General features: G+C 38.2%; 4 protein-coding genes across 6 annotated transcripts; 1 reads left to right on the top strand and 3 right to left on the bottom strand.

The window, feature by feature from the left end:
• Nucleotides 1–12,760: 12,760 nt before the first annotated feature.
• Nucleotides 12,761–37,550, bottom strand: STOML3 (stomatin like 3). The gene is made up of 7 exons (XM_043997419.1): nt 37,285–37,550; nt 23,587–23,690; nt 23,427–23,499; nt 20,968–21,050; nt 16,813–17,016; nt 15,733–15,867; nt 12,761–13,390 (listed from the first exon to the last, which is right to left on the bottom strand). Exons 1-7 carry the CDS (start codon nt 37,334–37,336, stop codon nt 13,169–13,171), a joined length of 873 nt encoding a protein of 290 aa, XP_043853354.1. The 5' UTR covers nt 37,337–37,550; the 3' UTR covers nt 12,761–13,168.
• Nucleotides 37,551–41,212: 3,662 nt separating this feature from the next.
• On the bottom strand, nt 41,213–41,665 carry LOC122747969 (60S ribosomal protein L23a-like). Its single transcript, XM_043993726.1, has one exon. It carries the CDS (start codon nt 41,663–41,665, stop codon nt 41,213–41,215), a length of 453 nt encoding a protein of 150 aa, XP_043849661.1.
• A 6,411-nt stretch (nt 41,666–48,076) lies between these two features.
• PROSER1 (proline and serine rich 1) lies at nt 48,077–78,263 on the bottom strand. Of its 3 annotated transcripts, XM_043995868.1 has the most exons (13): nt 77,730–78,263; nt 69,433–69,498; nt 62,966–63,034; nt 60,041–60,135; nt 58,531–58,624; nt 57,923–58,033; nt 56,629–56,712; nt 55,609–55,687; nt 55,111–55,206; nt 53,120–53,161; nt 50,677–52,447; nt 50,117–50,267; nt 48,077–49,677 (listed from the first exon to the last, which is right to left on the bottom strand). In XM_043995868.1, exons 1-13 carry the CDS (start codon nt 77,772–77,774, stop codon nt 49,555–49,557), a joined length of 2,826 nt encoding a protein of 941 aa, XP_043851803.1. In that variant the 5' UTR covers nt 77,775–78,263; the 3' UTR covers nt 48,077–49,554. The 3 variants fall into 3 exon arrangements, with proteins under 3 accessions (XP_043851803.1, XP_043851804.1, XP_043851805.1); XM_043995869.1 differs by lacking the exons at nt 69,433–69,498; nt 77,730–78,263 and adding an exon at nt 62,210–62,298 and having other exon boundaries at nt 48,078–49,677; nt 62,966–63,227; XM_043995870.1 differs by lacking the exons at nt 62,966–63,034; nt 69,433–69,498; nt 77,730–78,263 and adding exons at nt 62,210–62,298; nt 62,380–62,731 and having other exon boundaries at nt 48,078–49,677.
• A 696-nt stretch (nt 78,264–78,959) lies between these two features.
• Nucleotides 78,960–94,982, top strand: NHLRC3 (NHL repeat containing 3). The gene is made up of 7 exons (XM_043997595.1): nt 78,960–79,330; nt 80,358–80,510; nt 81,973–82,120; nt 85,716–85,916; nt 89,461–89,552; nt 91,188–91,300; nt 91,892–94,982. The coding sequence occupies exons 1-7, from the start codon at nt 79,247–79,249 to the stop codon at nt 92,118–92,120; spliced, it is 1,020 nt and encodes a 339-aa protein (XP_043853530.1). The 5' UTR covers nt 78,960–79,246; the 3' UTR covers nt 92,121–94,982.
• The last annotated feature ends 26,914 nt before the right edge of the window (nt 94,983–121,896 follow it).

Raw genomic sequence — 121,896 nt, 5'->3', positions numbered from 1 at the left:
GCTACATGTGACATGTTTCCTGGTATAAGTATTTTGTAGCAAATCATAAGAACTCTACGTACAGTACAAATTGATGAAAAGGAAAATAAATCAAGATGGAAAAAGAATAATAAATTTATGAACAAAAACGCATCCACAAAGTAAAAATGAAATTACTGATTGCAACAAGAAAAGTTACTATAAAGCTTATCACTAAGTTAAGTATATTAAAATGAGGAAGCATATTACCCACCTCTGGATGGAAAAGGAGGTGGGTAATATGCCAACTATATGCTAATATTCCTAACTCAAGGTAAAGAATGAGACATTGATTTCTGGACATGGTCAATGTAGAAATTTGTTTTGCCTGATTATTCATATTTGTAATAAGGGTTTCATTTTTCATTCTTTTTTCCAGGGGAGGAGAGGTGGAAGTCAGAGGCAGAAAAAATATTTTTGTTAACTGAAATATAATAAAATTAAATATAAAAAGAAGTAGTAGATGGGGCGGCTAGGTGGCGCAGTAGATAAAGCACCAACCCTGGATTCAGGAGTACCTGAGTTCAAATCTGGCTTCAGACACTTAACACTTACTAGCTGTGTGACCCTGGGCAAGTCACTTAACCCCAATTGCCTCACAAAAAAAAAAAAAAAGAAGTAGTAGAGACCTATGCCAGTGTCCTTCATTGTGGCTTCAGGATTTTGAAGTCTTGGCAAAATATTTCAAGCCAATTTTCCTATGAAATAATAGCCTTTATACTGAACAAGTAGCTATATGTGTAGTAATGTTATTAATTGCCTGCTTCTTCCCTGAAATGACTTTCACATATCTGGTCAATTGATATTTATCTACTTATACCATAAGATTATATATCTCTGTAATGAATATATTTGCGAAGTTTTGTAGCCCATGTAACTTTTTCCATCAGACTGTTTATAATGCCAGGATTGTGCACTCATTTCATTCCTCCTATTAGTTACAAATGCTGAGATTATTTTTATATGTGCATTTTCTCTCTGTTTTACATGTCAATTACTTAGAACTATTTAGTCTCAAGTCCATGCCTATAATAACTTAGGTTTTTTGTTGTTGTTGAAAAAAATTGTAGCTATTTCCTTTCTGGTTATATCTCTGCATATGAGTACTGACAACAGATAGGAATTGAACAGTATATTGGTGCTTGTTATAACTTGTTATTTAGACCAAAAGCACAAAATTACTATGGTCTGCAATAAACCTCATTTAATTTTCCATCCTTTGCATTCGTTTCTAGTTTTAAATGTTTAGAAACCTATACTTGAACTGCTAGTGAGATGGTTATAAGAGAGGAGAATTTTGTCATCTACTGAAGTCAAAATGCTTGAACTCTGAATGCCCTCATTTTCCCTAAAGCAAAAACTTGAATTTGTTTATTCAGTAAAAACAAAATTAATCATTTAGCAGATATATTTGTTGAGAAACTAATACATATGAATACTTTTCTAGATGCTATGGTCTCTACATTCAAGAGGTTTACAAGTTACTTGAGGAAAATAAGACCAAAACATGTGAAAAATGAAATAACAATAGTCAAAATAAATAGTAGGCCCTGATTTATGTATGCCCAATTTAAGTGAACAGACATATTGAGGCCGAAAATCAGATTGCCAAATATACTCCTCTCCCTATGACAGTTCTTAGCGATTTCCCTCTCCTCTTTCACTGTGAAAAAGTGTTGTCCAAGACTACTGCCTTCCTGTTCCTAACCCAATCACCTCAATTCATGGTTCCCTCTCCCCCTAGATTCTTCCTGAGTTTCCCTTGGAAATAGGGGTGAATCTTATTTCCAGACAATCTTTATTCTCATCCATATTTGCCAGTCTTCACCTTTCTGTACAAAGTCTACTCAAAGAAAAGTTGAGGGAGGATAGCTACACAGGAGTTATATGTCTCCTCCCCAGTTATTAATATTAATAACCTGTTGAAAAACTCATAATACTGGCTTGAAGGAGAGTGAAGAACATGATGGGATATAAGAATGAGGAACAAGGGAAGAGAGAAAACTTGATGAGAAGCCATTGGAAAGGGATAGGAGGAGAGAGATGGCAATGAAAAAGGACTTCAGTTAACCCCCAGGGGCTCAAACAAAAGAGGGGTTATAGGAGCTAATGATAACCTATGATATAACAAGATTTTTTTAAAAAATAAGACTTTAATAAACATGTCCTTTAGGCAGCTAGGTAGCACAGTGCACAGAATGCTGGGCCTGGAATCAGAAAAACTTGTCTTTCTGACTTCAAATCTGCCTTCAGACAGTTACTAGCTGTGTGACGCTGGGTAAGTCACTTAACCCTGTTTGCCTCAGTTTCCCCATTTGTAAAATGAACTAGAGAAGGAAATGACAAACAACTCTAGTGTCTTTGCCAAGAAAACCCCAAATGGGGTCAAGAAAAGTAAAACACAGGGCAGCTAGGTGGTGCAGTGGATAGAGCACCGGCCCTGGAGTCCTGAGTACCTGGGTTCAAATCTGGCCTCAGACACTTAACACTTACTAGCTGTGTGACCCTGGGCAAGTCACTTAACCCCAATTGCCTCACTAAAAAAAAAAAAAGGAAAGTAAAACACAACTGAAAACGACTGAACAACAACAACCCTTAGGTTTAGAGTGAAAAAACAACCTCTTCCACCATTGCTCCTCATCTTCATCCTCAGCCGATGAAACCTCCAACCCTTGCTGATCCTCCCCACACCCCAGTCAACTAGTCACAAAGTGAACTAGAATTTATTAAGCACCTATATGTACCAGGCATTGTGCTCAGCAGCAGGAATACAAACAAAACAAAACAAACAAGGATAAAGGCTATTCCCAGCTTTCAAGTTCACAGTCTAATGAGAGAGATGTGAGGAGGTTCAGGGTCCTTGTTAGCAATTGTCCAAATAAACCAGCAGAGGAGACAGACAGACTGGTAAACTAATTTAATTATCCTCTCCAATGTGACACACACTGTCAGCTGCTGATGGATAAAAGCAGGAAAGGGGACTTATTAAAATAATAAAAAGGATGCTTAAATTGTTATAAGAAAAGAATATGTCCTTTAGTGTCCTTTAGCACAGTAATTTTTTGCACCATACAAAAGAAAACATCTTCTTTATCAGTCAGTTGGTTAATTAGCATTTGTTAAGCCATTTCTCTGTACTTTATTGGGGAAGATAAGAAAAAGTGAAGAGTTTCTGGAACTACTGAGATCCTATGAGTTTTCTTTTGTAATCATAAAGCAATTAGGAAGAAGGGGGGTACTTACCCCCATCCAGTACTGTCAACAGGACATCACACACAGAAAGAGAAAGAAAAATAATAGCAAATATAGAATAAAATGGAATCAGTTATATTCTCTACCAAATCAAAGAAGTTGTTATTTGTCCTTTGTTTTTGAAGACCAATGACATCACAAGGTGACATCTTGACTTGCCCACAAATTGGATTTAAGTGAAAGTTGAACAAAGTCATCAGCCTCTCTCTCTCTCTCTCTCTCTCTCTCTCTCTCTCTCTCTCTCTGTGTGTGTGTGTGTGTGTGTGTCTGTGTCTCTCTCTGTCTCTGTCTCTCTCTCTCTCTCTCTGTCTCTCTCTTTCAGAGTCATTGATGAGAAGCCAATGGCAAGGGGTAGGAGGAGAGAGATGGCAATGAAAAAGGACTTTAACCCCTGGGGCCCAAAGAAAAGAGGGGTTGTAGGAGCTAATGATAACCTATGATATAACAAGATTTTAAAAAATAAGGCTTTAATAAACATGTCCTATAGGCAGCAAGATAGCACAGTGCATAGGACGCTGGACAAAAAATAAGATGATTGAGGCAATATACAAACAATTATGTACAAATAAGATATATACAGAATAAATTGGGGAGGGGGTAATCTCAGAGAGAAGGAGGAGTGGAAAGGTTTCTTGCAGAAGGTGAGAATTTAGCTGAGACTTGAAGAAATCTAGAGGAGGCAGGAGGTGGTGATGAAGAGGGAAACTGTTCCAGGCATGAAAAGATAGCCAATAAAAAGGCTATTATAACAGTCTAGGTATGAAATGACAAAGCCCTAAATGAGGATGGTGGCAGAGTTAGAGTAGAGATATTATACAGTTACACATTATGGAACTTGACAACAAATTAGATATAGGGGGTGTGAGATTTAAAATTGGATATTAGATCATAAATCTCCCCTCTTTAACCTTTCCCTTAATTTATCTCCCAGACTAGTAAATGGAAGAAGCTTCTGGTTTTATGAAGCAATGAGGGTTAAGTGACTTGCCCAGGGTCACACAACTAGTAAATGTCAAGTGTCTGAGGCTGGATTTGAACTCAGGACGTTCTGAATCTAGGGCCGGTGCTTTATCCACTGCGCAACCTAGCTGCCCCCTCTCCTATCCTTTTTAGTGAATTCAGTCTCACAAACTTCCTTCCCCAACTTATGTCCTCATACTAGGAGACTTTGTTTATCTGAAATCTCTTTACCTATGAATGGTGCAGGCTTTACATGAGAACAATGAATCCAAGAGTTTATTGTTTTGTTGATTGTCTAGACATAACAAAGTGATTAAGAAAATGTTGATAATGCAGATTAAATTTTTAAATTGGTCATGTATATACCATATTCTTGATCTTGCTAGCATCCACTATTTTTCCATTCCCCCATATTCATTAATTCTAACATTGCTTGAACTCATCATAATCCATTTTAATTCTACCTCTCTGTTGATTAGAGGGATAGGAAAGTAGAAATACAAAACAAATAGTCTTAAATCTAAGCTTAGTCTATATTCCATATAAAACTCACCAAAAGCCCAAGGCCACCTTTGGGGAGAGAGAGAGACCGAGTCAAGCGCGTGCTGTTAACCGCGAGCCGGGCCAAGTTGAACTCCAGTCAGCGTCTGTCTGTGCAGTGCAGCCAGGGGACCAGCGGAGCAGGAAAAGAGCCCCCACTTCCGTTCTCTCCTTGCCTTTTAAGCTCGCACCCCGGAAGTGGAGTGCTCAGCAGGCGGACTGGCGTGCGTAGCTCATGCCGTTGGTCTCCTCCCCAAAAGGGTGGTCCTTAAAAAAAAAAACTGGCACCTCTCCATTATCGCTAACCGACTATTAAAACTTTTTACCACAGGGGTAAGAGAATAAGGAGTCAAGGATGCCATCTAGATTGCAAGTCTGGGTAAATGGGAGAATAATCATGTCCTTAACAGGAAGAGGGAAGTTAGGAAGAAGGGGAGAGTTTGGAAGGGAGAATAATGAGTTCAATTTGGGGCATGTTGAGTTATCTACAAAACTTTCCATTCAAGATTGTACAGCCCTGACTCAGGCCACAAAAGCTACCTGGAAGTGAATGAGATTTGGAGGCAGGGGGTGGTCACACTCAGACTGCCTTGGAAAAGGGGTATGGGGAAAGTAGGAGATGTGTTCTCATTATCCTAAGTGTCAACATCAAGTCATTTTCTCAAAGAATCATTGTTATACATGCTAATTAGATTCTATAGAACCATTAGGGATCTTTTCTAAAACTATTCTGAATAGTTCTACTATATGTGTATGTGCCTGTATGTATTACATTAACTCTCCTTCTATAAACACACACACAATTACATATATATATATATATATATATATATTTGTGGGGACCAATTTTTAATTGGGGCTAAGCGGTTCGCAGCAATATTGGGGCAAGGAAGAAGACCGGCAGCCTCCCTCAAAACAGAACAGGATTTATTTTAACAAGAACGAACTTAAAAAGAAAAAAAAACACAAACAGGATCAGTAGGATCAAGGGAAAGGAAATAAAATGGGGAAAGGGAGATTATACAACCTGCAAAAACACCACCGCCCAGGAATCAGCTGAGAATACACTGCAGCCTCTTCCAGCACCTTCCAGCTTCCAGCTAGAATGCCAGAAAAAAAACTCCCTTCTCCCAGCACCCCCACACAGTCCCCAGCCAATTAGCTGGCCGCTCTGACAGTCACATGACTGCCCTCACTAGGCTTCCAATCATTATAATTTTTCCAGGCCCATGTAGACTTCGGCAAGTGGTGATGACGTGAGGCACCAGCTCCATGGCAACGGCTACAACCAGTGGGTGGAGCACCATGCAGTTTGCGGAGCCCCAGGCCAGTGCATGCCCAAGGTTTTTCTTTCAAATTCTAGCCAAAAGATGGGGTCATTAAAACCTCAAATAACAGTTAATTCTTTACATATTTCAAACTATCCTCTCAAAATGGATGAACTGCCTCAGGAGGTAGCAGCTTCCCCCAGAGGTAATAACTTCACCCTCATTGGAAGCCTTCGGGCCAAGGATGTATAGACCCATTTGTCATATGTGTTATAGTGTGATCTTTTTAGCATGTGGATTGGACTAAATGAGCACCAAGAACTCTTCCACCTCTAATTTTTTGTCCTTTTCCACCATACTTTAGATATACTCTGTCCTGTAGTGTCTGCCTTAAGGAAGCATACATTATTCCCATCACTATTTCTACAGAGACATATTTTCCGAGTTTCCCTCAGTTTAAAAATGAACTTAGGAAGTAGAAGCCAGCCAATCATAAATCAAGCACTTCCTGCTTAAGCAGTGTGACAGAGCAATACATAATTGATTCCTGAATGTATAGTACAAACAATAAATGTTTGGGAATTTCAGAAAGATTTATGTCAGTGAACTCTGGTGGTGTGAAAAGTCTTCACAAACGAAGCACATTGGGTCTTAAAAGATGGGTACAAACCTACCTAGCTCTTCCTCACCTTTAAAAATCTTTCACTTGAGCCTCCCATTCCCTATCAGGCTTATAGGTAGCTGGGCAGAACAGTGGATAGAGAACAGGGCTTGGAATCAGGAAGATTCATCTTCACGAGTTCAAATCTAGCCTCAGACACTTACTAGCTATGTGACCCTGGGCAAATCACTTAACCTTGTTTGCCTCCATTTCTTCATCTGTAAAATGAGTTGGAGAAGGAAATGGCAAACCATTTCAGTATCTTTGCCAAGAAAACTCCAAAAGGGTTCACAATTCAACAACAATACTAAACAATTTAACCAGTCTGTTTGGCATACTTAAACAGCTAGCATCAGAGCAAATATGTCATTCCTTTAGAAACATGTCCCAGTATGCCCAGAGATGGGACCTGCCTTCATCTTTTCCTTACTCTACATTCAGTGAACATTCCCTGGTAACAACTATAAATCACAATCTCTTACATGTTCCAATAGCCAACCAATATCTTATCCTCGTTTTAACATCCTATGACATGCCATCCATCAGTTTTGAAAGCACACAGGTTGTCCTCAAGTTTTCCCTATTGTGTATTCAGCCATCTTATAATTCTGTCATTATGAGATTTCAAATGATTCAGAAGTCTTGTGAAAACCAGGAAGTTTTTATTGCCTTCCTCGAACTGAAGCATCAGTCATTTTTAATGTCCCCAAGAGGGATGTTCATCATGGTGCTAAAAATGAACTACTTCTCATTGTTCACCCATTTAAATACAGTCTAATTCCCTCATTTAAAAAAATCACAGCTGATAGTTAATATTAGTAGATATCACCTTGTCCCCCACCACAAGGGTATTCCAGAATATGCTGCTATTGGCTAAAGATGGGATAAAACTGTGCTTTTGAAGATAGCTTCATGGAAGATTTCTGGGTTCTAATTTTTGTTTAATATTGAAATGTAATTAAGTATAGACATTGCTAAGATAGAAATCAAAAAAAAACAAACACCCAACCTTGTTTCATTTCAGTCCCTGTTGGTATAGGTATCCTCACCGTCCAGGAAGCCCCTGAAGTAGACTAGAGGTATGAGTTTTCTGGAGGCAACTCCAACACACTCTGGAGAGCTGGGTGTTAAATTTTCAGTATGAGCATTTATACCCCAAGAAATGCTATAAATCAAGACACAATTTATTGTTTTATTGATCATCTAGGTTTAAGAAAGTGGTGGAGAAAAATGTCAATAATGCAAATTATACTCAAAAGTATGTTGTGCCCACATTTTTTTCTTTCAGAGAGCCAATTATTAAACATTTGTAAACTGTTTGTCAACTGGTGGTACATTGCTATCTTTTGCCTCCACTACAAGGCAAGCCTGGAAAAATGGCTAGATTTGTGACCTGGGTAAATTATTTAAGCTTTCTGGGTCTCACTGAATGAGACCATATTTGATATTCTGATCTTTTTCCTCTCTTTTCCCTGTTTTTCCCTTGTAGCCCTTGTACCTCCATCTCCCCAGTCAAAAATAATTGTGAAGTTGCCAAGAACAGAGAAGATCTGGGGAGAGCTTGGTCTGGGCAACAGCTATCTTGAGTCAGCAGAGCATGCAGTCTACAGTGTCTTTGTCCCCTGAAAGTCATACATGGACCACAAAGTTAGGAAACCAATAAAGTTTTGCTTCTCTGTTGCCTGTCTCTAGAATTTAGGGCCTGGGTGGAATAGTGAATAGCGCACCAAGCCTGGAGTCAAGAAGACCTGAGTTCAAATCCAGCCTCAGAAGCTTACTAGCTGTGGGACCCTAAGCAAGTTACTATACCTCTGTTTGCATCAGTTTCCTCATCTGTAGAATGGGGATAAAAATAGCACCTGTGATTAGCACAGCACCTGGCCTAGAGTAAGTATTATATAAATGTTAAGTTATCGTTATTATTGACTTGCTTTTAAGGACAGGGTTAATCCATGCAGAAAGACCACAGAGAAGTCTGAATGCTTCAAAAAATGTTAAGGGTGGTCTGAAACTACAAACAACAGTATGTAATAGAGGATCCAGTGGTGTTGCATTTGGTCATGTGGGTTCAGGCCATTGATTCACTTTGCCCTTTTATTGAGTTTATGAAGCCACTAACATTTCCCTGCAGAATGAAACTAATATATCAAATCTCTTAAAGCTGAGGTCTTTAAAATGTTTGCCCAGGAGCAATAAATGTGATTTTAAAAGTCTGTGAGCTGGCTGCTATTTAATACCTAAAGTCAATGCTTAAACATAATTTTCCTTCCTTTTTTTACTTCCCCATACAAATAAATGTGCCCCTGGGACTAAGCTCTGTTTTCAGCAGTATGGTGGTTCATAATGAAGTTTGGTAACTTTCAGATGGCATTCATTTCTCAATCATTATACCGGCAATCTTCCTGAAACAAATTTGTTAGAAGAAATCTGGGACATGCCAAGTCAAAGCCTATGGTAAGGCTTGAAAATGCGAGGGGTGGGAAGTAATGCACAGCAGGTGATTACTATGAGCAATTGACTGAGATTAGATCCCATGAAGAACAATTAGAACAGGCCTGCATCTGAATGGAGAAAACATAGGAGCCACCTACTCTTGAATATTTTTTTTTATTATTTTCAAGAGAAACAGAGTATTTCATAGTGTTAAAAGTATAATAGATCTTAAAAACCCACAATGAAGGTGTTATTAATTATAGACTAACAGTGACTGGCTTTTGGTTCCTGACAGGCAGATGTGTTATACTACACTCCTCCCTCCAGACTTTTCTGGTGATTTTAAAGGGGTTTGGGAGTGTCTAGTCTCTAACACTGTCTCAAACCCAACCAGTTGTTTTATTCCCTCAATTTAGTGGTCCCCAACACACCCATTTTCATTGAATTATCCAGACACTAAGAGCAGATTGTTGTGTCCATAGGGATAAATTCCCTGAGAGGCTGAGTCTCTTAAGTGAAGTAACAATCATTTTGCTAAGGATTATTTACTTCAAAGCTATAGCAAAAACAAATATACCAATGTCCCCTCAGCACTTGAGGGGGCATAATCTCCCTTTTAAACCCTCTCAGTTTCTGCAGAAGAGAAAGGGATGAGATTCACAGCTTACCTCTGTTTCTATGCAGTGTAGTTCACCAAGTTCCAATTACAAAGTCCCTCTGGAATTGTGTCTCAGCATCCTGGCCTTTCATGGCTTCCCTCATGGGCTAGGAGTATCATCTGGCTTTGAATCCTGACTCCTAAGTTACTGTGACTCAGATTTCTGGGTTCAAGACTTCACAGTCTTTGCCTACAACTCAAGAGGACAAACAAAACAGACCAAAACCCCAAGCCCATTTCTCGGGGCTACCAGGCCTGAAAGGAATGAGGAAAGGAAGTCCTTCCCCCACATTCAACTTAGCATATGGTATCCATACTCAGGATAAAGGAGACCTTTAACCACTGGAGGCTGCCAGAGATACAGGAGAGAGACTGTTCCAATTAGATAATTTTAAAGATATATCTCTTCTGACTATGCATCCAAAGGAAAGAGGCTACTCCTAGCCACACAGTAGGGGGACATCATCACAGTAACAATAACATTTATATTGCACTTACTGTGTGCCAGGTACTATGCTAAGCATTTTATAATTATTATCTTATTTATCCTCACAATAACCCTGGGACATAGATATTATCATCATCCCCATTTTATAGATGACGAAACTGAGACAAACAGGGATTAAGTGACTTGCATAGGGTCACACAGCTAGGAAGTGTCTGGGGCTGGATTTGAACTTAGGTCTTCCTGACTCTAGGGCTCCCCTGCCCCCAACCCCAATCTCCAGTATCCACAGACCTCTCTTTCCGTCTCTCTAAGTTGCCCTGGGCTAGAAAAATAACTTCTTTACTTTTCCGATGAGAATTCAGTCTGATGTATTTGCTAAATCTTTGTTAAGGTGATGTGTGGGGTAGAGCTAGATTCTAATGTTTCCTCTTAATCCATCTTGACTCTACCTCCCAGCAGCTGGGAGCTCAATGTTAGATATTCTTATAATCAGCAAGAGCCATTTTATCTGATTTATCCACCAGTGCTCATTGGCCCCTAGTAGCTGACAGTAGGGCCTTGAAAGAATGGGACTTACAAGTGGTTAATTTTGAGGAGATGATGAAGTTAAGGAAAAGAAAGAAAAAAACCCAAAGTATTCCAAGGCCCATAGAGCACTACAGTCAGTTGCCCTTGGAAGCCAGGTAGCAACAAGTAACCACTGGGTGGCAAAAAGAAGTGGGAACTCTAAAGTGAAGTAAATATTGCCCATATCATATGTTTTGCTCCCACCTTGGCAACAAGACCTCCAGGTAAGTGAGTTGTTCCTCTAAATTTCCCCATTTTCTGCCACTTTATTGCCTACATCAGCTTATAAAAATGACTTTCAATTATGCATATCAGTATAGGATGGGAAACATTACTTCACAAAATCATCTTAGCTAATGGTTGCGTAGTCCTCCTCCACCAAAAGTTTACCAGCAACGTGCCTTAGAAATAGAATGGGCAGCTTTGAGTTTTCAATCAAAATTTAACTTCACCAACACATTTCCACCTGATCTGGAGTGATCCTTTACATGATTGGGAAGCTGGGAGAAGCTGCACTTGGGTAGGAAAGTGCCCTTGAAGGAGGAAGAAAGTCTATTGCTGAAGAACTAGAACTCTGAAGCCGGGGTCTGAGCAATGTTTAGCTATTGTAATAGGACACAAAATGCTTTGGCTTCCATGTTGAGCTTTAGGCAGGGTGGGTGCCAGACCTCTGTGGGATTCCATGAGTGAACATCATTTGAAAGGCACTGAGGTTTGCAGATGGTTTTGGTGGAAAATTTGAACAAAGGCTTATTACTCTTAGATTGCTCATTAGAGTTTCATGCCCCTAGAAAACCTGACAGATCTCAAATAACTGACAAGAGGAAAAATGTCAGGAGAAGAAATATCAATGAGACCTAAGGTGCTTGGGTTGGGCAGAGGTCTGTGGACAAGAAACAGACTCCTGAGTTTATGCAAATGAGAACCAGCTGCCAACAGCAGTCTTCTAAGAGTTGGTAGTTCAGTACAGAATAATACAGTACTTAGCTCATTCTCATTGCTGACTCTGGGTTCAGGATGGGAAAGAGGAGGAAACCTGTGGGTAGGTAGAAGACAGTGAAGTAATGGCCACTACCTCCAAGTGTTAGACTTCCATTCTACCATAGGTAGGTAACAACATTCAAGGTGTTACCTTGAGTAACAAAGGAACAAAGGTAGTTCAGGTAGAAACCTCAATTCTCCAAGGTATTTCCAATGCGGACCAGAACCAAGTAGCTGTTTCTGAGCCTGGGACAAGAGTGAGAAAGAACAGGATAGAAGTGAATCTCAGAAATGCAGCCTCTAGATGAGGGGGCAACAAGGGTTATTCTATTTTAGCTACCTAATCTTGCTAAGTTATGCTATGTTTAAGCTAGTGATGAAATGCAAGGGCTATCTGCAAATGTTGCAAGTTGAGTATCCTAGGGAAAAGCCCAGTCATCTGCCCTAGTTAGGACTCTGACTAGGCATTTGGACCAAGAGTACAGGCCTCAAAGGGAAATTGGGACAATGACTTTCCCCAAGATGAGTATCAGAGAGAGAGGCTCAGATACTTCCCATGATTCCACAATGCTTAATAAAGTAGTCCAAGCATTAAAAAAAAAAAAGGTTATCAGAGAATACTGCCAGGAGTATAACAGGTCCTCAGTAAATACCAGTTCACTCACGGACAGATGAGATTCACAAGTAGGAAAGAGCAGATTGATATCTTTCCAGCCCTGAGGTGGGAAATGGAGAATCTTTAAATGCTTTCATTTTTGTTTTTGCATTCCCAGCCCCTAGCAAAGGGCGTGGAACATAGTAAGTGCTTAATAAATGCTTGTTGTTGATTGACCTATTGATTAAGGAGGCAACCTCTGTGGAAACAACTTTTGTTTCACTCCTCCCAAACCCAGTGGAAACAAGGGAAAGAAAAGAGAATCAGTCATTTGGAGGAAGTAACTTAATGTTTATTGTTATTATGCTGGGATGCTTCGCATACAACTAATTTGAAATTATTAAGAAGCGATATAGTATTCATATCATTTTATAAATCACCTGGACTATCTACTGTACTTGAAGGGAACCAAGATCTTAATGACAAAGGTGAGCCTCAGCTATTCTGAAAAGGTTCCTGTTGATGTTCATGGAGAACCTAGCTTCCAGACTGGAAGGAAAACACTACATGTTCCTTGTCATTTTTGCTACTCCCCACCATCCACCCCCCACCCCACCACTTTAAAAGCACTCTACCATCTAAGTAAAATTTCTTTATTATATCTATACCAGCCATGGAGTTACTTAATCCGTAGAGTTTTAATGAGTCCTAACTGTTCAATTGCCTGTTTCTTCACTAGAATAAATTGGACCTCTCTGAGCAATGAGGCTAGTCTAAGAGACTGTCACTATCTCTCTATTTTTTTCTTATGATCATTATAACTGATGTTCCCTATGCCCTCTAGAATATTCATGGGCAGAGGGAAGACAATGGTGGAATTCTTCTCTGTGGCCACAGTAGCTAAAGTTTGCAGATATCGAAGCTGAAGAGCTACAGGAGATTCAGACAGAACCATGGAGGCCGACTTCAGTGATTTAGAAGCATTCATCTCTCCTTCTGCTGCCAGCACCTTGAGTAACAAGGGGACAAAAAAACCAAACCAAAACAAAACAAAACAAAGCAAAAAGAAAAAACATTCACAACTGTGTCTGAATTTTGTTTAGCAGTTTCCACCAGCTCATTCCTGGGCCACTTAGGAATCATCACTGTTCCATCTTTGATGTTATTTTACAAAGAGATGATTGGAAGTTAGTGGCTTCCAGTTGTTCCTTTGGTCATTTATTTATTCTTGGAAATGTTTTCTTCCTCTTATTGCTGACATTTCACATTGCAAGATCTAATTCAAATTCTGTTAACTCTTAATCATGAAGAGCAATGGGTACTTCTGACTTCTGGAAAGTACTATCCTTGCTCTGAAATAATGGGGGGAGGAGGGAGTAGAGATGGACCTCAAGAGGGACCCTGGGTTGTGGATCCAGGGTAGTTGTAACCAGGGGATTCCAAGGAGGGGACACAAAAGTTATGGTTATGGTCAGCAGATCCTGGTGGGGAAGATCCCTGAATTGTGTTGATGAGTCCTGGATGGGCTGGTGGCCAGGAAAGACCCTGAGTCACAGCCCATGACTCTTGTGGGGTTTGCAATGAGGAGAGCCCCTGGTAAGGGTAGAGAGTAGGTCCTAGTAGACATAGTCCTGTAGTTTGGTTGGTAAGATCAAGTTAGGAGTTTAAGGCACCCTCCATTATAGTCCATGAATCCTATGGTAGAATGAAAGTTTCTTGGCAATGGAAACTTTTTCATGTTGTCGTCATGTTTCCAGTGCCTACTACAGAGTCTTGCACACAGTAGGTACTAAAAAGATACTTAATGGTTGAACTGAATTGTATGTTAACAGTGGATGAAAATATCTCAGTGAGGCTCAAGTAGTACTACCTAAGGCAGATGTTTTCTTCCTTGACTTTCTTGACTCCCCTCTACCCTTAGTCTCTTTTAAATTTTATTTTATTATTTCTTTGTTTATTATTGTATTTATTTCTTTACAGGAAATGAATGGCTCTCTAGCTAGGGGAGGAGAAGGAATAAAGCTGGAAATGGCAGTGATGTAAAAACAAAGTTATAAATAAAAATTTTTTAAATTAATGAGAATCATTGAGGAACTTGATCACTCTTTTCACCAACTGATTGTCATTGCTTCTGCACTGAAGTGTTTTCCTACCTTTGTTGTTCAAACTCAATGTCTTGGAATAGCTGGGGCTCAGCTAATTGCACACCAGATATGTGGTAAAGAAAGATCCCACAACAAAAGCTTGTAAAGAGCTATAGGAGGGGCTTTTAATCTCTATTAGCTCCTGGGAGTATAGGAAACATATCCATACAAAAACTAAAAGGTTGGGGCAGCTAGGTGGCACAGTGAATAAAGCACCAGCCCTGGATTCAGGAGGACCTGAGTTCAAATCCAGCCTCAGACACTTGACACTAGCTGTGTGACCTTGAGCAAGTCACTTGACCCCAATTGCCCCACAAAATAAATAAATAAATAAAAGACAAAAAAATAAAATAGAAGGTTGTTCTGGGCTAGAGTAGTGGTAGAACTGGGGAGGCTTGAGTTCACCCCCAATTTTTCAACCACACCAGCCTAGACTGCGGTGAGCAAAGAAGTTATAGAGCAGATATGGGACAGTTCAATTTAATTTTGCCCTTGGGTAGATTGATTTCGGTCTTTTGGACAAAGAGGACATAAAGTCATTTCTAAGATTCTAGAAATGAGGTCTTGAGACTCTAGAGAATCATTTTCTCATGACTTTTAACCTTCTCTTTTATCTTTCCCTAAAAAGTCTTTTAACTCCTTTAGCAACTGCTTTTGCCTGGGGCAGGGGGAAGGGAGATAAAAATATGTTTTTATTATATGCATTGTTTATTTGTACTTTCGCCCTCAGAATGACCAATTGTACCAGATACAGAATTACTCCCTAGACAAAGGTAGAATACTGGATATACCCAAGAAACTACTTGGGGCCAGAGCTCTGCTTAGGTATTATTATTATTATTATTATTATTAGTGTATCTTTATCTCCTCTTGTGATGTGTAAGACTGCCCCAGGTCCAAAGGCAAATTCTTATTATGAATTTCATTATTAAGAATAACAAAAATAGCTAACATTTATATAGCACTTTAGGGTTTACAAATCAGTTTACATGTTATCTCATTTGAACCTCACAATAACCCTGGGAAATTGGTGCTTTTATTATCCCCATTTCAGATGATAAACCTGAAGTGATTAAGTGGCTTGCTTACAATCACACAGCTAAATAAAAAGGATTATTTCTTATCAGACTATCAAATGAATCTTTGGCTCAATTTCCCCCAGATCCTCAGATTGGAGACTGGACCCTAAAAAATGAATGGCCCTTACCTTAGCTCTAGCCTCCCGGGTAGCCTCAGCTTCTGCCGCCATAGACCTTTGCAACTGCAAGGGAATCCGAACATCTTTGATTTCCACTCGGGCCACCTGGATGCCCCACAGCTCAGTAGCATCATCAAGTATTGTCTGTTTCAGAAACAAAAGAAAGAACAATGCCGACCAAGAGATAGGTCACTAACTGGGTGTATTTTTCTTGTGCTCTATATTTATTTATAAGACTCATTCATTCACCTTTTTTCTCCTTTATTATTTATTCCCCTTTTTTAGGCTTGGCAGCCCCATGAGTACTTAACAGGATTCAGTTTGGTTTATAACTAAGGAAGATTTCAAGAAAGTTGAAATCTCACTAGGCTGATTCCTGGAAAGATTAATCTAATCTAAATTGCCCCTGCAAGATAATGCTCAACGTCCAGGTGTGAATAGTTTTCACAAACAGGCCAGGGAAATCAGGCCACAAGGCAAGAGTTTCTAAGAATGGAAGCTCACTGCTACCCCTAGGTTCGTCTTCTAACTCACTCCAAATTTTGCTAACCCCTTCCAAATGCTCAGGGTACTTCACAAACCACTGAGTAAATTTCTATACTTGTTTAAGCCTAAAATAACAAAATTCTTAAAATTCTTCAGAAAACAACTTAATATTTATATAATGCTTTAAGTTTTGCAAAGCACTTTAAATAAAGAGGGTTTCCCAAAAAGTCTTAGTCCAATTTTAAGCACTTATTATCCCCATTTGACAGAAGATAAAGCTAAAGTAGAATGAGGTTAGGTGACTTGCTCAATGTTACATGACTATGTCTGAGGCAGGATTCAAACTCAGATTTTTGTGCCTGAGTCCGACACTCTATCCACTATGCTACTGCATTGCCTCTTGGGGAGTCTTTCATTTATAAAGTTAAATGAAATAAATAAGACACTGAGTTCTGAAAAAAAATATCACTGGAGCTCTCTATGTTCCTAGTCCTCCAACAAACTCTATGTTTGTGAAAGCATGCAGGGGATGGGGAGGGGGGGACCTCCAGAATGAAGCCATGTCTTTGAAAGCCACTGATGGTTGATACTCTGTATATTTACCTGGATGCTATGGGCAATAACTTCTCTGCCAGCTAAGATTTGGGACAAAGTCTGTGTCCCTAAGACATTCCTCAGAGTAGTCTGGGCCAGTAGGAAGGTGGCTTGGTGAACATCGGTGACATTAGCCACAGCAGAAACGGCACTGTGGATTCGGTAGTAGACCACTCCATCCACTTGGGTAGTCACAGAATCTCTGGTAAGGATCTGTAAAAAAGGAAGAGAAGGGCATCAAACCATTCTGGCTCTATATTCCTTTAATAGTTGTGACCTTGGTGTTTCATCTAGGCTTGTGGGTTAGAGAATCTGAATTTCAAATTTCTTTATGTGCTGACAATTTTCTATCCCTTCCCTTCTCCTCCACTATCCCCTCCCCTGGTCATCAATTTTAGCATGAAAAATAAAAATTGAAATCTGTGTGTGTCTTTGTAGAATTTTATGGCTAGAAGGGACTTGAGGTCCTAGGTCTATTCCAACCTCCTCATTTAACTAATGAAGAAACTAAGGTACAGAGAAATTAATTGATTTGTGTCTAAGGTTGTACAACTAGCTAAAATTCAGACAACCTGACTTCAAGCCTGATACTCATTCCAATATACTACACTGTGTATGTAGTCAAGAGCTGGTGAATTTCATATACTGGAGCCTCCTCCCCCCAAGGTATGGCATTCTAATTCAAAACAATGGCATTCTAATGCGAAACATTCTAATTCAAACCAATTATAATAAGAAGTCATAACAATCTTATTTAACTTTTGTGGATCCATTCTGAGGTAGAAAAAAGCTTCCCTCATTCCAGCATTTAATACTTGATTGATCAAAATCAGGGAACAGTTTTTCAGCTTCAAATGTGGATTCTTTTAAAGTAATTTGTTTAAGGCCACTAGATGGCACTAGAGACCATGCAGTATTTTTGGCTAATAAACTTAAAACTCGACTTTTCTCTTGGAGGTATTAGATTGGTTTGGACTGAATTGACCTCGTTTGGATATTTTGTAAAGATTCCCCAGTGTGTAATACCAGGGAAGAAACTCATAATGCTATATCACAGAATATTACAGAAGTAGAGAACTTTCCAAAAGAGTTGACAAACATTACAATTTTGGTAGACAGTAGTTTGTTTTTTTGTTTTTGTTTTTAGGTCGGGGTGGGGGGGGGGGCGCGGGAGGAAGGGCAGTGAGGAGCTCATTGCCCAGTTGGTGAATAGACGTAGAAAAGGGACCACCTCACCCTGCTTTGAGGAAGCCTTCTATTGGCCTCATTTTTTCTGTGAACAGTACATGGACTTTTCTGGTGTGTATTCAGGTGAGTTTGGAACACCTCCATTTTGCTTCTTAGATTAATCAATCTCAAAGCTAAATTCACTCAAAATATCTTGAATTAGGGGTCAAGAAATAAATTACTGAAACTTGCTTACCACTCAGAGCAAACATTCTCTATGTTTTGGGAGAAAAACACAAAGACAACACATAAAACTAGAAGTTTTCCTAAGGGGGAAAAAGACTGCTATTGCTATTATTACTTGTGTAAAAGTTAGGGGAAATCTTTACAGTTTTCCTTCACACATTTATTTCTGCATTTTTATCTAATTCCTCTCAAAATATATATTAAGGTGGTGATTTTTTTTTTACTGTTTACCAAATAGAATATTATCATTTTGAATGGCAGATTTTTATCCTTTAATACTTGAGTTCTTCAAACGATCTGTAATGTGATTGGTATGGGTACTCCCTCTGCTACCACATAATGCTACCTATCTATGATTTATAAGCTGATTTTTGTGGGTTGCTATGGTTAAAATGGAAAAAAAAAAATTCTGCAACCAGCCAGGTGATGAAAATGAAATTAGCCTGGCTTGTCCTGGGACCACTATATACTGATTCTGAAGGCCTTCCAGCTGTGTGGGAACTTCCAAAACTTGCTCTCCCTTGGCACAGCCTTGGTGAACTGAAGCTAATGTGGTCGTGGGCTGCATTAAAGAGGAAGGGTCAGAGATTCCAGGAATGGAGTTGATAATTCAAGTGTACTCTGGCCTCATCTACAATACTGAGTTCAAGTCTGGGTGCAAGGTTTAAGAAGGCTACTGATTAAAAAGAAGAAAAAGGATAGTGATAAACCAGAGAATGTCCAAAGGAAGGAAGGTCAGAATCAAATGAAGGAATTGGCCACGTTTAGCTTGATGAAACGAAGTCTTGGGATGAGTGTAGGGAGAGTTGAGAGGTATCTTCAAATATTTAAAGGGCTATCATGTGGAAAAGGGAGTAGACTTGTTCTGTTTTATCCCAGATGGAGGAACCAAGAGCAATGAGTGAAAGCTGTCAAGGTCAACTTAGTCGAGACATCAGGAAAAAAAAAATTTCTAATAATTAGTCTTTCAAGTGGAATGGACTGCCTCAAATAAGATCCCTCTCATTGGAAATCTTGAAGCTTGGGCTGAACAACCATTTGTCAGGGATGCCTCTGAGGTGTCTTCTAGGTATAGAGCAATGATCCAATAATTCTGTGTTGTAGTGGGAGTTCCTTTCATATATAGGTAGGACTAGATGATTACTGGGGTCACTTTCAACTCTCAAATTCTGTGATATTTGTGACCCCAGAATTACCTCCTTGGAACAATTGTCACAGTAGAGTTGCTGGCAAACCGTATCCAGGCAATAATAACTTACATTTCTATGTCACCTTAGGGTTCACAAAGTGCTTTCATAGCAACAACCAGGTGAGGTAAATCACATAAGTATTATCAGCTCCATTTGGCAGATGAGACAGGCCCTATGAGGCAGTGACTACTTGCACTGAAGTGTAAAAAGTACCAGACTAGGTATGGGCTCCAGCCTTGGATCTGTCCTTAATTAATTCTGTGACTTTGAACAAATCACTTCAATTCCCTGGACATTAGTTTTCTCATTTATAAAATAAGAAGAATGGATTGCATGATCCTTGAAATCCCTTCCAGCTCTAAAATTCTATGATTCTATGAAAAATTATTTGTTTGAGATGTTTTTAAATTTTCCCCATATTTTAGAAGTTTTAACTATGCATTGACTCCTAATTTGTGTAAATTTTTTGGTAGTTCTCCAATTTCAATTTCTATGAAAATCTAGTGTTTCCTATATTCATTTAACACATGAGAAAGGAAATTACTTTGACTAATTATTTCTTTTTCTCTCCTTTCTGGTTTTCTTTCTCTGGGTACCTAACATCTTTGCATTCTTATATGCACTTGATTATTTTGTCCCACTCTTTATCTTGTTGGATCTTTATATAAAAGGTGGGAATGGAGCAGGGAAGAGAAGTTGGAACACAAAGTTTTTTTTTTTTAGTTAAGGTTAAAATTTTGTTTTTACATATATTTTGGAAAATAAAATTCTATTCGGAATAAAAAAAGATTCTAGGACCCCTAACCCAAGAGCCTTGGGAATAGTAATGCCTCCTTACCACTAGCCCAGTGTCCAGCCCCTTAAGCTCTGTAGCCATGGCTAAGAAAGAAATCTCTGTAGAGAAGGAGGTCAGCTTCCTTACCACCAATACCAACTACTGAGCCACTGTCAGCAGCAGGCAAGTAAGCCCAACAAAGCCCTGCAAGTAGTAATACCCTCTCTGACCACTGGCCCTGCTGCTACCAGCCTTACCCATCATCCTAGGAAACAATCCTGCAGAGATGTCACTGGATAACTCCTTCTGTAACTGCTACAATTTGCAACAGCTACAGGTACTGACAACACAGAAAAGAAAATACAGGAAAGGCCTTTTGAAATTCACAAGTGCTATGGAAGTTAGATGCTAAGGAAGCAATAATGGGTAGAAGCTATGTTGCATTTATTACCTTGTAACTTGCATATACTCAAGGAAACAAACTTAAACTTAAAAAGACAATGCAAATGATCCAGGACTTTATAAGAATAAAACTGTCCACTCAAGGAAGGCTACTTGAGATTTCAATATACTTTTGAATTTCTTTGGGGTTTTTTGTTTGTTTTTGCAGGGCAATGAGGGTTAAGTAACCTGCCCAGGGTCACACAGCTAGTTAAGCGTCAAGTGTCTGAGGCTGGATTTGAACTCAGGTCCTCCTGAATCCAAGGCCAGTGCTTTATCCACTGCGCCACCTAGCTGCCCCTACATTTGAATTTCTAATGGAAATTGATCATGAATGATTGGTACCTCTTGTGGGGGGATGTTGCAGGTAACGGTTCGGAGATCAACTTTGACAAAAACATCTACACATGGTAGCACCAGGATCAGACCTACCAAAAAGAAGGCATATTTCAAAATGTATACACTTTAAGTAAACAATAATAATGACAAATTCCTTGAGCTTAAATTGGGGCTCCAAAAGCTTCTATGACTTTTTTATAGCAACCATTGTTTTCTTCACTATGGCCAACAAAGATCCCTAACACTTATTTTGATACTTTTCCTGGTTTGGGGTTTTCTGCTCACTAAAAATCCAGGATAATTTTAATAAGAAAGATATGTGAGGAAACATTTCATTATAAATCCATATGAAAGGCATATTAGCTAGCCCTGAATATCATAGGCTGCTTCCAAGTGAAACTCTTTCTCAATCATCTCTATATTTTAATTCAATAGAAGATCATTACTGTGGGAATCTTCCTGATATTCTACATTCCCTAAATGCCCATTGTATTATAGAATTGATGGTCCTTCCACAGCTGTCTTCTATTTCAAGTCTCTTGAATAGGAAATGATATCTGTAGTTTCTCTGTCTCTAAAGTGTGTTCGTCAAAAGAAGCAAAATAAGATGCTAGGATAATAGTAGCTTATATTTATGTAGAATTTTGAGAATGAAGGCACAAAAACAATAAAATTGGTGTTGGTACTTGGATGCACCAATCCATTCTCATTATCATATGTCATTATAGAGGCAAAAGATGGGTTTTGATTTTGATTACCTTGAAAACAGCTAATAATCCCATGGGGGGGGGGGATTGCTGGGATACTTTCTTCCCCACAAAATCCTGACATTTCCACCTTTTGTCTTGATAGACAACAGATGGGATACAAAATGATGTTTAGCTTCAATTAGCAAAAGTGCGGAGTCTTTTCATTAACAGTTTGGATGGCTTCCCACTGGTCCTTGTGGCATTCTGAGCTAACTCATTAGAGACACATATGACGAGCATAGTCAACCTGGGACATTCAGTAGATAAAACCCCCTGGGAAACAGGTTCATTTGTAAAGGATGGTTTTTCCCCAGCATACTACATGTTGTAACTATTCCATTGTCCCCAGATCAAGCTTTATTTTATTTTTCAGTCTTACCCTGTACAAGTTAGGATGATGTTGCCCTGTTCCAGTGGTTAACTACTGTATACACTTTAGTTGTGCTGGTTCTATATCTTGTCTTTTCTCAAGGTTAGAAGCCCATTTTCTAAGCCTTTGGCCCAGAGCTTCTGAACCTTTTTCAGGTGATAGATCCTTTGGTGGTCTGGTGAAGACATTGGACCCCTTCTCAGAATAATATTTTTATAAATGATAAAATTCATAGGATTACAAAGGAAACCAAATATATTGAAATACAGTTATCAAAACTAATTTTTAAACACAAAAACAGGTTTATAAACCCTAGGTTTTCAACCTTTGTGGGTTTTTCAGTGTATTTTTGGAGGAGGAAGGGAGTGATGAAATTATAATTCTTTTCCCTTTGATGATTCTAGGGTTAACCTGACATGGCCATCCTCTTAATAAACTCCCACAAACAGAAGTATCCTCCACTTGCTGCCAAACAGATCTATAATTATGTAAATACAACTATATAAATACAAATCTTCTTTGGGCTTCTAAGTACTTTATTTTGTAGATACTTGGCCTCTTGGGAAAACATCCTAAGGTGATAATCTGATAGAACTATAACTAAGGCAAGGCCAACAGCTCAGGCGTCATATTACACTGTAACCTAAGCTTCATGACCTTCCATAGACTCTACACTACATGATGCCACCCTCTCCTGATGCTTGCCTACTCTACCTCTTACCTATTGACTTCCTCCTTCCACCTCTTCCCAGGGTTTGAGGGGCGGGGGTTGAGAATTGTTGTACATGCCACCAGAAATGGTTCTAGATCCTCTGGGAGCTGGGACAACCCCTCCCTTAGCACAGTGACACATAACCAGAACAGACTATCCTCTTTCTCATCCCATCTTTCCAACACATGTGAAGATGCCTTTCTTTTTGATATCCATCCTTTGATTTGTCCTGTGAGGAGGGCACCTCTTAAAGCAATATTCACCCTCTTCAAATTGTATGGCCCAGACCAAACCTTTATCAGTGCTCTGAATTGTAACCTAGTCCCCCCAAAATTAAAGACAAGTCATTTCCTCCCTCTAGTCATTCTTGTATCTTCTAAAAGTCCTTACCAAGTGGGAAGTAGGAGATGGCATGAAAGATGGGTTAAGTCCATATGATTTCCCCAGGGGTCCCCAAACCCACTTTGGCTTGAATAAGTCCGCCGAGCAGCTCAGAAGGGCATTTAGAAATCAAATCTAAATAATTTCAGGGACATAATGTTTCCTTTTTAGGGTTTTTGATTCTCCATGGGGCCATAGTGGTATTGCCTAAACTGTCAACAAAGCTTACATTCCAGAAAACATTATTTCTCACCTGGTCCTTTTGCTTTTTTTGCTTGTATTCGTCCAAGTCGGAATACAACAGCCCGTTCATACTCTTTAACAATCTAAGAGAATAGTAGAGTGGGGTTAGCCTTAATATTGTCATTCAGCAGCTTTTGGGAGTAACCTCTATTATCTCCCTAGGGTGTTACCTTTAGGCACATCCATACAGAGAAAGGAAAGGTGATGACCATCAACAGGAAAGAAAGGCAAACCAGGAACCAGCCACAAGCCCCAATACCTCTACTGTGGGCATCTATTGAATGAGTAGAAGGAGAAAGGTTAGTGCTATTGTCCATTAATGAGCACTGACATCTTAAATGGCTGCCATCTAGTGGAGAATGGATGGATTTATCTAGTTCTGCTAAAGTGATCCACATCAAAAGCTCACGTTCATGTGGGACTTTATTGTCTATTAATGCTCTTTTCTTACACTACTCACCAAAGTTACACAATTGTATCACCCAATTTAAATCAATTCAGTTGTCAAAACACTTATCAAGTATCTGCTATGTGAGAGGCAGTGGGCTAAGGGTTGAGCATAGGAAAGCAAAAAAAGGAGAAATTCCTTTCAGAAACTTCTATTCAACTGGGGATATGGTATGCATCCAGATAAGTAAATACAAAGAGATTTGAAGAGGGAGTATCTGAACATCGGCTACACTTTTACAATGAGATATTTCTGAGATGAAAAAAATGTAGAGGTATATACTGAAAAAGTAAACAGCTTAAAGGTCACATTGATGTTTTATATGACAGATTTGTGTGGTAGGAATGTGACATCTCTGTATAGTCCTCATTTTACAGATGAAGAGACTGAGATTCAGAGAGATTAAAGTGACTTGACTGAAGTCATAGATGTACTAAGTGACAGAACTGGAACTTCAATTTCTAAGCCTGTGGTCATTTCTAATACTCCACACCTTCTTTAAGCCAAAAAAAGTTTTCATTTGTACTGCTAAACTTGTAGAAAGAACCTTTATCTACATTCTGCTTAATTTCTACCCCTACCACCAAATTATCTCTAAATGACTAAGTTCTTGCCTTTTCTTCAGCAGGTGGCATTTTGAGCTACATTAACCTTTCTTGACACTCTGCCTTCCATGACACTGTTGTTTGTTGGTTCTCCTCCAACCTATCTGAGCACTCCTCAGGTTTACCATCCTCTAAAGCGTGTGTGTGCCACTCAGGGCTCTTCAATTCAACAGTTATAATCTCCAGGTCACCAAATGGTTAATAATACAGAGATCCTGCTCTCAAGTAGTTTATTGTTTAATGGAAAGAAAGGCATGCATATAAGTAGCAGTAATATAAAAATCAAATGTGATAAGTGCAAAGGAGAAGTCCAGGCAAAGTGCCTCTACTTTCTGTTCTCTCATCCTCTTCCAAACCCTCTGCAATCTGACTTCTGATTTTATCCTTCAACTAAAACTGCTTCTTTGAATGGACCTCAATTGCCAGATTTAGTGGCCTTTTCTAAATCTTCACTGTTCTTGACATCTCGGCATCATCTAGTGCTATTGACCATATGGATATTTAGGATACTGTGTCCTCTTCGGATTTTGTGACCTTGTTCTCTCTTGGTTTTCTTTCTACGTGTCTGACCACTTCTTTTTAGTTTTCTTTGCTAGATCTTCACCAACATCATGTCCACTAATTATGCATGGCCCCTAAGGTTCAAGCCTAGGCCTTCATTTATCTCCCTATACCTTCTCACTTAGTAATCACATCAGCTTCCATTTATTCAATTTTCATCTCTATAAAGATTAATATTTGGTCTATTTATCCAGTTCTAATGTCTGTCCTGAGTTTAACTTACAGATTGCTGCCTGTCTATTGGAAATTTTTAACTAAATGACATCTCTAGTTCAACATATCCAAACCAGAATTTATTATCTTTCCCCACAAACCCATCACTCTTCTAAGCTTCCCTAATACTCTCAAGAGTACCATTCACTCAGGATCAACATTTTGGCGTCATGTTCAACTCCTCTCTCAAACGTATCCAACCTCTAATCAATTGCTCAGTTTTGAAGTTTCTTTCTCTACACAATCTCTCACATAGATTCCCTTCCTTAATTCATAGTCATCCTCCAAGTTATGGTCTTCATCACCCTACTCCTGAACTACTACAAAAACCTTCTAACTGGATGCCTTACATCAAGTCTCCTTCCACTCAAAGCTATGCCTCACACAGCTACCAAAGCGATCTTCCTAAATCACAAGTCTGCCCATCACTCTCCTACTCAAAACCTTCCAGTGGCTACTTATTACTTCTAGGATCAAATATCAACTTTTCTTTCTGGAATTTAGAGCTATTTACAACCTGGACCCTTACTATCTTTTCAGCATTTTAATACATTAGTCCCCGTGCTCAGCAGTCCAGCCATGCTGGCCTTGTTTCTCACACATAATGTTCCATCTCCTGCTCTCCTGTCTTTGCACTGGCTAATTTCCCCCTCCCTCATGCCTGTGATGCCTTCCCCTCTAACCTCTGCCTGGTAGATTCCCTGTCTTCTTTTAATATTCAAGGCTCAGTTCATGCATCAACTCCTCCATTAGCCTTTTTTCAGTCCCACACCAACCCCAAATGCTGGTGCCTTACCCTTCAAGGCTGCCTTCCAGCCACTCTATATTTAACTTGCACATACCAATTTAAGAACATGTTGCCTCCCCTATCAGGAGGGAGCTCCTTTAGAATCTCAATCTCTTTAGTGCAGGGGCAGCTAGGTGGTGAAGTGGATAGAGTGTCAGACCTGAAGTCTAGAAGACTGATCTTCCTGAGTTAAAATCTAGCCTCAGACACATACAAGCTGTGTGATCCTGGGCAAGTCACTTGACCTGTTTGTATCAGTTTCTTCATCTGTGAAATGAGCTGGAGAAGGAAATGGTAAACCACTCCTATATCTTTGTCAAGAAAACCCCAAGTGGGGTCACGGAGAGTCAGATATACCTGAACAATAAATAACATCTTTACCTCTTAGCACAGTGTCTGGTAAATAGGAAGTATGTAATAAATGTTTATTGATTAAGACTCAAACAATGACTGTTAATTTGATCCCAAGTAATAGAAGATTTGCATGGCTTACCTATAACTCTGGGTGAGCACCCCTGTTCAGTAAACTCTCCCTAGGATTCCTATACATATTTTATAAACATTCAAGACTACTCTGCAATTTAAGAAACCTTTGATTTGTCTTATTTATCAAAGAAAAAAACATTTGGAAGATCCTACCCATTCTTTATTTCCTATCTAGTAAAAGAAATAGTTACAGATGAAATACATGCATAGTTTTCATTTGCTTAGCAACCTCACTGGAAAAAAACATCCTTTATAAGATAAGTTTTTACTAAGCACATTAAGACTTAGATTATAAACCAAAGGACTGTAGGAGACTGGGAATTTGCAGATTTTAAGACAGGGTGGATAAAAAGGTGTCTCTAATATTAAACTATAATAGTGACTGCTGTCTGAATCAAGGTAGGAGGAGATGGTATGAAATTGGTCAAGTGAACTTCCATTTCAAAGTTGTTGTCTAGAAACATACATATCTTTCTTGGTTGTATATCAAGGGGTTGATCTGAATAAAAGGGCCTAACCTAATTAAGCTTATTGAAGCCCCATTTTTGATTGAGCCAGTGCTACCAAAAGGTTTTCCTTTTGCAAGGTCTCTAATGGAACGTTCCCCTACTTCTGGAAACTTGAACCCATCCCCATTCAATACATGTTATTACCAGCTGAAAGTAATACCTCCCTCCTCAAATTTTTTTCCATCACTTGGTCTATCTCTATCCCTTACCTTTATCACATTGTACCTTCAATCTTACTTCTTTCTCTATCATGACCCTTCTCCCCCCTACTCAATGATATATTAAGCTCAGTGGATAGAGCACTGGTCCTGGAGTCAGGAGGACCTAAGCTCAAATCTAGCCTCAGACACTTAACACTTACTAGCTGTGTGACCCTGGGCAAGTCACTTAACCCCAATTGCCTCACAAAAAAACAAACAAACAAACAAAAATAGTGATTGAATGATATATTAAGCTCCTTGAGGTCAAGAACAGAGTCTTTTTTCATCTTTGTATCTCCAGGTACTAGGACAGTCTTGCACATGGTAGGAGCTTAGTAAACATGTGTCGAATTTAATTTTATTGAATTACTCATCAGAGACTATCAGGTACAACAAGACCAGGAAGTTCAAGGGCAGAGATGGCCTGTAGTAACTAGGCAACTTCAGTGAAGCCTGCCTTTAGTCAGAGGGAGTGATGCAACAGCTCGGTGTAACTTTTATAGTAAATGTGGTAAAAACTTCAGTGAACTTGGCCCATTTGAAGAGCAGAGGAAAAAGTTCAGTATCCCTATTTGATGGAAAATAGAGGAAAGAAAACTGAGCCTGGCAGAAACCTGGGTTCAAATTTGATTCTAACCCTGGTTTTGCAGCTGAGGATAAATCACTTCACCACCTCCATGAGTTTCATCTTCATCCCTTTGTAAAATGGGCATGAACATATTTAAACTCACATTCCTACCTTGTGTGTGAGAGGGCAGTGCTTTGTGTACTTTAAGGCACTTTAGAAATATGTCCTAAAATGGACAGTGGATAGAAAGAATGAAGACAGGGCAAGGTTCTGTTACTAGGCTATAAGATCTTTGAGAAGGACTGTGTATTTCTTAAACTGTGTTTCTGCCTCAATAGCTAGCACAATGTGTGGTATATAGTAAGAACCTATTAAATGTTTGCTATATATTTGTATGTATGCATAATTGTGTAACACCATGCCCTGCACACAATGGATGCCTAATAAATGTTTAGCGTGTATTTATATGTATGCATTATTATCTAGTATAATGCTCCATACAACATAATATTTACCATGTGTATTATATGTTTCATTGCATTTCAGCCTGTATTTAGACTCTTTCATAGAGAAAATGAATTTGGGGGAGGGGGGGCAAAGAGGGTTAAGTGACTTGCCCAGGGTCACACAGTTAGTAAGTGTCAAGTGTCTGAGGCCAGATTTGAACTCAGGTCTTCCTGAATCCAGGTCTGGTGCTCTATCCACTGTGCCACCTAGGTGCCCCCAGAGGAAATTAATATTAACATGTCAGAGCTAGATCTCCCTACAGTATTATTTTCATCTACTTGTAAAAACCAAGTCAACTCCTCTTCCCCACTATCTGCACTGGATGGGTATAAAGCATAAGGGTTCAAGTGAGAAAACATCAAGCGGGATCTTCCAGTTGGAGATGCTACATGGGAAAGGACAGGTGCCTAGCACATACAGCCAAAGACATTTCAGGGAGTGTCAGAACGAGATCTGTGTAGGCTGGAGGCACACAGATACATCTGGATCCTGGTGCAAAGATATGAACCAGACCAAGGGAGCTGCTTTTGACATTTGGAGACTATCAGAACTCCCAAGGACTGAGGAAAAACATTGAACCTGTAATACAGTGGGTTTGCCTTTCCATCTAACTATTCAGGGATTTCACTAATTCATGCACTGAGTTCTCTTGGACTATGAGTTCAACCTCTGGGGAGGTAAACAGAGCTCCCTAGGAAGGATCTCGTCAATTTCTTTACTAAGAGCTATGGTCATTTCTTTGTTCCTTACTTCTTAAATAAACCTGTTCTATTTTTAATCCCTTTTTTTAGCCTGAGTGCTTACAGAGGAACTAAAGGTCCTTTGAGAGACATGAGGCAGATTCTGATGTTTCCAGGAAAGCCATTGTATTCAAGAATGAAACAGAGAACACAGGAGATATTGTGACCCAGTTAAAATACAGTGTCCCAAAAATCTTAGAATAGTTTTAAGCTTTTAGTAACAGAAAACTGCACTAAGTTTTGAGGGGCACCCTATATATTCTGATGAATTAATAGTTTCAATAAAAACAGTACACAGATTTGGGATTCAAGTGTGAAATACAACTGTGTCAAAGAGAGTATGAGGGTAACAATATATTGGGTAGTTTTCATTTAAGGATAAAGAAAGCGGGTATAGCAGATACCAAATACATGATACAGATATAGCTCAATAAATCATGTGTATAATGTTCAGTCAGAAAAAAAAATGTTTTAGATGTGGAGGTCACAGAACACAGCAGTTCCTCTGGCAAAAATAGAATTGTGTATGACATTTGTAATGAAAAAGGGTAGATCTTTTCAGACTGCACAAGACCATGTCACAATTTTTATTATAGCATAAGTGGGCTGATTTCAAGAAAAAGCCCACAAAATGAAAGAAAAGAAGACTACCCAGGGATCGTAACAACTGTTCAAATTAGTGGAGGGAATTCCCCTGGGGGGAAAAGGAGAAGGCACAAGAGGGGACTTCAGGGAAAGATTGGAGTGTTGGAGTGGTGGGGTGGGGGGGAGAGAAGAAAAGAGGTGAGTCCAAATAAAGAAGTATTTCAAGTTGTTGTAAGAGAGGAAAAAGCAGGAAAACAGCTAGAGACATATAATAGGTGTGGTAAGCAAACATTAGTGGGAAGAGACAGCCTTGTCTGAAGTCTCCAGAGGATTCAAAGAAGAAAGAAGGGGGGGAAGGAGGGAAGATTGGAAAGAAGGAAGAGAATATTCTAAAAGATTGATGGTAGAAAAGACCAATGGGGAAAAGAAGCCTGCTCTAGATGGAGCAAAAGACCTCTAAGAATGGAGAAGATAAAGAATCTGAAATATAGAGGAAGGGGTAGAACAAGAAAAATTAAAGAATGTTCAAAGGAAGCCTTGACATATTACCTCTAAATTGCACAAATAAGTAGAAAGCATGAATTTAAAATCAGTGTAACAAGTCTTGGCACATGCTGAAAACCCAACTTCTGGAAGAATTGTAATGATGTGTAATGGAAGTACCTTGGAGAAACATTGGAGCATGTGTAGACAATCTGTAACTGGTTCTAATTTGCTAGCCATGTGGTTAGAACTGGGAGTGCCTTTTTAAAAGGACTAATAATTAGAGTAAAAGTCCATATCTGTTTTTACCCCAAGGAACAAAGAACCTTTGGGACCCAGTCCAGGGTTAACTGAGATGAGGACTCATCAGGGAGCACTGGTTGAACTAATGCTGGAACTGATGCTGGGGACTGAGCTAACTCTGAGCTCACACTTTCTAGAAATCAAGGTGGTGAAGGGAAGTGTGTCCCTAATATGAGAGGACAAATGATTATCCTTCTTATTCTTGTTAAATCTAGAAAAGGAGAGAAAGGAAAAGAAAAGAAAAAAGAGAGGAAGGGGAAGGAAAAGTAGAAGAGGAAAGGAAAGGGGAGACCCAACAAATACTTGGTTTATAAATGTATCCCAGCAAAACACTATGGAGTAAGTTAGCCAAAGTTCCTGGAAAATGAAGAATGGTTAAGCTATATTTACCAAGAAAAAGTTTGTGAGATCATATTAAAAGGAAGGAAGAAAGAGAAAGAAATAGAAATCAAGGTCTTGCAGATAAAACCTATCCATGTTAACAAAAATGCAGAAACTTATAAATGTGTAAAAAAGTTGAGAACTAGCCAGAAAGAGTTAAGCAAGCAAAAGAAAAATAATGAAAGTTTTAGAATATTGAATTTATAAGAAATGTGCATAAAATCTATGCAAATTTTGCAGCCTCTTATAATCCCTAACTTCCTTCATGGATGGACCAAATAAATGTTCCCTTCTGCATAAACAGCTAGCACCTCTCCTCACCCCACATTACCTTTTATTTATTTGACATATACTTACAAATGTATATATACCTCTCCCCCCCCCCACCTTAGAATATTGAAAACCAGAATTGTTTCACTTCTGTCTTTGTATACCTACCCAACCTGGCACCTAGCAGGGTCTTAATAAAAGCCTGTTCCTAATTGATTAATAGGAAAATGAGGGGCAGCTAGGTGGCACAGTGGATAAAACACCGGCCCTGCATTCAGAAGGACCTGGGTTCAAATCTGGCCTCAGACACTTGACACTTACTAGCTGTGTGACCCTGGGCAAGTCACTTAACCTTCATTGCCCAGCCAAAAATAAAAAGAAATAAATAAAAAGAAAATGAGTGGCCCAATTGCTTCTAAGTAGAATTTACTATACTATATCTCAGCTCTGCCATTTGCCACCTGTTCAACCTTTATAGTTTCAAGGAGTATCATTGGAAGGTATCTCAGAGGTCTGGTCCAACCCCCTCATTTTCTAGATGAGGAAACTGAGGCTCAGAAGACAAAATTTGAAATCAGATCTCATGACTTCAAATTCAGTGGTCTTTGTGTTAAACTACATTGCTTCTCTTGGGCAACTCATTTGACCTCTCTGGGCCTTAATTTCTTCATCTGTAAATTTTGGACTAGACCGTCTCTAAAGGTCTCTTCCCCTGCAAGTCCTATGAAATCCATATCTGTGATAGCTTCTGAAGCTGCTGGTTCCATTGAGGGATCAATGGTCACACAGTAAATGGCAGTCATAGACGTATCCCAGTTTTCTGTCCTACAGGCCTCTCAAGATTTCTGGTAGCTCAGGAAGGACATCAGTCAGAGCAGCTACCTCCTGGCTCCAAGCTGGCAGCCAAACCCTGGGCTTTTCTGAAAGAGTTACTTCCCCCTCTGTACTTCGAATACAAATTGTTTGTCTGAGGGGGAAAAAAAAGAAAACAAAAACAAAAAGCAGCCTTGACCTGTCAGAAAATCCCCTGGGTCCCACCCAGCTAGTGCGTCATCAACCGCCAAACACAGGGCTCAGCTTCGTTAGACGCTAAACTTGCTGCAAAGTGAATAAAGGAGAACACCGTGGATCTTCCGAGAATTACACCTGAGCATTACAATTACCCAGGTTGCTCCTGCTAGGAGAATTGGTGGTGCCTGAGCTTGTCATTAGCCGCAGGTGAAAGTGAGAGGCTGCTGGGTTCTGCTCTGCAGGGAGTCAGCCAGGGCAGGAACCAACGGGATCCCGCCAGAGCCCCACTCGGTGCTTCCTGCATGCGCCCGCTGGCAACTTCCAATCCTGCCTTTCTTACTTTGTGATAAAATCGGTGAGCAAAGAAGTAGCGTCTGAATCTGGAGATCAAAAGTATTCATGGGGGGCAGCTAGGTGGCGCAGTGGATAGAGCACGGTCCTGGAGTCAGGAGTACCTGAGTTCAAATTTGACCTCAGACACTTAACACTTACTAGCTGTGTGACCCTGGGCAAGTCACTTAACCCCAATTGCCTCACTAAAAAAAAAAAAATTATTCAGGGAAGAAAATGTGAATCAACTTTGCTATTTTCCCACTTCTCAATTTTCCTAACGGGCTGCTATACATTTCTGAGGAAAGTCTCAAAATCAAGATTTTCATCATTATGAGGAAGCAGTGAAGTGAGTGCAGTGTGACCCTGGACAAATCGTTTTAACCTTTATCTGCCTCAGACAACTGTTGGACACAGAGGTCCTCATCTGTGAAATGGGGATAATAATGGTACCTATCTCCCAGAATGATTGTGAGCATCAAATGAGATATATTTAAAGCACTCTGGAAACCTTAAAATGCTATATAAATCCTAGCTATTATTATTAGTGATGATAATAAAAATCATTAACATTTACATAACACTTACTATGTGCCAGTCACTGTGCTAAGAGTTTTACAATTATTATCTCATTTGATGTTCACAACAATCCTGGGAGGTCAGTGCTAGTATTATCTGCTCTTAACAGATGATGAACTGAGGCAAATAGAAGCTAAGTGATTTGGCCAGAGCAGAGCCCTATTACAAATATTAGCTATACCAAAAATAAAAACCAAACAAAAACCTTCAGTTGGGCTTTGCTACTCAGCAATCATTTTACTACAGTCTTACTACAGCATGGAATGGCAGAGAGAAGATTCCACTTGGGATGAAGAAGACTTGATTTGCTATGTGACACTTAACCTCTTGGTGTCTTAGTTTTCCCATGTAAACAAAAGGGTTGGCTTTAATGGCTTCTAAGGTCCCCTTTGACTCTAAATCTATGATTCTATGCTCTTATTTAATTTCTCAGATATATAGCCAAATCCTCTTTCCTGGAGTCACTGAACCTTGAGCAGTTACCCTTAAAGAAGTTGATAGAGCTTTCTATTAAGAATATCAAGGTCATTCAACTAATTAGTATCATTAAGCATCTACTATGCACCAAGTACCATGCAAGGTGTGTGGGATATATAGACAAAACAAAGTCATTAGGGCAGCTAGGTGTCAAAGTGGATAAAGCACTGGCCCTGGATTCAGGAGGACCTGAGTTCAAATCCAGCCTCAGACACTTGACACTTACTAGCTGTGTGACCCTGGGACAGTCACTTAACCCTCATTGCCCCACAAAACAAACAAACAAACAAAAAAACTAAAGTCATTATGAAGTTCACCTTCTATGAGGGAAACATATAAGGAAATACAGACTTATATGAATACATGCAAGTAAATATGAAATAGATAAAATAGATCAACAAGCATTTATTTAGAAAGTCATTGGGGTGGGAAAGACACTAGCAAGTGAGGTAATTATGATATGGCTGGAGTTAGAGGTGGCATGTTGAGTTGAATCTTAAAAAAAGCTAGGGACTCTATGACAAGAAAAATGAAGACGGAGGCACTTCTAGGTCTGGGGCAAAGTCACAGACAAGGCAGGTGAAATGTTGTGTATGGAGAGCAACAAGGAGGTCAGTGTGGCCAGAATATAAAGGGTGTGCAGCAGAGTAATGTGAAATGAGCCTGAAAAGGTTCATTGGAACCAGACTGTGAAGGGCCTTAAATGCAAAACACCGGAATCATCCATTTATTCTTAAGGCAATAGAGAGCTATTGGAACCTCTGGAGCAGAGAGGTAATATAAGACGTGTGCTTTAGGAATATCAATTTAGTAGCTGTTTGGAGAATGATTTGAAGAGCAGAAAGGCTGCAGGTCTCATGACATATCCCCCATTCATACCAAAAAAACTTATCAGCCTTGTTGCTTCTTTTCTCTTTCTCCTCATGAAAAGGAGGAGGGTCCCTGTCCTCTCCAAAGCTAACGCTTTCACTTGTGACTTTGATCTCTCACACCTTGCTCCATCAACTATATCCTCTTTAACTTAGACATTTCAGTCTCTGCCTTTCTAGTGGCTCCCTCCCACACTTACCAACATATTCAATTTCCCCCATCCTTGATAAGGATGTGAACTGGACTTGTAGTTCTATAGGGAAACCCTAGATGAAGAAATTCCACTTTATCAATGCAGGTCAGCACTTCCTCTACAATGTATAGTGTTAGAAATTTGCCTAGAATGCTAAGAGGTATATCTGTGCATACATATATGTATACGTATACACACATGCATGTGTGTATGTGTATTATATGTGCCTATATCTTATATATTTATATTTTTGTATATCCTACATAGATAAAGAGAGGGACTGATTGTTTACTATTTTTGCAAAATGTTTGCCTATGGCAGAGGAGAAAAATGGAACTCAAGGAATTAGAATATATATAATGTATACATATAAATTATGTACATATATACATGTATGTGTGTGTCAGTGTATGTATAATCTTACTCATTTCCTCTATTTCTTTACCAATAACTACTTTCCCCATCCCTTTGTAATCTAGTTTCCATCGCTGCTACTCTACAGTAATCATCTCTAAAAGTCCCCAACAACTTTTCTTTTTTCTTTCTTTCTTTCTTTCTTTCTTTCTTTCTTTCTTTCTTTCTTTCTTTCTTTCTTTCTTTCTTTCTTTCTTTCTTTCTTTCTTTCTTTCTTTCTTTCTTTCTTTCTTTCTTTCTTTCTTTCTTTCTTTCTTTCTTTCTTTCTTTCTTTCTTTCTTTCTTTGTGGGGCAATGAGGATTAAGTGACTTGCCCAGGCTCACACATCTAGGAAGTGTCAAGTGTCTGAAGCTGGATTTGAACTCAGGTCCTCCTGAATCCAGAGCTAGTGCGTTATCTACTGCGCCACCTAGCTGCCCTTGTTGTATGCACTTTCAGAGAAAGTCACTCCATTGCTAGTTTTGCTTAATTGTTTTACTTTGTTACAAGAAACCTTTCACAGAGTGGAGGTAAACTGGAAATGTTTGTCATGTAAAGGCAAAACATGTCCATCAATCCATTTTTTTTTAAGAAAGAAAGCTAAGGCTTTACAAGGCTTGCCCAAGGTCAGTCACACAGCTAGTAGAGAAGAAATCAAACTCAGGTTACAGTGTCATCTATTCAAGCTGCAAAAACTCTCAGAGTCATCTAGTGCAAACCTCTTACTTTACAGATGAGGCCCAGAGAGGCAGTGATTTGAGCAAGGTCATACAAGGAGCAAGGATCCGAGGCAGATGCGAACCCAGATCTTTTTTAGACCAAATCCAGGACTTCTAACTCCAAGACCAGTACTCTTGTCATTTTTATATTGTGTTAATGGGTATCACAAAGCTTCACACATACAGAAGGGAACTCAGAGGCCATCTTGTTCAGGTCATATCTGGACAATAATCCAATAAGCCTGTCAAGCTATCATTCAAACTTCATTTAAAGAGTTCCATTGAGAGAGCATCTGCTAGCACATACCAGCTCCCTGACTTTGAGTTAGTTCACAGGCTCCCTGAACCTCAGTTTCCTCAGTTAAAAGATTAGGGGATTGAATTTGATGATTTCTGAAATTCCTTTAGCTCTAAATCTTATAATGCTAAATTGGGGGAGAACTTCTAAGGATTAAAGAAGATAGTTGAGGAGGGACTCAGACTGAGATATTTACTAATTCCCTTTGCTCCTTTCTTTAGAGTAAACATAGCAATGATGGAGGAAGGATGGAAGAAAGTGTGAGTGGAAATCTGTCAGAACAGTTCTTCAGTGACATAGAAAAGTAGAATAAATTATCCTCAAGAGGATTGCTTTCTTTTTTTTTTTTTTAGTGAGGCAATTGGGGTTAAGTGACTTGCCCAGGGTCACACAGCTAGTTAAGTGTTAAGTGTCTGAGGCCGGATTTGAACTCAGGTACTCCTGACTCCAGGGCCGGTGCTCTATCCACTGCGCCATCTAGCTGCCCTGAGGATTGCTTTCTTAACCCAAAAAAGGATACAATTTTTCTCTGAGAATCCATTTATGCAAAGTGTATTCATCTTTCCAGTTTTTAACTTGGGTTCATTCCCAACATGAAGTAGTATACATCAATCATGAAGGAGATAGGGTGTTCTCTATCCTTCTCTCCTCTTATCAGTCTTGACTTATGATTCCTTTTTCCTTTCACTCATAAGATAATCAAATATCTGTCGAAGATCACAGAAACCATCTACTACCTAACTCTTCCACAAAATTAATGTAAAAGTTAACTATTTTTCCATAAGTGAAAAAATATAGCAAGTCATAAGCTCTCCTCCCCTAATCAGGAAAATTAAAGAATGGTCCAACTAGTCTCCTGTGCTCTAAATGAGAGAAAGTCCAGGCTTCTCTATTTAGTAAAATGCAGGTCAAGATCATGTTACATTTAAGTGTTCATAGAGTTAGAAAGGAATTTAGAAACTATGGAGTATAAGCCCACCATTTGCAGATGAGGACATTTAGAGAGATCCAATGATTTACCCAAGGGAGCAGAGACATTAAATAGCAGAGTCCAGGATTTGAACCTATATTCTTTTTTCTTTTTTCTTTTTTTTTTTTTTGCTGGACAATTGGGGTTAAGTGACTTGCCCAGGGTCACACAGCTAGTAAGTGTCAAGTGTCTGAGGCCAGATTTGAACTCAGGTCCTCCTGAATCCAGGGCTGGTGCTCTATCTATTGCACCACCTAGCTACCCCTGAACCTATATTCTTGGCTTCCAGGTCCTGGATTTTTTTCCATTATATCGCATTACCCATCTGCAGTGCTTACTATACCTATTCCATAATAAAACAAAGAAAAGAAAGGAACCTACCAACCAAATTCTCTTTATCCTGCTTTTCAGGGGAGGACACCCCAGAATCCATCACATCCTCAGAGAAGTCTTTCTCACTGTGCAGTTGTGGAGGGATTCGTTATCAGAAAGCAGATGAGGTGCAACTGTGAGGTCAGAAAAGGAAGAAGAATGAGTACATGAGAGATGGTTCTCATTCAGGAGCACCCCTAGAGATTAGTAACCCAGGTGAAGGGAATCTGTTTCCATAAACAAAAACCAAATACTCTTTGTTGGTTGACTCTGCCTTCTATAGAAAGAGGACTTGAAGAATGTAACCCGCCAGTGAATAATGATATTTGAAATAGTTTGGTTTTTAGAAAAAGCAGAGTGAGATTTCGAGATCATCCTGGAAAGGACTATTTTCTCCCCATGTTCATACGATCTCAACAAGTATTCTAGTTTCCTTACCTCTAAAGAGACAAGTCAACAATAATTCAATAAGTGCTTAATTCATGCCAAGCACTAGGCTATGTGACACACCCCCAAACCTCTTCCACATAGTCCTATCCATCCAACCAGTCATTTCTTTTTCATTTGCCCTCCCTACCCCTCCTCCCTTTGGCCTTATTTTCCTCCTCCCTTATCAAATTACTTTCCTTTCAAGTATTAAGGTTTATTACAAATATTTATTACTTGTAAGTTATAAGTATTTATTAAGCACCTTCTTGATACTAGCTGCTATAACAGCTATAACCTGAAGCTACAAAACAAAAATGAGCAAATCCCAGTCCTCAAGAGGCTTACATTCCACCAGGATATACAGATCAGTCAATATGAAGTATTTGTCTCTTTGCACTTCAAAAAATCAACATGGTAATTTATTTTGTCTGGATTGGAGGCAGTATCTGTACATTTGATTCCCAAGTGATACTGTAGATATCTTTAAGAAAATGGGTTATTTTATATCATTTTATCATAGATTGTTCAAATAAATTATTCTTTTGTCACAAAAAAAAAATCAACATTGTAAAATTCATTTGTTCTAAGTTCAAGTATCAGTGTTACTGCTCACTGGCTATGTAGCCTTGGGCATTTTTCCCTTAACTTTTCTGGGCTTCAAATATCCTCCTTTATAGGAGAGGGCTTGAACAGATAACACCTAAGGTCCCTTCTATCTCTAAAGCTTATCAGTGACCTTTCTAAGCTCCCGGCATTCAGTCTCTTTTCCCACAAGTTCCCCAAAAGTACACCAATTGTAGGTGTCCTCGCTATTTCTGTCAGGCATAAAATAGGATAGAATATTAGACGTTTAAATTAAAGTGAAAGAAGAGAGGGCATGGCAATTTAAAAAGTTTCCTGTGTTGGACTGATATGAAAGGATTATTCCCTCTCCATTCTTATGAGTTATTTTTGGCTAAAGATGTAGTATTTCTGGTATTCGACTATACGTTTCCTGTCCATAACCAAACTTTACTTATTCCTCATTGATTCAAGAATATGGAAAGGATGAGAAGTGAAGTAACTGGGCAACACAAAGCTTTCCATCATTGGGTACTTAAGAAGTGTTTGTGGGATTAGGGGCTGCCAAATATTTATCTGAACTCATTTCATCCTCCGTCCCTCCTTTGGCCTGCTCCAGGCCACTGGGAATTTGAAAACTGCTGCTGGTTCTGTCCTCTGAGTTATACATATTATACATATACATAATACATATATGCATATACAAAATTACCAATGTCTTTATACCTTCTACATTATCACCTGGCTACTTACCTTAGCCTAAAGAGGAATTAGCGAAGAGTGATTCGGGGCTTTGGTAAAAGAGTGAGTGACAAATTTTTGAATGCTATATGCTGCCATTGAACAAGAAGAAATATTCTTTGGACATGTTTTTTTTTCTTTTTAAATCATCTATTTGATCACTGAACTATTATTCAGCCCATGGAGCATTTATTATGTACTTGTATTGCTAGATATTTTAGTGTGTGCATTTTTTATACCTTCCAAACTAAATTATAAGTTCCTCAAGAGCAGGGGGCATGTCTGTCTCTGTCTCTGTCTCTCTGTCTCTCTGTCTCTCTCTGTCTCTCTCTGTCTCTCTCTCTCACACACACACACACACACACACACACACACACACACACACACACACACACACACACACACACACCCCTAGTCTTCTCAGAATCACTGAATCTTAGAGGGGGAAGGAACTTTCAAGGTCATTCATTCCAACCCTGTTATTTCTTTGGAAAGGCATAGAGAACCCAGTGAGGCTGCATCAGTTACAAAGTAATTCTGGGACAATGATTTTACTCATAAAAAAAAATACCGTGAATAATTTTCATGCCATTAGTGACATATTAGTCGCTGCCTATCACTTTAATACTTGGTAGAAAATAATAATAATAATTGTTCCCTAGTGGCAGCAGAGATGTGCCCTAAGGTGAATGAATGCAAATATGTCCCTTTGGAAGATGACTAATCTACTGTTTTTCTTTGTCTTCAAAATGTTCCTATTGTCTTGCATTAAAAAACAAAAACAAAAACAAGGTTTATTTCAACAAAGAATAAATACTTACTGTGTCTTTAGTAGCAAGCCAAGCTAGGTAGGAAATGAAAACCACCAACCATTAAAAAAAGAGGTATTCCTCTTTCTTTGTAAATACCAACTTGAAATAATGTTCAAGTCCTTTATTCACTTATGTACTTGTCTGCATCAGAGAGTAGTTCCCCATTCTCAGTATCTGTTACAAAACAGTAACGGAGTAATTTTTTTTTCCTATGGTGATGGAGACAAAAGAGATAAATATGGTAGCAAGAGTAAAATTTGTCTGAGTACCTATTTTGTTTCTTCTCTCTCTCTCTCTCCGCCCCCCCCCGCCCCCTCTGCTGACACTGACTGCGTAGTTTCCAGTAGTGTGGGATTATATTGTCAATTGAATCTAGAGAAGATGGCTATTCTGACAGCTCTGATAAAAATTTGTTGTGGCCTTAAGAAAAGTTACTTAACCCCTCTAAATCTGCTTCTGTGTTTGCAAAAGGAAGGAAGGAAAAATGGGAGGAAGGAAGCAGAGAGAGAAGGGAAAAAGAGGAAGAAGGGAGGGAGGGAAGAAGAGAGAAAGAAATAGACAGACTTTTATAAAATCATAGAATCTGAGTTGGCAAGAACCACAAAGGCTGTCTAGTCTAACAAATACCTGAACAAGAATTCTCTCTAAACCTCCCCAACAAATGATTTTCTAGTGTACAGTTGAACATTTCTAGTTGAAAAAAGCCAATACCTCCCACAGCACTCCATTATCCTTTTGTTAAAGTTGTTCTTCAGATACTTCTTCCAATGATGCTGGTCTCAATCCATCTAGGCCTGTCAATCTTTTGCCTTTCAGTCAATTCTGTCATGTTCACTGTTACAATGTGGTCTGATAAACACTATCATTCATGAAAATCTACCTGTTCCCTTCTTCTATCTTCTGTCAGGATTTCTTTGATGTGTATAGATTGCTTTCAAAGATTTTATAATGGGTTTGTTGTTCAGTCATTTCAGTGATGTCCAACTTTTCATGACCCTATTTGGGGTTTTCTTTGCAAAGACACTGGAGTGATTTACCATTTCCTCCTCCAGCTTATTTTACAGAGCAGGAAGTGAGGCAAAAGGGGTTAAGTGACTTGACCAGGGTCAACACAGCTAGTTTCTGAGGCTGGATTTGAAGCAGGTGAAGATCAGTCTTCCTGATTCCAAGTCCAGTGCTCTACGAGCTGCTTCTAAAGATTGGTAGCAATTGATATTTCTTGAGAGAAGTAGTATGCTGGAGTTTATTTAATGATTTTTTTTGCAGGACAATGAGGGTTTAGTGAGTTGCTCAGTGTCACACAGCTATAAGTATCAAGTATCTAAGGTCACATTTGAACTGAGGTCCTCCTTAATTCAGGAGGACCTGCACCACCTAGCTGCCCTGGACACTGTTTAGATGATTCCAATTTTGTTGGCAACATCCAAAGCATCATAGTCTGGAGCCAGTTGGACATAGGCCTTCTTCTCTCCAACAGGCCTGATCAGTGTGTTGACCTTGGCCAAATCGATGTCATAAAGCTTCTTTATAGCTTGCTTGATCTGATGCTTGTTGGCCTTGACATCTACAATGAAGACAAGGGTGGTGTTGTCCTCTATCTTCTTCATAGCAGACTCAGTGGTCAAGGGAAACCTAATGATAGCATAGTGATCAAGCTTGTTTCTCCTTGGGGCACTTTTTTGAGGGTATGTGGGCTGCCTCCTTAGAGTCTTGGGTTGCTGGAAGGTGGGGGATGTTCGGATCTTCTTTTTGTGACTGTGGACACCCTTCAATACTGCCTTCTTGGCATTCAAGGCCTTAGCCTTGGCTTCCGTCTTGGGGCAACAACCGCTTGCTTCTGTAGGCATTAAAATTAGCCTCAGGCTCCCTGAGCAGAGCTGCCTCTTTCCCTCCGTTTCAGCTGTGGGGGGGCCTCTGAGCCGGTCTAAGCTGCACACACGAAAACATCCGGAGAGACGCCAGGGTTTGCTTCACCCAGCCCCCAGCTCTCAGCGCAGGCAGCACAGGGCTCGGCTGGCCCTGGGGGGGCCAGCCTGAGTTTCACATGAGAGAGAAGGTTAATGAAAAGGGACGGTAAGGAGCACAGGGAAGGAGGACAAAGTGAGAGGGGTTTTTTTGCAATGAGGTTGGAGGAGAGCTAGCGAGAAGGCAGAGCCCCTGGGGGTTGTCGCTACGGTGTGGAGAGGGAAGTTAGATGGAAAGGGGGAACACTAGAAGGTCAGTTGGTACAGAGACACTAGAGACGCTGGGGGTTCGCAAGAGGATGGTGTTAGGGGCTTTTCAGGGTTCATTGCTATGGAGAGGAGAGAAGAAAAAAGGGGGACTGACAGCAAGTAGAGAAGATGTAAAGGGGGGTTGACAAAGAGAAGGGGGCTTGGAGTTAGAAGAAAGGAGCAGAGCAGTGAAACAGGGGGCTTTTAAGTTAAAAGAAGCACAGGACTGAGAAAGTTGGAGAGGACTGAAGGTGAACCTGTCTGAGCGAGACATGGCTGCAGGCCACAGCAGCAGCAGCCAGCACACCCATAGGTGAGAGGTGGCAGAAAGTTTAAGAAGCTGATAGATCGTTTTTTAATTTTGTTATCCTTGTTTCTACATTTAACTCTAAGTTTATTCACCTAAATAAACCCCACATTTGCTTTAATTAAAAGAGGCATTGGGGGAAGGAACAGGCCCTTGCAGACTGGTTTAGGCAGCTAATAGCCAGCTATAGCTTTACCAGCTAAACGCAGATAGCCAGTCAAAAGTCCATAGATTAGGCCCTAGTTAGTTAAAATATTTTTACCTTTGAATGGCGACCACAAAGGGACTTTCAGCCCAATTATAATTTTTCTCAAGTTATAATTTTTCTTATAGTTATAATTTTTCATATAAGTCCAGTTATATATTTTTCAAAATAGATATAGTTAAAATAATTTTTTTACACTTCTTCGCCTTCGGCACTATCTTGAGGAAAAGCAATCTTCCCCTTTTTCAGATATTTTGTGAATACATTTTTCCAACACCCTCAAAATAATGTGGCCTCCAGCCTAGACTTTCTTTGTATCTAAGTTAGCCAACTTCTGTTCCCATGCTTTATTTATTGCTATTTCTAATTTCTCACATAGCACAAAAGGGAATTATCAATAAATCAACAAGCATTTAAGTGTCTATTAGGTGCCAGGTACTATGCTAGGCTGTTAGAATGCAAATAAAATAAATGAAACAATTTCTACTTGCCAGGAGATGCAAAAGAGGAGAGAAAATGGACAAATGTATATTATATGTAATCTCTACATCTATAGAAATAGTTTCTACAAAAGAAATACAATGAGAATAAACCCAAAGTAGCTAAATAGAGGCTGTCTGAGTTGAGAGGATTTAGAAACATTTCAAGTCTTAGGAAGTAATACTTGAGCTGTGCCTGGACAGAAGAGATGGATTCTATAAAGATGGCAGGATTAAGGCCATTCCTAGGCTTGGGGAGAGGCAGCACAAAGCCAGGGAGACCAGAGAGGAAGAGTTTTGTTGTGTGAAGAGAGGCCAGTTTGGCTGATTCAGACTATAGGAGGGAGAATCATATACAAGGTTATTAGCAAGATGGGTTGGAGAAAAGTTGTAAAGGGCTTTAAAAGATAAGAGTGGCTTAGTTATAATTCTCAAGGCAATAAAAGGCATCGGAGTTGGTTGAGTAGGGGAGTGACATGGTCAGATCTGTGCTTAAGGGAAAAACACTTTGACAGTAAGAAGGATGGATTGAAGTGGGGAGAAATTTGAGGTATAAAGACCAATTAGGAGTCTGTTGCAATAATCTAAAGGAAAAGTCATGAACTGAGGCCTGAATTGAGTTTCTGTGTAAGAAAGGGGTTTGGATGTGAGATATGTTGTACAGGTAGAAATGTCAAAATCTGGCAAATGGTTGGATATGTGGGGTGAGGGAGAATGAAAAGTAGAAGTTAATACCATTATGACACTGGGACAATAGAAGGATGATAGTACCTTAATATAAATGTGGAAGTTCCTTCAACAGAAAAAGGAAAGTTTAGAAGAGCAGTGAGTTTACAGTAGGGGGAAGGAGAAGACAGTAGGCTCTATTTGGGAATGTGGGGTTTGAGACATCCCAGGGACATAAATTTCTAGAGGTCCTACACAGAGCATATCATATATTGCCTTGACTACATTAAATCTTATGTTATCAACTCTTACTGGATGGGGTAGCAACTTTTAGAAAAGTATATTCTTGTATAAGGTGGGTTTCCCTTTTTATTTATTATATGATATGCAATCTTCTGAATGGGCTGGTAAAAGAAATACCAGTGGAAGTTGTTGCACTACAGTTATGGGTAAATACTGGCCCCAAAAGGGCTGAACCTGGGGGTAGCTCAAGACTATATCTGTATGTTACCAATTGGCTCATGGATGTTTGTATCATTATTGTTAGAATACAAGCATCGTGTGACTAGGAATTGTTTCATTTGTATTTGAGTTTCCAGTGTCTGACACATAGTAGGTACTTAATACTTGAAGATTATTAAAACCTATATTGTTAAAAATTTTGCTTTGTGTGTTAAAACTTCCAGGTTTTACTCAATTTTCCCATGTTAAAAACAGCAGAGCCCCATTCCCCTTACCCCCCCTACCCCAAAGCATGCTTCAGTTTTCCTATGCCTCTACCTCCTCCTCACAGAATGGAGGTGGGCAGAATTGAGTTTTGTTGTTGGTTAGCAGAGAATGGTGGATTGAGGGATGGGGATGAGGGGTGCTAGCAGGCACTACAGGAGGGGAGAAAGGGAATTGTTGAATAATTCCTAGAAAACAAGCCTGTTGATCTTTTTATAACAGCCTGCCAGAGTAGGGGCTGGTGGGGAAGGGGATTTCACTGGGCAGGTGGCAGATTGGCCTGGGCTGTTTTAGTTCATCATCTTATAACATTAGAATTCTTAGTGTCTTAACTTGTGGAGAAAGTTACAATTGCTTTTATCCCTTGTGTATAATTCTTATTTTGGTGAGATCTAAAAAGGTAATGAGGAATGGAGGAAACATCTAGTCCTACATCTTCTCCCATAAAGAATTAGATTGAAGTTTTATACCAATATCTCTCCAGACGGAAAGAAATATTTCTTAAGATTTGTTTTTTCAGAGAAGCAGAACCAAGATGGCAGAGGACAGGCAGTGACTTCCCAGAGCTGGCTCCCCCCAAACCCCTCCAAATTCCTTCAAATAATGCCATATGACAATACCAGGAGCAGCAGAACCCACCAATGGACAGACAGGGTGAGATTATTTTCCAGCCAAAGACAGCTTAGAAGGTCAGCAGGAAAGATCTGTTGTGCTGGGGTGAGAGTGGAGCACAATCTTGCAGCCCCACCATACAAATCCAGCCCCAGAGGAGCCTCTCACCTGCGGCTGTAGCTGTTTCTGGAACTCAGCCCATGGACAGTGAGGGGGTCGAGCAGTTAGCCAGGGGGAGATTACAGGGGTTCTCTGCTGGCACTGAGGCGGGACTGTATTGTTTTGCTCAAGCTAAGATCCAGGTCACAGTCTTGAGTGGTGGCCCAAATGGGGGAGGGGTGCAGGCACACCAGAGCCTACAGACACAGTGGAACAGGTTTCTCTTCTGGGTCAGAGGAGATCACAGGCCAGGCGACTGATAAATGTGCCTCTCCTTAAATCGAACCACCTGGGACCCCATGAAGGTTAGGACAGTGTGCCCTGGGAGCAGTGCCCCACTTTAAGGAGTTAAAAGTTAAGAAATAGGCTGGCAAAATGAACAGACAGAAAAAGATGCTGACCCTAGAAAGTTTCTTTGGTGACAATAAAGATCAAAATACACCCTCAGAAGAAGGTAGCAAAGTCAAAGCTCCTATATCCAGTTTCCAAGAAAAATATGAATTGGTCTCAGGCCATGGAAGCACTCAAAAAATGACTTTGAAGATAAAGAAAGAGAGGTGGAGGAAAAAAATGGAAAGAGAAATAAGTGATGCAGGAAAGTCATGAAAAAAGTCAACAGCTTGAAAAGCCAAATGGAAAAGGAGATACAAAAGCTCTCTGAAGAAAATAATTGCTTAAGAATTAGGACTGAGCAAATGGAAGATAATGACTTTATGAGAAATCAAGACACAATAAAGCAAAACCAAAAGAATGAAAAAATAGAGGGCAATGTGAAATATCTCCTTGGAAAAACAGCAGATCTGGAAAATTATTGGACTACCTGAAAACCATGATAAAAAAAAGAATAACCCTTTGACAAAGATGCTATTATCTCCATTTTACAGGAAGAAGCTGAAGCAAAGGTTAAGTGACTTGTCTAGGGGCACACAACTAATATGTGTCTGAGACTAGATCTGAACTTGGGTTTTCCTGATTCCAGGCCCAACATTCTACTCATTGCACAACCTAACTGCCTTTAAAAACCAAGGAAATCAGGATAAGCCTTGTGGAAGAGGTGGCACTGAAGCTGATTGTTAAAAGAAGCTGGATTTTTGTTTGTTTGCTTTTTTTTGTTTTTGTTTTTGGTTTTTTTTTGGTTTTGCAGGCAATGGGGGTTAAGTGACTTGCCCAGGGTCACACAGCTAGTAAGTGTCAAGGTTCTGAGGCCGGATTTGAACTCAGGTACTCCTGAATCCAGGGCTGGTGCTTTTAACGTTTGTTTGCTTTTTAAGACGATGGTGAGAAGAGAACGCATTCTAAACATGAGGTATAGCCAGTTATATGGAGATGGGTAAGCCTAGAAAAAAGGCTGAAGTTAATTTGCAAATATGTTAAATGACTAAATAAGAAAATAGGATATTTGGTCCTTGAGACAACTAGGAGCTACTTGAACTTCTTTATCTGTATTTCAACCTTAGGCTTTAGGAATATCAATTTGGAGAATGGACTGGAGACTTGGGGCCAGAAGAGAAATTAAGTTATTTCTATAGTCTAGGTCAAAGTTGATGAGGGTGACTAAGGTTGTAAACATAGGTGACTAGAAGGATGGCACTATCCTCTACAGAAATAATGGGCTGTTTTTGACAAGTTGATTTTCAAATGCCTATAGGATACCCAATTGGGAATTCCTAACAGTCAGTCAGCTGGTGATGAAGGACAGAAGTACAGCAGACTAGGACTGGATATATAGATGTGGGAGTCATTTGTACAGAGATAAATGAACTGATAGGAGCTAATGAAATTACCAGGAGAGAATACAGAAGAGGGTCCAAGATAGTAATGGTATACATAGGGGGCAGTACTAAAAATGATCCTGCAAAGGAGACCGAGGAGCAGTTGCACAGATGACCCAGGAGGGAGCAGTGTCATGACTCTGAAGTAGACCTTTACAGCTGATCTTGGAGGACACCTACAAGCAATGTTCCAAATGGTCCTTCTCACCCTTTGAGGGACACAGACCTTATTCAACTCTCATGGTTTCTTAGAAAAAGAATAAATAGAAGAGCATTGGGGAGGGAGATACAACAACTCTGGAGCTTTAGAAGGGAAAACCAAGATGATTAAGAAGCAACTTTTCAGTAAGGAACACACAGAAAATTCAGCAGAGAAATGAACAGACATTCAAAAAAAAGAACCCCTCACAAGAGACAAATTTTCCATGGCCCAGCAATCCTACTCTTAGACACCTCAAGCCAGTGAAAGGCAAAGGGAGAACTGAGATACCAAGATATATTTATTAGATATATGCCTTTAGGCCAATTATATGCCAAAATAGGTCTACCAGTCATGTGATTTTATCTAACCAAAACCTCTATGTGCCTCAACTTCCAAAATTTATCAAATGCCCTGCTTAACTCACAGGGTGTTTTAAAGATGTTATTAAATAATTCTCTAAAGCAAATGTATACTGTTGCTATTATGTGTTTGTCAATATGGTTTTTAAATGAAATAATTACAAAGTTAAAGTAATTGAGAAAAGATGGGATTCAAAAGAAGTTGTCTACCCTTACCTCAGTCTTTTTATTTTTTATTTTATTTTTTAATGAGGCAATTGGGGTTAAATGACTTGCCCAGAGTCACACAGCTAGCAGGTGTTAAGTGTCTAAGTCCGGATTTGAACTCAGGTCCTCCTGACTCCAGGGCCAGTGTTCTATCCACTGCGCCACCTAGCTGCCCCTAACCTCAGTCTTTTTAGTTATCTAACTATAGTTTCATATTATTGAGTCTAAAAGGTGAATAATTTCAGACATAATAAGCACACCCCTCTTTTAATTATTATAAATTTAATAATTTCATTTTTATACTTGTGATTATTTAAATTTATGCTCAATAGTATGAACTTTTAAAAGTATTAATTCAATTCAGATAGGCAATAGACTATTCAGAACATTATATAGTAATTTTTTTATAGACCATCTAACATACAGCATAAAACAAAGTGTTTCACTTACCCAATTCATACAAGTATCCAAACATTTATTCAAGTACTTCTTAAGCTAGAAAAAAGTAATCACTAAAAACTTTGTGCCATGTCTTGTAAACTTTATTTTAAAAATTGTGTTAAAAACTAATCATACAGGAATATTTTATTAATAGGCTTAAAAAGTTTGTTCCCCTGTTAAAGGAAAATACATTAGCAACATCTTCCATCAGAGACCATCTTTAAAAAAGTAAAAGCTCTAGGTGCTGAAATGTTCTACAGTAGATTTTCTATAGTTCACACTTATAATCACAGGATTGGATACCATTCTCTCTGTTTTTCTCTAAAATCTGGTAGAGATAGCTGTCTTAAACAAATGATTTTCAATCATGTGTTACACTACCACAGGTACTTAGAGTGCACACTGCATTTCACTAACAAAGCAAATCTTTTCTATATGTTGCCATAAAACTTTTTTTCAGTATTTAATCAGAATGTCTTTCCAAGAGAAATACTAAATCCCATGACTGTAAACATTCACCAAAGATTTCCAGTACAACGAACAACAGAGATGGCCTGGATGCCAGTCAATTGTTCCTATATGTACGAATGCTGTCACCACTACGGTTAAGAAACATATCCTGAAGGCAAATTATTACAGATTCAGTTGTATTTCTGTAAGAAAGCATGCCTGGAAGTATATTTTTACTCAAAATACCTGAAATAGTCATTCTAATGACCAGAATAAGCACCATTTTTCTAGTTATTCCTTGCCCAAAATATATTCTTCAGTTTAGTTCAGCAGTATGTGCAAGACATTTCTTATTAGTATTTAAAAACTATTGGGGGCAGGGAAAAGAATGGGGAGGGGAAAGGTGTTAGGAAGGAGTCTCAAGTCCCCTTCATGTATACACTCTGAGTTCCTATTGATACTAATAGGAACTACTCATGCATACTAAGGGGAAAACCCTAAGGGCCACATGCAACCTTTAATCCCTAGGCACAACTATTACTGATGTCAAGAGAAATCACAGGCAGATTTAAGGCTGTATTCGGCTGTAAAGAATCCAATCTCCTCTTTACCATTCTTTCTATATAGATCACACATATCAAAATTTCATAGGATGGGAGCTGATAAATACAGAACACTTTTGTAATATTGTTTCCCATATGATTTGTCAGTCCTATTTACATGGGAAAGTGTCCATGCTTGAAACTGCTATAAAGAAAAATTGCAGCTACAATTTAACTCTCTGAGACACTGCAATTTTTCCAGAGTAATCCTTATTCTCATTTTCTGAGTTCTCCCCAACTTCTTTTTTTCCAGGGTGTTCACCACAGTCCTTAAACAATTTTGGTCTTGTTCCAAAGGAGGGAAAAAAAAAGAAAAAACCCATTTAATATCTATATTCACTGCCACCCACTCTGGGAAAGTCCAGTCTGCAATGAAAATGGGGTTCCTGGAGCTGAAGGATAACTAGGAAATCCATCAGGCTGAGTCTGATAGCTCTCCAAAGCTGAAGCTGAATGTACCTAAGACAAAGAGAAAGAGTCCATTGAAAAAGCTATTTCAGCTATTACTGTTAATACAAGTAGGTTTTCACTTGATTTTAGCAAATACACAACTACAGTGGGGGAAAAAAAAACAGAAAAATGTTTAGCTTAGACAGCTTTGTTTAACTATTTAAATTGTTTTAAAGAATGCGTCATCCCCATAAAAAACAAGAATGTTAGTTTATTGATCCAAATGTTTTTAAAAAAACAAAAACTACAGAAACCACAGAATCGAAAAAAAAAATCGAGTTAACATAGGTAACACTGTCATTATGTTTAAGGAAGGCAATATGATTTGAAGATATGGGGAATGAGAATGATTAAAATTTAAGTGATAATAAATATAGAAAAATAAGATTTTACTCCTAAATGTTAGGACTTCACTATTCTAAAGTACTGACAGGTATGACTGGTTTACCTGCTGTAAGAGGGCCGACTGTGCAGCTGCATTGTGCTGCAATTCCTGCAAGGAAGATTGTGAAGGGTTTTGGGAAAATCCAGGTATTCCTGGAAGGGACAAAAGTCCAGGAAAAACAGAATTTCCTGCTGCTTGAAGTCCAGTCGACAATCTGTAACAATTAGGAAAAGATCATGTACAAGAGTAAATATTTACAAGCTGCATTTCCTACATTTGTCAAATATATTTCATAAAAATATTAAATCATGTCATACGTTCTGATTTTTCTGAATTCAACAAACTAAAACACTGAGATCTACCTACCAAGTTTACAATTGTGAAATTATATATGCATCTATTTTCCCTGTCTATATTTAGCGTGCCAAGTTTGCTACAAAAAGGCTGTTCAGAAACCATTTTTGGTTATTTATGGGTTATGTTATAAGCTCACAAAAAAATGAATACCACCGAGTATTTGATTTTGACTTCCACCTAAAATAGTTTAATAAAAATACAGTTTTTTAAGGGTAAACAAGGTTAAAAATAAAGACTTTTATGCCATTTCAGAAATAAAAACATACCCAGCTTGTGCAACAAGTGCAGAGTTGAAATTCGAACTAAATGCAGATGCAAATCCTGGCAGGACTGGAGCTGGTGATGGAGCTGTAGCAGCTGCTGGCAGTGGTGCAACTGCTGCCACTGTAGATGATGCCTGGAACCCAGGGAAGGAAGGGAGTGCAGGAGTAACTGTTGGTGTGTTGGAGACAGGGAAGCCATGGTAGGAGGGGTTTGCAGACGGCAGAGGTCCTTGAGGAACAGAGAAAAGGGATGGGACAGCAGCAGACAAGCTGAGGGGAAATGGTGCTGCCGAGACAGGTGCTGAGGCCGTAAGCCCTGAGATCGCAGCTGCAGTAGAACTGGCATGAGGGACTGATGTGGAGGAAGTGGTTGTAGGAGTGGCTATTAATGACCCGGGAAGAGACACAGAAGGATTAAGTGCTGGGTTACCAGCTAGAGGAAAGTTATTGGTCAGAGAAGTGAAAGGAGGAAGAGCAGTAAACACAGGAGCAATTGGTGTGGAGGAACCATGAGGGGTCAAGGAGAGAGGTGCAGAACCATTCAGGGGAGTGCTCAAGGAAGAGAGACCTGATAATGTTGGATTAAGGCAAGTGGATAAACTAACTGGCACTGACGCTGCTGCTGCTGCTGAAGTAAATGCACGACCTAATGCTGCCGACAGGCCTAAAGTGCTATGAGAAGGATTAGAAGGATGGGATGGGCCTTTGAAAGCAGAAGGAGTAGGGCTTGTGGGCTCAGTTTTTACCATGATTGGAACACTTGTAACAACAGGGGTGGTTGGAATCTGTAGCTCTGGATTACCTGGGTGGGGGCCATGCAAAAGAGAAGCTGAGGAACCACAGGTAGTAGGTAGTGCTGTAGATGATGCAGGAGTGGCTAAAGGAGACTGTGCTGGCAAGGAAGAGGGAGTGGTACTTGGATTGGCCACGGAAGGCGAGGGAAGCCCAGGGAACATGGCCATGCCTGGTGTGGCAGACCTTTGGGGTGTAGGTGTAGCTGATGGTGTATAGCACTTGTTAATGGATGAAGCAGGAGAATCAGAGTTCTGATTAGTGAGAGAAGATAATGAAGCCAAAGCAGAAGAGCTGATTGCAGCCGTATCATTTGACGTCAGAAATCCTTTCAAAACGGACAGTATAGGATTATTCAGCCCAGGAAGACTGGTAGCAGGACCACCAGCAATTACAGAGGGAGCTGGGCTAGATACCACTTGGGGAGTAGGTGTTAAGGACAAAGGAAGCCCTGCAAAAACGGATGATAATGGAGCAGGATTAAGGTTATTGGTAGAAACAGCTGCAGAAGTAGCAGGAAAAGGCAGGCTGTTAAAAGGAGCAGGGGCAGGAGTAGGAGCAGGAGCAGAAGCAAATGCTTCATTGGGAACAGGAGGAGCACAGGGGGTAGTAGAACCCTGTGGGGCAAGAGGAGGAGCAGCTGCAAGTCCTGACATAGGAGTCAGACCAGAAAAAACTGTAGGGATAGGGGCTGAAGTTGTATTATGTACAGATGTTACAGGAACAGTTGGCAGTGAAAGGGTTTTGATGACACTTGATGTTGGGATTGATGACTGAAGTGTATGGATCGCTGAAGAGGCCTGCCCTGGGAACACAGGAAGGACAGGAGTGGACGAGTTCATCCCAGAGATGACTGGAGTTGCTGGTGCTGATGGATGATTTACCGCCTTCACTGGAGATGGAGTAGGGACTGGAGTAGCAACAGGTGTTGAAGGATTTGAACAATGAGGAGAAAAAAGTTGACTTGAGTGGGAAGAAAATGCTGCAAAGAAATAAAGGACAAGCATTAGCATCATAGTGAAATTTAAGATTTAAAAAAAACAGAAAGAAATGACAACTTAATATCTAGAACTTGTGAGTTTTGGGTTTTTTTGCACATGAACACAAAATTCACACACACGCACAGTCTTTAATATACTATGGTCACAGAGAGGTAGCAAAGTACGGTTGGAAATACACTAGAGTCCTGGAGTGGGAAGCCTTGGCTCATCATGGTTCTGATATCTGCAGGATGTAGGACCCTGCTCAAATCACTTCATCTCCCTGAGCACCTCAAATCAATAACTGTAAAAAAATACAGATAATGATTCCTGCACTATTTATTTCAGAGTTCTTGTGAGAAAAATACTTTGTAAGCTTATTCATTTGGGGGGGAGACAGCCATGGGGAGTGGCTCCTGGAGCCATTCAAATTAGAAACTACCTCCACTAACAAGATCAATAATTCTAAGTCTTAAAAGTTGCTTGGGGGTGCAAAGAGATTAAATGACTTGTCCACCATCACATGGGCAGGCCTTAAACTCAGGTCTTCCTGCTTCAAGGCCTGGAATCTGGTCACTATATCATATTGTTTCTTATTCAGTGAATAAAAATTAAGAGGATACAAGAACAAGAGGAAAAACATAGTAATTATCCTTTCAGCAAATCTGACTTACTTGGATTTTGAGGTTTTGATGGATTAGTAAGTTCTTCATTTTCTGCAGAGAAAAAAAAATATAAAATGATTTTTAATATCCATAGAACTATTTTCCCCAATTTTTTAGAGATAGGAGTCATGCGTGTGTATAATGAGGTATATGCATTGTTCCTTATGGAAGTATTCCACTATCTCACAGTAAGTAAACTTCATATTCTCACAGTAAGAAGGGCGAACAAGGGCCATCTAGTCTGCAGTGTTCACATTGCTGTTAAAGTTACTATAACATATCCAGAGTTCTTCTCAATCCACAAAGAACCAGGTCCCTTCTTAGTCAACAGAAGAATATGCTTCAGGTATTAACCATAAAATGGCTGAAACAGAATTATCATTTGGGACCCACTGTTCAACACCACATCTTTATTCTTCACTGTCAAAATTGTACAGGGCCCTAAAAATCCAGATGGAAAGAACTTAAGAAAGTTTGTTGGGAAGGGGCTAATTTCCCTTGTAGCTCTACGTCTATGATCCTAGATTCTTAGGTGCTTAGGGAGGCTCCCTCTCCCTAGCCCATTTCCTTTTTCTTGATGCTGAGCCAGTAGAAGTCAACTTAGGAAAAAACAAGATTCCTACCACAAGTATAATCAATGTACATGAGTCCATACCGTCCACAACTGTTAAAACCTGATCCAATCATACCTGCAGTATCCACTACTTGTACAGTTGGTTAAAAAAAGACCAAAAAACCCTGACAATTAATTATGGGACACTATATTCATCCCTATGAAACTTCATCTTAATAGATTCTTTTCATCACTAAGTCATTTGAATTATGATATTAATACATGAGCTATAGACTCACATCATCTGACAAGTGTCGTTTATGCCTTCATCCAAGTCACTGATAAAAATATTGACCATCAAAGGGCTGAGGACAGATGACTGGTGGCATACTATTCCAGATCTCACAAACTGACCAACACATTAATAACAGCTTTGGGTTTTGTCATTCAACGCTTCATAAGTCCAAAGAACTACACCTCTAGCCCAATAATGTCAAATTGAAATAGAAAGGAATCCCTGCTGGTGGCATACTGACTTAGAAAAGTGTCAACTCACCTTATCTAGGTTGTATAGTATTTTAATTTATGTTGCTTAACATTTCCCCATGACCTTATCAAGTTTTGCTGGCCAGACCCCTGTCAATGAGTGTGACACCTCTGCTCTGTGCTCTATCACTGCACCTCATCCACAAGGACAGCATTAGAAACCTGAGAAGCCCTGGTGAAATCCTCAGCAGACTCTCTCCAGCACTCCTCATGCCCCAGACTTTGATAACACTGCCCAATTTGGAAATGAGATTAATCTGGTATCACCTGTTCTTGTTACAGCCATGCTGATACCCAGTGACACAAAGTATGTCACTTTTTTATTTTTCACATTATCTCCTCTTATGTTTCTATCTTAGCACTATAATATTCTCACTAATCTCCCAACTTCCCAAAAGAATTATTGTGGAGGGAATAAACTCCTGTTTCAGGAATATGGGGTAGCCTGTTTTAAAGCACTTCAAATCATGGGGCAGCTAGGTGGCCCAGTGGACAGAGCACTGGCTCTGGAGGCAGGAGGACCCAAGTTCAAATGTGACTTCAAATACTTACTAGCTATGTGACCCTAGGCAAGTCACTTAACCCCAATTGCCTTAAACATGTGGGGCCATTTCCAGTCATCCTGATGCATATGTTGCCACTGGACCCAGATGGCTCCAGAGGAAAAAGTGAGGCTAGTGACTTTGCACAGCCCTTCCTCACATAAATCCAATTCATTATAAGTCATGACATCTGTCCTGGTCCTCTTCTAGAATGAAGGACAAGCAACAACTGACACATAAGGCTACCATGTGTAACTTTGCATTATCAAAACTAATTTTGAGGACAGACAGAAATGATCTAATTTTGTGACAGACAGAAATGATCTAATGTTAAGATCTATATAATAAGACCCCCTTACCTGTTGCCACTGTGTTGGGAGTATATGGAGGTGGAGGTGGGACGCCTGGAGCTATGACATTGGCCAGTGGTACCAAACCTGCATTGTTATAAGCACCTAGAACATAAATACAGAAGGGAACAGATGTTTTTTTCAAAGTACATAATTTGGTGTTATTTAATTTCACTCACAATATTACTTGACTTACTTCCAATAGTATTCATTGCTATAGTGACCAAATGGTCAGAGCTGATAGGACTTATGTTATTTTATATAATGGAATAAATTATCATGAACACTCTAAAATAAACAACTGCTTCCAGATGGTATGGTAAAATATAGTAGCTGGTTAAAGAAAAAAAAAACTCATTATGACACTTCTGTTAATTTTCAAGAGTACTCACTAGATTTTCACTTTTTGATCATTTTCAAGCATACATACTTTCAGCAAACTCAATAAACTAATTAATAAATGAAATAGCATATGCACACAAATCAAGTTAGATACAAACATCTTACTTGGTGCAATGGTCGCATGAGGTCGACAGGGGGGTATAGGATATGGAACAGGTTTATGTGGATTATATGTTGCAGGAGCCTGGAAGAGGATAAAATAATTTCAGTAACAGTAGTAACAGAATATGAAATATGTTATAGTAAAAATCTGTTAGAATAAACAAAGTCTCCTAGCATGCATACTAGATACCATAAGCTATTTTTCCCTGTCCATCTACCCAGTGGTAGTGAGGCCTATCTAGTACTGTCTGGGCCAAATTTAGTATGGGGAGTTAATTGGGTGGCTCGCCATAATATTGGGGTTCAGAAAATAATGGGGGACCTCTAGGTCCAGAGTTTCCTGTAGATTTCAGTTTTAATCCTAAATTTCAGTCACTTAATTCACATATTCTCAAAAAAGTCGCTTAACTTAGTGATCCTTAAAATGTGAAATACCATGCATCAACTTCCTAACCATTAAGTGATTGAAGACGTGGTAGCTCCATGCTTTTTACAGTTCTTTGACAAAGTCCTATGACAGAACTAGGAAGGCAATATATGCAATGATTACAACAGGGTAAATAGAAAAAGGGGGTGAAAGTATAAGTATACCGATCAAACCTGATCCCCCACCCCTACCCCTCCCCAAAGAAAAGATGCACCTTCCTCCTTCCTTTGCAGAGGAGGTTTTTAGTATGGCACATAGCACACACTGTTGGACTTGGCTCATACACTGGTTAGTGCAGATGAACCAAATGGCCTATTTCTGTTTCCTCCCTTTTTATTAATTGCTACAAGGGAACACTTTCTGGGGAGGGGAAGAGGAGGGACATATTTGGAAAAAGAACATGATAAAAAATAAAGTCTATCAATACTTTTTAAATAAACATAATAAAAAAATGACAATCTAAAATCTGGATGTAAAAAATGAATGTGTCCAGAAGCAATAACAGATTTTTCACAACTAATTTGTGAATTTTTGACATTTTTGAATTTTATCTTCAGATTCCTAAGAATATAGCTATATTTTCTATCCATACATACTGGTTTACATGGGCCAAGTATCCGTGCAGCTATTCCTTTGCCTTCATTTGTACAATCTTCACCATCTTTTTTGATAGGGAAACCCTATAAAAAGAAAATTAATTATTCTGAATCATAATATGTTACACATAGAACATAGTATAATAAAAGTAGTATAATGGTAGAGTAATAGTAGTATAGTAAAAGGAAAGCAGTATTGCGTTGGGAGTCAGGAAGTCTGATTTCGGACACTGACCTAGAAATCTTCAACCTGGTGTGATTACATTACATAGAATTTTTTTGGTCTGACCCACAAAAAACAATAGTTTGGAGTCAGGCAGCTGGATCTCAGTCTCAGCACTGACACTAAGGATGTGACCATCAGCAAGTCACTTTTAAGCTCTTAGGAGCTCACTTTTTTTTTTAATAGAGTGAGGGTCACAGCATTTTATCAACTCTAAGACACCATGGGTTCTGAAATACAGCATCATTCAAAAAAGGGAATATTCTTTTTCCTTAATACCTATATAAATTAAATTAAATCAAATCAGAGTACCTCTGATTTAACGGTAGGTCTCCTTTAAACCAAAAGACTATATACAGCTCCTTTAGGAAATGGTTTTCAACAGCTGGTGTAGCAGAAAAATTCAATATCCTGTGGCCAATATGAGTTATTAACACTGCTCTGAATTGTAACCAGTCCTTCATGGCTCTGCTCAAAGCTTACTTCCTCTGAGAAGCTTTCCCTAATTCCCCCCATGATTAGTGCTCTCTGCAACTTAAAAATACTTTACGTACCAGAAAATGGCCCCAAAATATTTTTTAAAATACTTAGTTATTCTTAGTTACTTGGTTATAAATTAGTTATCTGGCCTCAGACTCTTACCAACCACATGACCACAGACATGTCACTTAAACCTCTTTGCCTCAGTTTCCTCATCTGTAAAATTAACTGGAGAAGGAAATGTCAAACTCCTCCACTTTCTTTGTCAAGAAAACCCCAAATAGGGTCATGAAAAGTTGGACATGACTGATGTGACTGAACAACAACAAAGAGTTTCTAAGATCTATGAAAAAACGGGTTGGGAGAAGAGAGTGATAAGTAAGCAGAGGGAAACTAGTTAATTTCAGGTCTGAGTTATCACAAATTCGGAAATACTACCATGCATGTTAATAATGAACTTGCAGTTCTGATGACACACTAGCATCTTCTTCATGTGTGTATTTTTTGCACCATACATTTTCTTTATAAATTTTAATTATTTTAAACTTGTTCTTTATCCACAAGAGCATCACATAATCAGAGTTTGCTTACTGGGAAAGTTCCGTTTATCTGACTGGGTTTCCCTTTAGGATATGGGTTGCCAGGAATCATTCCACAAGAAGATATCATAGCATGAGGAGCTTTACAACCTCCCTTTAAAGCCTGCAATAAAGGAAAAAGGAAAATAAAAAGAAGACTCTTTGGAAACTCCCACCTTCTTATAAAACAGCGAGTACCTGAATATGTGATAAACCAACATTTAGATAAACTCATTAGTAAGTGGCATAATAATCCAAGTTCATAAAAGAATTGAAGGAGTTGATACACTGATGTCTCATAATTAAGCAAATAAAGCATCAAAGATACCTGCATGATGACATCTAAGATCCCATTGCAGAAACATTTAATTATTTAATTATTAAAATTTTCTTCTCAGAATCATTAAGAAATGACAAAGTGACAACACCATGACATAGGGGAGGATCCTTCTTTGTGAACCTCAGTTGTCACCTGTAAGATCAGAAGACTGGGAGACTAGATGATCTCCCAGATCCCTTTTAGGCTTGAAATTCTAGGTCTCCATTATACTGCTTCTTGGAACTCTCAATTAAATCCAAAATGATATGCAGTTGTTTGAATAAAAACGCTATAAAAATTACCTGGTCAAGAATTCTCCTACACCGCTTTTTTTCAGACATGTTGATTCTAAAAAGATCTTCAATAAGGCGATAATTCTGTGCATCAATAATGTTCCTACCAGGAAAATAAAATTAATTCATGTTATTTGAAGTTCTAAATATACCATATTAGGGGAATTAATCTTTCTTCAAAGAGATATAACACTTTTCCACATGCCACCAGGAAGAAATATGATTTGAATATGTATGTTCAACATATGTGTGTGCATATAAATCCAACTTAAAGAGCTTTATTTTATGACAAAATATAACAAATAAGGTTTACATAACCTTGACCAATTGAATGAAAAAGGTAGAGTAAGTGCTCGCTCGCTCTCTTGCTCTCTCTCTCTCTCCTCCTTTGCAGAGGTGGGAGGTACACAGATGTAGAACACTGAGTATATTGTTAGGTGTGGTGTTTGGGTATTATTTTTTTTAAATATACTGCTTAGTTTTATTAACTTTTCCCCCCTCTTTTTATTTTGTTTGGGTTTTTTTGTGAGGCAACTGGGATTACGTGACTTGCCCAGGGTCACACAGCTAGTTAAGTGTCTGAGGCCAAATTTGAACTCAGGTCCTCCTGAATCCAGGGCCAGTGCTCTATCCACTGCACCACCTAGCTGCCCTTTGCCCTTCTTTTAAAAAAATATTTTTGTTATACTGAGTGGTTTTCTGGATGAGAGGAGGGGGAAATTTAGGCAATGTAAAAACAAAAGTTAAAAATAAAATTTTATTTTAAAGAAGCAGTAACATGTAATGCTTCATTTCTATCAACTCCTATCTCTTCTATAGCTTTCAATGATTTATCAAGTGCTTTTCCTACAACTCAGCTTAAAAGAACTCAAAGTTCTTTATTATTTCTCCAGTAAATACAGAGGGGAAGACCTAAAATTAGGAAGTGTCTTGGACCTCAAAGAAATCATAAATCCAAAATAATAAAGTTTTGGATTATTTGCTCTTTAACAGAAAACCTTATCATTAGGAGGGCAAAATGAAATAGATCAGGGGTCAAGTGACCAAAGCTGCAATCTTGGCTCTGCACTGTACTACCTCAGCAACTTTGAGCAAGTCACTTAACTTTTCCAGTCTTCAGTTTTCTCTTCTGTAAAAAAAGGGGGCTGAACCAGATGACAACTTCTTTATTATCCTATGAACTCAATATGCAATAGAATAAACCAGAGTCATATTCTTTTATCACAGTGTTCTGAGAAACAGCAGCATGCAGTATAAAGAATTCAAACGGAAAGCCTAACTGATAAATGTAGACAGGAACAATGCCAATTTCACAATCCAGCTTTGTGGTCTCAATTTGGGGACTTAATCTGGAAAGGGTTCTATAATAAGTACAGTAAAACCATGATTCTTTCTTGCCAGAGATCATCTAGCACTGTTTAAAATTCACGGATATTAAAAGAAACATTTACTGACTTCCTTAGTAGGTTAATTGAAATCTTTTCATCTGAAACAAAAAAGGACACCAAGAATTACTCACGAAGCCAACAGTTCAAGAGCAACCAGCTTATCTTTGCTGAAGGTGAAGCAGTTGAGGATGTTGACCACTTTCACTGCAGGAACAGCCACCATTTTCTAGTAATAGAGATAAGAAAAAGGTAACAGACAAATCACAGCATTTATTCCCCTGCTTCTGCTCCCTTCAGAGTGACATCTGTACCAGTTCTAACCCTGGGCAAGTCACTTCTGCTTCTGAGTGTTTCAATTTCCTCATCTGTATAAGGGGTTAGACTAGATGACTTCTAAGTTTCTTTCCATCTCTAGGTCTTTCATCCTATCACGCCCCCTCCCCATCTTATGCTGTTGTATATTGTTGAGATTAAAGTCACCATCAACTTCATCAAAATGCCATTACTGTTAAAACAACAACAACAACAAACCAGCTTGGTTGGGAATATTTATGAAATACCAGTAAGTCAAAATAAAGTTTAAAAAAATGTAGAGATATACATCTTTTACAGCTAAAACTGAAGAGCTAAATCAGATTAACGCAGAAATATAAATTATTTCTATGATTCTAGTATTGGCTCTGTTGTTGGTTCACTGTCTCCATTTTAACTGATAAATTACCTAAATTTTACTCAAGTTAAAAAGAAAGCCATTCCATTAAGGAGTCAAGATACTTGGGTCTCCAGTGTCAGTTTGACTAACTAGATGTACGATAGCAGACAAGCCCCTTTACTACTGAGGGACACTGGTTTCTGTATGTAAAACGAGGAAGGGGGTTAGAGGGAGTGGAATGTCTTGCTTTAAATTCCTCATATCCTATGATTCTGTATCATCCCATTACCAAAGCTAAAGTAGAATTGGGAGGAGAACCATGAGGTAAAAGGAAACAGCACAACATGGCAGAAAAATGCTGGACCCATATTCAGAAGACCTGAGTTTAAGTATATGGGCTTTGTAACCAACAAACTCTGTTGCCTAGGAAAGCTATCCATTATCTGACACTCAATTTTTTTTAACTGTCAAGTGAAAATGTTTGACTTCAATAATCCCTAAGATCTCTTGGAACTCTACAACTATTGTTCCATATATACATAGGAAATCAATAACCAATGGAGGTTATCAGATTTAAATATATTTTAAAATATCTTATATAATATACATTAACGTAAATTTAAGAATTGAATATCTCCATAGGCCCCATGAAAGATACCACAGAAAGCATCTGAGTCACTCTGCAAAAGATTTCTTTAGAGGAAGAGTCCTTTGATCCTCCCTTTACTACCAATAACACCCACACACCTTTATGTTGCTTAGTTTCCTTTGTCAGTCTCAGTACATTTGGGGATAGAGCATTCCTGACTCTGTATAGGACCATACCATGCACTTATTTTTAGTTTTATTTGGCCTTGTTTCCATCTTCTATATATTTCTTTTTAAAAATCTAAGTTGGTAACTTTCCTGTGCATCCACATAGGTCTCTTCAGATAAATCCAATTTTTATTCTTATTGGAAATGTCCTTTGTGTTTTCACATTCAGAAGTATCTTTGAACATGTTCAATCTCACCTGCCTCGCCTTGACACACTTTAAGGAAAAGGAATGCTACCTCTTTCCTTAGAACCTCATAAACTGTAGATGGAATTGCCATAATTTCTGCCCTAGTAAGAATCAGGTCCAGAACAGAATTTATCTTGGTTGGTTCCAGGACATTTTGAAGCATGAAATAATCCTTAAGGTAAATCAGTAAGTTGTTAGCTGTTCTGCTTTTCATCAAGAATTCCAAAATATGTCTAGAACTACTATATCATGCCTCAGGGCTAGGTTTGTGATCCATTTCCTAAACTTCTCAACTATTCTCTTTCTGTCCAAGTGGTTCAGTGACTCGCCTTGGTCTGTAGTATACTCCCATGAACACATCATTTCAATATCTCTCTGCTCTGATTTATAGCCTAATACTTTCCATCAGTTATTCCTCTCCCCATCGTTTCTGAATTCTCTTGTGTGAATATCCCTTATTACTATACCATTCTACTCCACCTACACTTCCTTTTACCTATCCCATTTCTTTTTGAGGTATCCCCATCTGGAGCTAAAGTCTAGTCATGGGTCTCGTGCCACCAAAACTCCATGATAACAGAAGCCAATTGAGTTCCCTGGCACTAGCTGTTCTCTTGCTTAATCCTGGGCTATGCAGGTTTTACCACTGGTTCCTTGTTTGGATTGGTTTTTCTTCTGCGTGTTTCGCTTGCTATTCTTCTCGCTTCTTTGTAGTCCTCTCGCTAGTAGCCATCTGTGGGGACATATACAGGCATTCTTCTCATGCCCTTGTCCTTTTCAATTTACAGCTTTTTTGATTAAATTAGCAACACACCTGTCATATGCACTCTGGTCAGTCTCTGTTAGGGATGCTCCATTCCTTGCTACGAATCTGTCACCCCAAGACTGTAAGCTGTGAGCCAGAATCCAAATCAGTAGGGTGTCAATACTGTCTCCCATGGACAGTCATAAAAAAGGACTGTCAGGTTTCTTTCCTGCTCAAGTGTGATGTGACAGAAGGCAGTGTTGGACTCGAAGTCAGAGAGCACCATTTAAGTACAGATTGTGCCACTGTTAGCTATGGAGTCTCAGGGGTTCATTCTACTTTCTGGAGCTTCAGTTTTTTCATCTAGATAATGAGGGTATTGGACTAGATGACCATCCAACGTCCTTTTCAGATCTAGTGACATGATTCTAAGACTTCATGTGGTGTATAAAATGTAATTTGTATTGTTCTGAATAATCGCTAGCTTTTTCAAAATGGGAATCAAACAAATTTAAAGTCGTCTTGGCTGATTCACAAGTTTTCAAACTGGCTGGAATTTTAAAAAATCAATGGAATAACTGGGCAAGATAGTAAAACAAAGAAGACATTTGAGTAGTATTTTCTAAGAAAAGAAAAGGGAGTAAAATGAACTTACATGTTGTAATGCTTTCACTGCCTTCAGCTGGGGTTCAGCCCAAGAAAAGTATCTCAGTAATTCAACTACCTGAAAAAAGGGATAATTTTACTCATATGGGTTTAAAGCAAAATCAACTATCCTTGATATATTTTCTAGGTGAGTTTTATGACTATTTCTATGACATTCCAACTGTTTTCCCCAGAGTCAGACTAGGATCATGGTTGTAACGATTGGAATAACGCCACCTGCTGGATACTTACTGTAGAAGAGTTCTGCCCATGAAGCAAAGGTCTTTGAGGGCAAGACCAGGAGTCTTTTCTTTGGTATCAGGAAGTGACTCGGAGTAGTGGGAGGAGGAAGGAGGAGACTGGCGCTCTTTCCTCTGGACTCTGGTGGAGAAGGGAGCTAAAAATGTGCTCTCCCTTTAATAGATAGAAATCTAGGCCTTTCTCTCTCTCCTTACCAAATTCTTATTCTCCTTAATAAATGCTTAAAAGTCTAACTCTTGCTAAAGCTTATAATTTATTGGCGACCACTCATTAGATATTTTAGACAGTTTAGCTAGAATTTTAGCCCTTAACAGATGGCTGACCACGAAGAGGAAAGCTGAACCTCACTTCTGATCTTCCGGTTGGGTAAGAAATTTTCCCTACCCTAACCCTTTAAATCTTAAGTACTGCTGAATTGCCTGGTGTTTTCCCTTTAAATTTTTTCAAATGGACCTTTTAAACTCCCTAATTATCCTATTTTTGATTTTAGTCTGTTTAACCAGACAAATGGGAGATAAGATCATGTTAATGCTTTGTTTTTGTGGATTTTCTATTTTTCTTTTTATTTTTGTTAGAAGAGCCAGCAACTTACTCACACAAGGAAATATCTCTCCCTCTCCCAACCATGCTTTTTCAGAGAAACCTGAAGAGATTCCTGCAGCTTTTCCCAGTTCTAACACTAATTGTTGCTCTAATTTTGCATGCCTGGAGGCAATGACCCACCCTCTAGAAGCTTTTAATCCCCTAGCACCTGGAGGCAAAGTGGGGGAAGAGGAATCCAGGCCTGAGTTCAAAATCAAGTCTGATTCAAATTGCTCTGGTCCCTCCCCTCCTCTCCAGACCCCACCCTCTACTCCTCCCATGGCCAAGCCCATTGCTTCCCGGGCCTGGGAAGTCCAGAGATCTAATGCTCATGCGCAACATTCTCTAACTACATTTGCAGCTTCAGGCTCAGCCCTTCCCCAGCCTGGCTGTGCTTCTGAGACAACCTTAGAAAGCCCTTTAAATTCCAGATATGCTCGTTTTGTTCATAATTTTGCTAACCTGCTTTTGTCTTTAATTAGTAATATCATAAAGCATTTGTATGGTGAAAAGACTGACAGACAATATAGAGGGGTTAAAGAAGAAAAATTTAAGCTGTATAAGAATGACAATCATCAACATAGTTCAAGACTCTGCTTCTTTTGCCATGGAAGGGTATATATTGTACAGAAATGTAGAAGTAAGGGGCAAGGTATTGATATGAGTGTTGGGGATTTTAGATATCAGAATCAAAAGTGTTCTGAATTCACTCAGAGTAATAGTATCAGTTCAGAGGTTACATAGGATTTCTATGCTATTATATATACATTTTGAAATTAATGGTATGGGTTTATTTTCATAGAGATTTTCATGCTTTTGAGATTGTGTCTTATACTTAGTTTCTAAAACAAGGAGAATATTTGTAAAGCTTTTTATAGTCATATGATCAAGTTTATATTTTATAATACTCTTATTAATATTAAGTTCATATTCATTTAGATTTCCCTAGTTTGAATTTCATTGTCTTTTATTGTTCCATGTGTATTTTTTTCTATTTATTCATCTCTAATTTTGAAACATTGCAAGATGGTTTTGATTTCATAATACAATGTTAATTCTAGGAGTATTGTGCTCCCATATTCTGAGTTGTTTGTGTTTGTTATTTTTTCTCAACTGATTATTTGATCAAACTCTTTAAAGCATTTCCTTGGCAAATTGGTTGCCATGGCAAGTGTAAATTGATTCTAGAAGTATTATTTTTGATAAGCATATTTTAAAAAAAAAGAGGGGAATGTTTGTAAAAGTTTTCTTTTTTCAAAAAAAGTTTTCTTTAGGATTGTGTTGTGCTTTAACTTGTATTTAAATATGTTCAGATTTTTCAAAAAGTAATTGTATACTAAGTTTTAAAAAAGGGGTATTATTTGAAATTGTTGCATAATTATATATTGTGTTCTGAGTCAAGATGTATTCACATTTTTTGCAATCATTTATTATCCTCAATTTTTAAATCCATATGAGACTTGGATTATGGGAACTTATCATTTAAGACATTAATTGCCTTTATTCTGAGTTATCAGATGCCAGTTGGCCAAGATGCCATCCAATCACAAGAGGAATACATGCAAGAGCAGACACTGAACTGTCACATGAGGGGAGACATGCATGAAGTCAAGGTATGGCCGAGGGAACGGCTTTTGACAAATGTTGAGGTTGGATTCTCTTGGTTTAATATTTTATTTTATTTTTCCCCACAATATTGTACAGATGGCTGGAAGTATCCATCCCACCCATCTCACTTCTACACCTGGCTTCTATGCTCCCTCCTATATGCCTGATGCCATGGACCATCTCAATCCCATGCATCTGATTAAGTCTGACTCAGTTTCCTCCAATATGTTCGGTGGCATGGACATATATTCCATCCACCTATTTTAAGCCTGGCATACTGCATGGGCAGTATATATTGCTCAAGTGTGGGAATGCTCATATCCCATCATTTCTCTGTTCTTTTATGGTAACCCCCATAATTATCTCAGGTGTCATGATAAATACAGTGTTGAATTTGGCCTTGACATCTGTTACTAATTATATTAGATTTTAAATTTCTCATAATGGCATGAGGATAATTAGGCAGATGATGCAAAAAGTGATGAAACAAAGATAAAAATTATTTTTAATAATTAATATTGCAGCAATTGTCTTCTCAATTACCCTCCATAAGGGGGACTATAGTAATATTATAATTTTAAAGAATGTTTCAATTTTTGTTTTATTATATGTTTCATGTGTAACAACTAAGAGTCTGTATTCCCTTAGACATGTTTTTGAGAACTTTCATTGTTTGATTTGATTATTGACAAAGCTATTTTAAAGTTGTGTTAAGCTCAATTTTGTAGGAAATTTCCTGGCTGATTACCAGTATCCACACATCAACCCCTGAAAAGACTTCCATTCCACGACTACACCTAGAGGACATCTGAGAAAAGACTTTCAGAGACTTTAAATGAACAGTTTTGTTTTGTTTTTTTCTCTTTTCTTTTTCTGTTATAATATACACCATCTGTAATATGTATTCTCTGCAGAGGCCCTCCCTTTGCAAGACTAATGTCAAAGCGTCGGTTCATGAGGACAAAAAAAAAAAATCGCCCCTCTGGACAAAACTTTCCTCTCTTCCTTTTCTATATTGTTGTTCACATATTATTAGTTAGCAATAGTTATTATATTGTTTTTACTGTTCCGTCAAGGAAACATTTTGTTTCTTGAGGAACAACAGGGGGGACTGTAACGATTGGAATAACGCCACCTGCTGGATACTTACTGTAGAAGAGTTCTGCCCATGAAGCGAAGGTCTTTGAGGGCAAGACCAGGAGTCTTTTCTTTGGTATCAGGAAGTGACGCGGAGTAGTGGGAGGAGGAAGGAGGAGACTGGCGCTCTTTCCTCTGGACTCTGGTGGAGAAGGGAGCTAAAAATGTGCTCTCCCTTTAATAGATAGAAATCTAGGCCTTTCTCTCTCTCTTTACCAAATTCTTATTCTCCTTAATAAATACTTAAAAGTCTAACTCTTGCTAAAGCTTATAATTTATTGGCGACCACTCATTAGATATTTTAGACAGTTTAGCTAGAATTTTAGCCCTTAACATGGTCAAGGGTCCCAAGATCAATTAAAGTATAAAATACAGGATATATCAGAAAGTTCCCAATTCCAAAAGAAAAATGGTTGTAGTAGTAGTCATATAAATGCAAAGACATTTTAATTAATGATGACTGAATGGAGAAACTGCATATAAACATTATATAAATACTGGTTAAAAAAAAGTTTTAGCCAAAGACTAAAGAGACCTTGCAATAAAAGACACTCTGGAATGAATGGTCTGGTTCAAGGGCGGGCCACGATTTGAACTAGTGAAATAGACTGTATAGCATTAATATCAAGGTCTATTTCCCCAAAGGCATAAGCAACATGTATATTTCTCAAAAACAGGGAGAGGAGAAGCACTACTGATTATGTCTTTTTGGGGGGTGGAGGGTCAGGGGGATGGGTAGGATTATATCACTTGGAACAGGAAGAGAAAAAGTCCTTTGTAAGCTCACAGCTTTGTAATATCAATGTTGAAAATGGATCTATCAGCAAATCAGGATAATTTAAATAAATTTAAAAGAGGAGAGACTGGTCATTATCAGTATCATCACCATTATTGAGGCAATGCTAGGTAGTACAGGGGATAGAGTGCTAGAGCTAGACCTGGAGTCAGGAAGACTTGACGTCAAATCCAGTCTCAGACACTCACTAACTTACGTGACCCTGGGAAAGTTAGTGAAGCTCTGCCTCAGTTTCCTCAACTGTAAGATAAGGATAATAGAACTTACCTCCCCAGGATGTGCAATATTATATGTAAAGCACTTAGCACAGCACCTTGCATGGTAGGTGCTCAATACATACTTGTTCCCTTCCCTTCCCTCATCACCTTATCTGTTCTAGATTCCCCTTCCCCTTTTAACTCTCTTTACTTACAAGTACCTTGATAACTAGTTCAATTGGAACAATACTGAAACAGTAAAAAATTGGGGTCCTAATCTTAATTTGACAACTGACTATTTATATGGCTTTACAATACAATTTGGTTTCTCTGCACCTCATTTTCTTCTGTTGTATTATCCTAGTCTTATCAGGCACTAGTGGAAAGAGCTTAAAAAAATCAAATTAGTGAAGCATTTTTTTGTTCCTTGGAAGAAGGCCCTTTATATATGAGGTCATAAATATGCATACTTCTAGGTACTTGGATGGTAAGAATGCATACACCTTTTAAAAAGGTCGCATTGCCAGTAAAAGCCGTCATCCAGAACCTGACTAATCAGAACACTTCATAACCTAGGATCTTAATAAAAATCTTCTGCCTTGTAAACTATTCAGCCAATGTTAGCACACTTTGAAAAAGTCATATAATATTAATTTATCTTTGATGACAGCTAAACAGAATACATCTAAAGAGAAAAAGAGATCTTTTTCTTAAAACACTATATCCATAAAAAGTAGAAAGCTTTTTTGAAAGGCTTAAAAAAAATAAAGTTCGATTAGAAAAGAAAGAAGCTTAAAGGACTTTCTTCTAAGAAGAAAGTGAACAATCTGTTAAAGCAGTAAGGTTTAGTTATGAGATGGTAGAATTACTAATCTAAGGTTGCCCCATATTTATTAAATAGAATAAATCTTTAAGTTGAAATCAGTTCTTCTCCCCTACCTTTCCACACATCCCAGCCAATATAAAAAACAAAACCCCCACAATGAAGTTCTCAGAGGCTTAAAGGTCAAAGGTAAGGAGCAGAAAATATCAGAAGTTCTTGAGAAATGCCTGAAAATAAGTTAAATTCTAATATTTGCTACTCATAGAATACCTTTTCTTGTTAGTGGCCTATGTGTGATTAGTAACAAATACTTTTGTTTTTGCTTTTGTTTTTCATTTTTTTAAATCTTAATAGTATTTTAATTTTTTTTCAGTTACATGTAAAGATAGTTTTCAACATTTGGGTTTTTTTTGTTGTTGTTTTGGGTTTTTTGGTGGGACAATGGGGGTTAAGTGATTTGCCCAGTGTCACACAGCTAGTAAGTGTCAAGTGTCTGAGGCCGCATTTGAACTCAGGTCCTCCTGAATCCAGGGCTGGTACTTTATCCACTGTGCCACCTAGCTGCCCCATAACATTTGTTTTTATAAGATTTTGAGTTCCAAATTTTTCTCCCTCCCTCCCCCCTCCCCAAGACAGAAAGCAATCTGATATAGGTTATACATGTACAATCACATTAAACCTATTTCTGCATTAGTCACTAACAAATACTTTTTAACTGACCAACAGAACACCTGCCTATTTCCAGATGATTTCTACCATTTGTGTACCTCTCTCAAGTAATAAATCTGCTAACAGTGATTAAACTATGACATTGGGCTTAAAAACAGGAATCTGGGAATTGCCAGATTATTACTATGACTGTTCTAAGTCAAAGTTTCAGTGCCACAAGTGATGCTGCTTCCATTATGGCACTACCAACAAGATGGAATGCATTTTAAAAGTCTTGAATAATCACAGCAGTAAATGAAACAGGGCCTCAAGTGATTGTGGGGTATTAAAATCTTTTACATGATAATATTGTCATGAAAACAATTTCAATGCTAAAAACAAAACAAAAAAAAATTGAACAGTACCTGTTCACTTGAGAAGTATCCATGAACATATTCAATTGCTTTTAATTTGTATTCTGTCAAAACAGCCTAAAAAAAAACCACACACACACATAGTTCTGTTAAATATGTAAATACCACAAACAATAAGCATTCATAAAAACTGTCCTGTAAAAAAATATCAAGTATGCCATGTTGTCACTGAGCAGCAGGATCACACAGAAATTTAAAAGTTGGTAGGTCATGTGTCACAATAACAATAATAATAACTAGTATCAAAGCACTTCACAACATTATTTCATTTAATCCTCACAATGACCCTGAGAGGTGGGTGCTCTTTTCCCCCTTTTACAGTCAAAGAAACAGGCAAACTGAGTTAGTTATAAAATGACTTGCCGGGGCCACACAGCTAGTGAGTGTCAGAGGAAGAAGGATTAGTGCTCAAATGTTCCTGACGCTGGGTCTAGTGCCCTATGTACTGCACCACCTGGTGGCCTGACTCTTACCTGAACAGGAATCCCCCACCTACAACCACCCTGACAGGTGTGGTTCAACTAACTTCTGTCTGAAAACTTTTTGTGTTTAGACCACCTTCTGCAACAATCCTTTTTACTTTTTGACAATTGTGTTCTATCTAGCTGAAATCACCTTGCTGAGACTTCTACTCCATTTTTATTCTGTCACAAAAGCCCCTTACCTATTTCTAACCCTATTCCCTAGGTTCGCTAGTCATGGGCTACTAGAACCCGGTCCTTGGTTAAAGTTTCAAAGCTTTCATCAGTAGATGCCTCTCTCTCAAATTCCTGTCATGACTGTGAGAAATCAAAATAGAAAGATTCCGAGTTTATGCATATTCTAAGAACTTGAATACAGGTAGTAAAACATCTGTCTGAAACTTGGAATGCCAATTCTCACTTTAAATGGTAGTGGGTGTCAGAGTTGGTATAGCATCTGGGTTTTTGAAGAAGTTGAATGAGTTGAAAAATTTCTAGGACCCAGATGGATTCCCAAGTGAATTTCTACCAAACTTTTAAAGAACAATTAATCCCAATACTATATAAATTTGAAAAAATAAGAGCTTCAAAAAAGTTTGGAAAGACATGTATGAAATGAGGTACTGGGAGGTGAGCAGAACCAAGAGAATATTCTACACAGAGACAGCAATAGTGTTTGATGAAGAACTATGAATGACTTGACTATTACCAGCAATGCAATGATACAGGTTAATCCCAAAGGAATATTGATGAAACATACTATCCACCTCCAGGGAAAGAACTGATATTGATGGAACATATTGGGACATGCTATTTTTCACATTCTTTCATTAAATGACAAATATGGTGATGCTTTCCATGATCATATATGTATAACCCATCTCAGATTATTTACCATCTCAGGGAGGGGTAGGGGAGGGAACAAGGGAGGGATAGAGATTGGAATAAAAAATTAAAATTAAAATGTCTAATCTGGAAAGGTGGGGGAGGGGTGTGCTGGGAAGGGTACAGGAGGTATATATGTATTTATATAACACATATATATGCTGTGCATTTATAAGTTATTTAGGTATTTATATAGTAATTATATTTAAACAAATTTGTCATAAATTATTTATATAAATTTATATGTATTTGTTATTTATAAAACATTTATTTAAGGAAGTAAAATACTAAGTTATGTGTATTAGAATATATCTAGGTATATCTAAATGTAATAATGCAGAAAATTTACGTTATATATGTGTCTTTGTGTATATTATATCAATGTTTGATATACGTATAAAATATCACATATCACAAATAAAATAAAAAATTTTTAAAATAAAAATAAATTAAAAAATTTTTTAAATAAATAAAAATAGGCTTCTCTTTACTAGCCTAGGAAACCAGAAATGGTATTAGTAAAATGAATTTTCAATTAACAGTCACTAAAATGTCAAATGTTTGGTTGTGGTTTTTACCTTTCAGAAAACCAGTCTATCCTACCTTAACAAATAGCATAAATACTGTCGGTGAATATTTGTTTCTAGTGACATTCAATTGCATCATTGACGTTTTCTAGGAATACAGATGGAAAGTCTAGGAAGGGGCAGAATTAAGGACATAAATGGAGATGTTAGCTTGGGCAAAGAGATGGGTCACATCTCTTTTTAATTTATTTAAATTTAAATTTAAATTTTAAATTTTAATTTTAATTCTCCCTAGGGGAGAATTAAACAGAATGGGGGGCTGGGGGGAGGGGACTAGAACAGTTCTGAGACCATAATTAAAAGATTATTGGGGCAGCTAGGTGGCACAGTAGATAAAGCACTGGCCTTGGATTCAGGAGGACCTGAGTTCAAATCCAGATTCAGACACTTGACACTTACTAGCTGTGTGACCCTGGGCATGTCACTTAATCCTCATTGCAATGCCAAAAATATATTCCCCAGCATTTTTCAATATTGTTTATTCAAGTACTCACACCAACCTAGTACTTGGTCAGCTTCGACCCACTTTTCTATTCAACACTGAATTAAGTTTATTAATCAGATGTGAAAGAGAACATCCATTATAAAGTCAAGAATTTGTGTTAAAGTCTTTTGGGGAAGGCCATATTCGCTACAAAATCTTTTATCATCTTCACAGAACATTTCCCTCCCTCCAAAAAGCATCTTATCACTTTTTTAAAAAGCTTTTCTCAATATATAACTTAGAAGTATTCCACACCCAAGCAAGATTAAATACAGTATAAGTAATATTATGTGATTTAGAGGTCCTGAATTGGGTATCTGTGATGGCTCAACAAGTTACAGGCACGAAAGCTATGCAACACACACATAAACATGTATTTTTTTTGTTGTTGTTTGTTTGTTTTTTAGTGAGGCAATTGGGGTTAAGTGACTTGCCCAGAGTCACACAGCTAGTAAGTGTTAAGTGTCTGAGGCTGGATTTGAACTCAGGTACTCCTGACTCCAGGGCTGGTGCTCTATCCACTGCGCCACCTAGCTGCCCCCTAAACATGTATTTTTTTAAAGTACATACCGTACTATGAAAAAATAATTTATTAAAATGGCCTTGGGTTTTCACGTTTTAAGACAGCATGTATAGTAGAAATTGGAGTTAGGTGACTGGGTTTAAATCCTAGCCTGCTACTTTTATTTGTGACCTATGATAAAATCAATCATATCACCTTCGTTTCTTTACCTGTAAAACAAAGGGGATAGACAAGATTTTCTTTAATGACTCTACTTCCTCAGTATACAACAACCTAAAATATGGTTAGGGGGTGGGAAGAATAACTTGAAGATATGAGGTAGTAAAATTAAGAAAGGCATTCTTTCTCTAAGAAGTAGGAAGTCTAAATAAATTTTCTGGGGTAAATTAGAACAATTTCATTATGGTGGTTTCCTATAAAAAGAGCTATAGAGAATGGAGAGTAGAAAATAAAAATGACAAACTGGATACTATGGAAGACTGCAGAAAGCTGCATCAGGGATTTGTAAGAGTCAGTTAAATTTTTCTAGGGGACAGTAAATGGTAGATGGGATATGATTGTCACCTATAGCACAAGTATTGGCTGAACCCAGGCCTGAATCATTAACCAAAAACAATGGTGCAAGGAATTAAAATAAGTTAAATCATCAGCCAAACAAGAACTAAGATTACTTTGTTTTTTGGTTGTTTTTTTTGGTGACACAATTGGGGTTAAGTGATTTGCCCAGAGTCACACAGCTAGTATGAGTCAAGTGTCTAAGGCTGGATTAGAACTTAGGTTCTCCTGAATCCAAGGCCAGTGCTTTATCCATTGAGCCACCTAGCTGCCCGGATTACTTTGTTTTTAACATAAATACACTTAGGAATGTGTATCTTTTATATCGTTTATGCTCCAATTCCAATATGTTGAGTCACATGCAAAACAGATAACTGACTAGCTCCTTAAACATTTTAGATACAAAAACAAGATATCATAGCTATTTTACTTCTCATGTCTTTGGCCTAAACAAGCTGTAAGAGATCAACAATCATCTGGTCCAAAATATACTTGAACAGGAATCCCTCAAACATTTCTAACAAATGGTCATCCAGACTCCACTCCAACAAAGATACCAAACTCACTACCTCCTAAAGCAGCTCATTTCAATTTCACAAACATTCATTTATTGACTTCTTTTTCACAAGCCCTCCCAGTGAAATGTGAGGAAACACATTATCCTCAAGTATCTTTCTTAAGACATGTTATTAACATAAGATTTAAACAGTTCAAGATAAAAAATCTCACAAAACTATAAAGGTTTCATTACCAAGTGAATTTGGACAGAATAACTACTATTGGAGTTCAAAGAGCAAAATACACAGAGGATGGTATGGCTGGTGAAGACAGCAATGAAGGATGGGTAGGATTCAGATAGACAAAGAAGAGAGGGAGAAGGAAGGGACAGTGAGAAAGAAAAAAGGACAAGAACAACATGGAGGTAGAAAAGCACATGATTCTGCTAGAACCCAACTAGATTTGTTTCACTTAGTTTTTATTACTTTCATTAAAGTTATCTCAGAGTTTCTCAACCACCCCAACCCTACCTCTTGAAGGTTGTGAAGTAAGTCTAAGCAATGGTAAGGGAGAATTGATACCAAAAGCCTTCACAGCAATATGTGGCCAGAAAATAACTGTTATCCACTGAGTTATTATAGGAGATGGATGTGTTAACAGAGCATTAACCCCAAAGCATGACAGAATTTGAGATACTGGTATTATTACCCTCTCTTAGAAGGAAGTGAAACAAATCTAGCTGAGTTGTAACCCCAGTTTTGCCAGTTATTAATTGCATAATCCTGAGCTTCTATAAGCTTTAATTTCCTCAGCTGCAAAATGATGTACTTGAAGTAGACAGTTCTAAAATTCTATAGCTACTTTTGACTACAAAATGTCCTTCATTATTTGCCAAGTGAAGGTCTTACCAAATACCTGATATTTGACCAGCTTGGGTTTTTTTGTTTTTGCTGCTGACTTTCCAAAAGAAGGAACTGCAGTACCCATTCCAAGTCCTCATCTTTATATGCAGTAGAATTAAGGTTCTGATGATAAGGCACTGAAAGACTTACAGCTTCTCAGAAGACAGATGACATTTCCCATCCAAACCTAAGTACCTGAGAGTCTATTTTTGTCCAATCCTTCATAACTAGTTGATATCTAAGCCAAGACTAGGATCCAGGTCTACAAACTTCTAGTCCAGTTTCTTTCTACTATCACCATTCTATACCTTCAAGAACTAAGTTTTTCCATTTTTCATACTAAATAGAAATCTACCTTAAGTATTATATTCAGATTTTGTATTCCAGGGAAGAATATCAACATTGGGGAAACAACTAAAAATCCAATGCTTTACTAGCGTGGGGGGGGGGGGCAGTGATGCAGACAGGGATTTCTACTTAAGTTCATATTTCCTCAATATATTTGATAGTTAAAATATTTTAACTATAAAACATTCAGCATATAGTAATGTTAAGGTAGGTTAGGGCAGCTAGGTGGCACAGTGGATAATGCACTGGCCCTGGATTCAGGAAGACCTGAGTTCAAATCCAGTCTCAGACACTTGACACTTACTAGCTGTGTGACCCTGGGTAAGTCACTCAACCCTCACTGCCCCCCCTACCCCCCCAAAAGTTAAAGCAGGCTAATCTGTGTGTTTCTGCCCGTCAAAGCACCACTGCTTACTGAGGAGTTCATGAGACTGCACAGAAAAGCAGAACAAAGTTTATATTCATTGTTGGGGCCCAAGAATCCTCATTTCTTCTTCAAGTGAGTTTTCCAAAAGGATACTTTTGAGTTATTCAATTTCACAGTGAATAACATGATACATACTAATTAGCTTGCCTCATCTAGAAAGAAATAGAGTAACATCTCAATAGTGAATAACAGGGAAGGAGCATTTGTAATTGGTATATGCTCTAGGTCCTGGTCTTCACCAAGGTCACTTGATTTTACCCCCTTCTGAGCCCATAGCATGGGTATTTACATCACTTTGCAACTATGTAGTACCTCTACAATGCTACAATACAGTCTGGAGTTAGAAAGACTTCTCTTCATAAGTTCAAATCTGGCGTCAGATACTTACTAGCTGTGTGACTCTAGACAAGTCCATAACTCTGCCTCAGTTCCTCCTCTGTAAAATGAGCTGGAGAAGGAAATGGCAAACCACTCTAGCATCTTTGCCAAGAAAACCCCAAATTGGGTCACCAAGAATTGGACACGACTGAAAAAGACTAAACAACAAAAATGCCTCTAAATCTACAAATCTATCCACCAGACATCTGCTTATATTTTAACTCTTGTGCTACTTACTATGCATTTGTGTAAACTTTCTTCTCTCCTGTCTCTTTGGGGGACTCTCTACCAACTAGTATTTTCTAATCACCACCCCCAAAACCTCAGGCACCCAAAAATGTTTTGATTATAGAACACTTAAAAATAATATAATTCCTTCTTGAAAAAAATTGGAACTTTCAGATACATAAACTGAAATGTAGTCCAAACAAACCAAGTATCCATGCTTCAATGAATAAAACTGATTGGTAATTAGCATATCAATTGTTCATAACAGAGTACTTCCAAAGAACTTCTTAAGACAGTGAGTTCTAGCTAAAGCATTTACTTAGCCAACTTATTTGAATTACAAATTCTTTTTTTCATGGACACTGCAAAAGAGGCAACATTCAGTCTAATCAACATTAAAATTATCATGGATTTCACATTAGGTGGAATTGAAATCAATAATATTTTTACTATAAACTTATTTTAATTAGTTTCAAACAATAATTTTAGCTTGTAAAATAATCTGCAAATTTAATGTGACACACTTGCAAAAGAAATATATTTTAAGTAAAAAAAATAATAATTTGAAATACAAATGAAAAAAGAAGACAGCTCAAGTGAAGAAAATAAGGTTAGCACTTCACAGGGGTCAAGGAGTTTAAAACCAAAACCAAACTTACTAGTCAAACTCTATTCAAACAAACTTTAAATCCTCCAAGCCCAAATGTCTCAGAAACTAAGGAAGCAGCTAACTCAGGCACACCTGAATCTCTAGAGTCTAGAACCCCTGAGTTCAAATTCTCCCTCTAGCACTCAGTAGTTGGGTGACCCCAGGCAAGTCACTTGCATCCCCAAAGCCTTAGTTTCCTCATATAAAATTTGGATAATAATAATACCTCACTAAAGTTAGGCATAATTTTTGGGAGTCAATCTTACATCAAATTTACCTTGTACCAGCTAGGCAAAGTATCACTAACACATACTAGCGGCATAACCAGGATAGCATCACTTAACATCTCAGTTACCCAAGGCAGCCCTTTCCAGGTTGATCTTTTTTGTAACAAACTGGTATAATTTCAATTAATTTGTCTATTTTTTTTTCCTAAGGAGGAATTATTGTATTATGTTGTTAAATTATATCTTTAATGTTTTGCTGTGCATAAACCCCCCCCCCCAAAACGTGGTTCCTTCTGACCTGTGACAAATGATCAGGTAAAATGCCCTAGATAGAAGCAAATTTATGGAATTTATAATCAATATTCCAATGTTCCAATAAGCAAAAATTAATGTGCTGTTAAAATAAGTATTGCTCCAATAAATTAACCTGGGATACTATTTTTTTCCCATCAAAACAAGAAACACTTTGCCTTTTTTTCCCGTTTAATAAGCAAACTTGGCTTAGCCTTGGAAATAGGAAGAAAACTGCCTGGATGACAAATGGTATTAAAGTTTTGTTACATGTAGACTTAGAACATCATACATTGTTAATCACATTTAAGAACTCATCTCTGGTACTAGGCAACTATTAGTTCTGAAAACACCATCTTCCCCAAGTCTAAGGGCCTCAATGGAAATGAAAAAAAATCATATTCCTACCCCACTTTCTTTCACTCATTCAATCTAATGATGTTTTGCTGATTTCTCCTTTTTTCTTTAAAGGATATTTATTAAATGGGATGGTTCTCGGAACGGGGAGAGATACTAGGAGAAATTCTAGTAAAGTAAAATCAGAAAATATCAACAACATATATCGCCTATCTACGAACATACGCATGTTTTACATGTACATATATACGTATATGTACACAAACACACACATGTATACAATTTTTTTTAAAGAACTGAAGCAATTCAGAAAAACGCTAGAACCCCTACCCCACCTCCTTAGGCCAGCAGTCCCAAATGCTTTGCACTAGAGCATCCTATCTCCAGCTGGATCAAACCCTTTTTCCAACAGCTTCAAAGGACAATCAATCAGAAAGACAGGTCCCTTCTATGTACTACTTCGAGTAACTAAGAAAGAACATTTTTACCTTTCTAATTTCATCCAGCACCGTTTCAAAGGACTTTTTATCCATCTTGACTGCAGTCTAGACGTAGTTAGGTTTTCAACAAAACACATTCGTACTTGCGCTGCTCTGTTTTGTTTTATAAAGTAGCTATGGTTGAGGTATCAGCAAATGACCCCGAAGGTAAAACGGGACTAGGGAATTAGTAAAAGAAATCTTAAAAAAAAAAAAAAAAGCTGGCTAAAAAAGTAGAAACTTGGGAGAAGAAAAACAAAACAATTCCCTGCAAAGTTTCTCCAGGTTTCATGTACGTGCAGACACCAAGTGGCCCCGACGGTGGCGGTCTTATTTATTCCCCTGTGAGTTATAAGCAGAGAGCGGGACTGCTCCGCAAGAGAGGGGCGCTCCGGGACGGGGGAGGGGACAGAAAGGAGGGAGACCCGGAGGGGGGTGGGTAGAGCGGCAGCAGCAGCGGCGACAGCACCTGCGCCAGGGGGAAGGAGGTGAGGCACCCTGCACCTGTCCTGGCTGCCGCCGCCGCCGGTCCGTGAGCCCGTCACCGCCAGCCCGGCCCCATGGCCGGCCGCGCACCCACAGTGCTGGCTCGCTCACGTCCCCTCTCGGCCGGCGCCCTCGGCTCCACACGCTCCGGGCCGCAGCGGCGGCAGCGCTGGGGCTCTCTTTGTTACCAGAACCCGCGGCTTCCGGGAGCGGGCCAGGCGGCCGGGCGCCTGGAGAGCCGGATGGAAGGGGAAACCTTCTGGGGTAAGGGGGATCGCGAGCACCGAGAAGCGAGGCCGCGCGAGGCCGCCGGGGGATCGGCCGCTGAGGCCCCACCTTCGGCCCCCACCACTGGGGGATGGGGGTGGGAAGGACCTTCAAAGCCGTACGTCGCGGCGGAGAAACTTAACTCTCCGCGCTTCCTACACGCGAGGAACAAAACACAGCCTCCCCTCCTCCCTCCGTGGGGGCCTAAGCCGGGGTGAGCTGTCTTCTGAGAATGCCAGAATTCACAGAGAATCAGGGAGGTATTTTAATTTTCCTTTAAGGCTGCCTACATGAATTCTAGACGTTGACTACTTTATTCTCCAAATTTGCTGGTGATCTGCCAGATTTTCCAATCCAAGCAGAAGAGGATAGGGAAAGAACGTGGTGAGGGCAGGAGCTAGGACACCCTCAGCTAGGACCCGGGGAAGCCCGGGCTCGGAACTGCCCGGAGGGGCGGAGCCTGGCGGTCACCTGACCCCACCACCTGCCGGGTCCTGTGACTTGCTTGTGCTTTACGCAGTTTGAAGCAGGGGCTGAAGGCAGCGGTGGGTGGTCCTGCGTTCTCTGTCTCCGTTGCTGCCTATCCCTTTTCTCAAAGATTTTCCCTTCCTTCTTCCCTTCTGCAAACCCTGTCACAGAGATGTAAAGAGCCGCCTTTTTCACTGACCCGCTGGCGTCCCTCGGACCAGGCCCCCACCCAGCTGTCCTCCGCGGGTTCTGAGCATCCTTGAACTTAACCCCGTCCCTGTGCCTGCCCCTGCTGAGCTGAGGTCATGGCTCGGCTCTGGGTCTGCGTGGGGGCCGCCACCTTTTTCCTTGTCCTTTTGGTTTTCCATTCCCGCTTCTGCATGTTGCCGGTGAGTGGTGGGGAGGGTGAGGATTCACTTTTGAATGAATGGGTGAGTGAGTGACTGACATCTAATAGGAACTTGCAGGGATTAGGCCTTCCAGACCACCACGGGACTCCCACCCCAAAGTAAATCCGTTCAGTGAACTAAGAGTTACACACTTGCAGCCAATAAAGGTACGTCATGCATCTGATGTCAAGTAAAGTAAACATAGTTGCACTGTCCCCTAAGTTCCATATTCTCGTTCTTTAATTCTGGGGTTGGTAATCTTATTTGTGCTCTGGATCACTCTGCAATAAGGTTTTTAAATGCTCAGAACAAAATACACAGGATTACTAATAGAGTTATCAGAATGTTAGAGAATATTGTGTGGTACAGCAAGTTCAAAGTGGTAGTGAGCAGTAAACTATATTTCTACTTATGTGCAATAACAAATAGGATGAAAAAATAACTGATTTCTAGGAGGCGCAGAGGATAGAATGCTGGGCCTGAATTCAGAAAGACTCATCTTCCAGAGTTCAAATCTTCCTTCTGACGCTTACCCTGGGCCAGTCACTTAACCCTGTTTGTCTCAGTTCCTTCATCTATAAAATGAACGGCAGAAGAAAATGGCAAATGACACCGCCAAGAAAACCCCAAATGTAGTTACAAAGTGTCACACGTGACTGAAATGGCAAACAACAAACAATTGCTAAAATGACTGCTAATGCTAACGTGGTTTATTGCCTATTCTAATAATTGAAGAAAATGGTAAATTAAATTAGAGGGTAGTGAAAGTAGGGATAGAACTTTTTTTTTTCAAACCCAAATCTATAGAACCTCTAAAATCCATTTAACCTGATATGTAGTCCCCGGGTTAAGAACAACTGCTTTAACATAGTGAAATGATTGATTCCTTAAGATTGACTGGCTGCTGTATGAATGCTTGTGGAGAAAAATGAAGCTCAGTAAATCTTGGAGAATCTGGGGTTATTCTTAAAATGTCATGTTTTACTTTAGATTGGAATTCATTCTATTTCTCTTATTTTTGTTTAAGGACTTAGAAACCTTTGCTTTCTTGGTTCCCTGGAGGATAGAGAAACCTCTTTACCGTCTGGATGTAGGGTGGCCTCAAAATCCAGAGTATTTCACGGGTACAACATTTTGTGTGGCAGTAGACTCTCTTAAAGGATTGGTTTATGTAGCACAGGTAAGTAAAGATGGGACTTTTTTCCCTATAGGGAATAGTATGGTACCTCTTTTTAACTGTCAGTGTTGGTTTTTTTTCTTTTAATTTGTGTTTTCAACAGTGTGGAGAGCACATGATGAGGAAACTTTATCTTTGCAAACTGACCACACTTTTATAATTTATAGTCTTTGAGGTTTGGGATTCTTTTTTGTCAGTCTATAAGCATTTAAGTGCCTACTATGTGCCAGGCACTGTATTACGTGCTGGGAATACAAAAAGAGGCTAAAGAAAGATTGCCCTTAAGGAGCTCACAAATCAAATGGGGGAGACAATAAGCAAATAAATATATACAAATAAACTACATGCAGAATAAATAGAAAATGACTAACAGGGAAGATACTAGTATTAGGTGGGGTTGGGAAAGTTCCTCTATTACAAAGCTTCTTAAACTGTGGGTCGTGACCCCATATGGGGTTGAGTAACTGAACGTGGAGGTCGTGAAAAATTTGGCAACAGGAAAAGGTTATGTATACCTGTTTTATATACCTATATACTAGGAGTCATGTAAAAATGTCTCTGGTGAAAAGGGGTTGCGAGTAGAAAAAGTTTTAAGACGCCCTGTTCTAGTAGATGGGATTTTGGTTGGGATTTGAGGGAAGCCAGGAAGTGGAGATGAGGGAGAGCATTCCAGGCATGGGAGACAACAAGAGAAAATGCTCAGAGGTGAGAGCATGTCTTGTTTATTGAAAATGCCTAACACAGTGCCTTACATATAGGAGGTGCTGAATAAATGGTGATTGGTTGGAACTGTAAGAGGATTGGTATCCCTGGATTGAAGAACATGTGGCAGGGAGTAAGATAAGATCAACCTGGAAAGGGCTGCCTGGGGCAACTGAGATGTTAAGTGATGCTATCCTGGTTATGCTGCTAGTATGTGTTAGTGGCAGGATGGAACACGAGTCTTCCTCTAAGACTGTCTGTCCTTCCATCTACGATGCCATGTCTTTTCTCTACAGTTCTTAACCATTAACAGTTATGATATATTTGTATTGTTTCTTTTTTTTTTGTAGTTTTTTTTTTTTAAGGGAGGCAATTGGGGTTAAGCGACTTGCCCAGGGTCACACAGCCAGCAATTGTCAAGTGTCTGAGGCCGAACTTGAACTCAGGTCCTCCAGAATCCAAGGCCAGTGCGTCACCTAGCTGTCCCTATTTGTATTGTTTCTTAAAGATCTCATTGGTGTTTAAATATTGATTTAATTACATAGCATTAAGCCAGTCTGAAAGTGCCAAAGATTTTATTTTGGGTATGAGTGTACAGGTCATCAACTTTGTTAGCTCACAGGTTGGTGTTGGGGGTGGTGTTTTCTTTAAGTTTTCTGTAGATTTCCCAGTTAAGCTTACATTTTATTTTATTTTGCCACAATAAGGTTTGTATTTACTTAAACCTGGCTTTGTCTAAGCAGCTATTTTTGTATACCTTTAGAGAGGGGATAACATACCAAAGGTATTAGTGTTCACAGAGGATGGATATTTCCTACGAGCCTGGAATGACACTGTTGACACACCTCATGGTATCTTTGCAACCAGTACCCCATATGAACAATCAGTCTGGATCACGGATGTAGGAAGTGGTATGTGTAGTAATATCTGATAAATTATGATGGAAGAACTTAATGTCTTCTCCAATAACTTTCTTTGTTGTGCTTCATTTTTGAAAGCTGGTTTCCTCAAATTAAATGGTCAATTTCTCAATTCTAAGAAACTTAGAAATTTCCTTAGAAATGCAGTCCAGTCTATAAGCAGTGGCAACTTCTATAGTCTCATGGATGATTCTCACCATTCTAAAGCCAGCAATTACCCCATCATGCTTGTTGGCCAGAAACTGAGAATCACTGAAGCATTGAACTAGGCTGGGTCAGTAATGACATTGGCTTTGATAAGTTAGTAGCCCAAATAGACTGGACCTGTCTCCATTTTGGTCATTACTGCAGAAGAGAGCTATTTAGGGTAGACGGCCTTCTTCTCCTCTTTGTAGGGTATTTGAACTTTAGGTTTGTCCCTATCATTTGCCACACTGAAGAGCTAATGCATCATATTTGATTATACTACAGCATCTCCAAATCAATTCTTTTTTTTTGTTTTTTTTGGTGAGGCAGTTGGGGTTAAGTGACTTGCCCAGGGTCACACAGCTAGTAAGTCTGAGGCCAGATTTGAACTCAGGCCCTCCTGAATCCAGGGCCGGTGCTCTATCCACTGTGCCACCTAGCTGCCCCCTCAATTAATTCTTATTACTAGTTTAATTCCCAAACTTGCTACTAATATGAAGAATTCTCTAAAATGATCCAGAGAGGAAAAAGATAACCTGGGTTGATTACGTTTTATATTTCCTACTTGCTTCAGCTTTTTTTTTTTTTTAGCTTATCACATCATTCTTTTGTATTTCATGCTAGAATGTTGTTGTTTCTTTTTTTTTTTTTTTAGTGAGGCAATTGGGGTTAAGTGACTTGCCCAAGGTCACACAGCTAGTAAGTGTTAAGTGTCTGAGGTCAAATTTGAACTCAGGTACTCCTGACTCCGGGGCCAGTGCTCTATCCACTGCGCCACCCAGCTGCCCCAAATGTTGTTGTTTCAAAAGAAAATTCTGGTTACTAAATATTTGCATGGATTTTTAAATTGTAGTTTGTTTTTCTGTGTTAGGAAAAAATATATGTATGCATATGTGTGTATATGTGTACACTGCAGAAATCTAGACCCCTTTACGAAGAAACAACAGGAAACACAAGTAAAATATAGGTTGCTTTCTTCCAAAATTGACCCCAAATAGCTATTTTTTCAACACAGTTTATGGTAAGACCACCACTAGCAAAATTATCTTTTATTAAGAGGTAGATACATTTACTCAAAAAAGGAGCTGTAACATATAATAATTGATGTAAAAAATTCTGCAATCCTACTGACATCACTAGTAGTTCTGTAAACTTCTTTCTACCAAGTATACTCACAAAATAGGAAAACTAAGATTTATCAGTAACACATTTAGATTCACACATATAGAGGGGGAAAAGACACTTTAAGCTTGTGACCCAGAATTGGGGAGTAGCAGTTCTTGAATTTATTAAAAACTTTGCACAACTTGTTTGAGAGATGCATGGTTTCTCAAGTCCAGAATGCATAGACTATTTTCCTAAACTCAGATTAAAAGGAAAGTGACAGTTTCTAGTCAGTATTGTATCAGATATGCCCCATTTTCCAAATCCATCTTTCAAAAACCCATTCTTGTAGAATGGGTTATGATTTTAACTTGTTTGTACATATCACATTCCATTGAGTTTATTTGGCGTTTTTAAACATAAATTTTAAATTCTCTTTGATTTATGACTTATGTATACTTGGAAGTTTTAATAATTAATTTTTAAAGAGTTATTTCTCAAATAAAATGTTAGATGTTTTAGGAAAACTGAGGAAAGTTCCCTTCTTTTAAATGAATACTCCCTAAACTTAATTAATTTGAAAATCTCAATTTTATTTTATACCAGTAGAGTAAAAACTTGTAGCATAATACTTGCTAGTGCATAATTTGAATGAAATTTGCTCTCCACTTGTCTGGATGCTAATAATAGCAATGACAACAGTATGAGTAATAATAGCATTGCCTACTGTGGGCCCAGCACTGTGAGAAGCACTTTACAAATATTAACTCTTTCGATCTTCACAACAAGCCTTAGAGGCAGATGCTGTTATCCTTATTTTACAGTTAAGTAAACTAAAGCAGTGGTTAAGTGACTTGCTTAAGATCATACATAACTAGTAAATGTCTGATGCTAGGTTTATACTCTGTTCTTCCCGACTCTGAGTCAATTGTGAGATTTGACTTGTCATTCTTTTTCAAACTCTCATTGATTGAGTACTTGTACTTTGAACACAATTCATCCTGTGATTCTGTTTTATAACATTTCACGAAATCCCTCATATGCAAACAAGACAAATTATGTTTCTTCCTCTTCCATTGTGTTTTTTTCCCTAACCACAGATGTGTCAAAGTATTTCCTAATTGCCTCAGCCTAAAAGAAAATCAGTTCCCCAATTGTCAGAAAGTTGGCTACTAATCAGCATAATTTTTTAAAAGTGAGATTCTTTCCTTTTTTGCATTTCTTTATAATCAAATAATGCTTCTTGCACCTTCCCAAACATCTTGTGGTTCTGCCTCTGGAGCTATTCTAGAAAACTAATCAAGACTCCAAACAATAGGATGTGGAGATGGAAGGGACAGACTTTGGAGGCCAACCTCACCATTTTACATACTAGGAAACTGAAATCATAGGAGAATGAGGGACTTGTCCAAAACCACATTCCTTCGTAGTGTCTGAGGAGGATTTGGACTGACTTGAGAACCGTGCACTTTCCACTCTACCATACAGTTCTTAACTTTTAGTTATTTTATTTTAAAAGACAACTAGACATTTATTCAGATTACTTTAAATTCATATTATCTAACTTGTTACTTTTGTAACACTTTAGACTGTAAATTTAGTTAGGTTTGAAACTCCATACTGATTTCCATCAGTTTTTCTCATGATAATTCCCAAATTCTACAAAAGAAATACATTTTATGCTTTTGTTTGCAAAAATCTTATGCAGAAATAACTAAGTAAAAAGTTAAGTCACTGGTAATTTTAGAACATTTATTCTTAAAAAGTGTTGAATTATGAGTACCAAAAGAAAAATACTATATTTGTATGATTGAAATTATAAGCTCTGGGGACCTACTAAAATTTGAACATTATAGTAGAGAAGCTGAAGTTACAAATGAATGGTCTTTTCAGTTATACCTCAGTACTTAAATCCCTTAATTACAAATACTTATGTGATTTCTGAATAATTTTTAAAGTTCACATTCACTTCTTTCTAGTGAGTTAGTAACATTGCTAACAGAAAATCTCTCTTCTAAAATCAGCATAAATTAAGTCAGTCTAAAAGGCTTGGTATAAAAAGAAATGTCATTAGAAAAAAAATTAGAGGGTCCAAATCAATTTCAGACAATTGAGGTTTTATGTAATAACTATTTAGACATAGTGCATATCAGAATACAATACCTCATTATGTGCTCCTTCCCAGTCTTTTCTGATTTTTTTCTCTGTCATTTTTTTTCATTCAATGAACAACCTTTTTAAACATTTGTCTAAGAGCTTCATTTGTAAAAAAAAAAATACTTAATTTTAAATGCAGGATCCTATGGACATACAGTGAAAAAATACAACTCCTTTGGTGACCTCATTCAAATTCTGGGTACCCCAGGCAAAAAAGGGACTGGTATAAACCCAGTCCAGTTTGATAACCCAGCAGAGATATATGTGGAAGACACTGGAGAAATTTACCTTGTGGATGGAGATGGAGGATTGAATAACAGACTGCTTAAATTGACGCAAGGTACATAACCTCATTTTGGTGCTAGAGTCATCTAGAAGAGTGGTCTAAAGTTAGGGCTTTATAACCACAGGGAAGTGTGGTGTATTCCAAAGGGTGGCCAGTTAGTTTATGGGAAGATGGATTTCATACCACACTTGCTGTGCTAGCCAGTTGGCCCATACCCCATACATACTATTCTCCAGTGGTTATTTGAATTGCCAAACTCTACCCTTCTTCTCAGGGCATAGACTCCTCAAGACACATGACCTACCTGGGACCACCGTAGCATCAACTTCACAGGCAGAATTGTCTCCACCTTATCCCCTTCTCCTCCCCCCACTGTCCCCTTCCAAGCTTATCCATGTTCTGTATTTACCTCTTTTCCAGCTCCTTGTGTCTGTGACAAAGTATCCCTCAGAGGGCTGGTGAATCCTGTCCTTCTACCACTTTCATAGTTAGTGGGACAGAGTACATTGCATAGGATAATTCAGAATGGATGAGCTGTGATTTACATCACAGGTCTTGTTGCATTATTTTTCACCCCAGCTTTACCTGTTTTTGGAACTTCTCTGTTTCTATCCATTTACCCAAGTCCACAACTTACAGGTCATCTTCTACTTCTTACTCTCCTTCACACCTCACAGACAGTCATCTCAGCATCTCAAATACGTACCCTTCTCTCCACTCATAAAGCTACTATCTTCATTTGAGCCTTCATCTCCTCATGCCTATACTACCACCAAACACACAACGGCTACACTGATATTCCTGACCATGTCCCTTTCCTCAATTAATTCTGATGGCTCCCTATTGACTTTAGAGACAAATGTTTCATCTTTACCTGAGCACAGTTAATAATACCTATATAAAATTTGTAAAGAAGTAAATATTCCTGTATTGGATGCATGGTTGGAAAAAACTTTGCTGATAAAAGTATATATGATCAAAAAAGTTGGGAGACCACTGTTCTAGAAGACTTTTACTTAATGTGGTATGTGTTCACTGCTGTCCACTTGTTATTTGGATATATTTTGTGGAAAAATGACTGGCACACAGCATGATTTTGTTAAGGAGTCATTACTTAACCTCAAAAGAGTGAAGTTTGTACAGGAGCTGAAAAAGTGATGGGGTGACTATAAGAAAAAAGACTTGAGGATAAGTAGGCCTAAAGTTGTGTATAAGAATTAATCATTTATTTTATTCTAATAGGAATAAATAATTATAATCCAGGTGAAAAGGTAGGGCTTATGCTCAAACAATTAGAGAACTATCTAAGTGCTGAACTGTGGTACTGACTTAAATAATGCAGGGTGTCCCAAAAGACTTAGTGCTTGAAACTACACTAAGACTTAGGGGTTGTACTATATAGGAGATTGAAGAAATGTAGGCAGACTTCATAAAGAAAGTGGGATTTGAACTGAACCTTGAAACAATAGGGACGGTTTGGATAGGTGGTTGGTAGAAGGGAGGCCATTCTGGGATACAGGAGAGAGGAGGACACTGAACAGAGGTGCTGAGGCAGCAAGGCATATGGCATATTCTTTTTATCCTTAGTATCTTATAGATAACTGATGAAAATTTTTACAGAAAAATATGTGACATGAAAGCAGTGTTTTAAGAAGATAGAGCTGGGGGCAGCTAGGTTGTGCAGTGGATAGGGACAGCTAGGTGGCACAGTGGATAGAGCACCAGCCCTGGAGTCAGGAGGACCTGAGTTCAAATCCGGCCTCAGACACTTGACACTTACTAACTGTGTGACCCAGGGCAAGTCACTTAACCCCAATTGCCTCACCAAAAAAAAGAAGAAGATGGAGCCAAGTACAGAGAAAATTTGGAGGGGGGAGAGATTTCAGTCAGACCCCAACAAGGAGACTGCTCTGAGACTCAGACCATTAGGTAATGAAAGCATAAACTAAATTGATGGAGTGGGAATAGAAAATGAATCTGAGAAATATTTCTTATGTGGAGAATGGCAAAAATAAAATCATCCCTGCCCTCAAGGAACTTGAGTTCTGTTGGGAATGGGAAGGTCAGAGGCAGAAATAGCACGTGGGCATATGCATGTGCACACATGTAAACATGCAGTACATTCAAGCTAATTAGGGGAGATACTAGTAGCTAAAGGAATTGGGAACCTCATGTAAGAGATGGCACAAGAGCTCCACTTTAAAGGGAATTAGGAATTCTGAGATGTGGAAGTGGAGAGAGAGTGCATGCCAGGCAAGGAAGACAGCCCTCCCAAAGTCAGGGGTGTCATGTGTGGGGTCTATCAGTATATGAAAGTGAAGAATGTAGAGTAAACCTGGAAAGGTGGACTAGGGTCAGATTGCAAAGGGTTTGAAGTGCCAAATCCAGGAGATTATATTTTATCCTAGACACAATAGGGAGCCATAGAGCTTTTTGAATGAGGGAATAACATGGTCAACCCCTGTTTAGGAATATTGCTTTGCCAACAGGATGGATGAAAAGTTTGAGGAGAGAGGGGATAGAGGCAGAGACACCAGTTAGGCTATTGCCATCCAAATGTGAGGTGATATGGGCCTGCAGTAGTGTGATTAGAGAGGAGGAGAAGGATGCAAGAGATGTATAGAATTGATAAAACTTGACAGTTGATTAGATGTTGAGATGAAGGAGAATAAATGTTTGAGGATCATTCTAAGGTTGCCCATCTGAGTGACTAACAGATTGAGGGAAATTAGGAAGAGGGATTGTTTAGGAGGAAAGTTTTTGAATTGATCACCTACACGATATCCAGTTAAAAATGTCCAATTGGGAGTTGGTAATGTAGGCTTGGAACTCAAGGTAGAGATTTAGAGATACTTCAAAGAGATGATAATTTAATCCATAACAAAACTTAAACACAAACCGAATATGAGAGCTGAAGGAGAGAAGAGTGTTACAGATGATTTCAAAGCAAGCATGGCAGACTAGAAGAATGATATTGATGGCCTTTCCTGTAGGCATTAGTCTGGCACTTTAAAGCCTTTTGTTATCTGGCTCCCACTTACATTTGCAGCCATATTTCATGAACTCTGCATTTGAGCCAAACCGGCCTAGTGATTGTTCCTCAAACTTACCACTCCTGTCATTGTGTATTTGTATAAGCTATAACCCTTTCTTGTAATGAACTTCTTCATCATCTTAGGTATTCCCTGCTCTGTAAAGTTTTCCCTGATTTACTTATCTTTTATGCCACCATATACCCTCCTTGAGGGAGGGGACTAGGCTTTTTTGTGCTTTTTGTTCCTTGTGCTGATAATTTGTACTTAATAAAAGAGGAATAGTATAAAAGGGAAGATGGAAAATTAATTGGACTTCCTGGTGGGTGTGGGAGAGCAGATGATCGAGGAAAGGAAAAACAGTGTGATAGTTCCTCCAAATTTGAAGTTTTGATATAGTGTTTTTGACTCTTAACTATATAAACTTATATGCCTTTTTCATATGATATTTTTTAATCTCAACTCCTTTTACATGAGATATTCTGTGTCATGATTATTTGAAGAGATACTTCTTTCATTGTTCTGTAAATCTGACTATACCTGATGTAATGTTTTCTTATATCTAGATTTTGTGATGCAGTGGATTCGTGGGGAAAATGGATCAGGTCCAGCTCAATTCAACATTCCACATAGTGTAACAGTTGATTCAACTGGTCGGGTAAAAACATTTTTCTGTCTATATGCAAGTACACATTTACTTGAAACACTGCTTATGTAAGTACTTAAGAGATAGGTAGGCACTTGATTGTTTTAGAAAATTACATTACCTATACTTTTTTTTTTTTTAGTGAGGCATTTGGGGTTAAGTGACTTGCCCAGGGTCACACAGCTAGTAAGTGTTAAGTGTCTGAGGCCGGATTTGAACTCAGGTACTCCTGACTCCAGGGCCGGTGCTCTATCCACTGCACCACCTAGCTGCCCCCATTATCTATACTTTAAGTTCTCTCAAATGTAGGAGTAAAACTTTTCAGCAGTTCAAAGTTTCTTTCATTTTGGTAGTGGAGAAAATACTGGTTTTGAAGTCATATGAGAATCAGTTTTGAATACCCTTCTAATACTAGCTATGCCACCATGGGCAAATCAATTTCCCTTTGTGGGCCTCAGTTTCCTCCTCTATAAAATGTGGCTAATTACTACCTCAGAATTGTTTTGAGAATAAATGAGATGTGTGTAATAACTTGGCATACTTAGAAGTGCTATTAAACTTTAGGTGTCTGTAAGCCATTATGTTTTTTGTCAGGGACAGAAATTTTAGGACTTAAAGAAAATGTGTTCTTAATTTAGAATCCCACATGATTAAAGGGGATTGAGAGATTTCAAGCCTGAGCCTTAATATCATTTTTTCTGTAATACTCAGAGGCTCTGTTAACTCATTTCTAAATAAGATTGGTAATGTTGGCCACTCATCCAACCCCAGGAAGCTTACTTCACTGGCCTGGTTGAACCTCTTGGCAGAGGCATCGTCAGCAATTTACTTTGATACTAGACAGGTGAGCTCAGCTATCAGGCCATTCTTACCACTGGAATGGGTCACAGCCTGTCCATGGCTAATCATTCTCTGAAAAATTCTTTTTCATTTCCTTCTATAAATAAATTCCCATGGAGGCTTTTGGAGGTCAACGCAATATAGGTGGGTTTTTATTCATTTGTTTTTTAAAAATATGTTATTCTGCTCCCTTACTTTGACACTTGCCAACTTCTTCCAGGTTATAAGTCTTTGTTGCTGCCTTTTATGCCACTTTGTAGTCAGTAATATTCTGTGTCTACTTATGTTCACCATGCCTTTTTTTTTAATTAAAATTTTTTTTTTTTGTGGGGCAATGGGGATTAAGTGACTTGCCCAGGGTCACACAGCCAGCAAGTGTCTGAGGCCAGATTTGAACTCAGGTACTCCTGAATCCAGGGCCGGTGCTTTATCTACTGTGCCACCTAGCCGCCCCCACCATGCCTTTTTAAAAAAATATCTATTGACAATGAATGAATATGGGTATTCTAGTCATCTCTTAATTCAAATGAATCAGCCATGGTATATTTTCACAGCACTGCAATTAAAGTAACTTTTTTGGGGGGTCTCTGCCACTTGTACTCTGACTGTAACAAATGTGTCTCACTGGCGTTTTTTTTTTTTTAACTGACCTTTTAATAGAAAATATGCTACTTTTTTCTTTCTTTTTTTGGTGAAATACCTAATATTTTACATTATATAGTAGTTCAGTTGTATACTATAAGCCATGTGTTTGAAAAAATATTTTCATTGTAGACCTTTTCTAATAACCATTTAATTGATTCCTAGGTATGGGTTGCTGACAGAGGAAACAAAAGAATCCAAGTATTTGATAAAAATACAGGGGAGTGGTTGGGAGCTTGGAGTGATTGTTTCAAAGAAGATGGCCCTTATTCTGTCAGGTAATATTTTTTAAAGAGAACTTTTTAAAGCTATTTGATTTGTTTCACCATATGCTAGCAAAGCGCTATTTGCTATTAAAAATTTGTTTAATGTTAAAATTTGCAAGAAAAGAAAAAAGGTAGAAAAAAAAATGAAGACTATGAAGAATGAGAAAAAAGAAAGGTCAGAAAAGTGATCATGGAGTGGCTTATCAAAGCCAAGGCAAAAACAAGCATCTGGCTCCTGGGTGTACAGCCAGTGAACACTGGGCACAGGAGAAGAGATCACTGGGGTAGCATCTGTCGGTTGGAATGTCCAGACCACGACTGACACCTCCCTCTTCAGTCACTTGTAAAGGACTCTTTTTTTTTCCCTGTAAAGTATTACATTATTATTAAATTAGCATTTCATTCTCTTCCTTTAAATAGTAAATTTGCCCATGTCTGTATGAAGTGCCTGGTGTGTATTGGCCCTGTACTGAGTGCTATAGGGGGTACAGATATATAAATAATCTTTGTTCTGGGAGAAAATACAGTCTTGTTAAAATGGTTGTCATATTTAGAACATTTCACATACATTTGTGACGTATTTCTTGTGTTGTTCTTTTGTAGGTTTACTCCTGATGAGAAATACCTCATTGTTGCCCAGTTGAATATCAACAGGCTCACTCTGTTGTCTGCCCCCCCTGTAGGGAACATTGGGAACTGTGTTGTGGTAAGCACAGTCCAGCTGGCCAGTCAAGTGTCACCACATCTTGTAGACGTTGATAGGAGGACTGGAGCAATCTATGTGGCAGAACTTGGGGCAGAACAAGTTCAGAAATATGTCCCTTTAAAATAACTATCTTCCTTCACTTAGATATTCATAAATTTACTTTTCCTAAGGAATGACCATTGTATATGATTCAGTGAAAAGCTCTTGTGATTTTTTCATTCATGTCTAAATGTCTAAGAATTTAGTGTTCCAGCATAGTCTTTTTTTTTTTTTTTTTTTTTTTTTTAGGCAATGGGGGTTAAGTGACTTGCCCACGGTCACACAGCCAGTAAGTGTCAAGTGTCTGAGGCCGGACCTGAACTCAGGTACTCCCGAGTCCAGGGCCGGCGCTCTAACCACTGCGCCATCCAGCTGCCCCCGGCATAGTCTTTTTTAAAAAAAATGTTTGTATTAATAATCATTGAATCCAGATATTTTGTAGGTACCATCATGTCTTAGCTTTTCTTGTTTTAGATTAAAGGGTAATTTAAGGAAGAAAATGTGATTCCAAAGAATTGGGATGAAAAGGTACATCATTTTGATGTTGAACCAAATAGCTTTCCCCTTGAAGGTTGCCTTTGGGTGGGGAATAATGATATAGGTATGAGTCAAAGGTTATTTGTTAATGCTTTTCAAAAAGAAAAAAAAAAGCTGCAAGCTTCAAACTGCTATGATCCTTGTTGGCAAGTGAGATTGTTAAGCAGGAGATGTGAATTTTAGGACATCAAAAGTATGCTATTGAACTCATTTTGCTTCTTTGGCTATGAACTATATCATTTAATTCTTTTAACGTAATAATATAGTAGAATCTATGCATTTTGCCACAAAAGATTTCAAAAATAAAAGGTTGAAAGTTATTGCTTCTAAGGTCAGTTCCCTTGGTGACCATAGAAGGTGTAAAAGGATTAGTACATGTCTACCTCGGAGAGGTGTTGGGAGAATATGCTGGTGTTTGTCAAAAAGTATGAGTTGCTGAACTCAGTTGTTTTTTCCCCTTTGTGTTTTTATTTCTGCATCATTCATGTGATCTACCAACTTTTGATTATAACCAATTTTTGGTTTATTCTGGTTTATTCCAGTATTTGATGGCTGGCATATTTCTTAGCTAATGACCTTTCCCTGTTATTATCATATACTCCCTCATCACTTGGCAGTACTGATTATCTACCCTGAATTAATTACAGCAAATGTTTACTCTCTGGGTGTTTTCCCTCACATGTCATCACATATCTCATCCAGCTACTCTCTGAGACCTCTGTTAGTTTTTCAGAATTCTAGTTCATTTCGCTGTTGGTCTAAGTAAAATATAATTAATAAGGTAAATAAATCTCTCCATAGATGAATTTAAAAGGCAAATACAAATGATTCTATGAGTCATTTAACCCTGGTTTAACCCTAGTAATCCTAAATTAAGAGTTGATGGGTCAGTATTTTGTTTGCTTTTTTCCTACACTTTATTTTGGCATATTTTTTGGAATATAATTTGCACAAATCTATGGACTGGATGATTTGGAAGCTCGTTTCTTTTCAGCACTTGGCACTGTAACTCTCTTTAGCACACCATACTAATTATCTTATAACTTTGATAGTCATCAGCACCCCTGGAACCACAAATCATCTTTTTTTCCTCTGTATGACTTTATCTGGCATAAAATCACATAAGGGTTGGTCTTATTTCCAATCAGCTTAAGGGTATCCTGGATGCTACTGGGATAATTAAATTTAATATAGCTTCCTTGATTACCTAGGAACAATATCAATAAATAGTCAGTGATATGATATAATTTCTAGCTTCCAGACTAATCTAGTACTTAGCTTAATGATTTTGAAATTGCAGCTTTCTCACAATTTTACCAATTCCCTTTCTATATATGGGAGGCAGCATGAGGGGAATGTTGGAGTTAGAAGGCTGAGATTAAGTGTGGACTCTGACCAGCAGAGTCCATGATGACACACTAACCATGTGACTAAAAGTATAGACACACTCAAAATACTTGTATGGTTATGAGCAATTCACTTACCCTTACCGAGCCCTAATTTCCTCATAAAAGAAAATGGAAATAAAATGATATTTTTACTACCTACCTCACAAGGTTGTTTTGAATAAAGTGTTTTATAAACCTTAAAACCCTATATAAATGTGAATTATCTATAGATTATCTTTGGAAGTTATCTTGGCCAGAATATAGTTAATAACCCATAAATTGGCTCCCTTATTGCAGCACAGACACGTGACTTTTTAGAGAGTAAACATTGGTGATTTTTGTGGGTCATGTTATTCTTTAGTGCCATGGTCAAATTTAGAACTCTATAAACTCAAGACCTAATGGAAGAAGTTAGGACCAGGAAATTCAAATTTAGTCCTGTCGTTTTAGCTAGCTTTTGTGTTTGAGCAAGTTGCATCTTTAGATCTTTTCCTCTTCTGTCAAATGAGTCATAAAATAGTGGCTTTCAAGTTGGAAGAGACCAAATGATATCTTCCCTCCTGATTTAGGAGAATGTTGTTTGGGTCAAGTGATATCATGTAGATAATAAAAGCACTTTGAAAAGTTTTAAAGCACATGTGCACCTATGCAAAGAAAAAGATATTGTAATTATGTGAATAGATAACATTTTAATGCCATGTCATTGGTATCTAGTAATTTATGAGAATTCATTTGCTTTTATTGCTTTCATCAAAATGGAGTCCCTTTCTCAGCCTCAGTATTAATAATGCCATTAGTATTTCTCTCACAGGATTGTTGAAGATCAAGTGAAATAATTCTAGTTATCTCATTTTGGAATCTATATACAGATAAATGCCTGTTGATTGATTTTGATGGGGTTGGTTTGGACTTTTGTTGCAGGAGGAGACGGTTGTTAACAACTCGTTTTGTAATTCTTAATCACATTTGATATTGTACACCAGATTTCTGCAGATAACTTGCTAATAAAATTTTTAATCAACTTTTTGATAGCCATATTATTTCATCTTTTATGTTTAAACATTGACTAAATAAATATAAACATTAGGGCTTCCTAAAGCTAAGCAAAGCACATAGAAACTTTAGGTAATCAACATTAAAAATAATGGCACTTGGTTTTTTGCCTACTTGGATTCATCAGAGATAACTTAGTATCATGAAAAATAATTCTGTGATCTTATTTTTTTATTGTACTATGTATTAATAGTTGATAAGCAAACTGGAGAAAATTACTACCTAATTTTTTTTAAACAAGATATATCAGTGTGCTTTCTCTTTGAAAACAGAAGAGGGCAGTGAAGTTCTGTTCAAGATAAAAAGCATCTTAGCTACATTAAAAGTTAAAATTTTAAGGCCCCGTTAAAGCATATTTTTAAATTTTCTCCCTTTTTCTCAGTCCAATAATGAAAGTCTCTACTTTAGTTGATTCAGTATGTGTTTGAAGTATTATTGGAAGACATTTTTCTATTAGACCTCTTGGTTAAAACAAAAATATGCCTTCAATAATTTAGTCTATTGTCCAGAGGCTGGCATTAGCCAGATATTAATGCAACTTGCTGTTGTAAGTTTGGTTTAATAACAGCATCAACAATTTATTCAGATAATCATGAACCTTTTCATTTCACCAACCTGGGTTTTAGAGCAGTTCTGCCCTTCAAACAAAGGTGGACTCTTTCAAACAGGGATTACAATGCACTAGGAATGCTATGTTTATTATGAACAGATTAAAAACCTGGACCAGGTAGTAAGGGGCCAAATTATTTCCCAGAAGTGGAAGCAAAAGTTCATCTCGACTATTCAAAATCCCAGACTATGTTCTCTTAAAAGGGGGAAGAAATAACATTTGCCAAAGAACTGAGAGGTATTTGTAGACTAAATGAATGCTTCAAACATTATGTGTTGCTTTCATATACAACATCTTCTGTTGTCCAGGCAAGATTGGAGGATACTTGTGGTGTATTAAAATACACATTTTATCTTTATGAGGAACTAATAAACACAGTTTGGAACTTAGCATACTACAGAGAATAAAGGGATTTTCAGCTTCTTTGTTTTGGGAGTCTTTATTAGAATAATTTATATGTGGTTATATGTTTGTGTCATGAACTTTTGATAATCAGTTCCTTAGTCTATTGAGCTGCATACTTCTTGGGATTCTTTGGCCCTTCAATGTCCATAGTAGGCAATACAACAGTATGACCCACAGATTTGCACATAAAACTGATTTTCATCTTATGACCTTTGTTCAAATCCAGTCTCAAACACTTAGTAGTTGTGTGACTCCGGGTAAATCACCTCTATTTGCCTCAGTTTCTTCATATATAAAACGAGCTTAATAGCACCCACCTCCCAGTATGGTTGTGAGGATAAAATGAGGTATCTGTAAAGCACTTTACAAAGAACAAGGTAGAAACTGTTTAGCCATGACCCTATTGATGTCTTCTCTGTGGAACTGCCTAGTTAAGTCCAGCAAGTTTCATAATTAGGTTAGGACAAAGTGATTAAAGGAGTTAGTTTATTTTAGTATTGGCATTTACAATGCTAACATGCATGGACCAGACCTATGATTCCTTTCGTAAAAGGAATTACCAGAGAGGAACCTTCATCTAGTAAAAATACAGTATATCTGAAACTTTGAAATCTTAGAGAATTGCCTGAGATTAGTGAGAGATGAATGATTTGTGTGGAGTCACACAGCTAATATGTATCAGAGGTGATCACAGTTCTTGCTGATTCTGTGGCCTGCTTTCTAGCCACCCCATCACCCTCTCTTCCAACTTGTGCTTAGTAAGTACTAAATACATACTTGTTAGTGAATGAATACATTGGTAACCACCAAACAAAATCACAAAATATGAAATTGTATCCTAATAGGCAGGAGATGAATAGTTACTCATAGGAATTATGCTGGAATTAAGTGGTTTATGCAGACAATGAAAAGTTAGAGCACTGATTCCCAACATCATTTGTTCCTTGAATCCCTTTCAGCAACAACAAAAAATGTGTTGTGAATCCCCAAGGTAATTTAATATGCTATTACTCAATATTCTTTTAGATTTATTCATTAAATGCTCGCAATAACTAATTACTTTTGTCCTCCAAAAGCTCAATTTAAATTTACATTACATAATTATAATTTTATTTTGCCCATAATTATAAAAACTAAGTATAAAATTATAAAACTAATTATGAAAAAATTATAAATACCTTTGTTTGGGACATTCTTTAAGAATTGAAGTTATCCAGCAAGACTTCATGTTAAATTCATTTCACAAATTTTATTCAATGTAAATAACATTTTTGATAGAATAAGTTATAACTTGGAAGGTATTTAACAACATAATAACCACATATGAACTTAATTTCAATGTTGGAATTTCATTTGAAAAAGTTTTGTAATATTTGGCTCAACACGAGAACAGTCTTGTTTCAATAAAATTAAATATGTCCACAGAAATATATGGTAGAAAATGGTAGTAGAATTTTACAAGGGTTTTTTTTTTTTTGCATTTTGCATAATGTAATCTCTTCCATCTGAGAGATGGAAATTCCTTTTTTTAAAAATTAGCCACCTAACCAACTGGTGAAAATGAATAGTTAACTGTGATAAAAAATTGTTTTTCTACTGGCTAATGACAGGTATGTTATTAAATGATACTTAAATCAATTGCATATATTGCTTCATTTCTAATTTTATATATATAAACTAATCTTTGTAAAGGAAGACTCGCTTCAGATTGACTTCTATGACACACCAGCTACCTCTCACAGAAACCCTACTGAATGACTGACTAATGATGCCTACTAATTCATTTGAAATTCTGCCAAATAGAATAGTAACATAAATGGAGGATAAGTTTAAATTGTGTTAAGGCTAAAATTCTAGCTAGTCTGTCTAAAATATCTAATGAGTGGTCACCAATAAATTATAAGCTTTAGCAAGAGTTAGGCTTTTAATCATTTATTAAGGAGAATAAGAATTTGGTAAAGAGAGAGAGAAAGGCCTACATTCATCTATCTATTAAAGGGAGAGCACATTTCTAGCTCCGCTCTCCACCAGAGTCCAAAGGAAAGAGAGCGAGTCAGAGCGCCCGGCTCTTCCTTCTTCCTCCCACTAGCAAATGTCACTTCCTGATGCCAAAGAAAAGACACATGTTCTTGCCCTCAAAGACCTTCCTTTCACGGTGGAACTCTTCTACAGTAAGTCTCCAGCAGGTGGCATCATTCCAATCATTACAGTCCCCACTTTATTTTGTCAAGAAACGGGACGTTTCCTTGATGAAACAGTCAAAAATAACAGAATATAATAGCCTATGCTAACGAACAATATGTTAATAACAATATAGAAAAGGGAGAGAGGAAAGTTTTGTCCAGAGGGGCAAGTTTTTGTCCTCGTGAACCGACGCTTTGACATTGGTCTTGCAAAGGGAGGGTCTCTGCAGAGAGTACATGTTACAGATGGTGTATATTATAACAGAAAGAGAAAAGAAAAAACAACAACAACAACAACAACAAAACTGTTCATTTAAAATCTCTGAAAGTCTTTTCTCAGATGTCCTCTAGGTGTAGTCGTGGAATGGAAGTCTTTTCAGGGGTTGATGTGTGGATGCTGGTAATCAGTTGAGCTTAACACAACTTTAAAATATCTTTGTCAATAATCAAATCAAACAATGAAAGTTCTGAAAAACACGTCTAAGGGAATTCAGAATCTTAGCTGTTACACATGAAACATAATAAAACAAAAATGGAAACATTCTTTAAAATTAATATTACTATAGTCCCCCCTTGTGGAGGGTAAATTGAGAAGACAATTGCTGCGATATTAATTTTTTTAAATAATTTTTATCTTTGTTTCATCACTTTTTGCATCATCTGCCTAATTATCCTCATGCCATTATGAGAAATTTTAAAATCTAATATAATTGGTAACAGGTGTCAAGGCCAAATTCAACACTATTTATCATGACACCTGAGATAATTATGGGGGTTACCATAAAAGAACAGAGAAATGATAGGATATGAGCATTCCCACACTTGAGCAATATGTACTGTCCATTCAGTATGCCAGGCTTAAAATAGGTGGATGGAATATATGTCCATGCCACCGAACATATTGGAGGAAACCAAGTCAGACTTAATCAGATGCATGGGATTGAGATGTCCATGGCATCAGGCGTATAGGAGGGGGCATAGAAGCCAGGTGTAGAATGAGATGGGTGGGATGAATACTTCCAGTCATCTGTACAATATTGTAGGGAAAAGGGGAATAAAATATTAAACCAAGAGAATCCAACCTCAACATTTGTCAAAAGCTGTTTCCTCAGCCATAACTTGACTTCATGCATGTCTCCCCTCATGTGACAGTTCAATGTCTGCTCTTGCATGTATTCCTCTTGTGACTGGTTGGCATCTTGGCCAACTGGCATCTGATAACTCAGAATAAAGGCAATTAATGTCTTAAATGACAAATTCCCATAATCCAAGTCTCATATGGATTTTAAAATTGAGGATAATAAATAATCACAAAAAATGTGGATATATCTTGACTCAGAATATAATATATAATTATGCAACAATTTCAAATAATACCCCTTTTTTAACTTAGTATACAATTACTTTTGTGAAAAATCGGAACATATTTAAGTACAAGTTAAAGCACAACACAATCTCAAAGAAAACTTTTTGAAAAAAGAAAACTTACAAATGTTCCTCTTTTTTTTGAATATGCTTATCAAAAATAATACTTCTAGAATCAATTTACACTTGCCATGGCAACCAATTTGCCAGGGAAATGCTTTAAAGAGTTTGAACAAATAATCAGTTGAGAGAAAAAAATAACCAAAACAACTCAGAATATGGGAGCACAATACTCCTAGAGTTAACATTGTATTATGAAATCAAAACCATCTTGCAATGTTTCAAAATTAGATAGATGAATGAATAGAAGAAAATACACATGGAACAATAAAAGACAATGAAATTCAAACTAGGGAAATCTAAATGAATATGAACTTAATATTAATAAGAGTATTATAAAATATAAACTTAATCACATGACTATAAAAAGCTTTTACAAATATTCTCCTTTAAAAAAAAACTAAGTATAAAACAATCTCAAAAGCATGAAAATCTCAATGAAAATAAACCTATACCATTAATTTCAAAATGTATATGTAATAGCATAGAAATCCTATGTAACCTCTGAACTGATATTATTACTCTGAGTGAATTCAGAACACTCTTGATTCCAGTATCTAAAATCCCCAATACTCATATCAACACCTTGCTGCTTACTTCTACATTTCTGTACAATATATACCCTTCCATGGCAAAAGAAGTGGAGTCTTGAACTATGTTGATGATTGTCATTCTTATTCAGCTTAAGTTTTTCTTTTTTAACCCCTCTATATTGTCTGTCAGTCTTTTCACCATACAAATGCTTTATAAGATTACTAATTAAAGACAAAAACAGATTAGCAAAATTATGAACAAAACGAGCATATTTGGAATTTAAAGGGCTTTCTAAGGTTGTCTCAGCAGCACAGCCAGGCTGGGGAAGGGCTGAGGCTGAAGCTACAAATGTAGTTAGAGAAAGCTGTGCATGTGCATTAGATCTCTGAACTTCCTGGGCAGGGGAATCAAGGGGCTTGGCCAAGGGAGGGGTAGAAGGTGGGGTCTGGAGAGCAGGGGAGGGACCAGGGCAATTTGAATCAGACTTGATTTTGAACTCAGGCCTGGATTCCTCTTTCCCCCACTTTGCCTCCAGGTACTAGGGGATTAAAAGCTTCTAGGGAGTGGGTCGTTGCCTCCAGGCATGCAAAATTAGAGCAACAATTAGTGTTAGAACTTGGAAAAGCTGCAGGAATCTCTTCTGGTTTCTCTGAAAAAGCATGGTTGGGAGAGGGGGAGATATTTCCTTGTGTGAGCACTTTGCTGGCTCTTCTAACAAAAATAAAAAGAAAAATAGAAAATCCACAAAAACAAAGCATTAACATGATCTTATCTCCCACTTGTCTGGTTAAACAGACTAAAATCAAAAATAGGGTAATTAGGGAGTTTACGGTAAGTCTCCAGCAGGTGGCGTCATTCCAATCGTTACAATTGGAAAACATTCTTGATACTGCAATGAGAAGCAATATAAGGTTTGTTTCCATAAAACATTTGTGATGAACCTTGAAGGTTTTAGGATGACTTGTAATGCTCTCATACCTAGCCAATATTGGCTTTCAAACAGCCTGACTTTTGCACTTTTTGTATTCAAGAATGTAAACATCTTTAACATATGATTATATATCTGCTGAGACAGGATTACAGGACAATGGAATGAGGGAGCTACTTCAGTGCAGTGTACAGAATGCACACAGTAGTGTGCCATACATCTGGTCATCCATATGGAATAGATTTGCCTTTTGAATGTTGAACCCTTTTGAAGGTTTGAAAATAATTTGATGACAGGTTAAGAAACTGCAATAACATCTTGTACTTAGTCAAAAGCAGTCAGAATTTGATATAATCAATGCATGAACACCAATATTGTGCACATGATCATGCTAGTTTTAAATTGCAGAAAAAAAGGCCTATAATGCTTCAGACATGCATATACTTGTCCTCACAGAGGAAAATAAATGTGTAACATAATTGGATGATTATTTACTGCTTAAGATACTTTAAAGAATTTTTAATATGAGCCACTTGGACCATAGTCATGAAACCCTAAGGGATTCACAAACCACTAACCAAATGGAAACCACTGAAATAGAGCAAAGGTTAAAGTAACTATCACATTAGAATACAGGATAACGAAGAGCAGAAGATGAATACAATTCCAACAACTTCAACCTGATCTATTCCAAGGAACCATCAGTACCAAAAATGAAGAGTCAACGTTATACCTGTGCATTGTTTTTAAGGTTAGCCTCTTTGGTTTGCATAGAATTCACATGTTCTTTTAATTAATGTTACTTATTGCTTCTCTTCTGCCAAAATATCCTTCACTTGAGTATTTCCAGGTTCCTCTTATGGATGGTGTGGTGCTGCTGGCAGGTCGAAAAACCTTTGTTTGTCCAAAATTAGCATAAGTGGCGGAGAATCAATCCTGGATTGAGTTCACAATCTCTGTTTTTCTCCTGGAGTTGTTGGGTGGCATTCCTCAGACCTTTCTGAAGCTACACAGGTTCTTGGATAGCCAACTATCTTTCAGGTGAAGGATCAGCCTATTATGGCCGAATCTTGTCAGCAATGACTAAAAGAGAGACCCCCACCCCCAACCCTGTGACAGTCAAAGGATCATTTAGTTCCTTTTCCCTTATAGAGATGGACAGTGGAGGCATCCTTGATCCCCTGGGGGATAACCTCTATTTGCCATATAGCCTGGAAGGTTTTAGTCACTTTTTGCATGAGCAGTGGACAGGCTGCCTTGTAAATCTCTGCTGGAATGGAATCAGCACCAGGTGCTTTATCACATGAGAGGCGTCTAAAGGCATTCAAAACCTGTTCTTCAGTTGGAAGTTCAGCTAGAAGGGGATTGACTTCATCCTGAGGTATATGGTCAGTGCCTTCAGCATTGGTTGATGATAGTCTATTGAGAGCATTATGAAAGGGTTCAGCCCATCTCTCCAGGATCATGTCCTTATCACTGATCAGTGTGGTTCTATCTGTGCTGAGTAGTTGAGATTTACCACAGATCTTTGGCCCATAAATAGCCTTTAGGGCATCATGGAAACACTTTGGATGGTTGTTCTCAGCACAAAACTGAATCTCATCTACTTTCCTGCTGAGCCAAGAATCCTGCATCTCTCTAGGCTTCACTTGCATTTTACTTTTATGCTTCTTTCTTAGAAAGGGATAAACTACTTTGCTGCTAAACACTGTGCTGTTCTTGTTTTTCATTTAGTAGCTTCTGAATTTCCCCATCATTTTCATCAAACCAATACTGATCTTTCTGCTCGTTCTGGCCCAGATGAGTAAATGTGATACTGTACACCAAACCTCTGAAAGCTGACTGCTCCTTTTCTGCTCACCTCTCCATCCAAGTCAGCCACAAACATTCTGCATGAAGAAGCACTCTAATATTTTGACATAGAGTCTTCTGATAGTTGTTTTGCCTTGAGGCCATCCGTTTTATTGAATATAAACATTTAGCTTGGAGAGGATAAGTCTATAAGCAGTCCAGCATTCTGTGCCATGCATCTCCTTAATCACTCTCACATCTTGTTTGTCCCTTCTTCTTATGATGACACAGTCTCTTAAATGGCAATGTTTGCTGTGAGGGTGAATCCCTGAAGTTTTATTGTGTTTAGGCAAACAGAAGACAGTGTTGGTGATGTAATGGTCATGAGACACACAAGTCTCCAGCAGGAGTGACCATTGCTGTTGCTGTTGCTGTTTCTGACTCCATTCCTCCCAAGGACTCCCTGCCGTGTCTGATAGTCCATGCCTACTCTAGTGTTAAAGTAACCCAGAATTACAACCTTGTCCTTTTTTGCCACATTGATGATAAGAGTCTCCAGATCTTCATAACATTTCTTTGAGCTCATCAGGGCTTGTCATGGTGGGAGCATATGCGTTGATACGGTGGCATGACACTTTCCTGCAAGTGGCAATCATTATCATCAGCCTGTCAGTCACTCCTTTTGGGAAGCATACAAGCTTATTGATTAGATTATATTTGATTGTGAACCTCAAGCCTGTGTCAGGGTGCTTTTTATCATGGTGGCTACTCCAGAAAAATGTGTATCCAGCTTCAACTTTGGTAAGCTGGCCTTCATTTGCCAAACGTGTTGCACTCAAGGCTGCTATTTGGATGTAATGCCTGCTGAGTTCTCTCACAAGAGCTGTTCATATTTCAGTTTCACTGGATTTCTTGTTGTTCATAAGCATGCACACATTCTTCATGTCAATGGTGAGTGGGATCATCTTTGCAAAAATTTTTGTACATCGTGTGTGTGTGTGTGTGTGTGTGTGTGTGTGTCTTCCGAAGGAGGGATCCCTGCCTGCTGCAGTAAGCAGGCTAGGGTTAGGTGAATTTTTAGGTCACCTCTTATAGTCCCTTCCCCATGCCAGGAGATGAGCAGTGCAGTCCTTAAAAAAGCTGCTCAGGTACCCATGGGGTAGCTTCTACCCACTGCTGCCTCAATCCAGTGATAAGACAACCCCTATTCCTTGGGTGCCCTATGGTTAGGGTTATGACTAGAGTTCCCAGTGTATCAATATCTGCTGCTTTGTCACTAGCCAGCTTCAAGGTAGGTAAAATAGTAACATCATAAAATATCAAAATAGTTAAATAGTAAAATAATAAAATAGTTAAATAACAAAATAATAATGAAATAGCAAAATAATATAATGGTATGGGTGATATATTTTGACTCAAGTGTAAATTGAATTTAAATAAGGCAGAGTTCCATGAAGTCATCAACCTCATTCTCTCAGAGTCCAGTAGATCAAGTCAAGAGGGCTGGTGATGGCTTGAGATGGAGCGCATGAACTTGTTATCTTTGATGTCTGACCAACCTCTCAGCACTCCATAGCACCTGTTTCTGCCATCTTCATGACCCATTGGAATAAGTTAATCACATCCATCTATTCTGCCAGGGTAGTCTTCATATGCTGGGAGTAGACACCCCCACTACCTCACTGATATGTTTGCATACCATCAATTACTCTCAGCCTAGTTTGTCTGGTCTGTCAAGAAGTTTTTACCAGAGTGTGGCTACTGCATGTGCTACGGCTTCTTGGAGCCACAGGTCAGAGTTGAGTGTCAGGTGGATAGCAAAGGTAGATGAACAGCCCTCACACCATAGGCACTAACTTTAAAGGGACTAGAGATACTTTTTGTAGAAGGCCGATTTTATCCTGGGACTTAAAAGAAGCTTGATGATGATAAAGAGGGAGAAAATTCCCAGTATGGAGAAGAGTCAGTTAAAATGCACAGATTTGGGAGGTGGAATATCTTGTGCAAGGAATAGAATGGAGGCTGGTGTTGCTGGGTCACAGAGTACCTTAATTGTTTTAAATTGTTTGAGAGCTTTAATTTTTGACTTAAATTCATTCCTAATTTCTTATTTTATGAAATGTATATTCCTTTTTTAACCATTCTCAAGTTTCTTGTTGTTCCTTCATTTCTGAGAAGTCCACAGCATTACTGTTGGTTCACATATCCTTTATACTATAATATTTACTATTTTCTTTGATTTCTCATTGTGGTTTTATACCCTTCTGTTTTTACTCCTTTCTGTTGAATTATCTGATTTTCCTTTTTGGGCACTGAGCTTTAAATGAAGCTTCTTTTTCTTATCTTTAGTGTGTCTGCATTTTTTTTCTTCACTCCCCTTTCCCTCCAGCTCTGCAACATTTCTTCCTCACCATATCTGGTGGCCAGAACCCTGTGGCTGGGCTCCAGGGCTGCCTCACCCTCCCAGCAGAATTAACACCTTGTGCTCTGTATTCTCTGTAGAGTCAAGGATAAAAGGATTGCTGTGCAGCAGTGAGGGTCAAATTGAGATTACATATGTTGGCCTCTTACCAGGGTTTGTTACTGATAAGGATGCTGATATTAGATCAGAGATTTCTGTTGCTGACCAATGTTCACAATAAAGTCAGGGATTTACAAAACAAAAACAAAACCAAAAATAAACAAGGATCCTTAGGCCACTTAGACCTATGTAACATTTTCTCCTGATTCTTTTGTTCTTTTCCCCATATTGATTTATATAGCAACTAGAAGCATTAAGGGAAATATCAACTCCATGAAATTGCTTTGAGATTTTTGGGGGGAGGTCCCTGAAATCACTGGGTAAGCTAGGTGGTGCAGTGGATAGAATATGAGGCCTGGAGTTAGGAAGACTCCTCTTCCTGAGTTCAAATCTGTCTTCAGATACTTACTAGCTGTGTGACATTGGGCAAGTCACTTAACCCTATTTGCCTTAGTTTCCTCATCTGTTAAATGAGCTGGAGTAGAAAATGGCAAACTACTTTAGTACCTTTGCCAAGAAAATCTCAGATGGGATCACATAGAGTTGGACACAACTGAAACAACTGAACAGCTACCCTTAATTTCTTTAAGTATTATTTGGAATTATGCCCAAAGGGCTACAAAGCTGTGCATACCTTTTGACCCAGCAATACCACTATTAGGTCTTTTTACCCAAAAAGATCATAAAAAAGGGAAAAGGACCCACATGTACAAAAATATTTATAGCTACTCTTTTTGTGGTGGCAAGGAATTGGAAATTATGGGGATGCCCATTAATTGGGGAATGGCTGAACAAATTGTGGTATATGAATGTAATGGAATACTATTATGCTGTAAGAAATGATGAGCAGGCAGATTTCAGAGAAACCTGGAAGGACTCACATGAACTGATGCTGAGTGAGATGAGCAGAACCAGGAGAACATTGTATACAGTATCAACAATATTGGGTGTTGATCAACTGTGATAGACTTGATTCTTCTCAGCAATACAATGGTCCAAGATAGTTCCAAAGGACTCATGATGGAAAATGCTCTCCAAATCTAGAAAAAAAAAGAACTATGGAATCTAGATTAAGATTGAACCATACTATTTCTACTTTTTTGTTTTTCTTTTTTTTCCCCTTTTTTCCCCTTTTTTTCTGATTCTTCTTACACAGCATGACTAATGCAGAAATATGTTTAATGTGATTGTATGTATGTATGTGTGTATGTGTATATATGTAAAACCTATATTAGATTGCTTGCTGTCTTGGGGAGGGGGGAGGGAGAAAAATTTGAAACTAGAAATCTTATAAAAATAAATGTTAAAAACTATCTCTACATGTAACTGCAAAATAATGAAATACTGTTGTGAAAAAAACAGGAAATGAAAAAAGGAAAATAAAATAAAATTTTAAAAATTCTTTAAGTATTGACTGATTTGATCTCATTGCCATATATTTTATTGATGGTATGACCCCTGGGGAGAATGTCCACAGTATGGGTATGGGAACAATCTTTTCTCATCATTTAACTTGCTATGCTGTTTGGATAAATGCCTTTTACTTTTAACTGACCTGTCATTTTTGGTTTGTTTGATAAAAATAAGCACATCAGAGGCAGGTAGGTGGTACAGTGGGTAAAGCACTGGCCATGGATTCAGGAGGAGCTGAGTTCAAATCCAGACTCAGACACTTGACACTTACTGGCTGTGTGACACTGACAAGTCACTTAACCCTCCTTGCCCCGCATAATAATAATAATAATAATAATAATAATAATAATATCAGTGAGGACTTATAAATGACTTTCAGTAGGTACTGACCAACAGTGCCTTAAACCTAAAGTCCCTTTCTGGTGCTCTTGTGTAATTGGAGGCACAGAAGACTACACAGAAATTTGTAGCAGACAGAGTAAACACATTTTCTGATATGGTCCAGTATTTTTCAACAGCAAGTACGTAGGAGTTGAGAAGGTAGATGGTGTGAGTAACATAGGGATGGAGTTTGACCAGGCATGAATGATGATAGGACAAAAGGGACAAGGATTTCAACAGCTGAACTGGTCAACAAGGAGGTCAAGATTATGACCTCTTAAAGAGAACAAAGGTGAAGCCAAAGCAAGGGCAATGGTCTGGCAGAGTGGGGAGAGAGAGAGTGACTAGAGGTCAAGATGAAAATGAAGAACAGATTTAAAAGGAGTGAGGCACAGGGACAGATGAAAAATTTGAGGTTCTGGTCAAATAAGGGCAATGAATATTTATAAATCATGTTCATATCAAGAATATGGTTCAGATGTGTTTCTGAAGAGAAGGAAATGAGTGACTTGTATAAGGAGAGTATGTGGATTCTTAGGGAATTTATCAATTAATATTTTTTAAAGATTTGCACAGAATATCATAGTACAGGCATATAGTGAAAGAAAAATACAAAAGAAGAGTTATATGAAAGGAGTGGTAAGAATATTGAAGTTCAAGATAAGTTAAAACTAGTTACAAATACTAAAGACAATGAAAAATGTCATTAAAAAATTTTGAGAGGCAAGAGTGTGAGAAACAGGTGTAGACCACCTCAAAATAAGTTCTTTCAGAAGCAGCTTTGGTATAACAAAAAACCTTTATTGCATTCTCATGAGAACGGGCACTCACAGAAAGAAAAGCAGTGAGTGCAAAGGCTGAAAGCAAGCACCTTGTATAAATCCTACACCCTGCCACAATCAGTCCCTCCCCTGAGCCACCATAGGTTGCTAGGCACAGGTTCACAATCTTCCCAGAAGAGTTCTAGCTAAATCCTCCTTGAGATCTCCTCACATATCAAGTTATTCTGAGAAGATTCCACTATGTATCAAACCATCACCATTTCTCACAAGAAGATCAAAGAAATGAGTTTGTTATTTAGGGTGTATGGGTTAATGATAATAGACAATAAGCAAGTAAACCTAGACAACTATTTTGCTTCTGTTTCTTCTTTGAGGCAGTATGTCAGAGTGAGTGCCCACTCAGAAAGTCATATTAAATAGTAGTTCCCCAAATTAATGCAATAATGACAGTCACATAAGGCTGAGATTATAAACATTTTTACCAGTCACAGGCCTGAAAAGAGCTTCATGCGGACAACTATGATGAATAAACGCTCAGTGGGTCGTAGGTCAGAGGTATATGGAGCTGAAAGGGACTTTTGAGAATGGTTAGCCCAACACCCTCATTTTCCATATGTAAAAACTGAGATCAGAGACAGCAAATTAACACACCCAAGGTAATTGTATTTTGTGATTTCTCATAGGTATAGGTGAGCAAATGTTTCTATTCATGGCTCCCAATTTCAAGCATCTTTTTAAGGAATTGCCATATGTCCAGTCTTACTCTTAGGCATGGACTTTTGCAATCTGTAAAAGCTTAAACTTGAAGGGAATTACCCAGCAACCAGAAAGATAGTGCTGGGTCACCAAGTGTCTCAAATCTTTTTAGTCTGTTAATAGGACTTGTGAGAGATGGTACTACCAGGAAAAAGAAAAGGAAAGAAGTCTCTGGTCCTTAAAACATGTAACTATTAGAGAAAGTGGTGGAAATTATTTTTAAAGACAATGCTTAAAATTATTTTTAGAAATGAACATAGTAGGGCAGCTAGGTGGTGCAATGGATAAAACAATGGTCCTGGATTCAGGAGGGCCTGAGTTCAAATCCAGTCTCAGACACACTTACTAGCTGTGTGACCCTGGGCAAGTCACTTAACCCTCATTGCCCCACAAAAAGCAAAACAAAAAACCCCCAACCCCCCCCCCCCAAAAAAAAAGAACAACAACAAAAAAGAAATGAACATAGCAAGCATTGCCTGGTCCAAAAAAAATGTTAGTTATTTTAGAACTGGGAACTATCCGTTAGCCTTGTGATTAGCACACAAATGAACCATATTCCAATTGCTTAGAAGTAAATAGCAAAGATTTCCAGGTCACATGATCAACAAGAAGTAGGACTAGAACCAGTCAACAAGTATTTATTAAGTGCATAGAAAGAAAGATAAAAGATAGTCTCTACTCTCAAGGAGTTTACAGACAATATACAAACAATATATGTACTACATATACATATCTATCTATCTGTGTGTATGTGTATATATGTATATATGTGGGTATATAAATAAATATACATATACACTTGCAGAAAACATGCATATATATGCATATGTGTATTTATTTCATAGACAACATGCAGTTATATACTACATATATACATACACACATATGTATATATTTACAGAAAATATGCCTGTGTGTATATATATATATATTTATCTTACACACAACTATATATACTATATATGTATGCACATATATGTGTATATTATATATTCTATAACTAGAGATAACAAGTAAAGGGAAGACTTACTCCTTTGAAAAGCAAAAGGCTAATTTTTGTTTTACCTGGGATTGTAGTGCTTTGTATTACTCAGCTTGAGAAATGAGACTAGAGGGGGCAGCTAGGTAGCACAGTGGATAGAGCACCAGCCCTGGATTCAGTAGGACCTGAGTTCAAATCCGGCCTCAGACACTTGACACTTACTAGCTGTGTGACCCTGGGCAAGTCACTTAACACCAATTGTCTCACCAGAGAGAGAAAGAGGGAGAGAGAGAGAGAGAGAGAGAGAGAGAGAGAGAGAGAGAGAGAGAGAGAGAGAAAGAGAGAGAGAGAGAGAGAGAGAGAGAGAGAGAGAGAGAGAGAGAGAGAGAGAGAGAGAGAATTGAGACTAGAGGGCAATGGGACAAAATCAAAAAGTGTGCATGGATCCACTAGGCTTCCCTGAAGCAAAAGGCCTAACGTCCAATCTAGGGACAGTTTTGTCCATTCCTACCCCCCACAGCCCCAGAAGTCACTTGGGTTAGATTCTGAGGCCTGTGAAACATGAATTGTGCAGCAAGGGATGAAGCTGAGATGACTTTGAAGTCCAACTCCCAGGGAAGTCACACTGAAATATGAAGGAGTCAGAAAGTGACCAATAGGGGAATATAAGGAGAAATGAATGAAATTACCAAAGCTCTTAGAAAGAAAAAAAAACCCTCAGTTAAAGACCTTGAACATACACAGTTAAATCAACAGGGAAAATATTAATAATAAGGGAATATGGCCTCTGCATCAGCTAATAGAATTCATACATCTAGGAATAAATATTGTAAGACAACAAAAAATGAACATCTGATGAGACAGTAAATTGGATTCCAAAAAGATCATTTAACCTATCAGGATATTCCTACATGATTTTTAAGAGAACTAGGAATTGTGAAAGGAGAATTTATGAACTACAAAGCAGAAATAACTGGAAGGATAGAAAAAATTGAATCCATAATCATGTCCTAGCAAAAAAAGGGGAAAGGAGAAGATATCTGACTGGGAAAACAAATTAATAGAAGTGGACAATCTGAAAGAAGAGAAACAAAAAGCACAAACACTAAAAGAAAACATGATCTACATACAAGCAAAACACATTGCTCTAAAAGACAGAATGCATATGAAAAGCTTAAGGATTATAAGACTTCCAGCATAACATTATAAGTCAAACAACTTGAGCATCATAACGCAATAAATAATACAAGAAAACTCTCCAGAACTTCTAAGCACAGAAAACAGTGATAATTGAAAAAAAGTCACAGATTACCTTAAAAACAATGCTTTAAACTTTAAAGATGTCTGCTGGTTAAACTGAACAATTTTAGTGAGAGATGGAAATTCTTCAAGTGACCTGGAGAAAGATGTTTAAATATAAAGGAAATTTTAATAGCACAAGACTATTATGTACCCACCTGAAATACTTGGAAAGAATAGAATAATGTGTTCTGAAGAGCAAAGAGTTCAAGATGAAACCCCAACTTAATGAATGTTTGATTTTTAAAAGGCATTGGATGAATGTCTAAAATGAAAACAAGAATTGAACAAGTGATTTGCTTTTCAAAGAACCCAGACTACAGAGATACAAAAAAGTACACAAGTACAAAAATCAAGAACAAAAAAATATAGAGACCATTAAGAGATATTTTCTAAAATTATACACAAGAAGACAAGTTTGAAACAGAAGTCAAATAGAAATAATGGTATAAAAACAGACTTTAACAAAACCTTGCCTACAAGTGAATCAGTGTTTTTGTGAGACTAAATCACAGAATGAGAGAGTGAAAAAAAGTTGAGAGGAAAGAAGATAGAAGGGAGTATGCAATGTACCCTAATCAAGTTTAAGGTTAATAATGAATAATATTAACTCCAAGAAGTGAGCCTACAGGAGAATAGATAAAGAGGCAGGGGGAAAAGTTTTGAAATGGGAACAAAAGGGAAATCTTATTTCAATTATGGAAGGAGATACTATTGATGATTAACCCCACAGTGATATTCTATAAAGAGAAATGGGGACCTTGTATTAGATATAATCTGCAGGAACTTGGTGCTTAGTGAGGCTATTCATCATTCCCTAGGAGAAAGGGAACCAGAGCAACCAGAGACAACTGACACCCAGAAGAGTGAGACAGCACAAACCAAGAGAGAGAAATAGGGAAAGGGGTGGAATACCATTTGGGAGAGAAAAGGTTTATAATGAATAATCAGGGACATAGGAAAACTGATACCACTGGGTTATATCTTCTTATCTGCAGGAAATGGTATTTTTTTAAGCATGAGGCAAAACAAAATGAGGGTTTGAAGTGGGAGAATGATGTGGAAACTATTTAGAAGAAAGAAATAAAAATAGGTACCTTAGAAGCTTTCATTCACTGAGGAATACATAAACTAAAGATGAAATAATATAAAGGAACAGAGAGAAGGACTAAATAAATTTAAAGTCTATGAGTCAAAAAATGAAAGTCTCAGATAGGCAAAGAATGAGACAGAGTAATGAAAAGGAGGAGGGAAAATTCTTTTTAGAAAAGCACAGAATAGGGGGCAACTAGGTGGAACAGTGGATAAAGCACCAGCTCTGGATTCAGAAGGACCTGAGTTCAAATCTGGCCTTAGAACTTGACACTTACTAGCTGTGTGATCTTGGGCAAGTCACTTAACCTTCATTGTCCAGCCAAATAAAACAAACAAACAAACAAAAAAAGAAAAGCACAGAATAAAAAGATTTAATGAACAAAACAAGTTGAAAAGGAGGAGAGAAAGGGAAATTTTACTTGACTACTTAATTGAGGGGGGAAATAGAGAGGGAAAATTAAATAAGTAGACAAAAATATGAAAGAAAAAAGTTATTAATAAGTTAAAGAAACCACAACTTGTGACTTACAAGAAATACGGCATGAAAACAAAGACATGCACAAAAAAATGAGGAACTGGAACAAAATTTACTATGCATCAGGTAAACACCCAAAAGCAGGAATTGGAATTATTCTGTCAGACAAAGCAAAAATAAACATTCATATTATAAAAGAGATAAACAAGGAAATTATATTATGCTGAAAGGAACCATAACCAACAAACCAAAATCCATATCAAACTTTTATGCTCCCAATGCATAAGCAAAAGAAAGAACCGAAGTACATGAAAATATACATAGTAATACTTTAGTGGCAGAAGATTTCAATGCCATTCTCAGTTTTGGATAAGTCAAAGAAAAAGAAAAAGCAAAAGCAAAGGGAAAATGTTTATTAAATTTCTAAAGAAACTAGAAATAAAAGACTTATGGTTCCTTCTAACTGGGACATCTAGAGAATGTTTGTATCTTTCAGAAATGTGGATGGAACTTAAAAAAATTTAGCATATATTAGGTCATAGGTGTTAAGATAAATGTCAAAAAGCAAAAATAGCAAGCATATCTTTTGCAAACCATAACATAAACACAAGTAATCAGTTTATGGAGCACAAACAAAAGACACAGACCTCAATGGAGTTTTAACAATGAAATCCTAAGTAATGAGTGGATCAAGGAATAAATCATAAAAAACTCATTTGATGAAAGAAAATGAAAAATATGAAGTTCCTACAAAACTTTCTCAGATGCAGCTAAGTCAGTCCTTGGGAGAAATATTATAACCCTACAAACTTACATGAACAAAATGGAAAAGAGATTAATGAAATAAAGGTGCCTTTTTAAAAATTAGAAAACCGAACAAACAAACAAACCTAAAGTAGGCACAAAAAGGAGAAATTAAAAATTAAAGGAAAAATAAATAAACTGAAAAAATCTTAGAAATCATAAGTAGGGGCAGCTAGGTGGCACAGTGGATAGAGCTCCGGCCCTGGAGTCAGGAGTACCTGAGTTCAAATCTGGCCTCAGACGCTTAACACTTACTAGCTGTGTGACCCTGGGCAAGTCACTTAACCCCAATTGCCTCACTAAAAAAAAAAAATCATAAGTAAAATTAAAAGATAGTTCTTTGAAAAGACTAATAAAATGGATAAACTTTAGCCAATCTTATTAAAAAAGAAGGCAGAGGGGCAGCTAGATGGCGCAGTGGATAGAGCACTGGCCCTGGAGTCAGGAGTACCTGAGTTCAAGTCCGGCCTCAGACACTTAACACTTACTGGCTGTGTGACCCTGGGCAAGTCACTTAACCCCAATTGCCTCACCAAAAAAAAAAAAGAAGGCAGAAAATAAAATGAGCAAAATTGAATCACAACAAAATCAGAAGAATTAAGAATTATTATAAGCTACTACATAAACTTTTATGCTAACAAAATTGAGAAAACAAAAGAAATTGAGAAATATCTTCAAATGTATAAAATACACAACCTAACAGAAGACCAATTAAAGTCCTTGAATAATCCCGTTTCAGAAAAAGGAATAAAACAACCTATAAAGGAACTAATTAGAAAAAATTTCTGGTTATGATCAATTCATAGCAGTATTCTATTAAACTTTTAAAGAACAATTAGTATTAATAGGATACAAATTGGTTCTAAAAATGGAGAAAGCACCATGCCATATTGCTTTTAATTTAATTTAATTTTTTTTTTTTTTGGTGAGGCAATTGGGGTTAAGTGACTTGCCCAAGGTAACTCAGCTAGTAAGTGTCAAGTGTCTGAGGCCGGATTTGAACTTAGGTCCTCCTGACTCCAGGGCCGGTGCTTTATCCACTGCACCACCTAGCTGCCCCTCATATTGCTTTTATGAGACAACTATAGAATTAATAACTAAATTAGGGAAAGATAAAGCACAGAAGGAAAACTATGGACCAAAATTATTTTTTTCCATTTATTTAGAATTTTCCTTGTTTACCAATTATATGTAAAAATAATTTTAACATCAATTAAAAAAAAACTTTGTGTTCCAAATTCTCTTCTTCCCTCCCTCCCCACCCCCCTTAAGAACTCAAGCAATTCAATATGTTATACATGTGTAGTCATACATAACATTTCCACATTAGGTTGTGAAAGAAAACAGACAAAAAAACCTTTAGATAAAGGAACTAAAAACAATTATGCTTCAATCTATAGTCAGACACCATTGGTTCTTTCTATGGAGATGGACTACATTTTTCACAAGCCCTTCAGAGTTGTCTTGGATCATTGCATTGCTGAAAATAACTAAGTTATTCACAGCAGGTCATCTTACAATATTGTTGTTATTTTCTATATAGTACATTTCACTTTGCATCAGCTCATGTAAGTCTTTCCAGGTTTTTCTGATAGCATCCTGCTCATCATTTCTTATAGCACAATAGTTTTCCATCAAAATTTCATCCCACAATTTGTTTAGCCATTCCCTAATTGATGGACATCTCCTCAATGTCGAATTCAACTTTTTTCTTTTTTTTAATCTCTTTTTTGGATACCAACCTAGTAGTGCTATTACTAGGTCAAAGAGTATGCATGGTTTTATAAGCCTTTTGGCCATAGTTACAAATTGCTCTACAGAATGTCTGGATTGATTTACAATTTACAACTTTACCGAGTGTATTAATGTCTCATTTCCCCCATATCCCCTACAAGATTTGTCATTTTCCTCTACAGTCCTATTATACAATCCAATAGGCATGAGGTTGTACCCCCAAATTATTTTGACCTGAGTCTCACTGCCCACCCCCCATCCAATCTCTTGCCAAGGCCTGTCAATTTCACCTTTGCAACATCTCTCCAATACACCCTCTTCTCTCCTCCAACACAGTTACCACTTTGGTGCGGACCTTCATCACCTTGATCCTGGACTATTATAATAGTCTGCTGGTAGGTCTGCCTGCCTCATGTCTTTCCCAACCACAGTCCATTCTCCATTCAGCCACTAATTTTCCCAAAGCACAAGTCTAATCACATCACTCTCCAATTCAATAAATTCTAGTCGCTCCTTATTGCCTCTAGGAGCAAATACAAAATGCTGTTTGACATTCAAAGCCCTTCATAAGTCTTCTTACCCTTTACTACCCAACACAAACTCTTCAATTCAGTGATCTTGGCCTCCGGGCTCTTTCACTAACAAGACACTACATCTCTCAGCTCCTGACATCTTCTCTGGCTGCACCCCCACCCAACACTCCCCTGCCCAGCCAGAAGCACTCTCCCTCCTCTGCTTTGCCTGCTGACCTCCCTCATTTCTTTTAAGTTCCTGGTTTCCTTCCCAGCTACAATTCCATCCTTTAGTGGAAGCTTTCCCCAACCTCTCTTAATGCTAGTTCTTTCCCTACATGAATTATTTCCTATTTCTCCCATATGTTGCTTGCTTTGAATATATATATATATTATTTGCTTGTTGTCTCTGCCATTAGATTGTAAGCTCCTTGAAGGAAGGGACTATCTTTTGCTTCTTTTTATATCCTCAGTGTTTGGGATAGTGCCTGCCACACAGTAGGCCCTTAATACATGTTTAATGATTGATTGCTATGTTTAACAACAATAACAATACCTAACATTTATATATGCTTACCATGTGTCAGACTTGTTCTAAGAGCTTTAAAATTATTATCTTATTTGATCTGCACAACAATTTTGGGAGGTAGGCAATATTACTATCTTAATTTTACAGATGAAGAAATGGAGGCAAACAGGTTAAATGACATGCCCAGGATCACAGAACTAATAAGTATCTGAGGCATGATTTGAACTCAGGTCTTCCTGACCGCAGGCCAGGTACTTTTCCACTGTGCCATCTATTATTTGACATCAAAAAGACTTCCTGCCTTAAATACTTACTAGCTATGTCACCCCAAGGAAATCATATATCCTCTCAGCCTTAGTTTCCTCACTTGTAAAATAGGGTTAGTGATAACATCTGCCTTATGAAGCTGTTATGAGAGTTAAAATGAGATAACATTTAAAATGCATTGTAAATCTTAAAGTGTTACAAAAAAACTAGCTAGAATTATCTATAATCTAAAGATCTTTCTACCTCTAATATTCTACAATTATCTCCCTTAACTAACATAGACATCAACTATTGATAATATATTGATAATATACCTTTATATTGATAATATATATTGATAATATATTTCCATGGCAGGGATCTAGGCTCAGTACTCTGATTCATTAATTGATAAATGCTCTTGGCTGTTACATCCCCTAGACAACTCCCCAAGATCTATATAGATCACAGTTTGGGCTAATGTCTATACAAATCTTTTAATACATTCATCAATTAGAATCTAATTTATTCAAGCCCTATTTCCAAGGAGAATAGTGTTTAAGTTATATAAGATAATATGCTTTCTAAGCCCTACAAGTTTATGAGATTTTTTAAAAAAATTTTTTGGGGGGTGGCATTAAGAATTTATTAAAGTATATGAAAAGTTAGCAAAAGAGAGAGGAAGAACACGTCGTGCTCAAAAAGAAGAAGCCTAGCTACCCCTGGCCTCTGCAGCTGCTGCCATGACCTTCAGCCAAAAGAAGTATCCCCTGTTCTCCTTGAGCAGAAGCTCTCTGTGGGACTGCCCAAGTGCGGTCCCCATATACAGCTCCAAGCTAATTGGCTGGTAGCATTGATTGACATGACTTACAGGCAATTCTATGAATAGATGTAACTTCCAGATGCTAGTCACATGCTCTCTCTTCAGGGTGGCATTGCCCTGGTTCTCACAATGTCTTTCTCAGCAAGGGAGTGGCACTCTGATTCTCACACTCCCTCCTGTGCTTCATGAAGAAACAAGTTTATGAGATTATTAAGAAGGAGTCCTCTGACAAGAGGCCAACTCAAGAAGTTTCCATATACCTGTGCAATTCAATATTATGCCTCTCTCTCAGTTGCCTCAGTTACTTTAGTGAATTTTCAATTCAGCCAGACTTCAGTAGAAGTGTAAATTATTGGTTATAATCCCTGTTTATTATATTATTTCTTATACTGATTACAAGTTCAGTCTTCAGTATATGAGTCTCAAATTATACATATCCAGTGATTTCAGAAAGGCCTGGAAACACTTGTATAAACTGCTGTATAGGTGACATAAACAGAACCAAGAGAATTTTGTGCACAGAGACACCAATATTGTTTGATGAAGAACTGTGAATGGCAACTATTCTCAGCAATACAATGATCTAAGACAATCCCAAAGGACTAATGATGAAGCATACTATCCACCTCCAAGAAAGAACTGATATTGATTGAACACAGACTAAAGCATTCTATTTTTCACTTTCTTTTTTTTCTTTTATTCAAGTTTTCTTCTACAAAATGATGAATATGGTGATGTTTTACATAATTGCACATGTGTAATCCACATCTGATTGCTTACCACCTCAGGAAGAGGGAAGGGGAGGGAGGGAAGAAGGGATGAGATTTGGAATTCAAAACTATAAATAAAAACATTTATTATTTTTTAAAAATTATACCTATCTGGGCATATAGATTGAGGTGATTATGGCTTTTCATATTTGACAGCAAATGGTATGGATAGAGATAATAACATCATCCATGCATACAAGTGGTGACCCTGAAGTCAGGGGGTGATGGAGTAAGCTCCCAGTGGCTCTCCAAAGCCAATTATTAAATTTTCAGTGTGAGCAGAAATCAGCAAATACTGTAAGTGAGAACTGATTTATTGTTTTGTTGATTGTCTAGACTTAGGAAGGTGATGGAAAATATAAATAATGCAAATTAAATGGAAAAGTATGTGTTGTTAGTACATTTTTTTTCAGAGAGCCAGATGCTAAACATTTCCCAGCACACCTTTGCCTATATCCCTTAAATTCTTTACATCTATTAACAGCCTAAAGCAACGAATTAGGCACTGATAAGGCAAAGATACCACATAGTTTTTGCCAAGGAACTTCTCATTTAATGGCAGCTAGGTGGCACAGTGGATAGAGTGCTGGACCTGAGTTCATATCTGTCCTTGGACATTTACTAACTATGTTACTCTAGATAAGTCATTTAACCTCTACCAGTCTCAGTTTCCTCATCTGCCTTGGAAGGGTGTTCTGAGGATCAAATGTGGTGATATCTGTAAAGCACTTCACATAGCACCCAGCACATGATAAGTGTTATATGTGTTAGCTATTATTATTATTATTATTACTATTATTATTTGCAGGACAAATACCATACACAAATAATAATGTTGCAAAGGGGAATGTGATCAACTAAAAGAGAGCTCCAAATAAAAGTACTATAAGACATTTGAGGTAGGAAAATTCACTTTCTGCTATGTAGCTACATTGTGGCCGTGGTGGTGGTTTTGCAGATGGGGAAGGTGTGGTGCTTTGGTCAATTCTTCTAGGACTGTGCACACCTAAATACAGATGGATCTATCTGTTTGCATAGTCTTGGTTCTTCCTTCTGTACTTGGTGAGGCCTCTTAGATTTACATTCTTCTTAATATTGTTGTCCAATAAAAGGGCCTTTTAATTCATAATTGCTGCTTATGAGATTGATTTGCCTAGGGTTGCCAATATCTTACAACAGACCACAGTTTCTATACCATTTGAAATTCTGTATATTTGTTCTGGCTCACTGAATCCTCCTGAATGATTGAGAAAATAATCTTCCTTCTATCAGTTTTTCAGTCCCTGCATAAGAGCTAGAGATCTTACACATCAGATGTTTAGACATCCTGCTCTCTGATATCTGACCCATGAATTGGAAACAGGCTCCAGAGAAAGGATTAGAGGAATCAGGAGTTGTTAATGAAATCTACTTTTTCATTTACTGAGAACTTATGGGAATGAATTTAGAATTTAATGATTCAGTGTCATTAAACTCTGCTCTCACTGGCTCAGATGTGCTTGTTGATCGATCATAAGACTATAAATTTAGGTCTAGAAGGCATAAAAGATGTTAATTACTTAGTTCAACCCCCTTATTTTATAGATGAGGAGACAGGGAGTCTGGAGAACTTAAGTGACTTGCCTTGGGTCATACAGGTAGGAAGTGTCAGGACCAGTACCTGTATTCTTGCCATTGAAATGTCTCAAATCCTGCAACATAAGAGGCTACCCACACATGAATTAAGCCATCTGGGGATGGAGGTAAAGGGTGCTAAGTGTGATGCTAATTTTAAACTTCATGAACACATAGCCTTTTCCCTATTAGGGCTTACAACAATTTTCCATTGTTTAGCATTTTTTATTGAATTTGTACTTCTAGCCTCAGATACTTGACACTTACTAGCTGTGTGACCTGGGCAAGTCACTTAATCCTCATTGCAATGCAAAAAGAAAGAAAGAAAGAAAGGAGGGAGGGAGGGAGGGAGGGAAGGAAGGAAGGAGGGAGGGAGGGAAGGAAGGAAGGAAGGAGGGAGGGAAGGAAGGAAGGAAGAAAGGAAGGAAGGAGGGAAAGAAAGAAAAGGAAAGAAAGGAAGGAAGGAAGAAAGAAAGAAAGAAAGAAAGAAGGAAAGAAAAAAGAAAGAAAGAAAGAAAGAAAGAAAGAAAGAAAGAAAGAAAGAAAGAAAGAAAGAAAGAAAGAAAGAAAGAAAGAAAGAAAGAAAGAAAGAAAGAAAGAAAGAAAGAAAGAAAAAGAATTTGTACTTCCAGGTGGCTTGAGGTCTGGAGTAGCACTGAATGGTTGGTCCCATTCCACAGAGAATCAATGTGTAGTGTGGGACTAATCTTTCTGAAGCAACCTCTATCCCATCAGTCTTTCAAAGCCTCCTTTACTGGGTTCACTGGCTCCCCAGTGGTCTGAAGAAGATACAGGATGTGCCTATAGATGGACAAGTCCTTTATATGCTCATCTCATTTCTGCAATTGAACATGGTAAAACCTGGCTTGGGAAGGAGCTAAGATTTCCAGATGACTGGAAGAACACCAATTATTTTAATCAGACTGAATCCCTATCCTCCAGGCATTTACATGCTAAACTAGATAATGTTAGAGAAAACAGAACTGTCAGTGTGGATTATACAACCTAAGATAACACAAAGAAAAAAACCCAATGCAATGAAATTATTTAGACATGTTACTTCTCTAACATGTTCTATCAGCTTGTCTCAGAAAATTTGTACATTTTCCATTGATCTCGTTTCTTTGATAGCAGGCTTAGGCTAGCTCTGTCATTTCTACAAAGTGGGACAGGGGGATGAAAAAGAGGATGCTTCACTATGCATAACAGGGGTCAGCGATGCCCTAAGTTGGAACCCGTGACAATGACGTCCCAGGGCCATGGCTGGAAAATATGGCTGCCTCATTGATCATGTAAGCAGGGATCTCCTTGCTTACCCCAAAATGTGCATGCCTCCCTGCTAGATTTTTAGTTGGGTTGGGGGGTAAGGAAAGGAGAAAATAACAAACAAGCATTTATTAAGCACCTGTTATGTGCAAGATATTTGACAAATATCTCATTGAATCCTCACAACAATCCTGGTGATATTATTATTATTCCCATTTTACAGTTGAGAAAACTGCCACATAGAGGTTAAGTGACTTGTCCAGGGTCAGTCAGCTAATATGCATCTGAGGTTGGATTTAAACTTCGGTCTTCTTGACTCCTGTACTAGAGAATCACCAAGCTCAATTCCATCTATAAGTCTGTACTTCCCATGTATATCCTTTTACATTTCTCTAGCATGCTTATTTTAGTGGGTTTGGTCTTTTGATTGGTGTCAACTGTTATTAAAACATTAATCTCATCACCCAACCTTTCTGTTTTACCTGAGTTGATTGCTGATTTCTCTTTCATTTGGCTCCCCCTTAGTTCTCTATGAAAAAGGTGGAACTGATAGTAGTTCCCTTGTAGGTAAACAAGCAAGTCCTAAGACACTCGGAACTAGTTGTGTTTCCTGAGGGTTTTAAAATCTCAAGTGCAGCATCTGTGGAGTGTTTGATGTGGGGGCAGGGAGGGGAGGAGAGAGGCCAGGGCCTGGGGCTTGGACATGGGTGTATTTGGACGTGTCCAGGTGCTCATTTGGAGAGGGCAGTGTAAATTCCATTACTTAGTAAAGCACAGAACAGATGGCCCTGTCAGTACTAGGCACAGCACAATCATGGACCATATGAGCATTCCCAAACAGTGCTGCATATGCAAACCCAAGCTGCCAGCAACACCTCTGGTATTTAAATCCCAGTATACCACCCTGCTCCCTCCAGCAGAGCGCTTACAGCAGAGAATTTACTTAG

Source organism: Dromiciops gliroides, chromosome 3, assembly GCF_019393635.1.
Source record: "Dromiciops gliroides isolate mDroGli1 chromosome 3, mDroGli1.pri, whole genome shotgun sequence".
NCBI classification, from domain to species: Eukaryota; Metazoa; Chordata; class Mammalia; order Microbiotheria; family Microbiotheriidae; genus Dromiciops; species Dromiciops gliroides.
The sequence above is the reverse complement of the archived record's forward strand: the minus strand, read 5'-3'. Positions and strand labels throughout refer to the sequence as shown.

Coding starts and splice junctions, on each gene's coding strand:
- STOML3 (XM_043997419.1), bottom strand. CDS start 37,336: ATGGATTCTGGGGTGTCCTCCCCTGAAAAGCAGGATAAAGAGAATTTG. Junction 21,051..23,426: donor AAAAAAAGCAAAAGGACCAG/GTGAGAAATAAT, acceptor TCTTTTTGGTAG/GTCTGATCCTGGTGCTACCA. Junction 13,391..15,732: donor CCCGGGAGGCTAGAGCTAAG/GTAAGGGCCATT, acceptor TTGTTACTCAAG/GTGCTGGCAGCAGAAGGAGA.
- LOC122747969 (XM_043993726.1), bottom strand. CDS start 41,665: ATGCCTACAGAAGCAAGCGGTTGTTGCCCCAAGACGGAAGCCAAGGCT.
- PROSER1 (XM_043995868.1), bottom strand. CDS start 77,774: ATGGATAAAAAGTCCTTTGAAACGGTGCTGGATGAAATTAGAAAG. Junction 60,136..62,965: donor CAGTGAAAGCATTACAACAT/GTAAGTTCATTT, acceptor CTCTATTACTAG/AAAATGGTGGCTGTTCCTGC. Junction 55,688..56,628: donor TACTTGGCCCATGTAAACCA/GTATGTATGGAT, acceptor ATCCTCTTCCAG/GCTCCTGCAACATATAATCC.
- NHLRC3 (XM_043997595.1), top strand. CDS start 79,247: ATGGCTCGGCTCTGGGTCTGCGTGGGGGCCGCCACCTTTTTCCTTGTC. Junction 85,917..89,460: donor ACTGCTTAAATTGACGCAAG/GTACATAACCTC, acceptor TCTTATATCTAG/ATTTTGTGATGCAGTGGATT. Junction 91,301..91,891: donor GATGGCCCTTATTCTGTCAG/GTAATATTTTTT, acceptor GTTCTTTTGTAG/GTTTACTCCTGATGAGAAAT.